At 37.6% G+C, this 144,179-nt stretch overlaps 4 protein-coding genes across 11 annotated transcripts in view; all 4 read right to left on the bottom strand.

Annotated features, from left to right (window-relative positions):
- Positions 1-6,691: 6,691 nt before the first annotated feature.
- Positions 6,692-22,139, bottom strand: tars1 (threonyl-tRNA synthetase 1). The gene is made up of 19 exons (XM_085368632.1): positions 22,006-22,139; positions 21,218-21,295; positions 20,711-20,901; positions 19,197-19,320; positions 18,538-18,662; positions 17,666-17,783; positions 17,506-17,570; positions 17,032-17,110; positions 16,656-16,802; positions 16,053-16,151; positions 14,771-14,937; positions 14,018-14,180; positions 12,598-12,735; positions 10,546-10,623; positions 10,361-10,461; positions 9,002-9,106; positions 8,674-8,746; positions 7,790-7,904; positions 6,692-7,660 (listed from the first exon to the last, which is right to left on the bottom strand). Exons 1-19 carry the CDS (start codon positions 22,063-22,065, stop codon positions 7,512-7,514), a joined length of 2,175 nt encoding a protein of 724 aa, XP_085224758.1. The 5' UTR covers positions 22,066-22,139; the 3' UTR covers positions 6,692-7,511.
- Positions 22,140-64,554: 42,415 nt separating this feature from the next.
- Positions 64,555-101,242, bottom strand: tmem8b (transmembrane protein 8B). Its single transcript, XM_085368631.1, has 13 exons — positions 101,041-101,242; positions 96,389-96,578; positions 95,446-95,653; positions 92,063-92,196; positions 91,199-91,467; positions 86,065-86,447; positions 80,071-80,167; positions 79,756-79,879; positions 77,189-77,331; positions 74,609-74,787; positions 71,042-71,188; positions 67,708-67,824; positions 64,555-64,890 (listed from the first exon to the last, which is right to left on the bottom strand). Exons 1-13 carry the CDS (start codon positions 101,123-101,125, stop codon positions 64,555-64,557), a joined length of 2,412 nt encoding a protein of 803 aa, XP_085224757.1. The 5' UTR covers positions 101,126-101,242.
- Positions 101,243-105,974: 4,732 nt separating this feature from the next.
- On the bottom strand, positions 105,975-124,331 carry mccc2 (methylcrotonyl-CoA carboxylase subunit 2). The gene is made up of 17 exons (XM_085368630.1): positions 124,136-124,331; positions 122,173-122,239; positions 121,029-121,113; positions 120,642-120,743; positions 120,257-120,384; positions 119,342-119,454; positions 117,857-117,970; positions 117,613-117,677; positions 116,276-116,375; positions 116,087-116,182; positions 114,018-114,090; positions 113,825-113,901; positions 110,431-110,497; positions 109,978-110,134; positions 108,948-109,062; positions 107,524-107,609; positions 105,975-106,367 (listed from the first exon to the last, which is right to left on the bottom strand). Exons 1-17 carry the CDS (start codon positions 124,265-124,267, stop codon positions 106,250-106,252), a joined length of 1,695 nt encoding a protein of 564 aa, XP_085224756.1. The 5' UTR covers positions 124,268-124,331; the 3' UTR covers positions 105,975-106,249.
- Positions 124,332-139,590: 15,259 nt separating this feature from the next.
- Positions 139,591-144,179, bottom strand: part of LOC146621577 (transducin-like enhancer protein 4) — a 39,270-nt gene continuing 34,681 nt past the window's right edge. For 7 of the 8 annotated variants that reach the window (XM_085368622.1, XM_085368624.1, XM_085368621.1 and 4 more), the window contains 8 exons: positions 144,161-144,179; positions 142,745-142,821; positions 142,350-142,599; positions 141,991-142,238; positions 141,637-141,784; positions 140,608-140,758; positions 140,314-140,390; positions 139,591-139,698 (listed from right to left, as the gene is read on the bottom strand). The exon at positions 144,161-144,179 is cut by the window's right edge and continues 169 nt beyond it. In XM_085368622.1, the coding sequence (XP_085224748.1) occupies positions 139,591-139,698; positions 140,314-140,390; positions 140,608-140,758; positions 141,637-141,784; positions 141,991-142,238; positions 142,350-142,599; positions 142,745-142,821; positions 144,161-144,179 (1,078 nt within the window). The remainder of the gene's footprint in view (positions 139,699-140,313; positions 140,391-140,607; positions 140,759-141,636; positions 141,785-141,990; positions 142,239-142,349; positions 142,600-142,744; positions 142,822-144,160) is intronic. The other variant, XM_085368628.1, reaches the window with a different exon arrangement.

Here is a 144,179-nt window from a genome sequence, read left to right as displayed (position 1 = left end):
GTCAGTCTAACAGCCATAGCTTGGCTAGTTCACAGTAAAACATTATTTCCTGGTAATGCTCCATTAAAAAAAAAAAAAAAAGTAATTTAAATTTGATCATAATGAGTGCAACTTTTAAATTCTCATTCACAAGTAAAACCATCGCAGATCATTATTCATAAAATCAAAACTGCAAATTAAAAAAACTGAACGCACTGATCGTTTAAGCAGGGCACATATTTGCAAAACCTGGACATTAACCATTAAAATAAACCACAGAGCCAGCCTTCGAACTTGCAAATACTGACATCATTTATTTTATTTTCCCTTCATCAGCCCACCTGGACAGAGAGTGAGAGTGGAGTACAGGTAGTTGCCATAAACACTCGGACTTTATCGTCTGGGGCGAGCACAGCCAGGATTTATTTTGTGGCACACTCTAGTTTAATGACAGATGACCTCAAGCTATTTATAGGCTGTAAAGGACACCCTGTAACAGCTAAAGTCCATCAGAGTGAGCGATTTCAGGATGAGGCTGAAGTGAAAGGGTAGTAAAGAAAAAAGACGTGTCAAATGGAACTTAATGGCTTCGATGTGGCCCAAGGTTTGTGTAAGAGCATAACCGGGCAAAAAATATGGCTAGAGGTCTGAGGACTGGTCCAGACCTTCTAAATCTGGTCTGCAGCTTCATAAAAATAAAACAATCTGCACAAGATACAACAAGTTTGTTAGTGAACAATAAATATTAGTTTAATATTCCAGATTTAGTGATGCAGGACTGTGCTTTACTGATTTTAAAAGTGTGTAGCAATATGTGTTTGTTTTTTCTTCATTCACCGATTCAGGCCTGGAAGATATTTCCAATTAAACTTTGACTCTAAGACAGTCTGCCTTGAGTACGTAATAATTGTGCCTCGTAGAGTTATAATGGACAAAAAACACGAATAGGGTGATCCACTTGATTTATGTATATTGTTATGCTATTTGCACTCCATGAAGCATACTCTTGACTCTCAAAGCACACCCTTCATATGTGATAATCATTCAACACAACAAAAGTTCAAACATGTGAGAATAGAGGGGGTGTGCTTTATACATGGTCATGGGGCCCTTTCAGCCAAGATAAAGTTTTGTTGTGCTTGACCTGGGGATCCCAGCGTTGTTATTGAGCAATATGCTCTGCTTTTTTCAATGAGGGCCCACCCCTCATGCGCTGCTTGTGTTTTATCTCCCCTCTCACAAAGAAAGAGGCCCTGCAAACAGCCACCTTCACACCCCTCTTAGCAGCTCTGCTGAATGAGCTCAAGCCCTTTTCCATTTATACATGAAAATATACTACACACAAAAAAATCCGGGTGATGGTAAGTGTGCAGGCCTTTCTCCTCACTGTGAAAAATTGTGGGGGGGGGACTGCGTGATGTACTGAAATCTTCATCTGAATGAGGAAAAAGCACAGGCTCCTAATCGGTGATTGGTCTTGGAAAGTTTATAGGTTTTTCCGAAAAGACGATTGAGGAGTTAAACATTTGACAATAGGCCTGAAAAAAACTCCAGCAGCTTGGAACCTTTATGAAAGTGCCAAATATGAATCACTGCACTGTGGATGCCAGACGCGCCTTTCCTGTGTTGCTAAGAGAGCCCCTTGGACTGAAACAAGGGGGGGTTAAGTGTTTCGGATGGCTGTACAGTGCAGTATGGTACGGTAGACATGACTTGATGCTCCTGTTCCTGCACTGCAGCATGGGTGGTCTCTGTTTGATTTTATACTGCCACCTATTAGCACCATGAGCTAGTGATTTATGTAGCTTCATCAGCACCGTCTGCCACTGGTGAATTGTGGGTATGCTGCCAAAGTCCCGCTGCACCTCCTGCTATGGGGCTAAAGTAAACCACCCCCGAGAGCTGAAAGGAAGAAAAAAACACTGTTTAAGAGAAAAATAGTATGTAGATAAATAACAACCATGCAGAACACTGAGGCCTCCTCCGTGGAGAACGTCCAGCCTAAACATCTGGCTGGCTACATATAAGGAAGAGACTGTGTTTGGGTTAAAGCAAGGAGAGAAAAGGGGAATTCATAGTGCAATAGCCAACTAACAGGTCAGCTACTTGGGAAACCGTCAGAGACTGCATGAGATTTTTTTAAGGTCGAATGTTACCAGGAAAAAGCTGTGTGAAAAGACACATCAGGAAATTCTATTAAATCTCACTGCTAGGCTAATTTGCATGAGTAAATATAAGGTGCATAAGGGGAAAATGTGTTGAAAATTAGTCAGTAGAGTAAGTCTGGAGGTATTTTGCATCAGGTTGTGCAGTGTAAAGTAATGGAAACTGCGGGTAAAACCTCTTATTTGCTGCTTGATGAAGAAAAAGGTGTTATTCCCCGTGGGCAGAGCAGAGTAATGGGTTTTGGTTGGTTGTAATGAGGTTGCTAAATTCATGTTGGACCAGTGCTCTGAGCCAATTTCAACAAACACAGGAATGAAAGAAAGGTGGACTATGGATGGGGTTGATTTACAGTAGTCTTTACCATAAGGAGTATATTAGGAGAAAAAAAAACTCCACTCCATCTGCTAATGTGATGCTGAAGGTGCTGCCTTTAAGATTAAAATTCTGATTTGTGGTAAAGACGTCGGGGCTTTTTTAAGTGTCGGGGGCTAATTGCTTCTACCGCAATTGCAGCTCAAGAATGTCAAACTTTATTAATCACCTGTTAAGAAATAATTGCTGGGCTGAGTTTGATAGAAAGATCAAATAGACCTGAAAGGAATAGTGGTCTAGCTCAGTGATTCCCAAAAACATAATCATATAGATATACAATATATTGGCAAACGGCACAGCAGTTCCATGAAATGACTCACAATGACAAGAACATACTTGTGTGATCTTTATTTAATTTTATTATCACAAGAGTAGATTGCACAACATCCCGCACACACACCTGAGGTAATTCTAGCTCATCCAACCCATGAGTCGTACTATCAGACTGCATTAAATCTACTTTACTTAAATAACAAAAGTGTGAATTTATTTAATCTTCAAGTTAAAAGTTATGGATAAGAAGTTCAATTATTACCTGAAAACTATTAATATATACTGAAATATCAATTAATAGATATTAGTAAACAGGTTTTTCTCTAAAACAGCAATCTGTTACAAAGTTACTAAATCAAATCTGATTATTGAATTTTCTTTTTCATCTTTGCTCTTTGATATACTATTGTACTGTTTAAAGCTGAACCAACTACTGCTGCTTAGTTTTTCTTGACATGCAGCTGTCTTGTGTTTGCACATCTTCCAGACCTACATCACAGATATTCACAGAGAACTGTTGCTGTTGGCTGCATGCAGGGTGTGCCTGGTGCCAAAGGCCTCTCCTTGGTGTAAAGCGGTTTCCTTAATTTATGCTGGGTCAGAAACAGAGGTCATACTTTTGAGATGAGAAAAAAAAGCCTTCTATGGTCACACGCTAGCTTTTCAGCTGCCAGAAAGTGTGATCAAACAGTTCCCAATTAGAACCATATAATTTGGTAACATTATGATATTAAAGCTGGCAGCTTGGTTTTCCCAAGCAAAACTAACTTCATGAGCGGCTGACCATAATTTTGGGTTCTGTTGCATTTATGCAGAGGGGTTATGGTGCAGTAGGAGATTGTGTGTGTGTGTGTGTGTGTGTGCGTGCGTGCGTGCGTGCGTGCGTGCGTGTGTGTGTGTGTGTGTGGCAGGCTTGATAGGAGTTGCTCCAGAGACAGAGAAGTATTCTGGAGAAGAAAACGGTTGGTAAGCATTCAAATATGCATTCGTTTGGCCCAGAAACAACATGTCTTGAGGATGAAAGGGCAGAGAGTAGGTAGGAACATGAGTGCGGGGGAGGCTTTCTGGTTTTTGATTGTCACTTTTAAGGGTGGGAGGGGGTGGAGTACAGGACAAAAAAAAAAACCTTTGACATGCATCATACAGACTAACTTTACAACTGCTCTCAGTTGTCATAGCGACAAGGAAAAATAAACATAAAAGCAAGTATGACAACTTGTTACTGTTGAAAAAAAAAAAGCCAGATGGGATGAGAAGTCTCAGCATAAATTGTGGTTTAGCATTTTGGGAAATACATTTTCTTTCTAGCTTTTCGATAAGAACATTGATACCACAATTATAGAAATATTACATTAGCCTAGCTTCTGCTTAGCACACAGGTTGGAAACATATTGTCCAAAGACAGCAAAATGTGCCTAGTAGCACTGTATGAACTCGTCTCTCTTTCAAAGAGCAGCATTTTCAAAACTTGTTTCGTTTACCATATAGACTGTATATAAAAGATGTACATAGCCACCTCGGGTTTTTCAGGACACTATTTCTATGGGGACCCTCAGCTACCTTGATCCATGTCATCAGTAAACACTTTTCTGACGAGTTATGGTCATTTTGCAAATTATGGCTCTCATTAGTTTCCATGTAATAAAGCATGACTTTAGAGCTTGTGATTAACAATTCTTCATGTATGAGCATGCAGCATCCCTCTGTGTCACATCTACTCTGCACTTGTGACATTTGGGTTCAAGAAGCAGATGCCCATCTTTTATATACAGTGTGAGCTCCCTACTTTGTCACAGACTCGGTGTTGAAGTGTTGCTCTAGTCTTGTGGACAGACTTGAGTGTGTATGTGTGTGAACATAGGAGCCTATGAAGTTTGATTTTGCCATGTCTTTGCAGCAGTGAAAGCAGCTGCAGCCAGCTCAGCTATGAATACATCACAGTTTGTTAAGCAGTGCCAAGTCTGAGCATCACATTGTTGGCTAAATGTGATTTTTTTTTCTCCAATAATTAATTTGAGAATTTTATCATTTTTGAAACATGATAATCAAAAAATACTTCAGGACCCTTAACATAAAAAATAAGTATTAAAACAGTACTGTATAATATACTGTATAACAAGACTATTTGTAAGGTTTTCATAGAATCACTTTATTACCTAGGGAAAGAGCAGCAGTGGGACCTTTAAGTATGTGAATCAATACCTTAAAATGCATGCATGGCATGAGAAAGAAAAGTTTGCTCAGTTCAGTGAAGCATTGTGACCCTTCATGGCCAGGTCGTCAGTGAAGCATACAGGAAGGATCCAAGAGGGAGCGAGGATTCACAGGCAAGCTGAGAGTCAACAGCCGAGCTGCATCCCCAGAGATTTCTGGCTGTCTCGCTCTGTCTGTTGACACTCTTCTACTCCATTGACTTTTTCATTAACCCCTTATCAAAATGTTTTTCTCTCCCACACTCCACCGGCATTAGGCCCCTTCCCTTTCACCCCCCACGAGATCCTGGTTCAGCTGTTCCCCCTTGTGGTCAGATTTGATAGGAGGGTGCCTTTACACACACTTTTTTTTCTTATCTTCTGATTTCTTTGTTGTATTTTTGTCTCCTATCTCACCTTGGAGAGATGAAAACAAATACTAAAAATTCATAACTGCCATGCCATGGCCAAGACAGTGTTTGCACAGAACACACAGGACCCTTTTCATGCATTTACACTTAGAAAATGGATATACAAAAAACATACATTTAAACAATCAGTGTGCATGAAGTGTGAAATTAAACTCTACACAAGAAATATAGCCAGTGAACATATTTTATTTGGTGCCGAAAGCCTAAATCGGCCAAAATAACTTATGGCTTCTCTCACATTTAATTACCTTCAACTTGTGGAGCAGCCAAATGAAATGTTTTCTTTGGCCTGTATTCAGAGTTTGCCCACCTCTTCTGCAAGTATGAGACCATCCTTCACTCTAACTTAGTGCATGCTTTATTTCCAACTTAAATTAAAATTTTTTGTATGACTTAAGCAATTTCCCCCCCCAAATAAAGCAAAGGAACAGTTACAGTCATTACCGGAAGAAGGGCAAATGCTAAACCTGTTAAGTACTTCATAAACACTAAATCTAAGTGAACAAATAAATGCAACGGTTAATGAAAGTATTTTTAGATTATTGTACATAATGTTTGTTGCCATTTTTTCTACAATTTCAATCCTTTGGGATTGATACAAAGCACATACTTTTTAGACCTGTCTTCATTTGTCTGTTCCAGCTGTGTAAGTAAAACACACAGATATGGCACCCACTAGTGGCCGGAATAATAATGATCCCCAAACTCAAGTTGGGTGCAATACAGATTGTGCAGTAAACACAATCAACATGCAGTGAAAGTGCAGAAGCGACATTTATTTGTTTAATCCTCTCTGCATGTATTATCACACTGGTTATAGGTAACTGGAAGCGTTTCCCAGTGTTTAAATAAAACTTCCTCACTCATCCGTTAGTCTAACAGCACAGACAGGCACAGTAAATGGTCCCAAAGCTCAGTAAGCGTGTAATAAATAGCATCAGGTGTGTACCTGCCAGCACACTGCTGATTCCCGTCTTAAAGTATGATGCACGAGTGGAGGATGGTGATAAGGATCCGGTTTTTACACATGGATATATTCCCTTTACAATCTCCGCACTTCCACCCCACCAGCATCATCATCAGCCATCTCATTTCAGCTTTGAAATTTAGATTCTTGTTGACTTGTAACTTGGTGCTGGATTATTATTATTATTTTTTTTTACTTTTCTGAACTCAAACTTGTCTAATTTGTACATTTTCTGGGTGACTGTTGGGCAAACAACAATCTGCTTCTACAATACAAAAAAAAAAACAAACCCACAGGGTACAACTGTCGAGGATAGATGATTTAATTATCAAAATTGTAACTAAAGTACAATTCCCTGAAGAAATAACAAGTGATACACACTGACAGTTGAGGTACAAGTCATTTCATGGTTGATCTGATATCCTCGTGTTGGTGTTGTTCCCAGATCATCATACTAAATGTTGTTTCAGGATCAACATTGCAAGTGACCAATCAGAATGTTGTGACGTCATACTTTTGCGACTTCGGGAAAAAGCGACGTAAAACAAAAAACTGTTCTAAAGCTGCGTGAAACCGCCTCTGTCCGCCGATCAACGGACCCTGACCCTAACCCTAACCGTAACCCTTTAATAAACAGTAAGCAGAATTGATATTGTCCTTGCAACATTGGAATTTCATAAATGCACGAATGGCTTGGCGCGCAAAAAAAATAACGTCACAACAATGTGATTGGTCACTTGCAATGTTGAACCTGGAACAACATTTTCATGATGATCTGGGAACAACACCAACACGAGGATATCAGATCATCCTCATTTCATACTCTTCTTTTCATTACATTTGGAAAATGTTCTCTGGTTTATTCATAGCAGTGGTCTGAAAACCTTTCAAAGACATCCCCACATTACATTCCCACCAGCTGGATTTTGTCTAAGAACAATGAATAGGGAAAATTATACTAACGATGTGATTTGACAACTAAAAACAGTGATATAAAATAGCAAAAGGAAGATACCAGAAAAATCATTTAAGAAGAGCAAAGACAAAACATTGAAGGCAGTTTTATTCCCTATCAAAAACATATTTCAACCTTTTACCCCCATGTTACTCAAGGAACTGTTTTTTGATTTCTTAGAATTCCTCTTCGGCGTTCCGACACCTGGAGGTCTTGAGCTGTTTGAGGCGCTTGATGCACTCCTCCACACTGTGCTCGCCGTGGACTTTGTTGTCTCGGGTGCGTACGTTCACTGTGTTGCTCGTCTTCTCCTTCTCTCCCACCACTTTCCAAACAGGGAAACATGCAAAGACAAAAAGGGAGAGAAGGAAAATCAATATCTAGATGGTCAGTGAGAAAGCGATAAGGACAGGAATAACAGACAAGACTGAAACAAATGTGTGTTGCCACTGACCCAGGATGAAGTTATACTGCGCCAACTGTGCATTTCTGATCTTTTTGTTCAGGGTGCAGCTGGGGTCGAGATCCACGTCAGTCATGAGGCCGCTGCTGTGGAATTCCTGCTTGATCTGCCACATTAATGAGAGAAACAACCAACACTTAAAACAGTCCAGGAACGTTTTGGAAATTAATTCATTTGCTTACAAGAAAAGTCTGTAGATGTTACACATTTTAGTCTGAACAGAATAAAGATCATATTACAGAAACCATTACAATCACAGTGGACTGTGGGGCTGTTCTCTTTTCCCATTACAATATTGGGAATATAGACCACCTTTACAAATATGTTCAGCACCAACGATATCCAACCAGAATGTCCCCAACACATGTTAAAAGCTAAGCAAACATTAATACAAACCGAGTTTTATTTTCATAGCTCTGACAGTTTTATTAGGTGTGATAACATTGTGCTCGCCATGATTAGGCCAATGTCAAATAATTAAATTGTAATCAAAACAAAAAACGTTCAGAAGAAAAATCCATTAGTATTTATGAACTAACATCCTAATTAAGTAGCAGAGCATTGCTTTAATTTTAATTTTAAATAAAACATTGTGTGACAGCTTCACGAAAACCTGCATGACTTGGTTCAGAAATATTAAAAAATTATACACTTAAAAGCTGAGGCAACAAAGCAGGCTGAATTTCGGCAAAGCATGCAGTAGTTTAATAGAGACGAAACTAATGATCCTTAAATACTGCAGTACTGAATGACTCCAGTCTGTGATAACATAACAAAATATGTATAAAGTTAAATTAAAGTGCTCAACAGCCTGAGGGTGCTGTTTGTAATGTCCTTTAAATGTAAATACGGAAGCAGCCAAGGTCAGTTCTTACTTTCTCAGCATACTCTTCACAGGTTGGTCCCACGGGTACAACCATCACTTGACGAGGAGAGAGCCACAGAGGCCTGAAACAGAGGAGGACATATTTACATTTAGCTGATTATTAAAAAACAGGCCAGAAACCTGCCCGTCTGCCAGAAACCCATGTAAAAAAAATGTCACCCGCCCACCCCCCACTGAGCTGTCATGCTTCCATTTCTAGCCCATTAATCAAGAAATCATGGGAACAGTCTGAAAGAACAGCAATAAACCAAAAATGTCAAAAATCAAGAATGGTGCTACTTCACAAATCAACCTTTTTAAACTGATTGTTTACAAACCATTTGCCCCCGTAGTTTTCAGTGAGAATAGCGATCATCCTCTCTACTGATCCCAGGATTGCTCTGTGGATGATCACAGGTCTCTTCTTGTCGTCACCATCGTGGCTACAAAGGTTGTTGGAAAGGAAAAAAAAAAAAATAACAGAGTGAAAATTTCCCCTCAGCAAACACAACCATTTATACAGGACAAAACTCAGACTTATGTCTGTTTTAAGTGAGGGACTTACAAAAAGCAATCAATAGAAAATGATGGAGGGCCAATTAACAAACAGGTGAGGACAGCATATGCTATTTAATGACTAGAGTGTCTTTTATCTAATTCTCAATTTTATATTGTGATGTCACCTTATTCACCTCCCCCCAGACAGAAATAAAACATCTAAATTAATTTTCATGCAGCCACTGCCCTTTTGTGAAAGATGGCACTCAGTGCACGACATGATGTGTAAAACTCAAACTCCAACTGCCAGCTTCTACTAATACTTTCAATTATGCTTTACAGGTTAATTATTTACCAAGGTGAATTTTCAAGGCAACAGATCATTTAATTAGCTACTGACAAACATCACCTAATGTAATTTAAACAGTTTATGAAGTGATGCAACAACAGTGAAGAAATGACCAATTAAAGACAGTTTGAAAAGACAACAATATGACCTGAATCGTGAGATGTATAATAATAGGTGAGACTTGCATAACTGGTAAAATTTCCCTAAAATGCCATTAATGGAAAAGAGTATGCATTACTGTATACGTGAGTATGATCATATTGTACACATGAACTATGGTAATAAGTGAAAATCACATTTATAGGTCACAGACTGACATTTTCCAGTCGCATGAAGCTCTGAATTTTCTGTCACTTCTGATCTCATCACCTGTGACAGCTGTAATTCTTGTCTGTTCCTTCCTGCTATACAGACAATGACAGAAGCCGTTTGAGGTGTTCTCAGACTGAGGCAAAGTGAAAGTACTACTATTTTGTTATTGCTAGAAATATCATTTATTATTGTTACAAAAAGACTGGGGGGTGGGGGGGGGAGCTCTGCTTCTAGACTTTATACATTTTAAGCACTATAAAGAGAAACAGATAATTGCTATGGTGGTGCTCCTTTTTGTTGGTCTTGCACTTATAAGCTTTATTACTGGGTATTGTCATAAAGCTGTAATGAAGACAGATAATTTTGTAATGTTTTTTTGGCAGACAAGTTAACTGTCTCCAAGTCAGGGGGTTTATTTACATATTAAGAATATTACTCATCGCTATTTGGTTACTGGATTTCCTGCTTTCTCACTGACACTTTAGCTTATCCCATGGGCCATAAATTTAATTACCCAACATATAAAACTTGTCGTTACCTGACAAACGTGAGGTTGAAGCGGATCGGGAGCTGGAAATCGAGCTGAATAGTAGCGCACTGATGGTATCGACCAATGGCATCCTTGATCTGAATGTCGATCTGCAGACAAAAGACTTGTGATCAAAAGCGACCCTTCTGCAGTTCCACAGTTTAGCTACATCATTAGTGCAGCGCACAGCTCACCTTGGGTCCGTAGAAAGCTCCGTCACCTGGGTTTAGAACCCATTTCTCTCCGAATTCATTCAAGCTATTCTCCAGTTGCTGTAAATACAAACAATAACTGCTTTATTACCATGTCAGTTTCTGACAAACGTGCAGGTAAACAGAGGTGTTAAGCAAGGCTCCTCCTTTAGACCTGACCTTTTCTTCATCTGGAACTAATCACTGAACTGAGAAATGCTAACGTCTCAATAATATTTTATGGTTGCTTGTGGGAAGTAACGAGCTGAGGGAAATATGCAGCAGTTTCTTCCAAGCACGATGCCAAGTTCCCCAGTCACTTTTGTGTGTATAATTTTCCACCTTTGTGTGGGACACATTAATCATTAAAAGTCAGTGCTGCATTTAAAGAGTGCTTTCTTCAGATGACAGGTTAAGTAAGACAGCTGTTCAACTTGCAAGCTGATATTTTTTATGGCTTTTATTTCTATTCTAAGAACTGTGACTAACTGTTAATTAGAAAAAGATAGCAGCAGCCCATAATTAACATGTGCAGTCAGTAAGATACAGTACATTTAATTTTTATACTGTAGCATTTGAATTATATTTGTAGTGTGCTACTTATCAGCAAACTACATAGTCTTTAAAACTTTAATAGTAACTGTAACCAATCAATTTATTGATAATGAAATAGCCTAAAAATAACTTCCATCAGTAATGCTTTTCTCCCAGCAGACAAAAGATATGCTTGAAAATTAAATTAAAAACGGAAGGACTGAGAACTGAATGATGACACCAGTGACTGTAAAAAGGGAGCAGAAAGGAAAAGGAACTCTTTCAGGTTTCTACAATACCCATAAATTGAAAAACAGAAGGGCAGACAGAGCCAGTAATAAAGAGTAAGTATGCTTTTCTCTTCTTCTACCCTGCTATTATGTTCTATCTATTCAAGAATGAGTGTAGCTACAGTTCATGGTAATTTATCAGTGCCTGAGAACAAAAATGTAAACCATATTTTCTAGTGGCTCATGGGTTTAAAACATTTGAACATTTTCCGTTATAAAAAAAACAGAGGATGTATCTTGAACCTCCACCAAGAAGACTGCACTAGATTATAATGACAAACCCGCCACCACAAAAAACAAAATAATCATGATTAAAAAAAAAAAAAAAAAAAAAAAAATCAATGAAGTGGTGACAACAAGGTACAAAATGTATCAGCTTATTCTGCCAGATGAAAGTTTCCAACAGAGTAAAAAACAAAAAACAAAAAACCACTTAGAGGAAAACATAATTGAACATCTTTGTGACATGAATCGAGTGTGGCAATGTGCAGATGAAATAGTTATCCGACTGCTGAAATAAAATACCTCTGCAATCAGATAAAGAGAAGAGTAAAGGCCGTGTGAAAGTTAATTCAACACATGCTTTACATCAGTCAAACTTTTTCAACCATTCAAAGGCAGCCAGCACAGGCTTGCCAGACAAATAAACACTTTATGTCCTTCATGGACTAGTGCTGTGGGAACAACAATGCAGTATATATGTGGCATTTAGTAACCGTCATTTAACAGTGGCTCTACAGATTCATCTCCTACAATTCAAGTTGTCCCAGCAGAGATGCTTGATGTCATTCATGAAAAGCTGCAACGCTGTTACCCACAACACCGAGCAATAAAGCCTAATTATGACTCAGTCCAACTCACTTCTATTATTTGTTTATGCTTGTTTAAAAGACAAGCTGAGCAAATTAGAGCCGAACTACAGATGTAAAATACAGAACTTGTGAACTTGATTTGGCAGCAAAAGCAGACAGTTAAAGCAACAATACGTGGACGGTTTCAAAGCGTAAAAAACCCTTCTTCAGACATGATTGCAAGTCCACAAAAAAAACTCATTAAAATATAAATGTACTTAGGGTCTGCAAGTCTCACTTCTCCATTCGCTGTCAGTGGAGTGGCGCTAGAATTTACATCTTAACAATGTCTCACATCAGAATCTTAATGTTCCAGTGAGACACTGACTGAGCGTTTTCTTATTTTCTGCATGTAGTGAAGCTAGAGGCCTTTTGAATACCTTCTCTGCTTGGTCCCAGACCTCTGGGTCTCCCAGGAACTTCTCTGGTCTCGTGGAAAGGTTGAGTTTAAAAGTGAAGCCAAAGACATCATAAACAGTCCGCAGGAAGTCCAGGCATCCCTTGATCTCGGACTCAATCTGAGGTCAGTGATAAAAGAAAGAAAACAAAAAAGCAATAGTGTTTGCATCATCCATCTGGACATGGCTACAAATGTAATTTCTGCTGCTGATTTCATGTTTGTTTGTGTTAGGATAGCTAGAGAAGGAAACCTAATTATTTTGTTTGATAAGATGCTCAACTTTTGGTTTATTTAAAAACAACAACAACAACAACAACAAAAAAACCCAAAAACTAACAACCACAAAGATTTCATCATAATTGAAAAACATAAATAAATAAATAACGAGTGAGTGCTTTGAAGGTGAAGGAAAATACACGATAAGAATAACTGAAAGGAAAATGATTGCTTTCTTTTCTATGTAAACCATGTGCTGAAGTCACTGATTATCAATTTAATGCAACATAAGAGCATGATTCTAAATACTGGGGGGGAAAAAAAACAACCCAAAACAACAACAAAAACAAAACCACACCACCACAAACAGCAACAAAAAACAAACAAACAAAAACGACTACAAGCAGTGCTTTCCAGCTGCTGCAATGAAAGAGAAAAATTAAAAATGAAATAATTTGTGCACAAGTGCAATCAAAATAATTAAACATCCAATCCAGTGCCTTCACGGAGAAAATTAATCAGTGTGATCACGGCTGCTGTAATAAGACTTATGAACCGAAAAATTAAGAAACTTTTTTGGTCTTTCCAAATATTGTTTGTTTGCACCAGTTACAACTGTGCCGTTCTTTGGAAATGTATTAAAAATTAAAACGTTTTTTAGAAAGTATTTCAGTAATAAATGTGACTTAAAATATTACACTGGTATGAATGGTATCCTTTTCTAAAGAGTAATGAATTTAGTATTTCAGTCAAATAACACTGAACATGGTCATGCTTTAAAGGAGGAAACAAAAGTTGATATAGCAGAGTCAGGGGTATTGTCTTTTTTGTTAAAAGAAACCCAACTGCTGACAGTTCAGGAGGGGTGTATGCGACACTCAGATTTATTTTACTTTTCTTCAGTCTCAACTGAAGGCTTCGCACTCAACCAGTAACAATTGCCTTTAAAGTGAACCGATCATCCATGCGTAAATATCCATTATATTGAAGTAGGATGCAAAGCTGCTCTACTAATCGGAAATTAGCATCCTACGTATCCTTTAAATAATTTTTTGGCCCCACATACCTAGTGGGAAACGCCAAGACTGTAAACAGATTTTTAAGTGTAAAACAATTCTTACTGGTCGTATCGGGCTCATATAAAGCCAAAATGTGTGTTGTACACATTTCAATGCACATCTCACCTGGTCCATGGAGCAGAAGATGTGAGCATCGTCCTGCTGGAAGCGGCGGACACGGGTGAGGCCAGTCAGAGCTCCTGACAGCTCGTTCCTGTGCAGGACACCAAAGTCGGCCATGCGAAAAGGCAGCTCTCTCCAGGAGCGAGGCCGGTGATCAAACATCAAACTGGTGCCAAACAAACATATGTATAAAATACACAAAGATGCAACTGCCAACTTATACCTAGAGTAATCACAATACCTAAAAAATGCTCTGCTGTGAAAACCTGAGTGTAATATTTGATTTAACTGATATTCAACACTTTGAAGATCAATTTTGATTACAGTGTGATTTTCAGAGAGGTCATCTTTGTGGACAACCAAAAGTCTGAACGAGTGGAAAGAGATAAAAGATGTGAATACAAATAACTGCAGTCTGCTTCTTTGCACTGCAATGCAGCAGCAAGTGTCCTCGGCCAACAACTGAAAACACAGCAAACATTGAGCTGAACTGGCTGACAAGCATTTTCTTTTGTGACAGCAGTCCGAGTTTATTTAATGGTAATGGACATGTATGTAATACACAGCTCTTCCTTCAACAAGCAGTTACTTCTGATTACAAGTATTAAAAAAATAAATATTTCACACTACAGGCAACACTTGCTACACTGTGCATTAAAAGGAGTGTTTTTCTTTCCCTCATTCTTTTGTAGTTGCCCTTTAAAACTGAAACTATACCTGACAACAACTCTGATTGTGAGGAAACAGAAGTCTCACCAGTGTCCAGGGCAGTTCATGGGCTTGAGAGCGAAGATCTCCTTTTCCACCTCGAAGGAGAACATGTTCTCGCTGTAGTGCTGCCAATGCCCAGATGTCTGCCAGAGTTTGCTGTTGTAGACATTGGGAGTCACAACCTCCTGGAAGCCCCTCTTCCTGTACTCACTCTGGCAATGAACGTGACAATGTTTTCTCACAAAGTCTTCCAAAAAGCTCAGCTTCACAATTCTGTGTATCCATCACCTCTACAAACAACTGGCTGAAGTGGTTTCTGTCAACACCTGGAGACTCTCTAATAAGGGACGTATGCATAAATAAAATGGTAAACAACTCTGCAAGCAAACATGTTTATACTGCTGCATATTTGCATTCTCCTGTTTGTTCATATATTATGAAGAGTTTGGGGAAAAAACTGAAATATAAGGGTATTCACTTTTGTATTGCTTTAATTCACCATGAGCTGATTGGTTTGTTCGAATCAGAAAGACAGATGATATTATAAAATAATCTGTCATTTCTTTTAAATCCTGATATCTGCTGATATGTTTTCGGTGTTTTGTTGTTTGTGAAAGCAGAATGCAGAACCATTTTTTGTTTTTTGAACAAAACAAATCTCATTACTCCAAATCTGCTCAGTCAGAAATCTATTTAAGTGAAATTGCCTTGAATGTGTTTTCTATTATGACTGCACTGACTGGAAACCCAGGAAAATAAATGCTTTGAAAAAGATTGACTTTTATGTGTCTGTATAATAGAACAGGTGTAAATAAAGCTTTCCTTTAATGCTGTCAGTGTTTCAATATATTTTAAATAAGTGTTGGATAATAATAAGCTTTTCTGAGATTCACAAGTGAATTTGTGTGTCAGAAGGTAAACATCACATTGAGCAATGCTTTTCTATTACCTGGCCAAAACAATATTTTATTAAATAAGCATAAATTGGATGTGTCAAGCTTCCATTTACAGCATTACTGTTGTGGAAAGAAAACATGAATTATTTTCCTATTCATCTGGCCTTTGCTTAAGACACTGATTTAATGCTGTATTATCAAAACATTACCAATCCCTTTTTAGTTCTCTGTATTAAAGTATATGACACATGGCTTAAATTGGAGCGTTTTTTTCTTGTGTGCATTATAAAGCCATTTTCATCATCGCAGAACTTCTTCTTCTTCCTCCTGCAAATGTAAACTTTCTCCCTAATAACCTCTCTTTTTTCTACATCTCCAAGCTCAGTGTTAGATCACAGTAATTATCAGTGGGTCTGACAACTCAGCCTTACTCTGATGAACTCAATCAGGGTGTTGTAGATGAAGGCTCCCTTAGGCAGGAAAAAGCAGCTCCCTGGACTCAGGTCATGGAAGAAGAACAGGTCCTGCTCCTGAATGTAAAAAGAAAATAGGGTTTGTTAGAGACAGAAAATTAAAAAGAGCCATCAAACAAGTGGTTTCAATTTGAAGACACCTCGTGACATATTTAAGCTTTAAATAGGGTTTGTCTAGGTATGTGCCCTTTTCCACGCCTTCATCACACTGAAAATATGGCTGCAACACCCTACACTCTGAGCTGACGACTATGGGTTTTCTTTCAATAACCAGCAAACTAAAATCTGCTTCATGGATATTTTTCCATCATGCTATATTAATGTCAGTATGTGACAATCAGTTTATGAGCTTACCAAACAATTCACTAAATAAAACTTATTTACACATGCTATTAACCGATTTAAAGATCATACATGTTTTCACACTGTTCAAAAACTAGTTTGAGTACTTTACTCTGTACATTTCAAATTTTCTTCTTGCAATACCAAGAGACTGCGAACAGTGAAACCTGTAAGAGACCATTTTCCTAACTCACAGCTCATTTACATTTCAATTCTTACCCGGCCTAGTTTGCGGTGATCTCTGTTCTTGGCCTCCTCCTGAAACTTTTCCCAGTCTTTAAGCATTTTGGGGTCAGGAAAGGAGATTCCATAGATCCTCTGGAGGGTTTCCATGTCCGCCTTTCCCTCCCAGTATGTGGATGAATTCTAGCACACAAAAGGGAGTACGTAAGCTTTTTCATCATTCTTTTGGGTCCATCAAATCCCTTGGGGATAAAACAAAGGGTAACTCTGCTCTAAAAATAGGGACAAATGTGCTTACAGCCAGACATTCAGGACACAGACTCCAGTATTTTAAATCTCTCTTATATCCACATATATTGTTAACTGCAAGTTTGTTCAATAAATTTACACGGCTGATAGCAAAAAGTCTAACCTTGTGTATCTTGAGTGCCTTGATTTTTCCAGTGTGTCTCACATGAGGTCCCCGGCATAAATCAATTAAGGGACCACATCTGAAATGGAAAATATTGTAGCTTTAGTTCACTTAGTCACCTGTTTTGTTCTATATTTAAAATAAATACTGACTAGGAGAACCAGCTGTGTTTTGAATGTAGCGCCGAAATGTCGACCCAGTCTGTGACAGAAAGAACTAAACACAGCATCTTTAACCAATTAAGTAGTGCAGTTGCAAATCAATATCTCTTTCAAATTTAAATAAATAATATATATACACACATATCATAGTCACATTACGGTATTTTTAAAAAATTGTTTTGGATGATAGTTAAAGTCTGAGGCACCTGTAATAAAGTGCATCTGGTTTTTTTATTTGATTTGCTTGAGATTAACAAACAAACAAACAAAAAAAGAATATATCACCAGGATACTATTACATTCACTGACCCACCTGTAGACTGTGGTAGTGGGAGTGGTGACTTTCTCATTCAGAATGCGGCACTTAAACGTGTTGTACTAGAAAAAAACAAAAGATTATGTTTAAAAAAAAAAAAAATCATCAAATCAATTGAATTTTTGTTCCATATTCGTGTGCTGTTGTTTAAAGATACCTTGAACATTTCCAAGAGAGTTTCCTTCTTTATCTCGAGCCTCTCAAACGGCTGCTTCTCCTTGATGATTTTCTTGCACAAACTCTCCAGACAGGGGAAGTCATTGCTCGATACACCCCTGTCCAAAACATCAAGAAATCACACCAAGAACTGCACACTGAACACTTTCTCACTTAAAACCCCACATTAATATGCAAACTGCCTCCACTGCTAAATTTAGTCTGCCATGCTTTCCAAAGGGCAGCATGGATGTGACCAGATATTTAACCATGAGAACAGACTTTTGTCCAACAGAATAATTCTTAAGTCTTCGTAATACAGATAACCTCATCCAAGGATGGGCAACTACTTTAAAGTCCTCGGCTTTAGGGCTTACGCAATGTCAAAATATCCTTGTAAAAAAGAAAACAGTCTCCAAGAATTCCATTAGCATAAAATGGCTTCATTAAGGAGGTTGTAGAATTAATTAGACAGCACTGCTCAAGCTTTCCTGCAGCCTAAAGCAGAGAGACGTGGATCCAAAAAGGTCAAGTTAAGAAGTTGTTTATGAGGAAAACTTGTTGAAATTTCTGAAGGTGTCTCAATCCCCCTTTCAAAGCTTCCCTTAAGTTGTTTCTCGTTGTTTAATTTGAATAGACTTGTTATTCCAACAGAAATATGTAGAAAGATGTTTTTCAGTCCCCACACATAGCCCCAGCTAGACAGCATTAGTGTAGTTACAATCTGTCTGTTTTGTGTTTGCTTCTGGTCTGAAGACAGTAAACCAGATTGATAGCTGCTAAGCCCTGAGGTACAGACCAAAAATATCACTGGATGCAGACTAACACCACTAATTAGACAGAAACTCTGAACTTAGAGCATACGAAACTCACTCATTGTTTTCTAGGAACATGTCATAGTAGAAGCCATTCTCGATAGGGGGACCGTAGCAGAGGCAGCCCCCATACACCCTTTCCATTGCTTCACCCATGATATGAGCACTGGAGTGCCAGTAAACCTAATGAAAATACAGAAGTTTTGGCAAATTTAGAAAACAGGAGTATTCAAACCCTTTGTGTTACTAAGACTTTTAAGGGGAAATATCAAGGTTGTGACACTGAACAGATTCCTTGTTAATGACAAAGAGCAGAGAAAAAGCTGACAATACAAAAGAATGAAGCCAGTATTATAAAACCAGTTTAAAAACAAGGAACTAGTGACACTGCTTATCAAATTCACACCAGGAACACCAGTCATTGAATTCTGAGGAACTGCACAAAGGAGACCCAAAAGAAAATGCACATTATAAATTAATACACTGAGAACTGAGGCTTTAACTGCATGCTTTGAAAACAAAACACCTGTGTAAAAAGAAAAAAAGAAGATTTTGCAAGTATATAAATATGGCTTTTACAAAGCAAAAGGTAACTGAAGCTTTGATGTTTAGCGAGCATGACGCTGTGTATCCAGAAGATGTTGAGCATCAATTTCCAAAACTATGCTTCTAAACAATGTAGTACAAGCAGGGAGAGAAAAGAAAAATCTGACTTACAGCTTGAGCTTCCTCGTCATCAAACTTGAGCAACTGAAGGCTGCAGTCTTCTTCTAAAGGTCTGTCCAGGTCCCATACACTATCGTTTACTTTGGCAATCACCGTGTTGTCAGCAAGGCCTTGACTGAACACAAGACACAAATAGTCTACATCACAATAATGTACAGACACAGAAATAAAATGGCAAATGCTTATTTATGTAGCACAACACAATTTGCCTTTTATTTTCTCACACTCAGACATGTGGAGAGGGAGTTTGGGAATAGCTCTGCCATATCCTTGTGATTAGCAGAATTTCTGTTCTACCTTATTGAGAAATGGCCAACAAGAGAACAAAGACATCACATATTTTATCATTATATGAGTAAATGCCTGGACAAATATGATGAAATGCAAACTTTTATATTAAATGACATAGCACAAAAAGTACTGGGCCACCTACACAAAACTACAGAAGCTGCCATGAAAACCCAAGCTAGGAAGCTCCTGGTGATGATGTTAATTCCAGAGGAAGCTTTGGGCTCTGCAGTTACTGAATCAACAGTGTGTTGTTAACCTTTATGCACCTCAGCACTCTGTGACCCCAGTCTGTAACTTTACGTGCTCTGCCACTTAATGACACAGTTGATAGTCGAATATCTCAGAGGGAAGAAATTTCCTATTGCAACAGTATCACACTCAAATTTAATGAGCTAACTCTAACATTTGTTTCCTCCCACAAATCTTTGTAAAGGCAGAGTGAAAACACATGAATGCAACAATTAAGAAGCATGCCTCAATATTTTTTGTAGAGTGTAGTTAATGATCTAGTTAATATGTACACGTTTGTAGTATTATGAAAAGTAGGACTAAAACACTTAAGTTTCATTATATGTGGATTTCATTGGGTGGTTTCACTATGACTAGTAATGAGAAGTGTACTGCCAGTAAATCCTGATATTTACCCACCCTACACAGAACCTAAATATTTTGTTTTACATTGAGAATTGATCATTCCAAATGTAATTATATCGGCCTTACAATGTGTGTTTTTACTGACAGGGATATACACTGCGTGCCAATAATGCCATTAACAGTCCAGTGCAATTTAAAGAAAACAAATACTTAAATTACTTTTTAAGTCTTGGGGCTGAGACATTTGTCATCTATAAAAAGATTATGAAATGGGAAAAAAAACAAAAAAAAAAACAAAAAAAACCCAAACACATGGATAGCCTCCCCCCCCCAATGATTGTTATGTAGCTGCCAAAATTTATGTTCATGTGTACCCCTTTTTACAATCACTTTACATTGGATGGTACTAAGGGATAACATTCCAAGCAAAACCAAACCAAGTTTTGCTTTTTTACCCCATTATTTTCTTGTCTTCAGCAGACAGTCAAAAGTTGACAAGTGTGATTTCCAGCTGCTTCCAATTTTGCCTTTAGAGTTGTGAAGCCATTAGAAACTAAAAATGATTACAGGAAATACAAAAAGGGGGTCATCTTTGAAAAAGTACATTCTGTAGCACTGACCTGATGCCACAGGCCACCTTGTACGGTGTGGTCTTCCAGGACTCCGCCTCAACAACCTTTCCATCAGGCAGAGTAACCTTGATAGGTTTGCTATCCTTTGCAGCTCTTTCTGCCATCAGAGCATCATGCTCTGCTTTCAGCTTTGTGTACAAAGTAAGACGTTCCTCAATGTATTGAGGCTGTGGTGACAGCTGAAAAAAGTAAAATAAAAGAGAGTAGATAAGCAAGCCTTTCATTGTCATTTCTTCTGTCTACTCATTGCAGTTTTAATTGTATTTATTTTTTATGTAACAATCATTGGGTCAAATTTTTTTTAGGGAATCTGTGTTTTGAATAATGTCATTACAAAAAAAACAGCAACAACAAAAACACTATCTTGAAGCCAATGGGTGGTTGCTTTGAGATGACACAGATCTACACAAGTACATGATTCATGTTCTTGAAAAACAAGATCTAATAATAGCAGAACAACATGACAATATATTTCCTGACAATATAATAACTCACCTCAGCCCTGCCTCCAGAGTCTTCAGCAGCATTTTTACCCTTCTTCTTTCCTCCATCTTTACCACTTCCAGTTCCTTCCTGTACACATATCACACCATGTAATTATTTAACTTTTATAAAAAAGAAACTAGGTGAAAAACATGTTTGAAGGGTCTCATGGACAAAGTTTCCATGGAAATGTAAAATGTACACTCCTACCAACTGATCATTTAATAATAGTAACGAATGCAGATAATATTGGGCAAATTAAAAATGTATACATATCGGTTATTTTAAATACATCTTTCTTGTTGCTACTTTAGCATATTCAGTAAGATCAAAACATAACAAAACCTTGCACAAAATGCTGTGTTACAACTACTTAAAGCACTTGGGTGTGCCGATTTAGAAGGAGAACCCAAGCTAGTCATTCAATACCTTAAGCTGGTCTGACGTGTGTGAGCCTACCAACATAGAAAGAAATATTAAACTGTCGCAATTCTGAATATAGTCCGGCTTGAGCCTTAGTGTACGTGTACTGATTTGCTACATTAGCCAAACCAACTTAGCCAAATAGACATAACTGTTGTTGCCGTGGTAAAGTTCATAACAAAAACATGAAATAATGAACACTTTCGCTAGTTCCCTTAAGATGAACAATTTTCAGTAAAGCCAACACAAAAATCCCCATGAAAGCCAGCTAGCCGAAAAGTTCTTACTGAGTGGCTAAATGACAGCATGGTCCTAACGATAGGCTAGGCTAACTGCAAACCGCTTTACATGACTTAAAACACAGACTGAAGTCTCACCTTTTTGCCTTCGTCCACTTGTAATTCGCTCATTTTATCCACGACAGTCTTCTCAGCCATAAGGAGTTTAAAGCTATCCTACTTTAAACCGAGAGATAAAGTCTGAGGTATATCTACTGCAAGCGGTGCAAGGTGCCGGGGAAGGATTGATGACGTTGCCCGGATATTCTGATGCAAGCTTGCAGGCGGTGCTCTTGGGCGGTGCTTCCTGTCAGAGGAGGGTGATGTTAACAACTTGTGTCAAGCCAGCCTCCAATTCGAGACTTGCAGTCAAGCCAGCCTCCAGTTTGTTTTACGTTCCCTGTGTATTCAAAGTATTACGGGAATGGATGTGGAAACCGGATTTCAAAATAAAAGCCAACTTCGAGTGAATTAACAGATATGTTAAGAACATAATAACATATAATTTAGGCTTTTTTTTTTTTTTTTTTTACAAACTCTAATGTTAGATCTATATGACACAGCCTTGTACCCTAATTGTGCCCTGTCACTATCAAGGCCATCTTATTTTGGATTTCAAAGTAAAAGCCCTGTGAATCTTCATTTTTGAACTACTCTTTCAATGACTTAATAATGCTCTTAAAAGCAAAAGTTGTATTTCCAAATACTATTTGAACTTTATATCAACACTTTCCAACCACAGTCTTTTTACAGTGATACCATATCAATATCAAGTCAGTCTGATTTTGCCTTTCATAGTAATGGCCCTTTGAAATTGTCCATAATTGACTTAATCTTCTAACGATTCAAAATGCTCTAAAATGAAAAATTCTTGTTTCCACAGGGTAATTCCACCTTAGATCAACAGTATACAGCCCCACAGTGATACCATATCAATATCAAGTCATTCTGATTATGCCTTCCAAAATAAAAGCCTTTTTAAATTGTCCATAATTGACCTAACTTTCAGTGATTTCAAAATGTTTTAAAATGGAAATTTCCTGTTTCCACAGGGTAATTCCACTCCAGATCAACAGTATACAACCTCACGATGTTACCATATCAATATCAAGACATTCTGATATTGCTTTAAAAAATAAAAGCATTTTCAAACTGCCCATATCTGACTTGCTCCTGGAACAATTTCAAAATGCTCTAAAATGGCACATTCCTGTTTCCACAGGGTAATTCCACTTTAGATCAACAGTATACAACCCCACAGTGATACCATATCAATATCAAGTCATTCTGATTATGCCTTCCAAAATAATGGCCTGTTGAAAATGCCCATAATTTACCTAACTTTCAGTGATTTCAGAATGCTCTAAAAAGGGAAATTCCTGTTTCCACAGGGTAATTCCACCTTAGATCAACAGTATACAGCCCCACAGTGATACCATATCAATATCAAGTGATTCTGATTTTGCCTTCCAAAATAAAAGACTTTTTAAATTGTCCATAATTGACCTAACTTTCAGTGATTTCGGAATGCTCTAAAAAGGAAATTTTCTGTTTCCACAGGATAATTCCACTTTAGATCAACAGTATCCAACCCGACAGTAAAACCATGTAAATTTCATGTTGGTCTGATTTCGCCTTTCAAATTAATGGCCCGTCGAATTTGTCCACATGTGATATACTCTTTCAATTATTTCAGAATGTTTTAAAAATGAAAATTGCTGTTTCAACACATATTGGGTTTTCATTTTGAAAAGCAAAATCAGACTCAATTGATTATGACAGAATTGAATCATAAAGATGATGTAAAAGGAAGCCGAAATTGCCACTAGGTTGTAATTGATAGTACGTTTATATTTTAAGTCTGTGGAAAGATGTCATTCTAAATAAAGAAATTACAAAACAGCTTGCAAACCAACCATGACATCTTTCCACAGACTTAAAATATAAACGTACTATCAATTACAACCTAGTGGCAATTTCGGCTTCCTTTTACATCATCTTTATGATTCAATTCTGTCATAATCAATTGAGTCTGATTTTGCTTTTCAAAATGAAAACCCAATATGTGTTGAAACAGCAATTTTCATTTTTAAAACATTCTGAAATAATTGAAAGAGTATATCACATATGGACAAATTCGACGGGCCATTAATTTGAAAGGCGAAATCAGACCAACATGAAATTTACATGGTTTTACTGTCGGGTTGGATACTGTTGATCTAAAGTGGAATTATCCTGTGGAAACAGAAAATTTCCTTTTTAGAGCATTCCGAAATCACTGAAAGTTAGGTCAATTATGGACAATTTAAAAAGTCTTTTATTTTGGAAGGCAAAATCAGAATCACTTGATATTGATATGGTATCACTGTGGGGCTGTATACTGTTGATCTAAGGTGGAATTACCCTGTGGAAACAGGAATTTCCCTTTTTAGAGCATTTTGAAATTGTTCCAGGATCAAGTCAGATATGGGCATTTTGAAAATGCTTTTATTTTTGAAAGCAAAATCAGAATGACTTGATATTGATGTGGTAACATCGTGAGGTTGTATACTGTTGACCTAAAGTGAAATTATCCTGTGGAAACAGCAATTTTCACTTTTAGAGCATTTTGAAATCTTTAAAAGAGTAGGTCGTATCTTGGCAATTTGAAAAGTCTTTTATTTTGGAAGGCATAATCAGAATGACTTGATATTAATATGGTATCACTGTGGGGCTGTATACTGTTGATCTGGAGTGGAATTATCCTGTGGAAACACGAAATTTCCATTTTAGAGCATTTTGAAATTGTTCCAGGATCAAGTCAGATATGGGCATTTTGAAAATGATTTTATTTTTGAAAGCAAAATCAGAATGACTTGATATTGATGTGGTAACATCGTGAGGTTGTATACTGTTGACCTAAAGTGAAATTATCCTGTGGAAACAGCAATTTTCACTTTTAGAGCATTTTGAAATCTTTAAAAGAGTAGGTCGTATCTTGGCAATTTGAAAAGTCTTTTATTTTGGAAGGCATAATCAGAATGACTTGATATTGATATGGTAACATCGTGAGGTTGTATACTGTTGATCTGGAGTGGAATTACCCTGTGGAAACAGGAAATTTCCATTTTAAAACATTTTGAAATCACTGAAAGTTAGGTCAATTATGGACAATTTAAAAAGGCTTTTATTTTGGAAGGCATAATCAGAATGACTTGATATTGATATGGTATCACTGTGGGGCTGTATACTGTTGATCTAAGGTGGAATTACCCTGTGGAAACAAGAATTTTTCATTTTAGAGCATTTTGAATCGTTAGAAGATTAAGTCAATTATGGACAATTTCAAAGGGCCATTACTATGAAAGGCAAAATCAGACTGACTTGATATTGATATGGTATCACTGTAAAAAGACTGTGGTTGGAAAGTGTTGATATAAAGTTCAAATAGTATTTGGAAATACGACTTTTGCTTTTAAGAGCATTATTAAGTCATTGAAAGAGTAGTTCAAAAATGAAGATTCACAGGGCTTTTACTTTGAAATCCAAAATAAGATGGCCTTGATAGTGACAGGGCACAATTAGGGTACAAGGCTGTGTCATATAGATCTAACATTAGAGTTTGTAAAAAAAAAAAAAAAAAGCCTAAATTATATGTTATTATGTTCTTAACATATCTGTTAATTCACTCGAAGTTGGCTTTTATTTTGAAATCCGGTTTCCACATCCATTCCCGTAATACTTTGAATACACAGGGAACGTAAAACAAACTGGAGGCTGGCTTGACTGCAAGTCTCGAATTGGAGGCTGGCTTGACACCAGTATGTAACACGTCGTATTTCTTTCAAAGTTTGTGTCCATTAATTAAAAAGTCTAATGCCAAACCTCATTTTATGTATTTCAATAAGGAAATTCAATCACATATCACGATATCAAGCTAGATTTTTATTTATTTATTTATTTATATTTAATGATTTTCGATTTCAGTTGTTCTCCTGAACACTTGGTCAGTGCACCTTGTATGAAGCACGGGATGTAGAAGCATCGCAAACACACACACACACACACACACACACGCACGAAGACACGTTGTGATGAGGCCACTATGATCTGTCCTTTTTCGCATTTTATTAACGACTTACTGTAACCTTCACGCTACCAGAATAGTCTATTGCATCAGCAGATTCTGACGCAACATTGCGCACTAGGTCTGTATGTAGATCTAAACAGGTAATATAAAAACACATAGATCGATTTGTAGATATAATGGGTATGATTGAGACTGCTCTTTTGCTCTTGTATGTCTTATTTATTCAACAACATAAAGTCGATGGTTTTTTATAAGATGACATCATTTGCACTTCCCCAAACTGTTTTTCTAAAGTAAAGTACTTAAACAAAATGTCTGGCTCAAGGCATTTACATTAAGCTAATTGTATACATAAATCTGAAGTACTTTCCAAAGAATAGAATTTTTGAACATAAAAAAAAAAAACACATTGTGATGAGACACTATTGTCACTTCGACTCTAGGAGTGATTGGTAAACTTTTTCACATGATCTTTCATATTTCTGTAGTTGAAATTCATCTTAGGTTTTCAAGTGTGTGATGCACCACACGCACACATTCCACTTATGGATTTACTGCAATTTCCATTTCCTTTAATTGTGTTTCAAGGATTTTAGAGTACCGGAATAAATGTGTATTGTTGCATCAGAATATCCGAGAAATGATGACTTTTCTCACTTACTCTGATGCAACATTGTAGGCAGAGACATAATGGGTTCTGCTCTTCTGCACTTTTAGCTTTTGTATTCAATACAATAAAAAGAAAATTTCAAGACAGGATAGTGATGTCATTTGTCCTTCTCCTGAACTCTTTTCTTTTTTTCTAAAATAAAGCAGGGTGGATTCTTCTTTGCAGAAAACACCCAGTTCAAAGCATTTACAATAAGTTTGTACATTTGTTATTTGAGCATACACACAAAAGCATCAAAAATGATTGTCCATAGAGTGGAATTTATTACCACAAAGGCATACTCTAATAAGGTCAATATAAACATTGTGAAATGTTTTCTTATGTTCTGACCGCAGGGATCAGTGTTTAAAAGTGACCTTTCTAATTGCTATAGATATAAGCAAGTTATTTTTATTTCTCTAAATTGTGTCACAAGGCCTTCAGATTATAAGGGATAAAATTATTATTATAACTATGTTTTATTTATTTATTCATTTATTTTGTTCATGTAATTGATAAAGTAAGGTATAAGGGCCAAAACTAGTGATAGCAGCCTAAAAGTCCAGAACTGGTTCAAGACATGAGCTCAATTTTCTGGGTAATAGCACTGGTATTAATGACTGGAATAAGCAATACCCCAGCAAAACAGTCCAGGCGACTTCTGTGTGGGCAGAAAGAATAGATTTTTCTGAAAATAAAGTTGTTGACTTGATGTTGACTTTCGTGGAGACCAGGGAAATAAACAGGTGAATTTTGGTGATATCTTGATTCTGGGTCATGGTTGTTTTGTTATGCTCTTACCCAACATATTGGAGTTATTGACAAGGGTGGTTATTTTAATCTGAAATGGTGAAAATGTATGTGTACCAATTACATTCCAAGCTGTTTAAATGAAACTTGGAATAGACACCTCATCGCTGTTATGCCAGCTAGTGTATTCAATACAATCTGAACAAACAGGTATCTAAATTTGTTTTGCTATCATATGTGCTATAAAAACATTTGTAACTGGATTATCCATCTATGCATTCATCCATCCTTACATCCGTCCATCCAGCTATTAATCCATCCATCCATCCCTCCATCCAGCCATTCAGTGAGCTAACTGTCAGGTAAGGTGAGAGTCAGGGCAAATCCTGGACAGGTCACCAGTCACGAGAGAGAGACAGCCCATCACGCTTAAATATACAATTATGGCAAAATCAGGACAATCCCTTAACAAGGATGCCTTTGCACTGTGGGCTTTTAGATTTTCCTGCAAAATAAAATGAAATTAATGAATACACATAAAAACAAGTTTAGTTGCATAATTAAAGAACACCACAGGCTTACTACCAAGTTGGATAAAAACATTTCTGAGCTGAATAAAAAGTTCTGTCTTTTTCACAAGGAGTTGTTAGTGTATTTTAAATACTGGGAAATTATGGCTAACATGGTTGCCCAGAAGGGACATGAGTAACATGGCGCATAGGCATCATTAGACCACTGTTGATTTGGATTGAAATCCTTTCTTCTATTTAATGTGAAATGTGCTTTCCTTTTGTTCAGCATCACGGGAATTCTTCATGCACCCACCCATCTGCCCTGAGGCTCACAGCTACAATTTCATCAAGTTTCCCAGTTATATTCTGACAGAGCTGCTTTTAAAAATAAAATCATTTATCAAGTGTAAAACCAAAAGGGAAAGGGGAAGAGGAGGTCTTAATACTCTCTGTTCTGCCACAAGCAGCTGGTTTTATTTGAACATTCAGTTGCCAGTAGCAACCACTACTATTCCACTATTGCATTTTAACTAATGGAGTCACATTCAGCATTGTGTCAGTTCTTTGGCCAAGGAAATATTGACAAACACATTTTATCCGCTCCTGCAATGACCTTATCAGAGAATTGTTTTCCAGTGTTATTATAGCAGTTTTGTGATTGCTTGTTTGTGAGCAATCAGTTCACAGTTAAACAGGCAATCCAGCTGGCTAGCTGTTAGAAGATAACGCCTTTCTAATTTGACAGTGTATTCCTGATGGACAAAGTAACAACTCTTCTAGCAGCGCCTTTAAGACATTACATTTCTTAAACAGCACTAGCGTTCTCTTTCACAGTTTACAACCGTGTGTAGTAAAAAGGTCAGCTGCTATCATTTATTCATCTTTATTTGAGGTGCATTTAGCCTGGTGAATGATGAGCCCACACACATTGTTGCTTGTAAACTCTTGGTGGTTTATAAAGGATAGGGTATATATTGGACTTGGGTATATATTGGGTATATATTGGGGCGATCGTGGCTCAAGAGTTGGGAGTTCGCCTTGTAATCGGAAGGTTGCTGGTTCAACCCCTGGCTCCGACAGTCTCGGTCGTTGCGTCCTTGGGCGAGACACTTCACTTGCTGCCTACTGGTGGTGGTCAGAGGGCCCGGTGGCGCCAGTGTCCGGCAGCCTCGCCTCTGTCATCGCGCCCCAGGGTGGCTGTGGCTACAATGTAGCTTGCCATCACCAGTGTGTGAATGAATGGGTGGATGACTGGATGTGTAAAGCGCTTTGGGGTCCTTAGGGACTAGTAAAGCGCTATATAAATACAGACCATTTATATTAGAGATTTATGCCTTTTGTTATCATTTCAAATTTGTTTAATTTTTAAATGTGCATTTTAATCAGCATTAAGCAAATTTTTTTTCTTTTTTCTTGCTGAAGATTTTGATAGTTTTGAGAAAAGAGGTATTTAAGTATTTAAGGAAGAGGAAAAGAGGCTTTTTTGGGGGTGGTGGGGTGGGGGGGCATATTTCACAATGTAACTTTCGCAATTTACTTCCACTTTTTGTACTTAAATTCTGTCTCTCTCTTTTTTTGTAATACAACAATCTTATTCAGGCTTTAATTGATTTATAAAACTATGGAAACCTAATTATCAAAATCCTTAATCTCATTATGTTGTTGCTCACATACCCAACATATTCATCATGAAGTACCTGTATGTGTTTTTTTATCTTTAAACAGATGAGCAAACTAATTGCACATAATTTACGCTCACAATGCATGCATAATCACAATAACAAAGAACAGATTAGTCTTGTTGCTGATTGGTATCATTTCACTGATTGCTCTGCTTACCAAGTATCTGAGGTTATATTTGTCCTATATTTTATTCTCCTTGCTTGAAGGTACCAGACATCAGACAACGTGTGCATTTCAATTACAGTTGAACAGTGGTTTTAAACTTCTGACACTCTCCAAGGGAATAAAGAAGAAGCTGCAGCTCACCGCACTATCCTGCTGTTCTTGGCTTGTTGTGAGGAGAGGGGAGTCTTGAATAATTAACCTTCAAGCACTTGAAAAGTCAGGCACCATGTTCTATTTCTTGGCTCTGTTTTGGGCTTTGAACACTGGTCTAGTTCCAACTCAGACTCAGAGAGTAGTGTGGTTGATGTATGTTTCCGAAGCAAAATGGAAACGTGCCCATGCACTACAAGTAGGCCTATTGAAATATGCAAAATACATACATATGTATTTTATTTTTAAATTAATTAGTATTCAGACTCATTGTCTGTAAATAAAGCAGTGCAAAAATTGAAACGGAGTAAAGTAAAGGAGTTAAAGGAAAAACACGGCCATGCCAAAACCTTCAGATAGTGGATTTATTCAGGAAGTTCCTTCTGCAGTTATGATAAAATTTATGTTCTACATCCACAGTTATTTGAATATTTTATATCACTAGCCATTAGGTGTCAGTATAGAAACCTCACAAAGGACAACCTTAAGCCAGAATTCACCTCCAGTCAGCCTCTAACACTGTTTGCCTGCCTGCAGTTTGCACTCCTTTACAATTAAGCAGACGACATTGTCACCTCCCTCCCTGCGGTTTTGATATTGCCAGCATTTGTCTCCAGGCCTCTCTAGAGACTGAGGCTTAGCGCTTCTGTGCCTTTCACTCTGCTTCACATTAAAGGGAAATGGCAGAGGTGAATACATGATGCTCCATAAATATTTTATTTGATCTTGATTTATTTTTTTCCCCACACATAATCTGTGACATCATCATTTGCTGCTGTAGCATATCATAAGTGAAGTATTTCTCTTAGACAGTAATGGGAAATACCTCTTCATAAAAGAATGTATGAATTTTAGAGAAGGCCAGTTAAAGCAATCTCACTAATTCTTACCTAAGGCGGTATCCACAAAACAAAGCCTTGTATCTGTGATGCAATAAAGAGGTAAAATCTGGAGTTCAAAGAATAAATTGAGATAGCTTATAAGAATAGCTGAGGGTGTTGGAAGATGTTTTCAAACTTGCACAAGGTAATATCTCTTAAGACCACTTAATGAAGGTCATAAGAAAGAAACATCCAGGTTTCACACTACAGCTCAGTAAGTGTCCTTACAGCCTGGTTCAAAAAGCCCACTGTGTTCCTGCTTCAAGGGCAGACTCCAGTGTGACAAATCACTGGCCTTCAGCTCCCCTTCATAGTGGAAAAGGATGACACCAGGTCAGAGACAAGGGCAGGAGGATTCGCTGCCCACCACAACCAGGCAGACAACCATCTGCCTCGGAATCCCTTATGGGATGGTTTGATTCCCCCAGGCCTTATCTCAGGCTTCTAACACCATTATCCCATATATACACACGTGGTTGTTTTTACAGGGGTTTTTACATTTCTAGAAATGTTTTATTTTATTTATTTATTGTCTAATATAAACTCCTAACCTAAATCCTACCCCTAATATTATACCAAGTCGAATGAGTTTCTTGAGTATTTATGTTTGCCCAAGGCACAGTAGCTGTTTTCCCCCCTTTGAAAGCACACCACAGTAAACACATACAGCTATTCCCCACAGTTCAAATACATAAAACAAATATAGATGAGTGTGAAATCTGCTGCTGTTGCACATAATGCATGTATTACCATAATGTAAATGTTGACCTTTCTAAATATTACCTATTATGGAGATTTTTTCCTAACTTCCTCTGTCTCAATTAACTTTGTGCAAATGGACTGACTCATGTATTTAGTTATCCTTTAGAGTCTGCAGTGTGCCATAACTGAAATATCAAGGTACATTTTGTGCTTTGGGTGATTGTATTTCTTATATAGACATTAATAAAAATCTGCATATGGTATTTAGCAAGTTAGAAACAATGAAATTCACATCATTCTTCCAAATCATGGTATCTGTATTCAAAAGTCAATTAACAAAACAAAGTTGGAGCTCAGAGAAACATAATTTGCCAACAAAAATCAGTCACTGGCAAAATAGAAATCTTCTGATATTTTTGGCAAACATTTTTCAAGTCAATTAAAAATGTTTAATTCATGGTAATCTATTACCAAATAAGCAATATAAAAGGTTATTAATTGCCTTTCCTTTTCATGGAAATGCAGTGATGTTCTTCTGCTCTGCCTTGCTTCAGAAATCTAAGATAACAAGTTGGGATGATGGTGTTAGACTCTAGTTTGACAGCTGACTGCAAAGCATCTTTACATTTGCATTCATTGATAACATGAGATGACCTACGCAAGAGAAGCACAAAGATTATGTAGGTAGTTTTGATGTTGTGATTCATCAGCTGATCTCACATTTACATTAGCAACAATGATCTGTTGTTCTAATGGGAGGAACTACAGGTTAAACAGTTTAGCTGATAGATTCATTCATTTAATAAAAAAGTTTTCAGAAATTTTTATTTTATCTTTTTTTTTTTTTTGACCACAAATAAGTCCATTTGCACTTATGAGGCATTATGGATCCAAGAACTTTTCCAGAACAAAAAGTCAGCATGTCTTTTTAGAGTTTGGAAATCTCTTTTTATCTCTTCATGTATCAGAAAACACAGTCTTACTGTCAAACACAGACAGAAAGATATCTTTTTTTGCCCTTGTTTTTAGGAAGGCAATAATATTATAAAAACTAGGCTTTGAGAGGTATAAGAAAATCCCTCTATAAAAACTGTCAGAATACAGACAGGAATAAAACCAGAAAGTCTGGAAGATGTTAAAAATTGTCTAAAATATGTGAGCATTGTATAATTCCAGGACTTTTTAAAAATCAGAAACGAGAAACAAATAAAAGTTGATTAATTAAGCTAAGACAATGGTTTAATATTAACAAAGTTTCCTAAATTTTATGTTTATGGAAATAAGGGCTCTCACTAAATATGCACTAATTTGAATAAGTGGTAAAGTCAACAGCTTAAAATATTTTTTTAACATATTCATTCCACTGTTTGACTGAAAAGTGGGATGAAAATAGCCTAAAATATCAAAACCGACCAGCACTTAAAAAACATGTTTTTGCCGGCCCTCTCTCACCATAACAAAAATATTATACACATATTGTCTCCCCCTCTTTCAAAATTAGGAAAAGTTATCGCTCTCGATATTGTATGAACAGAATATGTACACATATGTAGAAATGGCTCTTCTGATATACATCAGCTTGTTCTTACACACTCCTCTGCAAAACACAAACATATGCATCCACTGGGACCCTCATGTGCAGGTCTGTTTCTGGTTCATTTGTCTTCCTCTGTGGAGCTTCCTGCAGAGTTTCTGGTTCAGACAGAGGTGCTTCCTTTCAGTTGAAATTCAAATGCTGATGCACATGAAACGTTTCTGACAGCAGTCAAATGAAGCGCACTAAACAAGAGGTAAAGAACACTTTTTCAGAAGAGAAGGAATAACAATATGTTATCAAAAGTGTCTCGGCACTGAGCTCCGCTTGTTTTTATTCAAGGTGAATCACTCTTATAAAATGTTTCCCTTACTTAACAGTGATGTGGTATGAGGGTAAGAAATGTATTGCTATATTAAAGTGCAGCCTATCATTTGTGTCTGTTTATTGCAAGTGAATGCATCGAAATATACTCACCAGACACGTAATTAGGTACAACTTGCTTAGTGCCTCCAAAACTACCTAAATTGTTTATGGCATAGTTTCAACAAGGTGCTGCAAACTTTTCTCACCTGAGTGGCACTTCTGTTTTTTGGATCATTCTCTGTAAACTCTAAAGACAACTCGGTGGCAAATCCAGCCTCCGACACCAACAACCCTGTCTACATACCTAAATGCACTGAATTTGTGCCATGTGATTAGATGGCTGATTAGATTGAAAAGCAGTTGAACAGATATACGCAGTGTTGGTCAAGTTACTTTAAAAAAGTAATCAGTAACTAATTACTGATTACTTCCCCAAAAAAGTAATCCCGTTACTTTACTGATTACTTATTTTCTAAAGTAATTAATTACTTAGTTACTTTTTAAAAACATGATTTACAACCTGTATAGGTGATAAAGCGATAGATCTTTCAGCCCAATTCTACTTTTTCTACATAATCCATCATACAAAATGTAATCAAATGGAAAGGTCCCTTTTTAAAACTTGTTTTGTTAGTTTTAATCTTTTAACTTTATGCATCAAGCAAAAATTTAATTATATGCAACATTCTCTGACTGGAAGAAATTTGTTTAATATTTTTAAACCTATTTTCTGCACATTCCAGCACATTTTTTTTTTGTGTGTGTTTACACTCACTCTTTCAAATAGATGCAAGTAAAACACAGCAGAAAATCAATAAAATCAAAGACTCAGCGGTCCTTTTGCTCTATTTTCACCTGTAAAGCAGGAGTGGGGTAGGCGGAGGTTTACCTTGGTGCAGGTGTGCCGCAGCGGTCAGTGGAGGAATCCGCGAGTTTCTCTGTGAGTTTCCCATTACGTCGTTGTGCACTCGGTGCTTGCTTGGAAGTTTAGGGGTTTTTTTTCGCTGTAAAAATAAGTTTTCTTCCCACGCACAACAGACACTAATGTTTTTGTCACTTTTTATGGAATCAAACTTAAAGTAAGGTCAGTACTTCCACGCTTTAAACGCTGCACGCTCATACTCTCTCCCACAATCGATATATTATCCATTGTTGATCTGCACACAGCTGTTGTCACGAACATCACACTCGCTTATGTCACTGTCATGAGACATTCTCGCAAAAAAAAATCAAATTTTAGTAACGCAGTAACGCAGCGTTCCTACGGGAAAGTAACGGTAATCTAATTACCGTTTTTGCAATAGTAATCCCTTACTTTACTTGTTACTTGAAAAAAGTAATCGGATTACAAGTAACGCGTTACTGCCCATCTCTGGATATACGTGTATATGAAAAATCACCAGTGACATTATGACCATAACCTTTACTGTAAATAAACCACGCACAATGCCTAGATTCAATTATAGTTGAATCTTTGTGTGCAATATTTCTTCAGACCATGATGATGACATGACAAGCCAGACAGGTGCAAAGACGTCTGAAATTTTGCTATTTGTAGTCTGCCATCTCTGCATTGCAACATCATTTCAAATACACCAAAGGAAGACTGCCTTTTCTAAATCCTGTGCAAAGGGAAAACCAGAAGCAGAAAAATCAAGGTGTTAAGTTCATTCCCCCCCCCCTTGCTTTTAGTTGGAAATAAGAATCAGTCAATATGAGAGACTATAAAATGTACATTACATCACACCCAAAGGGAACATTTATTGGCTTCCTCCCACAGCCAGTGGTGATGGCAGATCAACCGGTAGCGGTTTGTTTGAGGGGGAGAGACAGGGAAGGAGCATGATAGAAGGATTAGGTTTGAATCTGGTCCCTTATCATTCAGTTCAGTCTGCTGGCTCAGCAGCAGTAAGCAAATTGAAACTAACAGGATCTGCTGTAGCTACTACCTCCTCACAGTAATATGCGAGCCAAGCCAGGCCTGACTGGCATTAGAGGACTTAATGTCCTCTGCCACTGCCAAACGAATCCTGATGTACTCAAAGGACCAATGCTCCTTTAAACAAAAATTACATTCTCCGTTTGTTAGTATGTGGATGCCCCCCCCCCCCCCCACACACACACACACACACACACCCCAACAGAGGCAAAGAGCTCTCATTGTGATATTTTGCAGGCGTTTAAACAGGTTAAATATTATCAACATTCAGCTTAGAATCTGAAAATTCACCCATTACCCAGGAAATTATTCCTTTGTACTAATAATAACAATCATAATGATAATAAGCTTCTTTCGGCTGCTCCCTTATTCACAAGGGGTCACCACAATGGGTAACTCGTGTGTTTGATTTGGCATGTTATCTTTAAAATGAATCTGTGACATTCACTGAATGTCATTGCAAAGCGGGGCATGCACGGCTTATCACACAATGTCTCTGGCTGTTTTAATGTTGCGACACTTACTATAAAGTAGAGTGACAGAAGCAGGGACAATTACTTCTCTCCTATTCTACTGGATTTTGTGACCTAGATCCCCTAACCAGAGGTACATTACACAACACTGAGAGAAACTTAAACTCATTTGAATTCCAAACAGATATTACCCTAGGTTTATTCACTCCAATAGCTGGATAAGCCTCTTGAGATGAAACAGCTCATTAGAAGCATAAAAACAAGAAAAAAAAACTTAGTCGACCTAAGCTCCAGCACGACTTCTCTGACTCGTTCCCACGTCTTTGGATAGCAGTGCATAAGAAAGCCCCAGTGATCCACACAGGTAAGAAGTGATCACACAAGTTCTCATTTCATTTAACAAATTGAAAAGCACCCAACAAAATCCAGAAAGCTCATACATTCTTATAAAGAGTATGAAATGGAATATTTTATTTTCTTCCCCATGGGTGCAGCAAAAATATGCAATCGTTCTCCTTGCCGATGGAAACTTTGATTTAAAATGACCCTGTCTAAATGGGAATTACTGTAAAATATAACCTGAAACTCAAAGCCATCGATTTAAGATGGCTATAACAGATACTTTTTATATTAACAATATATAAAATGTCAGTTTTAAAAACAATGTGACAATGTGACTTCTCCTCTTACAAATTCCTTTCACTAGTTCTAATTCACTGGACAAATTCACTGAATTGCCTAAATTCAAGTCCTTGAACTTGACCATTTTCAGATGAGCGGTTCCTCTGAAATTGGTGACTGACCTATTCAAGCTTCATTCAAACAAAAAAAAGACACACAATTCAAGGAATGAACAAGTGATTTGTTTCTACAAATAACAGATAAATGAGCAAAGAACCAATGTTAAACTGTATCTTTAGGCACTTATAAAAGCACATCACCTATATATGGAAAATACCAAAACTACAGTCTGACCAACAATCAAACAACAAGATGATTTCCAAACAGCTATTAGCTGAAAACGTGGCATATCTTGGTGTACAGTGTGTCCTTGAAAAATTTGAGTAAACTGGAAAAGTGGCAGGTCTAAAAAAAAAAAAAAAAAAAAAAAAAGCAGATAGGAAATATCTCAAAGCCATAGGAAAAAAAATCAGCAAAACCCTGAAACAGGAATTAAGCAATGCCCCTGGTGTTTCAGCTGATTCATGGTTTTACTGAAGCCACATCAGATGAAAGTCAAGAAGCCATTCTTAAGGAAGAGAGGGAGGGAGAAAAGGCTAACGTATGTCAAACTACACAAGAACATGACATTTAAAAAATATAATTTTTAAATTTTTGCTTCAAATAATTGTCATTATATATATATATATATATATATATATATATATATATATATATATATATATATATATATATATATATATATATATATATATAGTGGAGGTCAGGAGAGTGATACTTTTTCAAATGATTATTATTATAGCCAGTGTTGGTCAAGTTACTTGAAAAAAGTAACTGTCTTCCTTGGTCTCTTGTGTTCTGGGGGCCTCTGGATGTCTGGAGTTTTGATCTCCTCCACACCTGCTTCATGCCCTGGAGGACGGGGCTGTGGCCCCCCCACACCCTCTAGCAGATTATTACATGAAGGAACCTTTTAAAAAAACAAAAAACAAGCGCGTCCATGCTCACAGGTGTACACACGGGTGATCACACCCACAAACTACACCCTTTTTGGCTCCTACCTCAAAGCACACTGTGTTCTGTTGATCTTATGTGCTGCACAATAATGTTTAACATTTAGTATTTACTGTCATATTCCCATATATCATTGTGATGTTGTTTATTCTATTACTCTTGTTCTCTTCTGCTTGCTTTCTTTTTTCTTTCTCAGCAGGTGGTCCAGGTGATTGATATATGCATTTTTTTTCTCTGCCCGTTCTGTTGGTTTTTGTCTTTTGCCCTTCTCCCCCGTCCCTCTTCTCAGCTGTTTCTCTTTCCCTCTTTCTTTCTCCCCTTCTTTCCCCCAGTCAAGTCTGTCCCGTATTCAGTAAGTGAAAATAAAATAAACAATAAAAGGTGAATCAAATGGACCATTACGGCAAGGCTGGGATGGTCAGTTTGGTAAAGTAAATCCGTTGGGCATCTTTCTTTGCCTTTAGACAACAATTCTGATGGCAAAAGAGCCAAACGGGACGGGCAAGAAAAAAAAAAAAAAAAAAAAAAAGTAATCAGTAACTAATTACTGATTACTTCCCCCAAAAAGTAATCCCGTTACTTTACTGATTATTTATTTTTAAAAGTAATTAATTACTTAGTTACTTATTAAAAACATGATTTACAACCTGAATAGGTGATAAAGCGATAGATCTTTCAGCCCAATTCTACTTTTTCTACATAATCCATCATACAAAATGTAATCAAATGGAAAGGTCCCTTTTTAAAACTTGTTTTATTAGTTTTAATCTTTTAACTTTATGCATCAAGCAAAAATTTAATTATATGCAACATTCTCTGACTGGAAGAAATTTGTTTAATATTTTTAAACCTATTTTCTGCACATTCCAGCACATTTTTTTTTTGTGTGTGTTTACACTCACTCTTTCAAATAGATGCAAGTAAAACACAGCAGAAAATCAATAAAATCAAAGACTCAGCGGTCCTTTTGCTCTATTTTCACCTGTAAAGCAGGAGTGGGGTAGGCAGAGGTATACCCTGGTGCAGGTGTGCCGCAGCGGTCAGTGGAGGAATCCGTGAATTTCCCATCATGTCATAGCGCACTCGGTACTTGCTTGGAAGTTTAGGGGGTTTTTTTCGCTGTAAAAAGAATTTTTCTTCCCACAACGGACACTAATGTTTTTGTCACTTTTTATGGAATCAAACTTAAAGTAAGGTCAGTACTTCCACGCTTTAAATGCTGCACGCTCATACTCTCTCCCGCACTCGATATATTATCCACTGTTGATCTGCACACAGCTGTTGTCACGAACATTGCACTCGCTTACGTCACTGTCATGAGACATTCTTGCAAAAAAAATCACGGTTTTAGTAACGCAGTAACGCAGCGTTCCTACGGGAAAGTAACGGTGATCTAATTACCGTTTTGCAATAGTAATCCCTTACTTTACTCGTTACTTGAAAAAAGTAATTGGATTACAGCAACACATTACTTGTATCTATCTATCTATCTATCTATCTATCTATCTATCTATCTATCTATCTATCTATCTATCTCAGATTCCATTTGAGAATGCAGAATTTTCCTAAGGTTTGAGGTTGACAATTTGTTAATGCTACCACAGTCTCACCCACTATAGAAATTGTTTGATCTTACATTACAATGTGGAGCCCATCAAGGTTCAGTCTTATTCTCTGTGCTTTAGATTATTTACTTGCTCCCGCGTGGCCTTAAAATATAACAGTAAAAAAAATGATCTCCTTATGTTTTTAGTTTCTGTGCTAAAGATATGTGATAAAATTGTTTTTGAGACTATCTTGAGTCTCTCCTGGCGAGTTTCCTGCAGCACAATCCATCCCTGATCCACTGCAGGCAGTCAATCACAAATGTGACTAAATATCTTCCAGCTGACTGGCTCACAGATGATGTATCAATGTGAAAAGCTGTCTGTCATGACTGCCAACACTTCACGTCAGCAGTGAAAAGCTCCTTCCATCATTGCACCTCCAGACTGCGGCTGGACAGTTGTTTGTTTTTCATTTCATCATGAAAACAAAAAACAATGTTTTGAAGTAATGCACTACAATCTGAAACAATTCACTCACAAACTGAAAATGAAAAGTTTACCATTTTTCTTTTTACACCTGCTCATAACAGAGCAGGCACATTAAAATAAAATAAGGTAGCAGTGGGTGTTGTAATTCATATCATTCATCGCTTTGTTTACAGCCTTCCATGTTAAATACAATCTCAGGGAATTCCTCTAGTTACAAACCCCTGGATATCAACAAATATGATATGCATGTAAACAGCTGCTAAATGCTTTGAATTTACCACAAAATATAGCAATCAAGGATGATGTTAACACCAGTGCAAAGCTGTCTCCTTCTCTTTTTTTAAAGAAAGTAAAATGCAGTACTTTGGCAAAAACCTTTTGCTAATTTAGTTCACAATGCAGGCCATGCTAATATAATTCCTTTTTTATTTTTTTTTATTTTTTACATTTCTCAGGTTTTCTGTTCTGTTTCCATCTTTTCCCCGCGTGCCCCACTTCAGTTTCTAATTTGTGAAAGAAGATCAAATCCCACCATTCAAATTTAGCCATTTCCTCATGGAGACCACTTAGAATTGATTACTTTTAATGCACACTTTAATCTTGTCCTGAGGCACACAGTAGACATTTTAATCAAGCAAGCCTCTTGAACCCTCTGTTAGTCCCTAGCAACTGCCTCAGATGTCAAAACTCAAGATGCCTTTTCCATTCTCCATTTAAAAAAAACTGCATATTTCTTTTGTTATTAAATACAAATTAGCCCCGTGATAGACTAGTGACCTATGTACCCACCCTATAGATTCAACCCTCCCAAGCCCTCTCCCCATCAGGTTAAAATTAGCAGTTAAAATTAATTGTGATAGCCCATTCATTAAAGTACTGTACTTAAGGACATTTATTACATGCATTGCTTTATTCTAAGAATTTCCTATTGTATTTTTTATTAACTATAATCATTTGTGTGTTAAAATTAGACTTCACTGATCCTTGGGGTAATTTCATAGGCTACCCACCAGTACATAGCATAATTAGCTTGACCTTTAACAGCTGCAGCATTAAAGTGAAGTGCACAATAATTTCTGTTTAATTTAACAGAATGGTGTACAGTATTTTTTCATGCTGCATGGGTGCTTTTTTTTCTTAGGGTTCTTCAACTATGTTTGGATTAATAAAAAAATGAATGCATGACTATACAATAGTAGAGTGAAGTACTGCTCATGGTAGCAATTTATAATCAACAATAAGCTGAAGAAAGATATTTTATCTATAATAATATCCAGAATAAGAGTTAGAATAAGCAAAACTCAGATCCATATGGATCAGTACAATATTTAATATTATCAACATTATTAATATTATTAAAGTGGTAGTAAGTTTTGTATTTCCTAAAAAAATAACTATTTCAGTTTTGTTTGTTTTAAAAAAAAAACATGACACTTTTATTTTCTAAATAGGAACAGCATGATAGCAGCTGTGGTATTTGTCTCCCAGATAACTAAACAAAAACTTGATGCTTTTTTTTCTGTTCTTACTTTATGAAACAGATCTTCCAGGGCACAATAATCTATTCACAAAGAGCAGCGAGGAAGGTATTGTGGAACATAAAATGAGACATGGACAATTCACCAGCACCTGCTGCAGAATCCTAGTAATGGAAGGGGAACACGAACCAAAAGCCAGTGAACCAGAAAGCGCATGAATAAAGCAGTAGGGAGATAGATGGAGCGGGGCTTAAAGGCCTCCCTCCCTCCTTATTTCCTTTGGAGCAGGTCAGGAGGCATCCTTGGCTTTAATCAGGCTCACCTAAGCATACCTCAGCACCGCTATGCCAAAATGATGGATTGCCTGGAGAAATACCTGTAATGGCAAGCTCTGTGCAATGTTTTCTGTTTGGCATAGCAGGTGTTCACTCAAAAAATATGGTAGAGAACCGAAGGAGAACTACAGACCATGGAGTCATGTTCTTTTACATATTCAAACCTTTCCCCCACCTCTTAATTTTTGCATTCTACCACAGTATGTTGTATCTGGGGGAGATAATCAACTTTAAAGCTCCAACCTGGTGTCTTGAAGAACAGTCAAAGCCACGAAGTGCAGGTGTTTGGGGCATTTCTGACATTTTGTCTGATATACTACAAATGTAGCGTCGTTCCTTTTTGCCTCTGGACTGACAACGTGTAGGGCTGATAGAAAGATGTCTTTTCACTCAGTCTTGAATGATACATTTTGTTCTTTGAGAAGTGCCAAAGGCTTGGTTTAATCTATTCACACACTCTTTTTTCATGCTGTTGCCTTCAAGGGCTACTGCTGCACACAGAACAGCTCTTGTAATTGTAATAAATAATGTATGATTAATATGGCTGATTAAACAGTCTGGGAATCCCCTCCCTGTGGGCAACACTACTTCTAGCAGAATAACAAAGATTACCTTAGAGCTTTCCGTTCTTGTGACACCATTGTCTGATAACCAGTTAGACAGCTGCAGCAGATCAAAGAACACCTTTATGAAAGTACATTTGCAAGTTACTTTTAGTTAGTTTGAAAGTAGTATTATAGCATACTGTATGCGGTTTAGGGAAGTAAAAAGTTTGTGCTAAAAGCAGCCTTTGCTGTATATGTGTAGCCAGTTATGGCTCTCAGATTTGTCAAATTTTATTTACTTATTAGTCCTTTACAAATATGTAAATATGATGCCACCTGAATCACACAAATCATATTGGAAAACACTAATGAGGTCACGGTGAAAGCTTCAACAACTGTAATTTAATGTCAGGTGGTATTCTTAAACATCAGTTTATGATAAACAAACTGACGGAGAAGATAAATGTTGGCATTCTGCATTATTTGTGTAACCAAATATTAACTTCTCTCCATTGAGGGAGGCTATGAGAAGCCATTTGAAGTGTTCAATGCTGTGACGCAGCAACCATTCAGTGGGACCCCAGTCACATACTAACTGGATAAAATGGTTCATGGCAGATGAATACATTTACAATAACAATCACTGGCTCTTAAATTATGGGGGGGGAAAAGGTAGCAGGGCCCATTGCTGCAATTGCCTCTTTTCAGTAAATCCCATGGACAGATGCTGATTTCTGTGACAGTTCAATCTGGAAGATAGAAATTGGCAATGTATGAGCGCTTTCTTTTCTGTGCTTGTGTTCTCGGCAACAAACAACTTTGACATATCAGCTCAGCCAAGCCGAGCACGACAAGAAGAGCAATTCATTCATGTATTTGTAAGAGGAAACTGGCACACGTAAGGAGCTATGTTTGAACATCTTTTGAATATAGCAAATAGCTTTCAGTGGGCCAGTAAAAAGATCCATTTGCATCACTACTGAAACAGAATTATTTTTCCAGCACAAGCAGGAAGTGCAAAAAAAATATAAAACACTGCCCTCCTTTTTTCAGCTTGTGTTTCTGGAAAAACAAAGTAACATTAGAGATGCTGGATTATGTATATCATAAATGCAGAGTTAATATGTTGTTTATACAGCCTGTCACTGTAACATTAATTTAGTCAAAATTTAATTTGTCATTATTTTAATGTGAGTAATCTAATAAAATGTTTCCCAGTTATATTTAACCATTCAAAGCATGGCAGAAAACACTTGGTCAAGGTGCGGCCAGAGGAGGTGTATTTTGACATGCTAAACCGTGGTATTCTTGAATTCTCGAAGCTTCCCTTGAAGAAATCTTATTTTTTTTAAGCATAGCTTCTAAAACTAAAAAGGCAAAAACAATGGATACTGATAATCTGTGACAAGTTCAAAAACTGTGACAGAAATTAAACAGTAAACTATTAGACGAATCACTTATCATTAACATTTTTACCTAAGTGCAGAAGAAGCAGGGTTTCAACCACCAACCCCATGATCCAGTTTTCTATCTTAGCCACCCTGGCATTGTAAAATGCTCCTTTACAAATGTTTGCATTGCAGTACAGCACATAATACTGTTGTTTTATTTGTGCCATGCATACCTTTGGATTTAATACTTCAATACTGACTGTATGTCACGTTTTATTTATTTTACTCTACCATTTATAGTTTGGTAATGACAATAATGACAATTTTGCCTCAATGTTAAAATTGTCAGTTGGAAAATTGGAATTTTCTGCACCCTAAAGGCCCAGACCTCCAATGCTCCCTGGAGTCTCACCTTCTCTTCTGTCCTCTACTCCAACCTTCTCTTGTAGCTGGTAACACATCATCATTATTTGCCTTGATAGAAAATTTCTCCATCCTCCATTTCTCATTTTGAGATATTTCTTTCTTCGGAGAAATTGTGGAGTGCCCTTCTGTAAAGACCCTCGAGTATAAGACATAAAGTATGAAAAATTATATTTCTTGCTTGCACCACATAATGCAGAAAACAGAAAAACTTTTTTTTTGCTATATACTGTCTTGTTTCTGTGGACTTGAGACAAGGTCACAATCTTTGTCCACAATAGACCCCTGATGTATAAAGCAAAATGCTATTACACGCTGAACCACTTTTGAGGGACATAGTCTGTGACTGCTTTTTGGCTAATATACCTGATGGGACTACTACCATGGGCGGTCAAGTGAGTGAAAGAATGGCGTGTTTCTAATTTAACTGCCATTGTCTTTGACAGCCATTGACCTTTGGCAGACAGAGGTCCTTAAACACTATTACAGGGTTTGGGGGGAAATAGAAGTTGTTTAGCCTAATGCCTGGCACAGACACTTAGAAAATCCAATAAAGCAGAAGGTTACGGACTGTCCATTCAGCTCTACAACAGAGAATCTGAAGAACACTTGCTATGTGCTGTGTGTTATCATGCTAGGTGTCCTGCAATTCTAACTGATTTGACAGCTCAAAATCGAAGAACAGCCGTTTGATTTAATGTAAGAGAGCTTTGAAGCCCTAATAAGCTCAGAGAAAAGCCTATTTGTTATCCCTTTTCATAAAAAGAACTTATTAGGTGGGTAGTAAAACTGCAGAGCAAAGGCACAAAGGATTCCTAATGAAACCCTTATGCCATCAACCCTACTAAACCATATCATTATGTTAAATTCACTGTAACCTCTTGAGAAACTCTGCCCCACACCACCGATGCTAGCTTCAGTTGCAATTACAATATTTTTAACCTTGTCTTATTTCCCATATAATATTCAAATACATGATTCAGACTAAAGTGTTTTCTGAATTTCTTTAAGAGAAAATAACATCTCTTCTGATCGTCAACTGCAGCTTCCTATATGGCTCGCATAACCTTGATACCGTCTGTTTACTGATGAGGAGCACAGACATATATATACAGTGTATGTTATTCTTTGGCAAACATATTCTTTGTTCTCTGAAAGCAAATACATGCTGCAAGGCAACTGCAATTGTTTTTCACAGACTACTTGAACAGGAGTATCCTGGCCTCAAAACAAAACACGGTGAAGTGGAATATGTGCAAGCTGTCTATGAAAGAGTGTGTAGGAGGCGCTGTATATTTTTCAGAATTTCAAGTCTGGTTATGTGTGTAAATAAATGCAAAAAATATTTTCTATCAATACAAAATGGTAAGTGAATCAGACGGTGGCGGGGGTAAGACGTCAGTAATATTATTTCGTTAATACCAGTGGTATGTCTGTGGTAAACCTCCATACTGTAAATTATTCATCGTGTTGTTTTTAAGCAGGGGCCTGAAGTATATCACCACTGGGCAGGCCGCCAGTTAATAACAGGACTGGCAACAATAGACAGTCATTCAAACTCTCACTTTTGGACCAAATTGTATTTTCAGTACAAACGGCTTGCATGTGTTTGGACAAACTCCAAAAAGTATCCACACAAGTGAAAATATTAAAATGCAGCACAGCAATTGAGTCACTGTGTCTCCATTTTCCATATACTGCAAGTCAAACCTTTGAGAAGCGTCTGTTTTAAGAAAGAAGAAGAAGAAGGACAGTATCAAGGTTAATGGCCTGGCCTTCATGACTTTGGAGGGTGATTACTTTTTGTGGTAATTTGCTGTTTATATAAATAGCAAACCCTATTAATAATGGAGCCTTGCAGAGTAACAATGTGATTATGGCTTTGGCAACTCAAGATAAGCAAGCTGCGTTGCTCTAAGTAAAAGCTTTCCCAGGATTCACTTTCCTTGACCTAGAAAGTCCCGTCACTCCCACTCATCCACACACTTAAGATGGTTTAAGAAGTCAGTTACGCTCCAAGGCACCAGGTACTTTATTGCCCAAAGTAACCTAACTCTTGATCTTTTTTTTTACAACTACATGTAGCTCTCACACTAAGACTTCTACAAGGGTAATAAACATCAGAAACAATCTATAGTATTGAGACTGATTGAATTTTCTTTGAGTGAATTTCTAAATGGCTGTCATAAAGTTGTTGCCAAACAATAATCTAGACCAAATATCTCAGTGGGTGTTCTCTGTGATTGCCAGAAAGGATTATTAGTCAGATTTCTCAGAGAGTTATTCCTTAAATTATTAAAAACAGAAAATGTTTGATGATATTGTCCTTGAATAATGCAGCCAAACTGCTAACAGCATCTCTGTTGTTTTGTCTGTTAATTCCTTCCAAAATTAGTCAGGGCTGAAATACCTCAACAACCACTGGCTGGTGTGAGATTTAAGAAAGTCTGCAATTCTGTGGAAAAAAAAAAAAAGACTAAAAAAATAATACAAAGTTGAAGTATATGAATCCAAAAAGGTGAAAATGCAAGTTATTTAGTGGGATACAGTTTTAAATAAGTAGGACACAAACTGGACTGCAACATAATTATTACAAACTGCAGCATTGTGACGAAAACTGGCTCACTTCCCAATACTTCAGGACAAGTAATTAACATTGGTAAGCCAATCAGCACCAATAGCGGGTCAAAATTTAAATTTGTTAACATTTTGGTTTCTGAATAAATACCCAGTGTTAATGGTCTGTGCCTGTCTTGGTGAAAGGATCATGAATTCACAGAGCTGCTAGCACAGCATTAGGCTTATTCTTGTTAAATAATGTCTCCTATTAATTTACAGTCTAACATAAATGTAAGTACTTGCTACAGCCATTATTTCACTGCAGATAGTTACCCTGCAAATAACAAAAGGAGATGTGTTAGACACTTCTAATTTACAGTGTATTCTTGCAGAATGGGGAAAATGGCATTTTGGATTAAAGGGTATGAAATTATTCCAGCAATTATGTTTCCGTATCATTAACTAATAAGATACAACTTTAAATTGACCGCACAACACTTTTAGGGACATTTTGTTGTGTCAGTGTGTTTTAACCTTTTGCACCGAGAAGAGATAACCTTGAATTTCCTGACAATCAAGTGTATCTTGTATGCTGTAGCAAAAGCAGCAGAGCATTTGCCTCTTCTTTGCAAGATAAGCAGGCCTGGCCTTAGTGACTCCTGATGGCCACTTTAATATTTTGTTGCCTTTTGAACCCCCTATTCCTGAAATGAATCCAGCACTCTTGTGTTCTCTTTCCAATCTGCCATTTACCTTGTCAAGCTTGAAGTTGTTATATATGTGAAAAGCAGTACTTTGGTCTAAAAATCTGGAGCAGCACTTTAAAAGGTTAGTTCCTGTGAAGAAAATGATTGACTTTTACTGATTTATTTATGACGAGCTGTGGAGCCACAATAGCTTGATTTGGCTCCATTACTCTTATGTAATGCAGCTTCTTGTGAAACATGCAATGTTTTTTGTTTCAAGTGAGTGATATATGTTTGCCTCTCAAGTGAAAAACCTGTGTGACTCATAGAAAAATCAGGGTTCAGTGTTCAACGTTTACTTCTTATTAGTCATCTAACTAATAAGAAATAAATGTACTGCATAAATTACACGCTGAACCTGCTTTTTTGAGAGCGATTTCTTCAATGCAATGTTTTTCAGCACAAGGACAGGCTCTGCCACTATTGATCATGTTTCCTAATTGTAGGTATATGGTGACGATTTGTCACCTAGCGTAAAATGTTACGCTTTGGGAGTGAGAACGGGTTGTGTGAACTGGTTCACATTTTGGGATCTGTCCATAATCTGTCTTTGCTTATTCTACAGGGGCTTCAGGGGCAGTGGAGTCTATCTGAGCTCAGTATTGAACTGACAACACCGAGCATTACATGAAAGAAGCTGGTTCAGGTTTTACAATCAACTTAGCACCTTAGGCAAGGAACACATTAAAAACTGCTCACAGTGGACTGAATCCATTGACTCAGCCACAGTGAAACATAATGAGCTGAAAGAAACTCTTCTCACTTTAAACGACAAAAAATAATTAAAAATGTACATACATGCAACAAACAGTGCTATATTACATCATTGTACTGCACTATATACACTATATATACTTTTTGGTATCACAGTGATGAAACAATAGTGTACTAAATTCAGTAGTCTCATTACAGTTACACTTACGTCACTACTTGCATTGGAACATTGATTCTTTCATAAATTGTGGATAGAGAGAAAGAACCATCAAGCATTCTTTTTTCTTGCTGTGGACTTGAGCTCCAGTCAATGATTTTAGTTCATTTGCAGGAAGCATTGAAACCTTGAAAAAGTACAGTTCAAAGAAATCTAAAATGTCAAAAAAAGGCCAAACTTTCCGCGACATTCATGTCCATGATCAGAGTATTTAAAGGTTTGACCACAACTGTGCGTAATCAGGGATTCAGTGTGCCCGACTTCAGGCTAAAGTTTCTGTGGTTCACTGGTAACAAATTACAGAGTACTGCAAAAGTAATGTAAACAGTAGTGTAACAATTTACTTTTTCTTACGAGTAATTGAGTAGCATAATGCATTACTTAAAAAAAGCTACAAACAATGTGTATGACATGACTTTTCTGAGTAACCATCTGATTGTAGCTGTATATACCATATATCATATCGAGTGATATAAAATGATATGAAATAAAAAGCCGCAATATGTGCACATATGTGTGATTTACAAGGTTCAATCTTTACATTTTTTGCTCCTTTCTAAACACTTATGTTGACTTAAAAATAAGAAGAAATTAGGAAGCACACAAGCAGGAAGACAAATATAAAATGAATCAAAAGCTTAAACTGTCCATAAATGGTAATAGCTTGTTGTACTAAAGGAAAGAGGTGAAATAAATTTGAAACCCGGACAGCGTGGGAGTAAAGTGTTTTTAGCTGTGAGCAAAATACCTCCATTTCCAAGTAGCTTTTGCAGATTTAATATCTACCTGATGAGAGTGAGTGATCCGTCTGTCATCATGGTGGTTTTGCATCTGTCACAATCACTCGATCAGTACATAAATGACACCAACAGATGGAAAGTGTGTTTCAGAGCTGTTTAATGCACCTGTTTTTAGCAACCTGCTCTATAGGCCTTCTGTTTTCAGCAGTATATCTTCTCACTAGGCTGTGATATGGAAATAATGATTGTCAGCACCATCTTCTTCAGTTTCTAAACTTTTTTGGAGTGGCTGCACATTAAAGACATGCAAGACTCTTTACAAGTGTCTTTTCTACTGTTAAATAATAAAACAGGGTCACAAAATTTATGCGTGCTGTGATGTACTGGCTGTTTTTTTGTTGTTATTGGTAGCTACAGTTAATAAGAAGAATATGTGTTTTGTACTGGATCCGTGACCTTTTATAGAGTCTCATTCTGTTTTAATAACATGCTGATGTGCGCATCTGCACAAAGGAAATCAGAGTAAAGCACCAAAATGTTCTCTACCTGACGCTACTTCTTTTCATCAAATTGTTGTCTCTATAGCCAAAGGAGTCCACGCTGGAAAAACACATGCACATTTTTAAAGCAGTATTTCTTGTTGAAGCACATATTTCGACCCCAGAGTAAAACATTTTTGTCCAACACAACTGAAAAATAGAATCAAGCATTTTTCTTATCAGCTTGACAATAAGACAAAGATAAAAACGAGTCTGTATATTTAATAATGAACCTTGCCTTTAAATAATTTCCACCCTGCAACTCAAATGCTGAGTCTTTTTGTCTCACACCACTGGTACAGAGAGGAGTACTTCTGCCTCATCATGCCCCCAGGGGGTCTTAAGACTAATCTGAAGGGTTACAAGTATAATAAAGGCATGAAAGAAAATCTTTCAAGTTAAAATAAATCATATCAGGCTTAAACATTTATTGTAAGGATAATTGCAAAGGTCCCCTATCTTTAGTTGTGCTTTTTCTAACTTAAACCTTAAATTTAATACAATCTTCACACTGCCAGATCACAGTGCAGATTTATTCTTCATTGTTAATTTTTACCACTTCTGAAAACAATGCCAAATTAAAAATGGCAAATTGTGCCATTCTGATAACAACATTCGAACATGCTGAAGGGGAGTTGCAAGTGATATTTTGCTGATTACTGTAAAGGACTTTGTTGGGATTTCCAGATAATTTTACATCTTACAAAGTCTAAAATATATTCAAAAGACTCAGTCTGGGAAACGTAGATAACTCAAAGGATTTGAGTAGAGAGGAACTCTGTTGGATTTGATTTTACAGATACAAATACGGGTTAAATAAAAGGGAGTTTTGTGTTATGATCACATATGTAAACCGAAGTGTTTGAAGCCAAAGGGAATCGTTGTGTGCAGGGTGGCTAACACATTTTCCTTGGCTTTTGTCACCCACAGTAGTTTAACTTTACTGTTTGCTTCACCTCACTCAGTTATTAATGAACACATTCTGGCTTCATTTTTAACCCTGCCAACCACTTACCTTGTTCTGGATTGTTTCCGACTTAATTTCCCCTCGCTTATCCTAAGCAGATGTCACCCTCTCAGCAAATGACTTTGCTGAAAAACACCATCAATATCCCTGAGAGCTAATTCCAGGTGAACAAGATGATCGAGGCCTGTGTGAGATAACACTGGGAAATGGAGCCAGAGTTTAATATACTGCTGTCTTAATTTCAAAAGAGATCCATGTTGCCGCTTAAGCAGATGTTGGTACTACCCCATCATTTGCACTTTCCCACATCTAAAAAATAAAATAAAATAAATGCGATTCTCTACTGTGTGAGTCTCTTTGATTTCCAAAACAGCTGCACACTGTCAAAGATGATGAAATTTGCCTCACAGAACACTTGCACATTTCATTTCCACACTACTGTAGAACAATAACACATCATCTTCTCCACTGAGCGGCCCACAGAAACAAGCAACAAGCTATACAGAGCTGACCAGCCTCAACCCAGTGATTGACCCAACCTCCTGTGCTCCCTGTCCCTCACCTCCTACTGCAATACTCTGAGCGCCTAATTGGGAAGACTGTGGGCTTATAGCAAAGAATGAGCCAATCAGAATGTCTTCTTCTCCACAGGAGTGGAACTGCATGCTGGCTGTGGAGCTTGTTAAGCCATAGTTACTGGGAGCATCATTGGAGCAGGAGCACACAAACACACACCAGACGTACAGCACAGTTACTCAAATCACTGTCTATACACCATTAAAAATCACTGAGTGTAAATTTTATGTGGCACATTTGAGAAAAGTACATAACATCACAGTGAAAGAGTCTGTAGTTAATCATAGCAGGCTACCTCTCCAACCTTACAAATGAACAGGATGGGGTCAAATCAAACAAGGATTTGACAGATTTACAATAAAGGAAGGTAGCATTTAACAGCACAATTAGGGATTTCATTTTAAAACATGGAGCTAATGCAGTGTTTACACTAAGCAGCTGCACTTCTCTGGTGTTTAAAGGCCTGTAAAAGTGAGACTTTTGGAACCATCACTGACCTAGTTTTAGTTTGAAAACTCTGTGTTTTAGACTTTTGGGGAGGAAATGATGCAGCCACTTACATTCACTTTTTGACTGGATCTTATCAGTCACAAAAATTAAGCCAAAACATTACATCTAGGCTCACATATCTTTTGTGGTTTCATCTATCTTGTCTGGGAACTGTTTTTCCAATCTAGTGGCTTTCTTCTCTCTCTCATATCTCTCTCTCCCTTTGCTTCCCGGTGACTACCAATTTATTTTTTTCTGCCAGAGAGCCTGTTTTATACTCATGTATTACTTGTAAACAGACCTTATAGGTTTAAGCTAAGAAATCTCTGGTCTTACTGTTTGTCATTGTATTTCCTCATCCATAGTTTCTATAAACCCCAAATCCTTTTTTTGCATGCATGTCAGTGTTGAAAGATCTTAATTCTGAAATTGTACTAAAAGTCTGACAGAGATCATCATTGGATTAATTTGGCCTTTAATCTAATCATTTAATCATTAGGATATACAAAGTCCGAAAACTGCAATCAAGCTGCAGTTTTCAGAAATTGTATTTCACTGAATTCATACAGATATTTGGACGAAAGTGGTCAGTCAACTGACAGATTTAAAGTGTGTAAAAGATCCACCTTTTGTTGAAATCAGTCTAAAAACAAAATTATAAGAAAACCTAAAATATCAAGTCATTTGAAGGAATGTGACCTCACATTTCAAAAGCTGTGAAACAATCCAAACCCCCCAGAAATACTGAGGGTGCGAGAGACAAAAAAAAAAAAACCCATATCTGTCATACTAATTTTAATCTTCTCATTTTTATGATTCCTGTACAAGTCAACCCATCCACCAGGCCAGATTTTAAACACTAAATAATAAATTGTCTTTTATGACTCGAGAAATAAAAGATGAGTCAAATAATGCCGATGTATGTGATCACAGTTTCCAAAAACAGGACATAGTTTAGCATGAAGGGGTTAATTACACCTGTCGACTTTGAAAAGAAAAAAAAAAAAACATGTACAACAAGCACTAATGAATGACAGCCTCACAGGTACAAAGTTTGTTAGCAAAGTTTAGTTCTTTTAATCATGTAATTTAGAGTGATTTTCATAATTTCACAACACTCAACAGCTGGCACAGCCAGCATGTGGTGTGCTGATACTATTTAGCATAATGCATAACACCTCTGGAAGCTACAGGGAGGACAGATGTCTCTCATGATATGAAATAACTCCCAAAAACCAGAGGGATATTTGTGGCTCCACTGCAATTATAACACTGGAGAACTTTTAGGGAAAGCTAGAGTCTAACAGCAACATGCTTTTAAAAATGGAAATGAAAGCGGTGGGCTAAATGATATCAGAGTGTACAAAAGTTGCAGCAATGTGAGAGCTGGTTGATATATTTTGGAATGAAAGTTCATTTTTGGTGGCGTGTGCAACACAATAATCTCAGCTCAGGGGTCCACTAAGCAATTTTGGATATTTATATTGTAATGTGTATCTCATAAGAACATTTTAAACTGTGCATTTAGGTGCGATTTCATTCAGGTCTTCATCTGTTCTATAAATGGTGCTGTCTAAAAGTACATTGACAGCACAAAAGAATTTCAGCTACTTTCAATATTAAAATTTTAGATCAAAACATGACAGGGAGATGATGCTTTTACAGCATTGATTTGTGCAAAGTTTGTCATTGCACAAGGAGAAATTTTAATGTCCTCTTTTTTGATGTGCACAAGTAAGGGAACACATGAAAGGAACACAAACAAAAAGGAATGGAGTCTAATATTTTGTCCCTTGATGCAATGACAACACAAGTCTGTGGTGCACTGTCTTCACTAAAAGTTTACTAAATGCTGCTGTTTTTAGTTGATGTTTGCTGCATCCCTATTTTTGCATCCACTGGTAAGATGCTCAGTTGGCTTTAATTATGATGTCTGCCTTGGTCTGTCTACCACTTTCCAGTTTACATCAACAGTAAAATATGTTTTGCACGGGATGCAGATTTTGAACCATTGTTTTTGTTATAAGACGCAATCAATAATGATAAATGAGCCTCTTCCAAATGTAGCCATGTGCAAACCACGACATTAAATCTTTCCATATTTCACTTATAAGATGGAAAGGTTTGAACATGGGCAGCCCCCATTAACAAAAAAATCATCAGATTTACAGAATTGCAAATATTTTTGAATAAAAACTTTCCCTGAAAAAAACATTCATTTGACACCTATTCAACCCAGACTATGAATTCATGAATTTATCCATTTTATCCATTTTTTCATCTTTGAATATATGATCAATTCATATATGAATGGGTCTGATTATTTCTTATATGTTTGTTAATATTATTCTGCATAAACAGTTGCGGCAGATGACTGTCTCTCCCTGAGCCTGGTTCAGCTGGAGGTTTCCTCCTGTGAAAAGGGAGCTTTTCCTTCCCACTATGACCTAAGTGCTTGCTCACAGGCACAGTCTGATTATTGGGATTTCTCTGTCATATTGTAGGGACCTTAGAATATTAAGTGCCTTGGGGGACTGTTGCTGTGATTTGGTGCTATATAAATAAAATTGAATTGAATTGAAACTGTTTGTTTTGATAAAATACCAGAAATCAACCTTATGTTTGGTTCAGCATTGCACAATTTAATAATCGAAGGAAGTATTACATTGTTGTAAAATGTGGAAAGGGCAAACAATTTAAGATATTTACAAAATTTTTCACATGACTGTCGGCCAATTGTTTGTCAATAGAATCCAGAGAAGCATTTCCTGAAATATAATGCACATCTGTACTTGGCTTTGGTTAGTTTTAGGCATACCAGAACTGTATTTTAAAGGTAAAAGGTCAGCATTTATGCTCAAATTGGAGCCAAACAGTACGAACCACAACTACAATGGTTTAAAAACCAACTATTTATCGTGCTCTTTTTTCTGTGTAGACTTTAATGTTAATTCCGTAATGTTTCCTGTCATTAACTATTATGGCTGCTATAACCCACAGTCACATAAACTGCTGGCATTTAAATTATTTGTCAGAGGACAAACAGTAATTTTGCAGGCTAGAAGCTAATCTACAACTAGAAAAAAAACTCAATAAAGCTGCGGGAGTGAAGCGATTATGCTCTATTGATCATTTGCACATTGTTTTTACTTTGTCATTTCATACACTGTTATTATGAAAATATTGATGACCACTACTTAAAAAAGTCTCAATAATTTCCACCACTGCAAACCCATACTTGATGTTTTATAGGACATCAAGTATGAATACTGATTATGTGAAGACTCCATTTTTAGCTGTTAATTTGGATAAAAATGTGATAAACTTTGAAACTCACTGAAAGAGTTGGCATCTTAACAGAAACCACAGAGTGCTGACAATGAAGAGTTATATTTCTTTCTGACAAGCAGCAGTCAAGGTTGAGACTCCTAATTCACAACTCCTAATATTATTGCTTGTTAAACTACAAGCATCATAAGGACTCTAACAACCCCGGGCTTTTTACTGTTTCAAAAGACAGTCATCATTTAGTTTTTTATCACAGACGTCTGTGTGGGGCTGCACATTGCCTATACCACAACAGACTTTATTAAATCTCACAGCTCCAACATTCAGCCGATCCCTTTCTACACAGCATCTGAAATGTAGCATGACCTTTCTGGTCCCATCAGACTGCCAGGCTGTCTGCTTGATGTGTTTGGGTCCAGTATGTGCTGACAGGAATCTGGAGGAGGAGCAGAGCGGAGCCAAATCAGAGATGTGAAGGTACTTATTCAGAGCAACCCTGTTTTGACAGTTTTCTCCCCCTTCTATACCCCTGTATTAAGGACACCCTTTAAATCCTCCTTGCTTTAAATTTAACGTGACATTGACTGATCAGTATGTAAAAGATTCAGACCACTCAGAAACATAGACTCTATAAGGAACCCAAGATGTCTTTATGATGATCCATCAGCTTTCACTTTTATCTCAGGGTAACATGACCTAAGTGTTCATGGGACACAGATTTGAGATTATCTGTATTCAATGCGCATAGATGTCATTAAATACTCCATAATTAGACCCCTACTTCCTTTTTAAGTGTCAGCAATGGATGAATGCACACTCTCATGCATGTTCAATTTGTCTCATTTCAGTTTAGTACTTGAGGCTGATGGCTTGCAGGCAATTTCCAAATCTTGTGTACCAGGCTAATCATGGATTATGGAATTAAAAAAATATGATAGGAAATATGCAACAGGTCTTTAAAAAGCATTTATGCCAAATCATAATGACGCCACATTTTTTCTCATATAGATTTAATTCATATTACCAAGTATGATCATAGCAGTGACATAATTAAGTAGAGTTTATATTAAGAATACACACTATGATTCAAATCGATGCAAGTCGAAATTTACCTTACACTGTTGCATGTGTGCACAATCATGTGCGCCTATTGTAGCAAATTATTTCATAAATCTCAACCTAAAGTTTCAGAGAACACTGCGTGCTTCACTGGACTTACCTGGAGATAAGAAATATGATGATATTTAAAAACGCACTCTCTGCCATCAGAGTTAAAATACAAAAAAAGTTATAGTTATAATTTATAATAAGCCAGAAGAGTTATCAATATTAGGTGATAATAGCTAATAATTTTACTTGCAAAACAAACCATATATTTGTTTTGCACATTTATTTACATGCATATAACTAATTACATGTTATTTTCACTAGTTTCAAAAAATGCACTAGTAGCTCAAGATGTAGCATTGACCGAACAAAGCTGTGTGAGAATGTTGTGAAAAACTGTTACACTGTAATTCAGTATTTTCGGAGTAAGCACAAGGAAACATGGGAATCTAAAGGATTAAGTTTAGTCTATTAATTTAGTAACATTGTGATAATTTCCTCAGGCTTCACTATTATTTTGAATGTGTGATGTGGTTTTCAGTTCTATGGTTTAGCTAGCAGTTGGCCACCGTGACTGTGACTCCTATAGTGATCAATCACACCCAGCCAGCATTGTTTAGGCTGTTTATTAAAATGTTGAATACAGCAGTCTCTTATAACCATGAGCAGCAGGGGAATAACCATGACAGGGGAACTGCTACAAAGCTGATAACACTCAATCAAGACAAGAAATGAATTCAAGCTGCATGGTCGAGGACATTAAGCTACAATAAAGTAATAAACTATTTACAGTAGCAAATGACAATAATGGCTGGCAACCAAACCACTGACAATATCATACTCATCAAAAATCATATATTTTATAATGCATGATATCAGTAATAAAACAGTTGTTGTAGATTACAGATGGCAGTACTTGTATGTGCATGCGGTATTGTAATATCACGATAACTACATTGTATAAAAACAAAAATAAATTCCGATTTCTAACAAGAGAATAAAAATCTGATGTGTTGAGTCTCCTGTTATTCCCCACTGAATTAATGGACATTTGCTTGGAAGTAATACAACCTACCATAAAATTTGGAAAAGCTGTAGACTGAATAATATATAGCTACACTCACTGGACACTACCCAGTGTTACCGAGGTACACCTTGGTAAACCTTGCTAGCTCCCTTTAGTCTACAGTGCTGAATAGTTTCAACAAACTCCTACAAACATTCAGTGACTTTTGTCTGTATCGACACAATAGCATCACACAATTGCTGCACATCCACAATGCAAATCTCCTGTTGTCCCACATCCCAAAGGTGCTCAATTGGATTGAGATCTGGTGACCGTGGAGACCATTTGAGGACAATGAACTCACTGTCATGTTCAGGAAACCAGTTTGAGATGATCTGAGCTTTGTGATGTGCTGTGTTTTCCTGGTGGAAGCAGCCAACAGAAGACTCATGTTGTTTACAGTTCTCACCCTACCACCTGGAAGTTGTCATCAGACCAAGCAACATTTTTTCAGTCTTCTTTTGTCAAGTTTTGGTAAGCCTGTGCAAACGGTAGCCTTACTTTGCTATTCTTAGCTGAAAGGAGTGGCATCTGGTGTGGTTCTGCTGCTGTAGCTCATCTGCTTTATGGTTTGATGCATTGCATCTTCAGAGATTCTCTTCTGCATGGATGCAGGCATTATTTGAGTTCTGACAGACTGAAGTAATCTGGCCGTTCTCCTCTGATATCTGGCACCAACAAGGCATTTTTTTTCTCAGAGCATTGACATTAACTATGGTTTCTGAAATACTCAAACCAGTGCATTTCGCACCAAGAACCATACCACGTTTAATATAACTTAAATCAGCTTTCTTTCCTATTGTGGTGAGTGTATGTGAATAACAACATGTAATATTTAATACAGCAGAAACAAACACTTTGGGACTTGGCATGGGTGTTTCTATATGTAATATTGATTGCCTGCACACAGGTGGCCAGTAGGCAGTAGCGGTAAAATGGGCTGCCAATAGGGACTGGACAAAATAGTGTCAAACAGTGTTCCTTTAAGAGGTCTGAAACTCTGTTGACTTCTTTTCCCTCCACCTAATACTGTGGACTTGTTCCCCAGTTCAGTATTTAACCTGCTGCCCCGAGGTCAGTAGCTGAGATAAAACTCAAGACTCTCAACTTTCCCTGCAGTCTCCGTACTGTTTGCTCCTGCAGTGAAAGAAGAGGCTCTCTTCCTCCTCCAACTGATAGAGTCACAGTAGCTGTAACAAATTAATCACTAGTTCTGCTCTCTTTCCTAACTTTTAATCTCCCTCATGGACATACACTAATCTCTCATTTATATTTAAATCACAACTTTATGCAGAATGTGTGGCTCATGAGGAAAATGAAGCTCATTACTGTTTCAAGCTCAATTTAAGTGAGTGATACAGTGATGAGGATGCTGGAAAAGTCAATGTTTCCCCCCCAATGGTTACACAGGAACACTAGCTTTGACCTCAATGAAAAGGTCAGTGAAACATAGAAATAAGAATAAAAATGAGAAAGAATAACATTTTCTTTGTGTATTTTCACTGTGATTGAATTTGTCTGTTCAAAATGTAATACATTCTTTATTAATAAACTAACATCATTACGAGCTAGCATTTGCACCCCAGAGTGCATCTGGTTCTGTAAAATGGGCTCATTTCCTGGTTGCTATGCAGTCATGCAGAACAGACACTGGACCTAATGACCCCTACCCAATGGACATCTTAACCACTGGAGACTGACCAACATGACGTTGTGGGTTAACTCGCTCTTTTGACTTTTTTCAAATTTAAACCCTTCCGAACGAAAAGCTACTTAGTCACGAGCCCTCGGGCATTTCAACTGCTTCGACCGCATTATGCATCTTTGTGTTGACCTTGTATATAAACTGTGCTCAGACTGCCTTTCTGTTCCTACTTTGGGATGCTCACGATGTGCAGCTCTGTTGACACCGAGGTCAAAATTTCTAACATGAGTAAAGTTGAAGGCTAAACTGTTGTTATTGCTGGGGCATTCAAAACACATAAAAATGTGCTTTGAATAAGTTTAATCGTTTCAGCAGTGTTCCCTGTACGGCACCGAGGAGTTTTTCTTCGTTCCTTCAAATATGCATATTCTTCGTGTTATTGACTCATGTTATTAGCTCTGTGTAATGTTTTTATGTTCACATCTTCTGCACTGCTGTGCCGTTTGCATGATTCATTTTTATTTTTAATGTTTTAACACATTATTTAAATTTATGCTCTCCATACGATTTGTGCATCTGTTATAATTTATAGCTGGAAAAGTGCTCATTATAGTGAAACTATTGTCGATTTCTTACAAATGAAAATCCAATAGAGTCATAACAAAAGTCATTACATTAATCAGTTCAAACTGAACCTGATGGAGAGCCTATAGACATGCTGATGCTTCGTAGGGTATATGTTAAAAAATCAGTTTGTGCCACCATCATCTACCAATTAAAACACCCTGTGAACTCCATATTTTTAAAACGTTTATGTATATTTGGGGGGAAAGTGAGATAACTGGCACCTTTGGGTTTAGGTTGCATTGCTTTGGAAAATATGAAATAACACAGCAGGCAATCATTTTTCAGTCAGTCCAAATCATAAGATTGCTGCATGTGCACTTTATTCATTTAATTTTTGCTTGGAATCATTTGTATGAGATTCTCTCTGGATATACTCCAAAAACTGTGTAGTCCAAAAACATACTTATCAAGTTAATTGGGGAATCTAAATTGGCCGTAGGACTGAACATGAGCATGAAAGATTGTCTTCTTCTCTGCGTTCGCCCCGCAGTACACTGGAGACCTGTCCAAGGTGTACCCTGCCTCTCCACCGTGACAGCTGGGACAGGCTCCATCCTCTCATGACCTTGAATCAGAAAGCAGCTAAGAAAATGAATGGATCATTTTGAAAACATGACTCTGTTAGCCAAATAGCAAGCAGAGATATTTGGCATGATCGCTAGATCTTATTTTTTTCGTCAAATTTCCTAGTACTTTGTCTTTGCATCCTCAAACTGCAGAAACTAACCTTGGAACAGCCATGTAAATAAGTGAAGACTAAATAGCTCTCCCACTGTAGTTTATGGAGATGTTTTAAAGTAATAAAAACCCTGTTATGTTAGCCAAGAATCTATGAATACAAAGATGCCTCTTGCAGCTTTGATTTCATGTGTGATGGAAGTAAAAGAATATCCAGTGTTTGAAATTTCAATATCTAAGACCTTGTCATTTTGGTCTAATTTGTCTCATTAAGTACAGTCTGAGGCTTTTTATTCCCGCCAAGGGGTGCACTCTGCACTTGGAATATTGAGTCTCTTATTACATGAATTTCCATTTCTTGGCTTTTCATTGATGTGGCAAGGGAGTGACTGAGAAAATGCCCTGAAATATACACAGCTTCACAAAGTTTTGTGTTAACTTAACCATTCTTTCATTTTGAATTTTAAAGGCACTTTATTTTCCTGTTCAGTACCAACAAGATTTTTTAAGAATAGTGCCTCTTAAATTCTTAAAATAATAATAATACAGAAAAAGAAAAAAAAGGATGCTTTGATGTTTTGATGAGATGTCGAGTGCAGCAAAGGCTATAGGTTGTCTAGGTTGTGTGGAATATGTGGGCTGTACCTTTGTGCATTTAAAAATCCCTAATGAAATTCTATATAAAGAATATCAATATAAATATGATTCAACAAACATTTTAAGCATAAATAACTGTATGAGTCATTTTGATACTGTTTCTTATTTAATAGCACCGTAGCAACACAGTGTAGACATCGGGCTCCTGCGCCTTTCCCTTCAAACAAAGAGAAGAAAATTCAATGTAAGGACTTTATATAGCCTTCAGAGACCTCATTCTGTTATATTTTAAAGCTCAATAGTCTCTCTCAGACACAAACACACAAACATGTGTTTTTATGATTTTTTGGAGGTCTTATTTGGACATATCCTGACACAACTCTGTTAATGGGCACAATCGTGCCTCAGTTTGTGAGAGAATAATGTAACTGTATGCCATGAAATTCTGCATGGACCTTCCCGGGGGACAAATTGCCATGTTTGCTGATTTCCTTGCACTATATGCTAGTCTTGTTATTTAGCTGGAACATAAAAACATACACAAACACACACACACACACACACACACACACACACACACACACACACACACACACACACACACACACAAACACTTGAGAAATAATTAGCTGCAGTAGCTTGAGGCTTTAGTAGAATCTTCTATCTTCAGCTGTAAATAAAGACTTTGCTTTTAAAGGTAGAATTTAAAAAAAGAGTTGTTATTCAATTATAAGTGTTGTTAATAAGGCGAGTTAACATTTTAAAACAATAGAAGAGGTCATGTGTAGGAAGTAGCCTTAAAAAATAACCAAAAAGAAAACATCAGGTGGCAGGTTTTCTTTAGAAATATTAGTTTCCAGTTGCTATGAAAGTCTCCTTTGGTAAGCTCTGGTAATCCTCCGTTCACACATACTGTAGGTGGAGTTAAACAACAGAGACAGGCATGCTTATAGAATTCATCTCATACATTTTGCATGCCGGGCACATGTACTGTACATAAAAGATGGACATTTCCACAGTGACATCATCTAATAGACTTCAGAGATTCTTTTGAAACCTTTTCTTTGACATTTTGGCTGTTGGCATTTGTTTGTTTGTTTTCTAAAAATTCAACATAACCATATTTGGATCACGAGATAGTACCGAGGAGCTAATGCTAGTACTAGCTTAGTTTCCAAAAATCTAACGTGTGACTCTGTTGACTGATGATAAATGTTTTAGATGCCCAGTAACAGTCTTAATCTTGTTTGGTGTTCAGGTGTTGGACCTGTTTCCAATGCTTACCAAAAGAAACATTATGTGATTTGATATCATTTCAACCTCAGACACCTTGTCGCATTTATGGAAAAGGACATATAAATTATAATATAAGCACATATACAACGTGTGTTTTTCTTGTGTGTCTGTGTTCCAACCCTCCAACTCTCTGCTCCTGCATTCCTGCACATTTTACACTCTGTTTTGTGAGAACTACTCTGTATTGTTTCACATTCTGTCACAACTGTAAATCAGGGACAGGAAACAACAAGTAGCTGTGCCTGTGCCTGCTTTTCAATCAAAATGGTGAAAATATTCTCTAAGAGAACTTTGTGATTTCAGACAAAAGAGAAAGTCTGGAAGAAGATTTTTCAGTACAGAGTCCTTTTGCCTTTGTTGGATCCTAACCCTTCTTTATTGGACAGCAGGGTTGGGAGAGGAGGGGTTTAAAATACAGGAAACAGTCTGGGGCAAACTCAAACTCGTCCTGTGGTAAGGACTCTAATGTTCAATATATGGCTCACCTACTCAATCAAGTGAGCTACAGCAGGATCATTAATTCGGAGTATAACAGTGAGTTTGAAAACACCGATGAGACTGACCATCATTTTGCTCCCAAACAGTCCCATCAGCAGCCATCAAGGGGGGGAAATGGATGTCAAAAATGGTGAGAGCGAATGGTCCTCATGCCCAAGAAATAAGCCATCCCGCATGACTGCCACCACGATGCAACCAGGGCCAGCGCAAATGGTGTGACGTGAAATCTTTAACTTTATATCCTAGATGGCATCTAGAAAATCATCCTGACTGTGAGATGTTCCTTGATATAAATTCTCCTCCTTATCAAGGAGCAACAGAAGCATGTAAGAGGTGTGTGGGTCCAAGATAGACAGAAAGATAGATAAAGTGCATGAACTAAGTATGCAACACACAGAGCAAAACTCTGTCCCTTGTGTGGTTTATATGCTGGCACCAACAGGCTATTTATTTAATGGGAGCTGAACTACAGACTGAGATGAATTGTTTGGAATTGGGACAAAGTAAACATATGTTAAGTATTTTTACAGACTGTTATGACTAAATTGAATAAAAAAGACCCAAAATGCTAAAGTTGGCCAGGTATCAAAATGTGAACATCACATAAGGGAAACATCACATAAGGAAAATGCAATCAGTGGAGAAACTGAACTGATAACTGCATGGTCTCACAATGTCTTCTGACTGAGTAACAGGCTCATAATCATGAGATAGCCTTCACTCTAAAGCATTCCCTTCTTTATCATATATTTTATTCTAAATGAGGATCATAATGTACAAAATGAGGATCAGGCACTGATGAAGCCTTGAAACTGGCAATGGTGATTATAAACTCATCAGGAAAAGTGTTTACTGAGGCCACAAATCAAGTGAAAACTAGGATCATTTTCTTATAGACTTCTTTACAATTGGACTTGTGTTTTTATACAGCTGGCTCTCTGCCTCCCCAGAGGCTATATTTATCTTTATATAAAGTCTAAGGTCCAAAGACATGAAAGTGTATAACGGTAAATAGATATTATGTATGAGGGCAACAGCAGTGAGAATAACCTAATATACTATATAACTGCTTTGCTTTTAAACTCTCAGCTGACTGCATTTACATGTAAAAAACATCTGATACTGTAGGTTATCAAGCTAAGACTCAAAGAACTCTTATATTTGGTTATTTAATATGATGTAAAACTGTTATTCCAGGTTTTCTGTCTTTTTTGCTGTAGCTAACAGCTACAGGGATGCTGTATCAGTCAAAGGATTAAATGAGCGTACTTTCAAAATGTCTCTCACTCTGAGCACTGTGATCATATCTTATTGGAGGGCTATCAAGCCCAGGTACAATTTTCACTTGTACACCTGCCAAAACAATAAATTATTTAATCTATTCTGAAATAAAAAGAACAAAAACCTGAAACCACCCAGAACGATAAATATTGAAGAACGACTGATGGATCATGCCTAAAAGGAATACAGCAAACAGTAATAAAACTTTCACAGCTTTTCTTTTCTTTATATAAGAAGAGAGTCTACATATAAACAGTATGGACTGAAGCGGCATTCATGCTCCCGCTCTGTAGGAGAATTATTTATCTTTAGCTCTATTCCTGGGAGGATGCTTTTGACAACATCTCATCTCACTGTCTGAAAACCACTGCCATCCATTAGGGCCAGGAATTGCACTACGATGTCTTTGTGGGAGGCTTTGCCAGTTGCACTACGTTTAAAAGCTTCGAAGGAAGCAAAGCAATACTGAGGCAAAGAAAGAAAACATTTATTGTTCATGAATGTGGTGTCACACAGGTCCTGTCAGAAAAGAGCAGGGAGGTGAGGTCTTGGTTTGAGGTCTCTGAAGTAATCCTGCCTCCCCTCTTCTCTAAGCACAGGAAACTGGACTTTGGAACTGTTCTTTTTCAAGAACAATCAGCACATTCGTGTAAAAGCAGTACATTGCAAAAGACAGTCTAACATTCCACATGACAGCTAGGTTTTACATTTGTGATGCCCACTGTAATTTATATCCTTATAAAAATTTACAGAATAACATTTTTTGTGTCTCAGTGCAAAAGATATATATTCCAAAAGAATTTCAGAAAAGCCGTGCCCTTGTTAAATGTCCGTCCATATCCCTCCCCTTATCTGTACCCCTACAATAGTATAATTGGCCTGTTTACTGTACAAGACCACCAATAAATAACTAACAGAAGCAGTTTTACAGTCACTGTCAGGTAGCAGCAGTGTTTCAGCTTAGACTTTAAATACATATTCACAAACAACAGTGTGTCACTGTACACCCACAATTCATCAGAACTTTAACTATAGATAATAATAATAATAATTACATTTGTATTGATAGTAATTACCATGACAATAACAACAGAAAAAAAGAAATACATAGTGTCACATCAGCATTAAAGTATTTACATTGCTTTTTCAAGTTCTGTGGCTTAATTTCCCGTGTGTGAATTTCCCAAGTAAAAGAAGGCAATGAAGTGTCTCTAAGGTAAAAGGTTGACAGTGGGGAGTTTATCAGCTGGTGCAGATGCTATTGATGGAAATGATGCCTGGGTCCACCAGGCCAAGCTCCTCATGCTCATTCACACACAGCTGATAGCCACAGCCCCGCCTACGCTTCAGTGGGGTCACCTTGGCATCAGGCTTGGCTCGAGGTGGCAGGAGAAAGCCCACACTCCCCGCAATCAGCATGTGCCAGATGCTGTGTATGTAGAAGTAGTTCTCCTCTGTCTCCACAAAGGCGTAGAGTGCCACGGCAGATGTGGCAATCATGGTGCCCGGGAAAAGGAAGAACACCCAGCGCTTCCAGGTGGGCGGGTAGCAACGTCGACGCCGGATGGTGCGCACAGTCTGACAAGGTCCACAGACACATAAAAAAAAAGATTATCAATATCACTATTTACACCTGTTTTTTTCTGAAAGCTCACAAAGTAACATTTTCCAATGGGAACAGTTTAATACCCACTCATAATTTCATACAGGAAATGACAGCTTCCAAAAGAAATTCCATGAAAAGAAAAACACAGCGCCAATCCTTTACTGAGATCCATTTACAGACCAAGAAAAAGACTTAATTTATTCCCATATGTGCTGTGGTGCCTGCAACCAATATAACCCTAGCAACAACCACTAAGAACCTGAAAAAATCTATTTTTGTATTCATGTGTATCTGACCTCATCGCCACAGACTAGAAAGCAGAGTTATAATGTGCGCTTCCCAGGGCTGTGTGTAAACACGTGTTTGAACACATTGTCATGTGTGTTTCTTTTATGCTCACATGTTAACAGCATGATGTGTGTCAAAGGCAGCAGAGTCTCGCGTAGCAAACCACAAAGTGTTTTATATAGTGAAGTTTATTTTCATAGATCATAGTTTGTTTTCCACATGAATTGATCTCCAAGGCCTTGTGTTTAACGGTCTTACTAATTTAATTTAATGAACTTTTTTATGTAGAAAGAGCATATTGAAGTGGGAGATCACACAGGGAGAGTCATTAAAGAACTGAGACCAGTGGGATTTCAGCGAGGGACCACTAGACATCTCTATTTTATTGCAGGTGGAGAGGGATGGTATTCTCTGTGAATCTCTTGTGGTTTTATTGTATGAAATTTTGTATTCATGCCTAGCGCCGCAGAAAAAGTCTATCATCTGGATCAGCTGATGGATTAGTGACGTGCCTGTCAATGCTTTATCTGCTTTTTTATGTTTCTTTGCTGGAGCTGGATATGAAATCTATTTTTGAGAATATGTGCTAATGCTTTCTGTAAGTGTCCCATGATTGCCTCTATTACAGCGCAAAGAGAAATGAACATTTAATTTCATTCAGTCTCTATTTTCATCGCTTCATAAACACTGATTGCTTGAATGATTTTTTTTCTTTCTCAAAAGGTTATTATGAAGAAGCTGGTCGTGAATGACAAAAGTAATTACATGCACGAAACGGCTCTGTATGCATTTAACAATGAAGAATGCAAAATCCTTGCATACTTTTGTGGTTAAGCCAAATAATTCTAGACCAGGATTGTGTTTTTATGTATGAGGCAGGGACCTCATTTAGTTTGAAGAATTAGGGATATTTGGCATTGACAGAGTTGAACTTCCCCCCATTCCTCTTGCTGCTAATGACACCCCTGCACAGCAGCAGACGCTCTGTGCCCTCCGCTTGACTGATCTAATTCGGTTGTGTCTGAGAACATTCAGAATGCCAAGCTTTGCAGAAACATGACAAGCTGAAATGAAAGGGCTCTTGTAGAAAATGTGCAGTGCTCAGACTCGGAGTTGGAGTACGGAGCGGAGAATGTTGAAATGCAGACATACGCTGTTGAACCGCTGATAAATTATTAAGTGTCAGGTAATCAAAGCAGAATCCCGGGTTTATCTTTAAAAACTGCAACATTAGCATGAGATTCAACTGCCTTTTATGGAAAGGTTGCTGCGAGGAGTTTATTCCTATGCAGTCTGTTGTTTCGTTTGCCAAGGGAGGATGAGATTATCTGTCTCTGTTTATACTTCCAGTCCGTAGACACTGTCACAGTATATCATTTGCCACTCGTCAAATAACATATGTCAACAAACCATCTATAATTGAATTACAAATCAGCCAAAGACTAAAGAAAATCAGCCAAATATTGAAAGCCGGTAGCTTTACATACATTTGCAGTGATTTATTTTAAAGCATTTAGAAAGAAGATATTTTTGACAATAGTAAAAAATACACTTTCCTACTTATTGTGCTAAAGCTGCAGGGTTTACATGGTGGAATTAAACAGTACTTCGTCTTCCAATATTTCTGTAGGATCCTCCAGCTCGCAGATAGATAACTCTCAGAGCTACAACTCCCACACTTTATTCAGCACAAAGCTTTCTCCAAGGAAACCACAAACCTTGTTTTCAAACTCATGTCAGAGGTTTGGTGTTAAAGGCTTTTTTTTCCACAAGAACCTTGCCTGAAAGACTATTATTTTTTATCTTCTCAGTTCAGGGAGCACATTATGACTCGAAGAAGAGTCAGTGAAAGTACAAGCTGAGTTATAATGGAACTACAACCCATGACTAATACCCACAGGCTGCAAAACTTTTAAAGCCCCTTCAATACTAATGTAAAATAGCTTCATTGGTCAGAAAACCACCAGTTTTTTATGCATGCACATGTTCCAAGCCTATGTTAGCTTACATGACAGATTTAATCCTTTTATACTTACTATCATCAGGGACTCGAGGGACTGTGGAGACGCATTTTATTTGCATGTCTGAACCAGCGTGAATGTTAAACACAAATTATGTATTAAAGTAACAGTTTCATGTTGTGCATAAATATAAAATAAAATATCTCCTATTGCACAATAATTTTACACCCTATAAATACAAGCAGAAATGCTTTTACACCTGATTAATACAGGTTTAATTTAATTTTAATAAGCATACATATAATGTGATAAAATACATTTTGGCACAAGAAAATTTTTTTTACCCAGCCCACTATAAATTTTTAAAGGTTATTTATATATTGGATAAAGATTTTTAGTGTGATACTTGTAATATCCACATTTTTATTTTACTTTATATGTTCTTACCTTATATCATATCATATTTTTATTTTTACTTATTTATCGCTTTAGACTGTTTCTCTACAGTTCCTATAAATAAGGAGATCATTTTTCTCTTACCCATGCCACGGCCATGATGCCCAGAGCAAACAGGCTGGGTCCCAGCAGGTTCCACAGACCATGACGATCCAGCTGCAGTGCCATGGACAGAGACATCGCCCCCAGCAGATACAGAACCTGACAAAAAAAAAACCATGGATCAATAACTGCCCTCCATAAACACAGTCAGCATTGTTACATGTACAAGCAAGAACATATTTGTGCGGTCAGGCGATAGCACAACTCTACCTTTGGAGAGGTAAAGACTATTGTCAGTGTGGCAAAGCTGTAATCTTTTTTCCATACATATAGGAAAAATGGCTTTGCATCAAATCTCTAAACCATCAGGTGATTCATGTGTGGACTATACTTTCACGTTTTCTCTGTTTTGAGCTGACATCCTGTTATTTGGCTTTCAGAGTTATACTTTTCTTAACACACGTGTTTTTTTGCCATCAAGTTCTATTGGAGATCATAGCTGTGATGCTCCACAGAAATAAGTGCCTTACTAAAAGAAATGTTGTTGTGCTTTGTCAACAAGTTCAACAAGGCTTTGGATGTTGTTATTTTCTACTAGTCACCACAATAATATATTACAAATTTTAGTTTTCAGTTAATAGTCTGCTGTTGCATGTTTACGTGTAACATTGAGCTATTATTAAAGATGTCCATGTTATGAAAGAACAAACAGGTTCGCGGTTGAGAATCATAGACAGTTTGACAGTATTGACAGATGGTTTTGAGGCACTATAGAAGTATTTGTTCATGTTATCTATTCAAAACAAGAAAATATAAAATAATGGCAGCTATTTACTGCATTGTTAACTGCCACAACAAGCTACCTTTAGCACACAGCATGCAAGTCTGTGCTCCAAAAGGTAAAAGCCTCTCATTATGTAAATATACAAGCACTTTAATGTACCCGTAGGGAAAATAACTGCAGAGTTCAGGTGAACTCAAAATGGGTATTTTAAAGTGCTTATAGAAAAATACACTAGACCTCTTTTGAAACAGCTGAAAGCCCCAATAAAACAGTGAAAACAAAATGCTAACAATAGAGCCACATGATATATAAAATCAGTTATTTTATTTTATTTCATTGCCAAGCTCACAACTGGACATAAAGCCACAGGATATAAAAGAGATAAAGTGAGAATGAAAAAAATCAATAAGCTGTGCTACACATGCTTGGGGAGAACTTGAGCCCATCCAGAATGCCTAGGGTCTAGTAGGCAATGTGAGGAGGAATCGGGGACTTTTGAGCTGGTAAGAGATGACCTGTCTGCAGGAGAATAGAACTAATTGGCACACACCAAGGAGGAAAGGAGCAGCATGGTGCAGCCTGAGGACTCTTTGCAGCAACAGTCATCAGTCATGCTGCTCTGGTGGATCACACAGTGGCACAGAAACAAGCATGCATTGCATGCAGGCATGAATGCATAGTGACAAATGAGCCTGCAGGAATTCTAAAAAAACAATAACAATCTATTTTTATCTGCAACTTATATTTTCATGCTTAATAAGATATATAGTGTGTCAGATTTAATGTATATAGTATTGGTGCATGTCTAATGACCGTACCACACTGAGGTGTCATATAACGGCCAAGGAAACAGTATGTGATGAAGTGGAGCTAAGTAAAGGTCAACTTATCATCTTTTAAATAAAAATTTCATAATTAAATAATGCTGGAACCAGTAATATATTAACATATGCCTATATAAAACATTTTTACAAGGTTGTACAGACATTTGATGTACTAAGATTCCTGTGGATTACTGCTAATAACTGCTAAATTATTAGCAAGGTTACATACTCATTCATTCTATAGTATATTTTCAAATTTTCAAATTATTTGTGAAGTCACTTTACAAATATTAGGAATAATATCGGTTTAATTTCATATCATGAAAAGCAAACGGAAACAGAAAATTTGGAGCATCAAACACTGAAACAGAAAACAGCGCTTCTATTTGCAGCAGATATTTCAGGCATACCTATTTAGCTACTAGTAATTAAAATCATGTGGCTATTTTTTTCTGATTGACTGAACAAACATGTTTGATGTCCTACAGTGCAATTACATTGGTGAGAACAATGTTTTCAGAACTGTTCAGTAAGGAAGGGGCAAAATTACAAAGATGTGATGAAGTGTAATTATCTTCATAATTGTGATCCAGAACTTTCACCAAGTTGAGACTAACATGCCTCCTGGTGCTCAATCTTTATGTGAACTAGCATAAAATGATTTTCAGCCAACATTTTTGTGAGACATTAAGAGCTTTGCGGGTCCAAAAGTCGCATACTACACAGCGAGACAAACAATATTCCATGCTCTTAGGTCCTTTATCCTCTAGTACTAGTGTAACATACAAACAAACACACACATACACACACTCAGTGTCTCTTTCAAGTACACAAACGCACAAAGTCCCACTTGCCAGTCCTGACATGTGCGATTTGATTAGTGACTGCGTACTGCAGCGCTAAGCAAAAATGAAAACTCTAGAGGACAGCAGATGTTCATGCACTCCCCACCCTCCTCCTACCTCACACCCTCTCTCCACTCTCCCCCCTCTCTCTGTCTCATTTATGGACATGGACACACATTTACACATACGCACACACTTTCCCTCAGACTGCTCCATCTTGGTATGCAGCCAGGGAGTGACCCATGGAGAAGGTGCACCTGTTAGTGTTTACCATTACCCACGCAATATGTCAGCAACCAGAGAATTTAGTGCCATGCAATGCTGATTTTAACACATTGATCTTTTCATTTATGACTGAAAATTGAGGCATATGAGATGCTCGTTTATAGCGCTACAGCCTCTCAGTCCTTTAATCTAATCTAATCTAATCTCTCTTTGTTCATGGTCTGGGAGAGTGCAAAGGCATCAGGGTCTGAAAACGTCTGTTTCCGGATGTCTGAATCTACTGACATCTACCTACGACTAACATTTTATTAAGTAGCAAATGTGACAGGCTGAGTTGTTTTTCTAAATGGCTGTTTATCCATTTAGAAACATAATCTCCACATAAAAGGGTATGACCTAAGCTGCACTTCATGTGTCCAGGCTGAAGTGCCGCTTATTACTTTGCAGCTAGAGTGGAGAAAATTAGTGTGTTTATAAATATGCACTGTTAATGATGACATGCATTTTCTCAGTTCATTTGTGTTGAGATCAATGTATCGAAGAACTGTTGATATCACTATGCAAGCCTTACATTTTCATCTTTATCTTTATAAAGGGAAAAGTTTCTATTACAACAGGACTTTTCAGTTTTATAGAAAGAAAACAAATATCCAGTCTGAGTATCAGTAGAAACAGGCTTCGCTCAGAATTACACATACCTGTTTGATGATGGATTTTAGCCTAGCCATTGCAATGACGGTGACCCACACTGACATGAGTGACCCGAGGAAGTCACAAAACTGCAGAACATCATACTCCATGATGCAAAACACCACAATACCTGGCTGGTCGCATGCATGGTAGAACTGTGAGAAAAGAAGAGAAAGGCACAAAGGTTACAAAAACACGCAGATGTGTCAGAACAATAGACGGCACAACAGCACAAAAGTATTGATTCTGTAAAAAGCTTGAGCTGAATGATAAGCTGAATAAAATAAGCAATACCCAGGTTATTGCTGGTTACTGACAAAGAAGCTATACAGACTCTATTTATGTATGAAATCCCACTACCATATGTTTGCAGCTATATTTCTTGCAATTTTATTTTTACAGCTTTGTTGAAAGAAGAAAAAAAAATTCCGGTATGAATACATTATCTATAAAATGTCTACTCACTACTGTATACACTATCAATAAATGATTATATACAGTGGGGCAAAAAAGTATTTAGTCAGCCACCGATTGTGCAAGTTCCCCCACTTAAAATGATGACAGAGGTCAGTAATTTGCATCAGAGGTACACTTCAACTGTGAGAGACAGAATGTGAAAAAAAAAATCCATGAATTCACATGGTAGGATTTGTAAAGAATTTATTCGTAAATCAGGGTGGAAAATAAGTATTTGGTCACCTCAAACAAGGAAAATCTCTGGCTCTCACAGACCTGTAACGTCTTCTGTAAGAAGCTTTTCTGTCCCCCACTCGTTACCTGTATGAATGGCACCTGTTTGAACTCATCATCTGTATAAAAGACACCTGTCCACAGCCTCAAACAGTCAGACTCCAAACTCCGCCATGGCCAAGACCAAAGAGCTTTCGAAGGACACCAGGAAAAGTATTGTAGACCTGCACCAGACTGGGAAGAGTGAATCTACAATAGGCAAGCAGCTTGGTGTGAAAAAATCAACTGTGGGAGCAATCATCAGAAAATGGAAGACATACAAGACCACTGATAATCTCCCTCGATCTGGGGCTCCACGCAAGATCTCATCCCGTGGGGTCAAAATGATCATGAGAACGGTGAGCAAAGATCCCAGAACCACACGGGGGGACCTGGTGAATGACCTGCAGAGAGCTGGGACCAAAGTAACAAAGGTCACCATCAGTAACACACTACAACACCAGGGAATCAAATCCCGCAGTGCCAGACGTGTTCCGCTGCTGAAGCCAGTGCATGTCCAGGCCCGTCTGAAGTTTGCCAGAGAGCACATGGATGATACAGCAGAGGATTGGGAGAATGTCATGTGGTCAGATGAAACCAAAGTAGAACTTTTTGGTATAAACGCAACTCGTCGTGTTTGGAGGAAGAAGAATACTGAGTTGCATCCCAAGAACACCATACCTACTGTGAAGCATGGGGGTGGAAACATCATGCTATGGGGCTGTTTTTCTGCCAAGGGGACAGGACGACTGATCCGTGTTAAGGACAGAATGAATGGGGCCATGTATCGTGAGATTTTGAGCCAAAACCTCCTTCCATCAGTGAGAACTTTGAAGATGAAACGAGGCTGGGTCTTCCAACATGACAATGATCCAAAACACACCGCCCGGGCAACAAAGGAGTGGCTCCGTAAGAAGCATTTGAAAGTCCTGGAGTGGCCTAGCCAGTCTCCAGACCTCAACCCCATAGAAAATCTGTGGCGGGAGTTGAAAGTCCGTGTTGCTCGGCGACAGCCCCAAAGCATCACTGCTCTCGAGAAGATCTGCATGGAGGAATGGGCCAAAATACCAGCTACTGTGTGTGCAAACCTGGTAAAGACCTATAGTAAACGTTTGACCTCTGTTATTGCCAACAAAGGTTATGTTACAAAGTATTGAGTTGTATTTTTGTTATTGACCAAATACTTATTTTCCACCCTGATTTACGAATAAATTCTTTACAAATCCTACCATGTGGATTCATGGATTTTTTTTTTTTCACATTCTGTCTCTCACAGTTGAAGTGTACCTCTAGTGCAAATTACTGACCTCTGTCATCATTTTAGGTGGGGGAACTTGCACAATCGGTGGCTGACTAAATACTTTTTTGCCCCACTGTATATCACATTATCGTAGTGAGACATCATTCATTTTAAGGAGAACTGGGGTTTTTATCATTTTATAAAGGAGGATTTCTTTATAAAATGACCTCCTGACCCAGTATGAACCATCCAGATCCCTCAGGTCATCTGGATCCGGTCTTTTATCAGTTCCCAGAGTCAGAACCAGACACGGAGAAGCTGCATTCAGCTTTTATGCTCCTTATATCTGGAACAAACTCCCAGAAAGCCTCAGATCAGCTGAAACACTCAGTTTATTTAAATCCAGGTTGAAGACTCACCTGTTCTCAGCTGCATTTGAATAAAGCACCAAATCCACACTTTAAGCTTAAATTTCAAAACTTACATTTAACTACTGATTTTATCTACTGTTCTGATTTTATCTGTTTTGATTTTATATACTGTTGTTTGTTTGTTTGTTAATTAGTTAGTTAGTTTATTTGCTTGTTTTATTCAATTTTAAATCATGCTTTTTATTTGTTCTTGTTTCTAATGTCTCTGTAAAGCACTTTGAATCACCTTGTTGTTGAATTGTGCTATACAAATAAACTTGCCTTGCCTTGCCTTGCCTTGTTAAATAATATTTCAAAAAATTACACAATAGGCACTTTCTCAACAAAAGCATGTGAAACCTTTTCTTCAAGGAGAAATATTAAATTAGTCCCCTGAGATATGAAAAAGCATGGTCTGCTTTTAAATGTAGTTTTCTTTCACTCTATAAAACGCACTCTTCTTGGTTAGGAGGCGGATAAAATGCAGCAGATTATTAAAAAATAATGATGCCATACCGAGCATTGTTTCTGGCTCCAGCAAGATTTCATCCTTAGCATCAATAGTAACGTTTATTGTCAGTATTTCTTAATTGTAATTCTGTGCTAATATACTAGATGTAGCTTTTTAAAAGGTACTGTAGCTGAAAGAAACAAAACAAAAACAAAAAACTTCATTTGATTCTAACAGTTCTAGTTGCCAAACGGTACTTTTGGTGGGGGTGAAATAATTTACCCAAACTTAATTTTGTCGTCATTTTTGCAGTGAAAATGTTTTCTAAAACTCGCTGTTGCCTGGGGGAAGTTCCCGTAGTGGAAAAGTAATAAAGTTATGGCTCTGAGCAGGGGATCATAGTAGAGATACTGGAGCATTTTTGTTTTAATGAAGGACATTCATTTTAATGCTTCCAATGCAGAATAGAATTGTAAGCATAAGTATTTCTGACTGTGGTGTAGTTTGGAATGACTTACTCAGAAATAGGAGTATGTCATCTGCATACACGGGAATTTGATGCAGAATGTGTTTCCTATTAAAGCTCGCCTTGCCACAATCTGATGACTTTCGGAAAACATCTGCTTTTGTGATTCTTTCTTTCTTTATGCTTACTTTTGTGCATTACTGATACCAACTGTTTATTAGCAAAGTACCATGCTTAAATAAAAGGAAAATATACTTTAGGTTATCACTTTTCACTCACAGTGGAGAAAAACATGGTGAAGATGTAGACCGAAGCCTCCAGGAGGTAGTGGCTTCGGATGGCGATGGCCACGGGCGGGACAAACATCAGGTTACTGAGACAGAGTAGCAGGGTGGAGAGGAGCTGGAAACTGTACGAATAGGCTTCTGAGTTGTCTGTGCACCCCCATCCATCCCAGCCTAAAATACCAATACACACAGACCACCTTAGTAAATCTGGTACTTTCACCTAAAAAACTAAAGCTCTAAGACAGGTTTTTGTTTTGTTTTTGTTTTTTAACAGGCTTTACATGTTGGGAAAAGCATAAATGGTGCCTGACTTCCTTAAACCCTCAATCAATTCCAGGAAAAACGTGGTTTTGGTTTATGAATGAGAAGAGTTTCCCCAGCAGGTGAAACTGTTTGTTTCAAACCCTTAATCTCTTAAAATGTATGAAATATTTATTATCTCTTGACAAGAATAATGCCTTAGCAGCCTTTTGCTATGAACAGACATTTCTCTGCAAAAATAATCAAAAACAGATATGTGTGAAGTTGTTTATCCTGCATAATAGAGCCTCCTGGTGTGAACTCACTTCTATTTTAAAACACCCCCGCTTTGGTACATTGGATCTTTATCAAGTGGTTGATTGAATAAGACAGTGTGAATTAAATATTCGTGAGCACTGTTGAACAGAGGTTTTGCAGTCTGAGATGGGCCAAGGGCAAGTGCTGAATGCAAAGCGTCTGCCAGGAAGTAGTCACACATGTGAAGTATGACAGTGAATTTAACTGAGGAGAAACCAACTCTGATAAAAGAAGATCAAAGGCAGGATTTAAAAAAGCCTCAGAGGACATGCTTTGTTTAGTTTCATAAGCTCATCTTTTATTGAAAAGCTGTTGGTAATTAAGACTGTGTTTTATTGTCTTTTTTTTTTTGTTATTCTCTTTTTATTAAACAACCTATATAAACACAAATAATCCAAAATAAACATATAATCAAGAACAGACGTAAATAATAAAAAAATAAATAAATAAAAATAAGAAAAACAGACGGGTGTACCCTCTAGTGTGTATGTACTCGCACACACATATTCACTCACACACCCATATTCTTAAGCATACATACACATACCTACTTACATATGTGTTCACTTGTAGTCTCATACATACTAACATATACATATAAACACATAACGATTCAGAAATGTGGCATATATAGTTACAGAGATTCAAACAAGATCGGGTCTCCTTAACCGGATGTAGTGTTTCCATTTACCCCAAATTTCACTAAATATATCAAACTGGAGTCTTTTAATGAAGGTAATTCTTTCCATTTTAAACATCCCATGTACAGTCTCATGCCAATCACCCAGTGATGGAATTTTCACACTAAGCCATTTCTTGGTAATAATTTTACGGGCAGCCAAACTCAGGATACCATACAACTGCTTAGACATTTTATCTACATTTACTGAGTATAAATATCCAAACAAAAGTTCGTCCCAATTAAAGGGAAGCTGCATACCAAAAATAATCTGCAACTCAGAGTGGATCAATACCCAAAAAATGTTGATCCTTGGGCAAGACCAGAACAGATGAAAATGTTTTACTCCTTGGGCCCCACAATTTCTCCAGCAATTAGAGTGATTAAAATAATGTTTACTTTGTGCAGGGGTAATAAAAAACCTACAGATACTCTTCCAACCGTAACATCTCCATGTATTAGAACTAGAAATTCTCCACTGAAAAGCACACTGCTCATACCAAATGTTATCTGATATTGCTATATTTGTTTCATTTTCCCATTTTTTTTTTTGATGTAGGTAGTATTCCACTTCTTAACCTCTTGTATACCCTTGTACAATCTTGAAATCACCTTAAGGCCTGTGTCAGCCTGATAAGCCTTGACAAATATACTCAGAACAGGTAAAGAAAAAAGATCTGTTCTCTTAGGTATAAAATTATATAGATGATGCCTAATTTGTAAGAACCTAAAAAAGTCCGTTTTACTTAACTGTGTTTTATTGTCTTATCAAAATGCCTTATATTAGAAGATTAATACCAGGCCACTGAATGAGTCACTGAAAAGTGGCACATACAATTTAATTGCAGAATTGTCAGCTCAATTTTGGAAAATGACCTGTGCCATCCCACCTGGCTCGCTCTCATTTTCTTGTCACTCCGCATGATGTATTTTCCAACAAATTAGGAATTCTTTGCAGCAGTGATGACCTATTTTCTCAAAGAAAAGTTCTGTCTTATCTTTCATATGCGAAAGAATCTTTTGACAGACAAGTGTAATTATACATTCAGGGTTGCACTTGCTTGCTGTTTATTAATTACTAATTAATTACTGATAAATATTTAATTATTTTTCCCTTACATAAAACAACTTCCGCTCTTTTATTAATAACTGCATGACTTAGATATTAAAACAGAATCAAAAAAGACTTTACCGGACCACCTCGTTTCAATTTAATTGACAGTGTGCACTACAAGTTCAAATAAATAAACAAGGATTTAACAAAGCTGTCCATTTAAGCTGGAAAAAGTAAGACACTGTGATGGACTGCAATAGATTTTTAAAGTAAAATGTTACCTGCTTTGCATTCACATGCAGCATAAAGGTAATTGTTGGTGCGCAGAAGCTTGCACTGTCCATACGTCCCACAGTCATTGATGCACGGAGTCAGGTATGCACGCATATAAACCTCTGCAGTTACATTGCTGCATTGCTCAAATCTGGAAAAGGCAAAAATATATGATTGCAGGTGATGCCTTCACTGTTTTTCATCTGCATAATGATTTTTGTTTATGGCCAAATGTGTCAGATCTATAGACTGCATAGCTGTGCACACTTTTTAGCATTCCAAATTAAGCTGGTAAACAATATACTTACTAAATACAAATATAACAGCATTGTTATTGTGAACATGTTATCAGCTGACATTCACATATCACTCCAAGCTCTTTTAGAGCTTTGTCTCACAAAGCCGCTCAGGCGCCTGCAGGGTTTTGTCTAGTTTTCTTGTGTCCTCCAGAAGCCCTCATCACCACAAAACACTGGAGATCAAAAGGTTGTTTCGGCATTGCTAGATGTCAGACAACTTCATTCTATTAGGCCTCGGAAATCTCCAGCTTTATAACGCAATTACAAAACTAATTTTCTGTAAATTATGTCTATTCCACCAAGGGTTCTAGTTTAACCGTCATTAATTATTTTGAATAGGTAACTCAGCTGTAATTTCTCACAAAACTCTAAGTCTACAGGTGACTGCATATTCACAGACAGAGGTTACTTACTTAATTTGCTCATCTTTAACACTACAAAAACAAAAACTGCTAATCAATCAGTTAAAGAGAATAAAACTTCAAATATGTTTCTTTATGTGTTTCTGCAACATTTTATTTATTTTGTTTTTATTTAGTTGTATACATCAGCTTAACTGTATATTTGAAGGGCACCTGTCATTTACCATCTAATGACACCTGATTGGTTTAGTATATGCAAATGCGTGGAAATCTAGCACATAACACTCTGATCTTTGTCTGCATTTTCATACATCAGCTAAGTGTTCGTGTGAGGATGAGTCCACGTCCCACACCATCTGTTATTATCTGTTATTCAAATTCAATTGGAACTCCCAAGTGGGACGGGAAAAATCTGCTTAATTTCATTCTGTTCACATTTTTGTGCCATAAAGGCTTCGCCAGAACAGCTCATTCTGCTGAATTGCTAATACTTACGAACTCGTATATAACATTACAACAACAAAACTTAATGAAAACATTCGCTCTAACTTCTCTCTCTGACATGATTCGCACCGACTTTAAATAACCCTCAGAGAAAAATACTTTACTTCTTGAATTCACAAGTTAAGTAACACTTACATAAACATGGAGAGAAAAACAGAAAGAGAGGGACACTGGTGTGGCCTTTGCAGTAGGCCAAAGCCTTATTGGTACCTACAAAGTATACTATTAATATCCAAATACCACTACCAATAAAACAGCGTTGCAATAGCATTTTTTTAAAAAAGCTTTTTGCAAACTTTTCTTGGACCCTTTGAATTAAAACTGAATGTGTGCATTTCGATTACAACTTGATTGTTTGATTTAAAATTCACTATGACGTGTGCAAAAAAGTGGTAAGTGTGAAAATATGGATAAACCTCAAAATCTACCCCTCCTTTATGTCATATGCTTGGTGTGCACCATACACACATTTATGAAGCCAGTGCCAAATCAGTCTGCTGGGTGACAGATGGCAGAGGATGTGGTTCAATGAGGGAGGCTTCGTCATTCAAACAGAAAGCATGGTGTCTTCATTATGGCAATGAATTATTTATTTTGGTAAACAAACTAGTGATTGTGTTATGCTGACAAATTCAGAAGATATGAATGTCCTATTTTGCAATTGTCTTTGTGTAATTGACAGCAAATATTGTCTCGTAGAGGTTGCTGTGGAGCATTGGGACCTGGCCGAAGAACTGATTATGAGAATGTCATAAATTTATGTCAAAATGTATGACGTTCAGCTTGTTTTGTTGAATTCCTGCTTGTAAAAGATGTTTTTGAGACTTTCTAGGTTGAGCACTCAGGAGATTATAGTTTACACAATTTTAAAGAATAGTTTAAAGAAGGCATAGCTGTAAGGATTCTTACCATTGGACCCAATTTATCAAGCCTTTTTGCCAAGTTTTTCAACCTCCTGTTTGACAGGAGGTTCATATTTAGTGTATAACCATAAAAGCAAGTATCACAATTTTAACAGAGCAAATATTAATTTCCAAAACTGAAATAATGTCTCTTTATAGGCATAAAAACACATACTAAAACTTGGTTTAATTCAGCGGTCCCCAACCTTTTTTGCGCCACGGACTTAACGATAAAAACGATTAAAAAAAAAAAAAAACAATAAAAACGATAAAAACGATAAAACCCCTGAAAACCAGAAATTTCACACCCTGGGGGTTGGGGACCGCTGGTTTAATTGATATATATTTAGGATAAGATGAGATGAGAAAGTTACAGCAGTTACAACACTATATGTAAAGCACAGATAATATATAGCAAATATGGAGACTGGTATGAAGCTCTATAAAATAGAATACATAACCAACAAACAGGTAAAGTTCTCAAGGGAAGCAGTGCTTTCTGTCTTACCCATGTTCAGTAGCACACAGAGAGCGCAGACTGAGGTACCAGGTGCCTGTTTGTGGGTAGGGAATCCTCAGTTTGGTGATATTAGTGGAGGTGTTCACAGAGAGGAAAAACCCTGCCACTGATTCTGAAGAAAAAGGTAACACAATAAAACACAGTCCAAGCTGTGACAGAGAAGGTTCATAACTAGATAAGTTTTGCGCATACAAGGCAAAAATATCGATTACTTGTGCTGTTCTCACAATTCTACTAATAAACTTGCTTAGATTCAAAATCACACACTATGTGGCTGTTTTGTTTAAGCAAAATTTGGCATACCTGATTCACATTTCAGTGATGTGTTTTCGCGTAAGAAAAGTGGCATCCCGTGGTTGAGGCAGCCAAACACTGTGAGATTAGCTCCTTTCAGCGTAGACTGCAGGAAAAACACATAATCAAACGTCATTCATCCGTCCAACCATCAACCATCTGCTGCTATCATTCTGGTGAGCTAACACTGTTCATGATTACCTTTAGGTCTATTTTCTGCACAGCCACGAGATAGTAAACTTTAAAACTAACAAATCAAGTAAAGTGCTCTCTCTCTGTCTGCCAGAGGCACCTACAGTAAGTGAAGATGTTGGCAGTTTATCGCCTTGAAGCATCAATTATACATTAACATGCTCATGCATTGAAAGAAATCCAGGAGAATTATTCAAGCGTCGGGAACTGCATATGCTTATACAAATTGGTTCATTCTGCAGAGAGGTGAAGGGAGGCCACAGCTGTCCAAATTGGTCTATTGGTAAACAATAAATAGCAGCAAACTAGATGTGTCAATTTGCACTCAAGCACCAAACTTGACACTTTATTAGTTTTAAAATGCCCCTCCATTATTTACCCAGTCTCCATCTTTTGTTTCTGTGTGTGTGGGTGGGTACAGCGATGGGTCAGTTACTAAACCACAAAGTATGCTAAAAATCAGAAGACTTTCTGACGAAAACTTTACATTCAGAAATTCACCACATTATATACATTTGTGGGATAACTTTAGACAATTATTTCTTAAATACATAAGATTTCTATCACCCTCTTAGCAAAAAATGGGCATAATGTATATATAGGGAGTTGGCAAAGTTGTTGATTAATGCAATGACTAACAAACACTTTGCCAGGTGCTGAGATTTCAGGCTTCCTAAACTCACCATCTGGCCTCTATTCTCTTGGTGGGAAGACTAAATCACACCCAGTGGCATTTTGAGAGAGCCCCACACCCTCCCCCTCCTTCATCCTGGCTCTCCTCTACAGTTTGAGGATAAAGGATTAAGCAACAAATATCAAAGTGGCTCACCAGATGCAAACACGGGGAGAGCAAAGCAGGCAAGAGCCACCCCAAAGCCAGATAATATGATTCTAATTGGCAGGTCAAAGAGCTCCATCAAAGTAGAGATGTTTGTAGTCAATGTAGCTAGATGGCAAGGTTGGTGTGCCAATTGACCAGTCAAGCACTATTAGAGGGATTATTATAAAAGTACAAGTATGTACACATTAATTTTTTTGTGATTTCTTTCCTCTGACTTTTTCTTTTGTAACAAAGGTTTATCCAGCCATTCATGTCAGCAAAGGATGATTCCTGGTGAATCTTATTCGATAATCTTCTCCCTTGCTCTTAAACACCACTAAATGGTTAAATTTATACTTTTACTGTGATGTATACCCTGTGATAAACTGGCAACTTGTCCAGGCTGTACCCCCACCTCTCACCCTGTGACAGCTGGAATAGGATCTCCCCCTCACCCTGACTTGAGGATGGACTGATGGAAGGATAGATGGATAAGCAAAAAGTTCGGTATAGTCTGATACCTTAATGAGGACACATTTCAGTGACACTGATTTCCTAACTTTTCATTCAGAACAACAAAGCTGTCGGCTGTTCTTGTACACTAGAAAGCTCCACAAAGCTCAGTGTAAAAGTCAAAAGAGACATATTTTTTAATTGAGCAAAATGAGAGTGTGTGAAGCGTTAATGATGCAAAGGAAATAACAGAAAACATACTTTAATTATTAGACATTTGTTTTTTAATTAGGGCAATTAAGATAGAGGAATTAAAATAAATAAATAAACATCCATATTACTTTATTATTATTTTAAGCATGTATGGGAAATTACGGCATCACAAACCAAAAAAAAAAAAGACATACTAGAGGTAACTGTAAATTCTTAGCATCTTGAACTGTTGTGATTACAGTCCCAGTCTTTTCTCAAAGTTAACTTTTTTGGAATTCACTCTTAAAAAACAAGTTACCAATCTTAACTTCCTTTTTTGCTGGCCTCATATGCATTCCTGAGCATCTGTTGATTCAGTAATACTGCAGTATTAAAGCGGTTTAAACTGACAGAATCGTGAGGTTTTGCACTGTCACACAAAATATACTTTGTCAAGGTTTAGCGAGGATTCAACTGTATGCTGTCGCATATGAAATAACAAATCCCACTATGGAGTGCTCGACCTACCCCAGCCTGCAATTCAAGCTGCTATGAAAATTGTTACAGGGTTAAAGCTTACATGAAGCCAAAATGTGACGATGTCCATCCTGTTTTTGGTGTATTTACTCAAAATAACATGACAGACACATGTGTGTAAATTATTTGCAAGTTAAAAAAGCACATCTATAATATAAGTGCACCCAACCTGGTTAGCCAAGAAAGCTAAAGATGTTCAAAAATCAATGGAGCATGTGTAGCTTGTTTTCATTTTTTAGAAATTATATCCCCTTTTAAAATATAAAAAACTATAAGACTATTTCAGAATCAATGCACTTTTTAAATATGATTTATTATTCCACCAGTAATGAATCTCAGTGATTCATTTATTCATTTCATTATCTGCCCATAAACATCCTGGTTCCCCAGGAAACACATGCAATTAAGGAAGAAAGATTATCTCAAGATACAGAGATGTGATATATGTGATCACTCTCAAATCTATCATCCAAACCGTTCATGCACTCGAAACAACGATATTCCCTTGCTTCTTTGATATTTTACTGATAACTTTTGAGGCTCATTCTGTCTGAAATAATTTCCCTTCAGCGTGGATGCTGGCTTTCTCAGCACACTGCATCATTTCTGTCCAGAACCCAGAATTTCTAAAAGGATTTCAATCACTTCTTAAAATAGCTTTAGCTGTCAGGGCATTATGTGATGTGTTGTTAATAATATTCTATTCTTGTTCTGCTTTAAGAACACATTCATGTCTGGAATTCTAATGTTGATTTTGTATGTTTTTTTTATTTACTGGCTTTACTCGTAAAGCCTTTTGTAATATGATTGTGAGCATTGCTATATTAATCATGTTTAATGTTAGGATTTATATGCCCGATCCATTATGCAGATGTTAGTTATGATTGGTGAATGTGAGTGGCAGACCCATAATTCAATCAGGGGTGCTATCTACCAGCAAAGTAAGGCTCAAGGTTAAAGACTGAAGAAAACTACTGTGGAAAATCTTTAAAAGGATCACTTCGACAGCCCTGATGCATCAACTCTGATTGCTAAAATAGAGGAGAAAAAAAAGGTTTGATGAATGCCAGTTTGTCTATGTTGTATACTGACATGTTTTTGCTTTGCTGAGTTTAATAGAAGTTATGCTGATGACATGTGCCAGGCAGTAGATAATGCCAACTGATGCAAGAACATGGACAAGCTGTCATGTGCTGTATATACTGCCTCCATATTCCAGTGCCCAAACTAATTAAACCAAACTCCAATCTCTGTGATGGGTTTTAATTTTAATCAATAATATATCTGCTATCTGGATATCTTTTAAAGCACGTTTCAGCCTCTGACCACATGAATGCTGCTTAGCAAAAGCAACAGAAGTTTTATTAGTTTGGGGGTTTTTTTTGTAATTTATTTATTGGTATCAATCCAAGTTTATTATTTTAAATAAAAGATACACGTAGTGCACAATTAAGATGTGAAAAATATTACATTTCTTTAGATTCATTATTTATTGTGCATATGTTTAATTATATATTTATGAAGATTTTTAAAATGATTGTTTTAATCAATATTTATTTTAGCATTCAATTTCACACCTCTCCTGTGTGATAATGACAGATGGTGTTGCACAACTCTGCCATAAAAGCGCCTAGTTTTCACTGGCTGATTAAAAATATGAAAATAAATGGCCGTGGAAATACTGGATGTGAACATAAACTTACAAATAGAAAAATGAACATAAGAAATTAATATAGTTTTAAAAAAACATATTTATTGTTTGTCCCTGGCTGTTTAGCTATTAGGACCTAGTATAATATGTAAGCATTATTTTTCATGTATCACACTTATTTATTTTTTAATCTACTCCCCCAAACACTTTTATGCTGCCAAAACAGTTTATTACTGTGACAAAAGTACTAGTGCATAAGGGTTAGCCAAAGCATTCATGAATATGCGCTCATTACACTGTTTCTAATTTCTTTTCTGCGTGAGCCTTACCAAAGGTAAACTTAAACTGATCAACTGCCAGGTGAGGCATCAGTGGGAATAAAAGCCATATGCATTCCTTTCACACTTTTGCACAGAGAGTGATGCAAGGCAGACAAGCAGGTCCAGCTATTGTCTCCTAAAGCCCTGCAAATCTGCCAGAGTCCCCCACAGGCAGCGGCTGACTGGATTCTGCGCCTGTGACAAGCAAGTGACAGATCATCGCCGAGGGGGGTTAAATCTGTTCATAGAATAATATAGCATGACAGTCTCTCTGAAGAATACATCTAACGGCTCATACAACTATCACACCAACCAGGTCTCATCCCAGCATACTGTCTTTGTGACATCTGCAGTGCGCACCCAGTTAAAATTAACCAACAGCACACACTTGGGAGTATACTGGGGTGTTGAAAGGAGGGTGAAAGGGGTCAGGGAAAACACTTTGCTACTGCAAAGATAGCACCGATAAATACAAAGAGAGGTTCTGCTGCAAGATAAAGGACAGATACAGTAAACAGGTGAAAATGGGCACACCATGGAGAAAGCCAAGGGGCTCACGTAGCCTTTGTGGGTGGTGACAGCAGCCACAGCAATCCCAAACTCCATTGATACACTGTTAAATGAATTACCGTCAATTATTTTCATTTCCTTTAAAAATTTTCTCTGACAATCTTGGAAAGAAGGCTGTTTGCTTTCTTACCGGGGGTTAGATGAGAAGATCGATCATTAATTTCATCTGTGTGTGCGTGTGTTCAGTAGAGATGATGGATGTGTAGTCTGGCTTATTATAAAGTCTTGAAGCGGTGAGAAACAGTATATAAGCTGCATTTGGACAATTTCAAACCTGTGAGGACAGGATTGTACGGGGGGGAGGGGGCACTACACATAGGGTTTACTTTCATTTATGATTAATCTGACATTAATTTCCTCATTAATTGACTTATCTTGTCTATTAAACCTAGAGCGTAATAGATTTAGTGTTAAATTCAAGTCTGCTGCTGCAAATGCTCTTTTTCATCTTTTTTAATGTCTGACATTTCCTACTGTTTATATCTTTTGTGCTAAATCACTGGTACTGTGGGCAACAAATTTTGTTTACCAGTATTTTTACTCTATCTTTAAATGTGGGGAGATAGACCCGATATTTTAAGCAATACTTCCCAAACTGTCAGGATGTTCCTTAGAAGTAAACAATCAAAGCTATCTGTTAGTGTTTTGTGCTTCATCTTGTTGCTGTCTCAACACTGGCTGGCTTTCTCTCCATTAGAAGTAAAATGTTTAAAAGTCCATCTGCCAGCCTGTAGCTCTCCAGTTTCTGGCTCCCTGTAGACCTCCAGAGCCAATGCAGGTGCATTCCTAATGCCATTACTATCTGAAGGACAGATCAACACAGACATATTAAATCCTGCTTGGCTGATTTTTGCATTTTGTTTGCTCTCAATTAGAGACATATGCCACAAGCCCAAACACTGGCGCCTGTTTCATTGTGAACTTTTTCAGTTCCCACAGCAAAGTCTATGACCATACGTGCATCCATATTTAGCAGGCGCGCTCAGCCAGGCACTTTGTGAGCCCAGTTATTCACCCTTGCTAGCTGCTGATTTTCTCCTCTATGACTGTTGCAAATTTACTTTTCTGATAACAATCTGATCCCTGCACAGGATACAGCAAGCGAAGGGTGAGAGTGGTGCCAGAGCACTGTCCAGCATCTTGGGCCAAATCCCTTCCTTGGACCAGGATGATAATACTGATTTGATGAGCTAACAGTGCCTCGCAATTTTACAAATACTGCGAGAAATTATGAAAGAAACAATAGTTGTATCATCTGTAAACCTCACCATGTTGAGTTTGAGCTCCATGTTTAGGACTCCTCCACTGTCTAAAACGGGCATTAGGTTGACGGCGAACACGGCTGCCCTGTCCGGTGGAATCGATATATTTGGACCGAAGAAGACGTAGAAGTGCACAGAAAAAGTGTCCAGCTCATTGCGCAGAGTAGGACGGATCGGCCAGCACTTGTTAGTGTCTGCAGTCGGTGCAAGGTAAATGATGCTGTCTTCTGAGGTGTGCAGGTGACTGCTGTTCTGGGACAGGCTTGGCAGGGCTGCCATTAACAGTGTATCAGATAAGGAGAAACCCATCGCTGTTCCAAAAGACTGAGGCATGTTCATCGAGGAGCTGGGTTGTGCTTGGTCTTTCAACAAACTGGGTTTGGAGCAATCTGTTCAGGAAAAAAAAAGTCAAAACAATGCTGTTATTTAATTTGCACTTATATGCACTATAAGCAACAGAGTCTCTATAAATGTTTGAGCTGGAGCTCTGTGTTTTAGATCCGTGCTTACAGGCAGTGTTTATTGTTTGCTATTGTTCCTCAATATCATTTATTCTCTCTCTGCTCTCTTGTGACCCCCGACTGATCACCAAGGCAGCCGCCCACCCTGCTGTTAAAAACTCTGTCTGTTAGAAGGTGGTTTTTTTTCTCACAGAAAGCATTTCATTAATGGGGATTAATGGGTTTTCTTTAAGGTCTTGACATATATGTAAAGCACCCAGAGTAAACCATGTTGTTGTTTGGCACTATATTAATGGAACTGAAACCTAATTATTTAGTTCAGCTGGCTTCCAGAACATATACAACAAGATTCAGTGCTGTGGATTGCCTCTAACTTGATTGTAGACTGTATGTTTTCCACCAACACATAGAAAATCAATGCAAAATGGTCACTGATGTCGAATGGCAAAGTATCATCCAATACCAACAGTCCCCAAGGGGAAAGGATTTCAAAGGCTTTTTAGCTCAACCTCGTTTGCATATTATTGTCTCGAAAGGGTTTGAAGTATTTTGATGTCCGTACAGGCAGGTGGAGAACGCCTAAAAATACTGAATACTGCAGCTGCAGGTAACATTTGTGTAAAATCTGTAAAGCCTCGTAGACGGAGGACAAAGATGGAGCACTTGAAGAATCCTGAAAAAAATCTATAGAAAAATCTATAGAAGAAGAGGCAAATGTCACCCATCTGTCTCAAAAAGAGCCAACCAGTAATTAAACCAGAAGACGTGTTAACCAATCACATCATACACAATACAGATCATGATACGTTCGGCTGTGTGGTGGCAGACATATTAACTTATTTCTGTGATGATATAGATAAGTCCACCTTTTGTTTTTCTTGGCTTTCTGTATCTAAGATGTGTATTCGCATTGTATTTATTCAGTCCTGAAATCGAGTAGGTTTTTAAATTAAGCTGTAAACCTTCCATATTGATGTATATTTAGGTCTTGGTGACCACTACAATTAAAGTAAAAGTCTCTTATTAAAGTCTCTTTTCATTCATTTAGATGGGCAGTTGCTCTTATCCAACAAAAATGGCTGCTGAGAGGCAAGACTAAATGTATATACACAATAAGTACTGTACTGTATTTGTGTGGGCGGCTTTCCCCCCTTTGATTTAGAGCATAACACATGAACCCTGTTCAGTTGTCTGCTGAGGACAGAAAAGCTGCAGTGATGAAATGCTTTATAAACAGCAACAATAAATAATAAAGTGCAACCTAGTTTTATCACACTTTGTATTACTAGCGACCGTGACACCTGTAAATTGGACCAAATTCAACTATGGGCACATATTTCTGAGACAGCTCATAACAACAATAACCAATAACAGAAAGAAAGGTGAGGACTCCAGATGGTCTCCTCCCTCAACCTGAGCTGTTCTCCAATTTAAATCCACAAAAGGTCAAGTAAGATCTGCCTGGCAGACAGGAGGAGAGACAGAGTGTGAATAATTAGTGTCTGTGTTGCCATAGTAACAAAGTGCACTGTACAGTGCCGAGCAAAGGGAGGGGATCGCTACATGGAAGTGGACGTCCCACAGATTTGTGAGCTATCCCCATTGAGGGAGCATAAAGAGTATCTCGGTTCTCCACAACCCAAAAACAGCATGTAGCACTTAAGGATGGTATCATTTGCCTCTTAGCAATCCTGCACGAATCACCTCAGTTTGGGTTCCAGTCTTTTCTTGAAGAAGCCTCTTGATGATCTGACTGTGTCTGGCATCCCTTATCCCATCAAACATAAACTGTCAGATACATGAGCATTTTGGACAATCTTTGAAAAACATTTTCTGATTTGTGCTTAGATAAGAGTAGAACAGCCAAGATTTAGTCTTTTATGTGCATCTGAAAGCCATAATCCTCTATACTTTGACTGCATACCTTTGAATACTTGATATGGCATGCTGCAGAGATCCACTCTGAGCTTTTGTTTGGCCTAATTTATGAGGTAAACCACCCAAGCTTGGTCTTTTAAAGCAGCAGGAAGAAAAATAAATAAAATTGCAGACAAACTGCTCATGGATAAACACCGCAATTTATCTGCAGATAATAAGAAAAAAGAGAAATCCAACAGATAAACATCTAGTAAAGCAGTAAAATACTTTAATTGGCAAAATTGGTAAAATAGTTTAATTCAAAAACCTCACAGTGTGAAAAACCTTCAGTTCATTTATAGATCTCCAAATCACAATCACAACAGGCGCTGAATATGCCGTGTCATTAAACATTAAAGGGTAATTTAAATCAATCTATAACACTAATGCACAAAGATGTCTTCACTTTAAAATGTAAATGTAAATTTAAACAGAATACATTTTTTATTTATTAATTTTAAATCTCCATATCTATAAAGGTCAAATCATGAAATTTAGGCAAAACAGAAGGTAAGGGGGTTGTTTTTTTGTTTTTGTTTTTAAATCAGCATCTCAATTTTTAGTTTAATCTAACTCAATATTTTTTTATGTCATTTACAGCGCACTTTTTTTATTCTTTGCAATTGCTTTTCCAGCACTTGTCCAATTAAACACAATAGATAAACCAGGTTATTAAATATAAAACTAATATTGGTTTGCAATATTTTACTTTCATAAGTTTAAAATCCAGATAAAAAATACAGCTTAATGATGAAATTCTCTAAAAGAAGAAAGAATATATGTGTTTTGTTATAACCATTTTATAAATTTTTTGATCTTTTAATATCTAAATTAATATAATGACAGACATTAAAGACTTTATTCAAATTTAGATGGAAATAATTTATCATTGATGAATGTACTGAATCTGAAACCGAGGAGGAACTATGTTACACCTGTGCATGTTCCCTCTTAAGTGGACCTGAAAAAGGTATAACAGGAACAACTACTCTGTCTGCAGCTGTCTGTGTCTCCATTCACAGCAGAGCACCATCCCCATCTTCAGATGCTTCATTAGAGCTGCTTTTGTAGTCCTTTCTGCCATCTGTTGTCTTTACTTAAAAGCATGTTCAACTGGGCTGAAATCAGGGGAATGTTACGGCTATTTAAGAACATTACATTTCTTTGTTTTTAGAAGCTCTTGGGTTAGTTTGCAGTATGTTCTGAGTCAATATCCCTCTGTGGATCACTTCAGTTTTGCAGCATTTGACTGAATCCCATGAAAAAACAAAACAAAAGCTATATCACTATACACTTCAGAATTTGCTCGACTACTTCTCATCATCAAAATACTGCACTGACCCAGTTCCACTGGTACCCATGCATGCCTATGCCATCAAATTGGCTCTACCATACTTGACAGATGATGCGGCATGCTTTGATCATAAGCGCTCCCTTTCCTTCTCCATACTCTTCTCCTGCCATCACTCCGCTAGTAGTTTGATTTGTATAAAGAATACTGGTCCCGAACTGGACTGGCTTTTTAAGATATCTTTGAGTTAAGTCTATTGTGGCTTTTCTATTCTTGAGCGTTCCCATACTGAGATAAACTATCTTTTGAATGGTAAATGGTCTGTATTTATATAGCGCTTTTTCTAGTCCCTAAGGACCCCAAAGCGCTTTACATATCCAGTCATCCACCCATTCACACACACATTCACACACTGGTGATGGCAAGCTACATTGTAGCCACAGCCACCCTGGGGCGCACTGACAGAGGCGAGGCTGCCGGACACTGGCGCCACCGGGCCCTCTGACCACCACCAGTAGGCAACGGGTGAAGTGTCTTGCCCAAGGACACAACGACCGAGACTGTCCAAGCCGGGGCTCGAACCGGCAACCTTCCGATTACAAGGCGAACGCCCAACTCTTGAGCCACGATCGCCTCACTGAAGTTGCTGACTACTTCAACATGTCTTTGGATCACATAAGGAGCTCTGTGAGCATCTACCAAGTGCAAATACCAATTCAAGTACAGACCTTGTATCTTCTTAATTTACAGGGAATTAATGCGGATTTGGGTTTTACCTGGCCATGACACTCCTTATCAGTCAGCTGTCCAATTATTTTTAAATCCATAAAAAGGAGTGACTACGCAAAGGAATATTAATTTAAAAAATGTCTATATGGTAATTCGTTTATGGTTAATGCAGTGTTATTATTAAAACCCCTGATTTAAAACGAAAAGTCTAATCTCAGTCAAACCTCAGTTGCAACATTATAAACGGTCACTGTCTAAAGGCAGATTTCCCCCAGACGTCTGTGGGAAATCTGCCTTGTAACTTATGACGTAACAGGAAACGCTTCTTAACCTTGCGATGTAACCTACCAAGCCATTTAGTTGTTGTGAGATGTATTGACCTGTACCATAATATACACATGTAGTTACATTTTTCATAAGATTAAAAGGGGTTTCCAGCTATGTTGTAAGTTACAACAGATTTCCTGCAGAAGTCTAAATCAGGCTTTACTGATCTATCTGAATGACCAGAAGCAAATAGCAGTGAAAGTTATGTAATATTAACCAACAAAGTCCATATTCTGACTTTATGACTTTTTAACTTCAGGTCTGAAGCTTATTGAAATGATTGTAATTGTAATTGAAATGATTATTTATGTGTTTATAATGTGTTTATTCTGATATAAATAAAGAACACAAATTTGCTACAAACAACTGAAATTAACATTAGCCAGAAAATATGGCAAAAAAGCATCACACTCACCTGTGACCTGCACCCCGATGCGGAAGTAGACGTCAGAGTTACTTAGATATCTCTCCACCAGGATATAATACCATTGCTCCCAGGCAGGTACAAGGGTGACTAATTCACAAGGGTTCCACTCCCTGCAGTCGAGGGCACTTGAGTTATGCACTGGCGGTGCCCGCGCTCTTATCTTCAGCACCACGGGACAACTGTCACTACTCTTGTTCTTGGTGCTGCAGTTTACCAGCTGAACCTTCACCTTTGATATATAATTGGGGATGAACACTCTGCACAGGCACACATAAACACATGTTTTAGGCATTATACCACACAATAAAATGTAGACCTCTACTGAGTAAACATAATGTAAGTCAGCTTCATTGAAATAATTGTCTTTTAGATTTGTTGAATGTTGTGTATCACATCTATTCTGCAAAGGCTTCTATGTTAAATCTATATACTATATATTTTATCATGAGAAAATTAAGATAAGGCTTCAATAAAAATATATATAGTATTATAGTCCCTTCACATCATTTATGCAGCACTCATAATAGCAGCTCTCCTTCCTTTAGGCACCATCGCGAAGACCATGAAAAAAATGAAGATTAACCTTGGAAGCAAAATCTTATTATTCCACTCAAAAGACTCAAAGTAGGTGAAGTTGATAAAGGTGTGCAAACTAATCACACACAGGAATTGCACCTTTTAAAATGAAATTGCAAGATACATTAAAAAAACATAACTTAAGAGGCAGATGAAGGATTAGGCTGGGGAAGTGTTATGCTGCAAAAAATAAAAATAAAACGCAATTTTCTCCTGGTGTCTTTTCTCAAAGTCAAGCCCCTGTCAGGTTTCTAGGAGCCCACGTAGGTGACTTACTTATAAAGTGCAGATCTATTATGGACTGGGATCATCTGGTCAATGAAGTATCCAGGGTAAAGTACTGAAATCCCAATCAGCCTCTGAACAATGAGCTGAGGCTGGAACAGATACTGGCATTCCTCAGACAGACCCTACAAAGATAAAGCAGCAGTTGTTCAGATTGTATTTTTGTGGTTAACTCACCAATTTTTTTAAAAGCTGGTAAAGAGGAGATTAGATATCATTCAGACCGACTGAAAATTCCTAATGGACTGTGTGCATTAAGCCTGTCAGCCTCCTGGATTAATATCATTCCGTCCTCCCCCTCCCTGCCACACAGCGTAACATGCACCCACTATTTCACTTGTGTTGTTCTGAACCATTAATGCTTGATGTGCATTACTTTGTGAGATGAGCCGAGTAGACAGACTGATTTAGAGCCAAGAGACCGTGCATTAGTTTCTACACATGATGTGCTGTAAAATTTGTTTGTAAAATGAAGAGAAGCCTTTTGCACCTGATTCAACAGGACAGGTGTGAATGCCAAATTAGGCCCTTCGTTTCTGTCAACTGATCATTGACCCCTCCTGCTCTCGAGTCACAATTACTGTGGCATGTCATTAGTCTGGAAGCTGCTGGGGTGACCCTTTGATTTATTACAGCCTGTCGCTTGGACATGCACATGCACCTTGTGCTTGAATAAAAGCTCAACCAACGTGGGCTTTTGAGAGCAAATGGTTTTACACTGTGAGCCCAAACGGTTTTGATGTTCAATAGCTTTACATTTGACCTTCTTCATACCAAAAGCGATGTGGGCATTCATTCATTTTCCACAGAATTTCACTCTTGGCAAGATGTTAAAGCCTCTAAAACTCCATTAGAGCCATAAAGCACTAAACCTCCCTAATGAAACCCTGTCTAAATGCATTATTTTAGCTCCTTCAGTCACAGCTGCCCACCGAGACGATGTAATTTTAAGGTTCGCTTTGGAATATACAGTATGTCAAAGTTTATCAGGCATACATGGAGAGCTGCAAAAAAACAAAAACCTTTTAGAGCTTGTGTTCTCAACTCTGTTCAATTGTATGCTATTGTATTTAAGATAAGATAAGATAAGATAAGATAAGATAACTCTTTATTGTCATTGCACAGTCATACATAGTACAGTAGTACAATGAAATTGGAAAAACTGTCCTACGTCGGCACTACATATAACACAACACGACACGATATGACACATCACAACGTAACAAACAACACAACACAGTATATTAACGTAGTATAAAAAAGAAGAATAAGTGTATGTGTATTGCACACTGTTATTATTGCACATTAATTATTATTGCACCTTGTTATAAATATAAATATTATTGTTATCGTTTTAAACATTGTTACCTCCCCCCTAAAAAAGTCCAGCGAGGCAGCCAGTCAGGTGAGCTATTTGCATTGATCAGGGCTATTGCCCTGTTGTAAAAGCTGTCCTTGAGTCTATTTGTTCGGGACCTCAGCAGCCTGAACCTCCTGCCAGACGGCAGCAGCTTAAACACCCGGTGTCCTGGGTGTGTGCAGTCCCGTAGGATGCTGCGTGCCCTCTTGAGACAGCGAGTGCTGTACAGGTCCTTCAGGGAGGGAAGAGGATGTCCAATGATTTTTTGGGCCGTGTTGATGACCCTCTGGAGTGCCTTTCTGTGTGCTGTGGTGCAGCTGGAGAACCACACACCGATGCAATATGTCAGCACACTTTCAATGGAGCAGCGGTAGAAGACGGTCAGCAGCTCCTTCTTCAGGTCCATTTTTCTGAGGATTCTCAGAAAGTGGAGACGCTGTTGGGCCTTCTTTAAGACCGCAGAGGTGTTAGAGCTCCATTGGAGGTCTGTGTCTATGTGCACACCCAGAAACTTGAAACTGGAGACCCTTTCCACGCACTCCCCGTTGATGCTGACAGGCTGCAGCTCGGACTTCCTCCTTCTGAAGTCAACTACCAGTTTTTTTGTTTTGGTGGTATTGAGGTCCAGGTTGTTGTCTGCACACCAAGTCAGCAGTAAGTATTGTTGTATTGCTGCTGCACTGAATTGACAGGACATAGTACCTGTCAACACATTCTCATCCCAAGGTGTCAAATACAACGGTTTGCCACTGGCATCACAGAGATAAGCAGAAAGCTGTCCCCTTTCCTTGGAAAAGGTGTAGCATTGGCCTAGAGGTTTGTTAGCAAGTAGACCGTGGCTTGTACCTTATTAGGGAACTTTTGCTGACTTGTTTTCTTTTCATTTTTTTTCATTTGCACTCACGTTTTTATCTTGTATAGGTACCACAACTACCTGTTTAAGTTTAAAAGAACGTTTTACAAATGTACCTCTTCACAATATTAGCCCTTCGTTTATAAAAATGCTCAAGGGCATCCAGTGCGCTCTACAGAGACATATAAAAAGGGTATTACAGAACTCCAATTTTGCTCTGTAAAGAGTAGCATATTCTATTTGCAATAAAGGAAATTTCAGCAAATGCAGTTATTCTCTTTGACTCTGTTTTCAGTTGCTAAATCCTTACTTACTCTTAAGATTGGTATTAAACTGAGATAGTTATAAATGCGTCGCACATCTCCCTTTTCTGCTTGCATTGCTTCCAATTGTGTCTATTTTCTAAAGGAAAAACATCTTAGTTGCTAGAAAATTGCTTCAGAAAGCAAAATTTTAAAAGGTTTGTTATTTCCATCTACAGAGTGTGTCATTGGAAGCTGGTCACATTTGAGCCATGGTGGCTTATATCCCCAAATCCCCCAAAACAAACCAATTCTTCTGTATATGTGATGCTGCTGGCAAGTTCTGATTATATTTTTGATTGTTGTGTATTTCAGGTGCACTTTTGCCAGTCAGTGGAAACCACAAAGCACAAGTGAACACCATGCCAGTGACACATAAATTCCCTGAAATGGAAATCAGCAGGTGTTTATGCAGCCAAATAGGAGAACACGATGAGATGAAGAAAAACTCTCTGACACTGTTCAGCCTCTTTAGGTTCTGCAGTACATACTGGAATACTAATGCCAAGGATCACTTAAATCATTTTTATTTAATTTTTTTTTTTCCCGTCACAAAGGGGAGTTAAGCAAGCATGAAGAAAATGATTTAGATATCATTAGAGTTATGATACATAACACTTACATTTTACCAGTCATAAGTGGTGAATGATGTGTAACACAAACATGATGCAGTCTTTTCATTTACAGCTCTAAACAACTGATGCTGGGTGCAGAGGGGTTTCTATTTTTCACAGCGTGGATGTAACGCTGGCAATATTGGTCTAGTGGTTCAGTAGTAAGAGAGATTCATTCCGAGTATTTGTTTTCAGTAAAGCTGTAGGAATTCTGGTGTTTATTTGTGATAAATGTGCAGGCTCACCTTGACTGAGATCTTGCCTTCATCCTTAGGTAAATGTGCCGCCAGGAACCAGTCTCCAGGGAGAGGGCTGGTCACGTTGAATGCTCCTGTTGTACGGTTTGGAAGAGTCCAGGTCAGAGTCACAGCAAAGGACCCTGGGATGACTGTATCCCGAGGGAAGCGGGTGAACAGGGGGTTGATTACTGGAGGAGCCCCGGACCTGAAGTACCTATTAATCACAAAGCCACAGTTCAGCCTCCTTAGGCCTAATACTGTCATAAACAACAAGAACATCTGCTAAATATTAAAGTTATCCATGGGAACAGCTAACAGCAGAAGTACAGCTGGCATCCTATACACAAATAAGAATCACAGCAACAAGTTCTCAGACCACACGTCTTCAAAAATATTATATATTTATACACCAGACAAAGATGTTTCAAGCAAGGAGTTAATTTATTCAGCACATATCCATCTTTGACCTTTCTTTTGATCTCAGCTATGCACCTGTAGAGCATTGACTGTATCGCGCACAGTTATGACACCACCACACTGACAATCCAGACAGACAGGCATATAAACACCTGCCAAAGCACTCAAAATGGTCTTTGTTCTGGTTTCTGCTAGAGCAAGTGATTCCAAGGCCATGTTTCTGTATGACAAACACACACACACACTCACAGCTGGTACCGTTTCAGATACAGAACATTAATAATAAGCTCTTCATATCTGAATGGAACAAGCGCATCCATTATTTCAGACGCTATATCACTGAGACACAGGAGACTGACAAAAATACATAAAGCTTCATACAGCTAACGGCTTCACAGTTTCTCCTTGCGTGTAGGCTATAACCCCTTATTTTTCTAAATGTATTTAAGATGCTTATAATCAGCTGGAGAAGAAGAACACTTCAGTTGGAGAACAACAACAGAACAGTGTTAAGCCAAACTCGGTGTCTTACACAGTCACATTGCGGTTCGGGCAGCTGTCTCCAAACGTGCCCCCTTGCTCCTTGAAGGTGATGAGATTCCATACGGCCATCATGGTGTCGTCAGGCACATTGAAGTGGAACAGTTCCACACTGGCGAAGGAGTTGAAAGCACTCAGCTTACGAGGCGTACGGGTGAAGTATTCAGTCACAAAAAGGCAATCTGCAGGGAAGAGAATAAGAGGAATGTGTCCCAAAAATATTTGTGATGGTGGATAGCCTTTAAGCCTTATCGAGCCATTACTCTGCTTTGTCACAACTAAAAGTCACTTTCAACATACTGACGTGCGCATCATGTTTGGCATGTTACCAGATTAGTTTAGAATGTTACCAATTTGATCTGGTAACATTTCTTTTCAATGCATACAAACTATAGCTGAGGTTAATGGAAGTTGCAAGAAAATAAAAACGTGACCTAATAATGGTATTATATGAAAAGTCAGGTGATCAAAGTGATGTAGTGTCCAATGCAGGGCACTATATCACAGGGTGGAAAACAGTTTTACTGCCACTATTACTTTAAAGTAACAACGTCCTATAAATCTTGAAGCAAAGTTGCAATGAAAAGATAGACAAGACAGGCGGGTGCTTTGCTTTACTCTGAAGTGCAGTGGTTGGTTTGAGGAAGAGAAACTTTGACTCAACTGACTGAACATCCCATATGCTTTGACTCATGGTTGTAGCTGGGAAACTTAAAACTAAAAATGACATCCATACTGCATGCTACATACTACAGAAGGACTGCAGAGTGTACTATTATAATTTATTAAATGTGTTGCACAGTGTAGTATGACCGCTAAGCTGGAAACAACCCTGGATTTATTTGTATGTTCATGTATTCAGTGTATCTATAGCTCCACGGACATTTATGGTAGCCCATGAAATAACTGTCAGCACATCTCAATTAGGAAAGCTGTGTGCTTGGAACAACCATCTCACTAACAGACCAATATCAACATCGTTGAAAGCATTGAATCATGATTAAAGCTGTTGCTTACAAAGAATAAATATTTAATTATGAACATTTCCCAATATGCCTGTACTATCACTGCTGTGACTAGAGAGCAGTTTTAAGGTGACTCGCTGTAATGACTTACAGAGTTTCACCTCAGAGGCAGCAAATTATTTCTTTAAGAGGTAAATAATCAAAATATGTGATCAAAGACTTTTAACTCCTTCAAAAGAAGCTGCGGGAGACGGATAAATGCAGGCTCACTCGCGTCCTGCATAATGTCAAATCCTTGGATTACACCCACCAAAGCCTCTCCATATAAATGCAGCAGACAAGCAGCAGGTGTAATCTGCCACATTACCTACATGAGCTGGGCTGGCATCAAGCACAGCCAGCGGGTGGGCAAAAAATGGGGGAAATTGTGTGCAAGTCACTTAATTGCTACACTAGAACATAAAGCGTCTTTTAGGCGAGGCGTTATCATAAATATAAACTCAAGTAGGTAGAAAAGAAGGCAGCAGATTATTACGGGAATAATGCGGTGGCACTTTGATGTTTCACTGGAGGAAAATGCTTCCACTTGTGGCGCATTCGCTTTCTGCGTGTCAGCCATTAAAATTGCAATACCTGTGGTGACATTGTTTGGGTTTTCTTTTTGTCTCACCTACAATTTGTACAAAAATATAAATAATTTCACACCACTGTTTTCAGAATACAGTGAATCTAAAAATGATGACAGTAAAATAACAAAACAAAACAAAACAAAAAATGATAAATAAAACGAGTGAAAAGGCAATGAGGTGCAGACGTGTAAAGAAATAGGTTGTCTTGAATGTGCAATACTTTCTTATGTTTGCGTAAAAGGAGCAAAACAGCTCTTTTCTGTTCTTTTCTCCCCCCACGACATTATCCACTCACCTATGGAGGCAACCTTGAATACTAAAGATGTACTACGGAAGCCGAAACTGAGAAGAATGAAGTGGTTTGCTGTCAAGAGTGAAATCCTAATCCCATACAAAGCTCCAGGTCTTTATTTGAGCCTCATTCCAGCCTTTTGCTGGACTGTTATCTCTGGTATATGTGAGCCTTCTTTACATTAAGATTCTTCTTTGCCCTTTCATTAACAGACTGTGACTGGGGTCACAGCCTGAAGTGCTATAACTCAAAAGGGTGAGTTTGGCGCTAACAGTGCTGGAGTCTGCAGTAAGCCTACAGTCACTGCTTGGCTGATTAGAAAGAAACAGACATGATTTTTTCTTTCCATTTACAGATTGCAGCTAAGCCCACAAAAAGTGTAGTTACAGAAAGAGGTTTAAAAAAAGAAGCACATCTAGAAGTAGGACTGTGAATGGTGATTACGCTATTCAAGAGGAATCCTTAAATCAGAATTAATTGCTAATCGTCACTTTTTCCAGGTGTCATAATCTAAGGTACATGAAAGCCACCATTCATCATCAAAAATACACCTTCACACAGTCTCTAGATCACTAACAGAGGGTCAGGGCTGTCACAGTGGGTCAAGAGATGGTAGAGGGAACTAAGAAAATCAAACTCTTCCTTTTTAAAAACCTTTGCTTATTGTCATTTTGCCTCTTTACTGGCACAAACTAAAATCTTAGAGGGGTTTATAGCCAAAGGATTTTAAAAAATCGTTTTTCCTAAGCATAGCTTTTAATCATCATTTTTATCACAAGTTAATATTTAAGGCTTGATTTTGCTTACACGTGTTAATTGCATCAGTGTCTTGCAAGTACTGAATATCCTGAAACAGGGTGCGTTTCTTTGGCAACTGTCACAGCCTCGCGTTTACATTTTTATAGTTGTGATTTCCAATGCTCTCTAATGTGCAAGCTATACAGAGGTGGTTACCGTCACACTTAATTGACAAGACAGGCTACGTGTCAAACACATCGAGCTCTCAAGATCTGAGGTTGTTGTGACAAAATGAATACAGAAAATTAGAATAATGAACTGACATATCTATTTTCAAGCTACGCGTGAAAAGCTCCGGGCTCGGTGACACTCCAGCAGCCACGCACAGAGACTTCACTTAAGTCTGAAGGTGTAAACATGCCAAAATATCTAAATATGCTTGTTTGTTTGCCAGCCAAATAAAGACGTTTCATTTGAAGATAAAGGCAGCCGAGTGCTTACAGGCTTTCTCATAGTGTGGTTCTGGATTCAATAATCTCTTCAATGAGCACCTCCCTACCACTGTTTTACTCTGTTAGAGGCTTAATATAGACATAATCCTGCTTTTTGTCATCTCAACATGGGATTTATCCATTAATACTTAGCTGGGCTGTCTTTAAACTTTATTTTTTGGAACAGCAAAAAGTAATTGCTGCTTTTCGAAATTCCTCCTCCTCTAGCAGATTTTAAAATCTCTCAAAAAAAAAAAAACCAGCTGCTAAAGATCAACCATCTGGAACAAGAGCCACTAAATGACACCAAATTTAATACTGGCCAGCGATAAAGTCAAATTTTGAGTCAACACTATTCTCTCCTCCATCCTCCTCACATCCACCTACAGAAACAAACGCCTCGAAGATAACACGCAGCCGTAAAGATTACTGGACCTTCCACTTCCACAATGGGAGATGCAGACACCAGAGATATTAAACATTAACAATTCATACACATCTAAACATGCACAATCTGCCTGGCAATCAAGTGGGTTAACATAAATTATTTTATGGTAAAGAATAAGCTCTAATTCTCTGTTGTCTCTGTTTTACTGAGATATATCCAAGAAAGCAGGGGGGAAGGGTAAAGTGGGTAAACTGGGCTTTCTGTCTAAAGCCAAATATGTCGAATGAGTTACTAGAATTGATAAAGCAAAACAGCAACAAGTCAGACAGACCTGTATGGTCCTTAGTGGCCACAGCCAGTACAGTCTGTGCTGTAGGTATGGATTCATTGTTATCACACAGGGAGATTTTTGTTGCACACCTCAGTCTTGAAGCAGCAAAGAAATTTTCATGGATAGACATTTTAAAAAAGAAAACAAATCAAGGAGGATACGCTTAGGTTCTTCTTTTTTAAGGAAACAGATAGAGAGAAATAATGAGAGCATGCTGCACTTTTCATACATTTAAAAACCTAAAAACAACTTGATTTTACAAAAGTCAACTTCAAAATTGTCCCATTATCCAGTTAAACCAGTTTAGTCCTCATCTCCTATCAAAGCAGGTTAAATTTAAGACGGGAAACAAGAAGGTTTGACTTAACCTTTCCCTTTATCCCATTACTATGGTCACATTTTGTAGTCAGCCGTGCCAGCGTGCACTAACTTGGCTTTGAGCCTTCACGTCTCCGCAAAACGAGAACAAATGAAAGGTAACAAGAGTCAACACGTCCGGACTGATCGGTTTTCTTGTGACCACATTTAGACCTCCGTATCGTAGCCTACAACCTATAGGAGCTTCACTCAGTGCATTGTGAGCCATAATTAGCAGCATCCTTCCCCATACGTAACGTAACCGAAGCAGGTCCGTGTTCAGGAAAACCGTTTTGTCAGTGGCCGAGACTGAAAGCAGCAGCTGTGGATGTTTCGGAGACTGAATTGAAGCCAGAGACAGGATGAGATGCTGCCGCCGCTGCTGGGAGGATTTCAGCACCCCGACAAAAGGAACAGCTCCGCGAATCAAACACTCACTGAATGGAAACTCACCTCCAACAGCGCAGAGATAGGTGTAAACAAGCAAGAGGAGCCTCGGGGGGCTACATCCTGAGCCCAGGCGCTCCAGTTGCCACATCGTTAAAAGCAGAATATTTTGTGAGGGGCTCCAGCCCGAGTGCAGTTCTCAGACGCTCTGCTGGTCTACATTTTTTCAGATATTTGCCAACGACCAGCTGTTTGTGCATGACGTCATTCAGACGACGACGGGACAGCGCCTCCTCTTTGGCTTTGATTTGACAACCTCAATATGTCGACTTATTTCATTGGACCTCCGGCCCTGTCAGTCCGGCGATAGTGCAGACGTAGATTGCACCACAAGGATTCACACTTCGCCGTCCTGGCCACCCGACACGGGCACGAGTGAGGTGTGAGGCTGCAGCTGCCCCTCGAGCCTGCAGCCTCTTCTGCCAGGACCCAGGACACAAAGTTGGTACTTTGGAGGAATGGAAGACTTCATCTTATGTGGTCGTGCACAAGCCTCAAAACTAATAAAATACGATTTCCAGCGATTAATAAATTCAAAGCAACTAATTTGGGTTTCTGTTAGACTAAAAAAAAAGTAAAAGTGCAGCAACTCCACGTGTCAGTCTAGTTTTAAAAAACTAGCAATATACATACTCCTTAAAATATAACATATTACGTGAGCATAAATAAAATGAAAGGCTAAAAGGATTTATTTTTAATGATTCATAGTGGGCTCAATTTGGGCCTCAAATATAAAAGCAGTCAAACCACAGTTAACAAAGCACAAGTGGACAATGAGTCATTACATTTATCCAGTGAAAAATATTTAAAAGTGAATGAATACACAAAATATACTTGAGGAGTTTGAATTTTTCATTTTAAGGATCACGTGGTCATCGGGTGACGTGTTTGTCAGACAATCATCATGCTACCACCAGGACACTGCCATTAAGAATGACTCAGATTTTTATTTCTAGGCCATGGGGTGACATGAATCATAAGTGTCCCAGCTGATTTATTGGGATTGAGTATAATTGATCTGTCATCAATGAAACATTAAACTAAAGCACTAGAGCTGAGCTAAAAGAAAATGTGTGGAGGGTAAGAATGTCAAAAGAATGTTACTGATGTGCCCAACAAGATGTAACTCTACTCATCTAACACTAACTCACAAAGACTTTAATAAATCCAACACACAGGATGGGTGCCAGTTAAATTGCCTAGGGTTTAATTTAAGCAGCAAACTATAGAGTACAGAGTAGCTGAATTTTGTCTAAATTCATTTATGACTAGTACACAAAACAAATATTTGCTTTTTTACATCAGGTAGCTGGCATAGTTTGACATTTCACTGATCTAAAACAGAGAAATCCACTTTCTTCTTATCCTTGACCAAATAAAAGTCAAAGGTTTGACTATGTTACAGAACAAGGTGGGCGAGAAACAAACAAATTCAACACTGGAACCTGAAGTAATAGTGATTGTGGAGGAGCAGAGAGCTAAATAGTTACATATTCTTTAGTTGAAGATTGTATTCAAACTACAATCTAAGTAAAAACTGAGTGCAGAGGTGTAAGATATGCTATGCAAATGTGGTTTCTTATAATTACTTTCATGTGGCGATGGAACAATGCAGCAAATAATAAATAAATAAAAAAATTTAAATCTTTGGTTTGTTGCTATGATTCAGTGCAGTGTCTGCTGCAGCCATAGTTTACTCTGAAGCCTTCCTCAAAGTTCGAAAGATTGCCAGACTCCCTAGATACCACGACCCACGCATGGCAACCCACTGTGTATGGCCGGCCTCTCTATGAGGTACCACAATATTCAACTAAGGTACTGTTCTGTTTCACTGCGACTGACTGAAACTGCCTCTTTTAAAGCCGGCCTTTTCTTCTTTAGCTCTTTCAATGCATTTTGTTTGTGAAGGCGCTCTATACACAGACTCGATTTAGCACACGGGCACAGACAAGATGCACAGCACTCACACAAAAGAGACACAGGAAAGTATATGCTTATGGTTATCTAAATCAGTGCTGCCAGTGGCCAGGTCATGAAAAATCTGCCTCTGTCTTGGAAATTATCCCAACTACCTCTTATTCCTTTGAATCCTAGGAGAAGCTCACATCCTCAGAGGCAAAACGTTTCATAAGTTTAATTGCTACTGTAATTAAAAGTAGTTCAAGTCAGTAGGAAAGATCACTAAGGCTGTAAATAAACAGCTTCAACAAAAGCGAGTGCACACCTGTACCACTTATGTATCACTTACATGTGAAGTGAGTCAAAACTGGATCACCTTGCAGTAACTGCATTAACAGACCTCACAGGATGAATTCAATCCAACAAAAGTCACTACACCTTTCATTGTGGAAATTTAAAGCTAATACTTATTTATTTTTTAATAACACTCTCAATCCTTTTTATTGTGAAAGACACAAACATTATAGAAGCTCCTGGAGAGAAATAGTTGAGTCTGTCTTTTCCAGAGAGAATTGTTATTCTACATTTCTCTACTTTCTACTACAGAGGTATTCTGATCCAGGCCAGGCACATGCTTGAGCATTTCATAGTTTTTATTTTTTAAGAACACTTGTGTGAAACTCTTTTGCTGTGCGCTTTGAATTGTTGTCATGTTACACTATTCTTCTTCTGGCAGGCTTCTGGAGACAGGGAATTATCTAGTTCACGAGAATTCATGGTGCAATCTACAAATGTCACCTCTCCAACACCTTTTGCACTCACCAATAACATCAAACTTTGCTTCACTGTCAGGACAATGATTTCAGTCATTGTTCCAGGCCAACATCAGGCCAAACATGCCGGAATCGATCTGAGCCAAACAAAGCTCTCTAGGTCTCATGTGACTAAAGAATTTGCTGCCAATATTCAAGCTACTCTTTATGCTCTATAGCAAAGTTTTATATTGCAGTCTTGTGTCCTTTGTACTAAGCTTTTCAATGGAGACAGATTTCCATTGAAAACCCCTGTGCCAAGGCTGAAGCACTTGACCATCTGTGCTTCAGTGCTAGATTGTAAGTGGTGCATTATCTGTGGAATCATTCTAGGATGACAGCTACTGCACCTCTGATTAGAGTTATTATGCCCCACTCTTATCTTCCTGATTACTGTCACAACTGTGTTTCAACTGATTTTTAGTTGGTCACTGAATCAGATTTTTAAAATTCCATCAGGTGGTTCTTCCCATGAGGAACCATGGTGCAGACATGGAGATAGACAAAGGATATGTCCAAGAGTCGACTTACACATGAGTACTCACCTTCATTTCAGTATTTTCTTTTTAACGTTTGTGTCGGCGATTGCAAGGATAGTCACTTTTGTTGCATTGCATTTCTCCTTTGCCGGATCTACTTTCAGTAGAGTTCTTCTACAGCGTATGCTTTTGATTGTTTGAATCAATTTCTTTGAATTGTTTGTATCTGTGCTTCAGCTGGATTAGTGCTTTGTTGTCCTGTAGACTCATCTGCTGGCATCCTGTTATTTAACTATTCTTGGTCTGCTCCCATCTTACTTACTGACCTACATCAGTCAAAAATGTGTAGGAAGTTACTGTCTTCCCTCCCAAGACTTAGTTCTTTTATCCATCCCCAAAGCCTCTACTGAATTTGAGAGAGAGAAAAAAGTGTTTTCAAATATGCTGCTCCATCTGCTTGAAATCTGCTGCAAAACCAACTAAATCTTAGGAAGCTGAGCTCACTAAATATGACTAATCTGAAATGACTTGAAGGCTGTCACACCTGTCTAACTAGACATTGACCTACAGTGAAACACATTTTTCAGGTATTTCTATAGTGATATTTTTAATCTCAATACTTCATTTCTTTAATGTATTATGCGTGTGTTGTTCTGTGACTGTTGATTTCTATCTTGTGGAGGACGCTCTTCCAAAAAGGATTCTAGATCTCACGTGCATATCTCCTGGTTAAAAAAAAAAATGGAACAAAAGTAAATTTGACATTTAAGTGATATTTCACTCTCTGATGTATACTCTATGTTAAAACATTCTTAAAATAGGACTTTTCTGAATCATTATGGCTTTTTTACTTCAGTAAAAACTTTGAAGAAGGGTCCATTGTGCTCGGTAAGTCCTCCTACAGTGACATTTGGTGGAACACGAAGGAAGAAATAACCAGCAAACCAGTTTTAAAAAGTGTGTGTGTGGGTGGCATACACATGCATACACACACACCTTCCACACATATCATGGCCTGAGTATTTTTGCTCTCCCCAAAGTGAGGCTCTCACAGCCTCAGTATACCAGGCACACAGTCATACACAGAGGAGCATGAAGGGCTTCCAGTTAAGCATTTTAACCACCTGGCTTCATACAAACATTCAAATCTACTCCTGCACCAAATCCCTGGGTTCTGAAAATCCTTCGGAGGAAAACCTAACTTGTTGCAAGGGGGAATTCAGATGGTCTATACCAATATGTGAACATATCAACTGTGTGCAACATGTTCAATTAAAAAGATAAATTGACAAAATGAAAAACCGGGAGGGCGGGAAAGAGAGGCTGGCCAGCTGGTAAAGTGAAGAACTCGTTCTGAGGCTTAGCTTCGGCACACAGCACACTCTGTCTGCAGCATGAGATATAAGACCACATCCTATTTGTGCCTTTGACACAATAGTAGCACAGCACCTTTCCACAGCAGACATCACAAAGTGCTTTACAATAAAAGAATAAACACGCAGAAGCCCCAGAAAGCCAGACAAGAATAAACTCTCCAGTGTCTCTAAATAATAAATAATTACACTAAACTTGGAAATCTTCAAAATACTTTTTCTCCTTTTATATACGCAGGTCCTTCTGTGCGTGCTTGTATGCTTCCTCTACACTACCTCAGATATTTATAGCTAAACAGTGCCCCCTTATGAAGATTTCTTTCGTTCTGGCCATGCACGATTGATGAAAAGGCAGCAATTTGAACTTTTCACATTTTTTTTAATTGTTTGCATTTACAGTACTTGAGCCAACAAATGAAACACATTTAAGAAAACGTGCATTTACACTGGAATGAAAACAGTTAAGGCACAACTTAACAGGGGAAGTGTCTCACAACAGTTCCATCATCCAGTCACAGCTCAAGGTATCCAAAGTCGAGCGATCCCAACTCTGTGAGAGTTTTTACTCAATCTGGTAAACTACGAGAAATACTATATAAACAGTAAATCTATACTAAGTCTCGTGTCTCTATATGTACAAACTAAATGAGCATTACATCCGGAAAACTCCAAAACGTGTCTTCGTTGTTGGTGCATTGAGTGCTGCACTGAGGCTCAGACCCAAAACCATACGAGTTTCAGCAGGATCAATAATCCCGTCATCCCACAGCCTGTAAAAATAATAAAGTGCTCCACATTATTAGATGGCACATTACTCCTCACTCATGCGATACTTCTTGCGGTGCTTGTGCAGGACTATAATCAATTACTTTAATAGAGTGTCAAGGTTTTGTCTTCCTCTCTTTGGATGACTCCCCTTATAGTCTAGGTTTAAAGATTTGCATTTTTTTCCTTTCTGCAAGGTATCAGATTTGTATTTTTTTCAGAGTCGGACCTATATTTCATTAAAGAGCAAACAATATGGCTGTTGTTAATATAATATAGTATATGTATATCATAAGCGTATCATCAGATAAATGATTATAATAGACAAGCAAGACCTGATATTTAAGAAACTAATACCAGCTCCTGCTTAAGTCGTAAATAAATGAAGAGATAAATCAGTTTTCAAAATTCTTACTCTTTTGCAGTTAGCTAATTTTTTTTATTCATTAACTGATGCTTCCACAGCAAGCAATTCTGATACAACAGGTTTCAAGCATTAATGACACACATAAATTTGACAAGTGCTTTCAGGGTAGCTTGTGATTAATTAGTGTGTAATGGGGCCTTGATTGCCCCTTGGCCTTTCTCTTTCTTTATATTTTATACAATTAACTGCAAAAATAAGCACCGACATGCTCTGAAATGTGTGTTTAACCTTCATAACTATATTGGTTTTTAATGTCAGTGAGGCAGTTTCCAGTTAGATAAATATGTACAGTATACTATCCATCTCATTTTAAGACGCACATGTAATCACCACATGAGGATTTGTACTCTACGCTTACAAACACACAATGAAAACAGCTCAGGGACTAAATGAAAAGAACACGGCTCTTATTATTTAAACAACAGGACATCTGATGCTAAAGAAAAACATCACAGCATCACTGGTCCTGCATGAATAGTCTTGTGGTTTCTTAGTTCTTGGAAAATAAGGCTAATGTGAGATTACTGAAAAGAGTCTAAAAAATAAATTATAAACACATGCTGGTGGCCTGCTGATAGTTCATTTGTGGCCAGTGCTGCCATTCGAGAAACAACATTTTATCTTAGCAACAGTAGTTAAACCAATTTTGGAAATTCAAAGACTCAGTTATGTGTAGTCCTTCATTTTATCACACACATCCCTAAAATACAACATATTGGATGAGCAGATCTCACCTAGCACTGGAGTAATACGGACTGCCTTCCTCTTCAAACCGCCGCACAATTGGCTCCTTCATGGCAGCCTCTTGCTCTGCTGTGAACTGTGAATATATTGAGAAAATAGAATTAGGCGGTAAGGACCTGCGCCAGAGGCGTTTTAAAGGTTGTCTGAATTATTGAAGGTGTAGTGAAATGTAAAGCTGAAAGCACACAGCCATTTCATTTGCCATGAAGGTCAATTTCCCCAGCTTGAAAACACCAAGCCAATCTTTGTGAACACAATAAAAACAGATCATACACTCGATAAATAACGCAAAGCTAATCTTTACTGATTTAAATGGGCCAAACTGTTGTAAATATCAGAAACAATTTTTTTTAAAAGGGGGGAAAAATTAAATTAAACAGCAACAAAAATATAAGAAATGGTATGAAGAAAAACTGAATTCATTAAACTGTAATTCAAGGTCTCTATATTGGACTGCTTTAATTTTAACCAGGAAGACATGTTTTCACACATAAGCTCATCGCCCTAAGTTATCCTTTCTCACATGAAGCACATAATCGAAGATAAAATGCTTCAGATGCATTCTCTCTACTGGAAACACTTCATTTGAGGGGTACCTAGTGTAGAGCCTGCAGGAGGCACGACACATGACATCATACTTGCTGGGAATTCACTGCACAATTACCCCTGCTGCACTCACATGGCTGCAATCGGACACTGCAATTGCACTAGGAAGATGACAAGGAAAAGACCATCCTGTGCTCTAAACGACTGAACCAGATATTTGAGTTCTCACGTAAAGTTCGACTTATGTTGGTTAATCACAAAGGAAGTTCTTATTTTGGTGGAAGTGATGAGTGGTGCAGGCTCAGAATACTATCAATTGTGTTTTCGTGGGGCAAACAACTGTAGTACTGACTGTACACCTAATACATGTTTAACATGTAAGCTGTATTATACTGTATAATTTAATAAGCTCTCGGTAGTTCAACCTGTGTTCCACTGTGAAGACATGTAGAATAAAAGCAGAAAGAAATAAGAATATTTGATACCTGTTCAAAAATTGACCCAATGATTAGTTTTTACAACCTTTTTGAGTTGAAACATTTTAAACATCATCAAAACGGCTGTCAGCAGGGCACTGATGTGAGGTGTCATTCTGAAGCTATTAATGCACTGGTTAATAGCCCCATAACAGCATACCTGACACAGTTTAATGACAGCCATTTGATGGCTACACTATTCAGGATAAGTCATCACAGTCACACTTAACACTGAAATTATTTCACTGTGCCATGTCAAACCATTATTGAAAGAAAAGTGTCTTTCATAATGTTTATGCTGTTGGCAGGAAACCCACTAAAGTCAATTCAAGCCTTTCCAGCGGAGCACAGATTTTAGTCTGCCGTGTCAAGCGATTAACATGAATCATTACCTCCTTTCCCTCACGTGCCCTCTGATCCTTAGTGATGGTAGCCAAGACAGTGGCAGCTTGCTCACCACCCATTACAGAGATTCGGGAATTTGGCCACATGTATAGGAAACGTGGGCTGTGAGACAAGAAACAGTGTCAATTTGAGTATGTTTCGAGAGCCAGAATAGTCACCTAGATCACAACCAATAGGATAACAAAAGAAACCCTGAACATCAAAAATATGATTTGAGAGACTAGGAGGGCTTAACCTGGGGAAAAGTACTTCTTTGATATTTCATAGAAAGACTAAGGGAGGGTGAGTATCAGCTCCAACTTTCCAAAACACTAAATCATTTATGCTTATTTCAATTTACATGAGGACGCTTATTACAGCTCAAATAACCTGATAGGAATTAAACATGAGTGTGCCCACAATAATATTATCATTCCACTGACTTCATACATGCTTAAAGCTATTTGAATGGTAATTTTAATACTGTTAAAACCATTTTTTTTCTATCCAGAGGGAGCTGTGCAAAATCTGATAAACTTCCTCAAGTGATTTTAAGACTTCTATCCATCAGTCTATCTACCTATACAAATACACTGCACTCTGTTGTAGAGTGCTCTTCACTAAGGATGCTACACATCAATAATTCAGCTTCTTATCACTCCTAGTCTTTGAAAAATAGCTGACAAAAATTAAAAAGACAAAATAATGATACATCCTCAAGTAATAAATGTCACTTTATTTTGATTAAAATTGATTTTTTTATTTTAAAATACTTCTTAGCTTTGAAAGGGTTCCACTTAGAAAGTCTCTTTTACTGTTACAAAAGGTCACTACCACCTACACGCAAGAAGTCCAAGGCTATCTGATGCACAAAATGAAAGGCAATTGCATTTTGTACATTTTGTACACTTGAATTTCGCAGAGAAGCAGCTAATGTGTTTCGCAATAGTTCACAATGAATTAATTTACTTTAGCTGTTACCAGGGCTGCGTTTTTATTCCAACAAACCTCTAATCCCTACAGAGAATTTCTTCATACCTGTAGGCTCTGCCACACATGCCATAGTTTCCCGCACCATAGGAGCCGCCAATGATAACAGTAATCTTGGGTACACTGGCACAGGCAACTGCAGTAACCATCTTGGCTCCATCCTTGGCAATTCCTCCTGCTTCATACTCCCTACCCACCATGAAGCCTGAGATGAAGATGAAGACAAGAGATAGCCTAAGCCTGTGTTGTTATTTCAAGGAGGAAAGTCTGGCTGTGTTAATCTTAAACACGAAATAAGTCAAACTGGGAGATTAATGAAACAGATTTGTACATCATATAATAAGATTTGGTTATGATGTAAATTATAAAATTATCTGTATGATCACAGATCACATTGCAATTAAAGTAAATAATATTCAGAATTGTTTGCCGAGTAACAAACAACATCTAAACCCCACAACAGAACAAAATTACCGATGTAAATAAAGAATTCCCACCGACCTGTTATGTTTTGGAGGAAAACAAGTGGAATGTTTCGTTGGCAGCATAATTCAATGAAATGCGTCCCCTGAAAAGAATTTCAGATATTCATTACATGTAGTACATTCTCAGACCTAAAGAACAACTGCCCAGAGTTCAAACATGTATTACCTTAAAATAGTACAAAATGGTAATGATTTACTTTTTGGGCCTCTCAAGAAATAACCAAGAGACCATAAACTTTAAATGAACTGCCAAAGGAAAGAGATGTGTAAATTTTTAAGAAAATATATTCAAAGCACACAAGTTTATCCAGTGAAGTGAAATCTGGGTAATAACCCACTGAAAAGTTTGGATTACATCTGGAGTTTGTATTTTCACAAGAAGATGTAAACTGTCACAATAGAATAGAATAGAATAGAATTCAACTTTATTGTCATTGCACATGCACAGGTACAGGGCAACGAAATGCAGTTTGCATCCATCCAGAAGTGCTTTAGTGATATAGATATATTACAATATATATTAGCAATAATATAGATATGTGAGTATATTACAGAAATGGGTCTATTATGGTATGTTATAATGTACACGGTATGAAGTATGTTGTGAATATTCTATAACTATAAGTATGTACAGGCTGTAGTGAGTACAAGCTATGTACAGGATATGAACAGGATATAAATATGAAAAACTATACAGAATATGAAATGTTGCCTGAGGTGATGCTTTTGAATCTTGCATTACACCTGTTAATACAATAAATAAATAAATAAAACAAGCAACAGAGTTCATGGCCTCCCCTCAATCCATCCAGAAATAACAGAAACCAGTTACTTTGGGAGCGAGCTCACCTGCCGCTACACTGACTTTGTATTTTCTGTATTCTAGTTTAAATACGAAGGCGGTGAATGGCCTTCAGTTATGTCAGAAAAAATCACTGCATAACACAGAGCTGCCAGGAAATATTGAACAGACAAACACATACAAAAGACTGAACTATGTGGAGACAACTCATTTCCATATATTTGTATTGCTGAATTACTCAGGTGTTTTCTTTATTTTGGCAGTTTCCTCCACTGGCTCTCTTTCAGTGAAGCATTTTTTTGTGTGTTGCAAAGTGCAAACAACAGTTGGAAACAATGTGAAATATGACTGCTTCTCTGTGAAATTATTCAATTTCAATTCAACTTTATTTATATAGCGCTAAATCAAAACAACATTTGCCTCCAGGTGCTTTATATTTTAATGTAAAGACCCTACGATAATAAAGAGAACAAACCAACAGTCAGAAACCCTTCTTTGAGCAAGCAACAGTGAGAAGGAAAAACTCCCTTTTACAGGAAGAAACCTCCAGCAGAACCAGGCTCAGGGAGGGGCAGTCATTTACTGCCACCAGCTGGGGGTAAGGGAAGGGAGACAGGACAAAAGACGAGTAGCTGATGATTAAATGCAACACACTCTTTATTAGTATAAACACAAAGAGTGAAAACAGATGAGTGAAGAAGAAGAAACACTCAGTGCATTATGGGAAGCCCCCAGCAGCCTAGGCCAATGGCAGTATAACTAAGAGTGTGTTCACCTGATCCAGCCCTAACTATAAGAACAAAAGCCTAATCTTAAAAAAAGAGGGGGTCTCTGTCTCCCAAATCCCAAACTGGGACCTGGTTCCGTAGAAGAGGGGCCTGAAACCTCCTGTTCTACATTTAAATACTCTCGGAAACACAAGTAAGCCTGCAGTCTGAGAGCAAAGTGTTCTATTGAGATAATATGGTAGCATGAGGTAGTATGAGATAAGGTTATCTATAACATTGCTCCTGACCCTAACCCTGCCCTCCAAGGTGCTCAGGAACTTTTACTCCTGCACCATAGAGAGCATCCTGACGGGAAACATCTTAACCTAGTTCGGGAACAGCACCATGCAGGACAGACGAGCTCTACAGAGGGTTGTGCGGTCAGCTGAGCGCACCATCCGCTCCGAGCTCCCTGACCTGCACTCAATCTACAGCAGGCGGTGCTGGACCAAGGCCAGGAAGATCGTGGAGGACCTCAGCCTCAATCACACCACCACACAGTACTGACCCACACATACAGTTCTTACACACACTGGACATTCTGGACATTGTTTCACTTCATTACTTAAATCACGCTGCTGTTATTGTGTATATGCTGCTGTTATTGTGTATATATTTATTTATATTTCTTCATACATTCTTATATAGTTCTATATTGTGTATTTTGTTGTACAGTTATTTTATTTTCAACTTTAATTTATATATTTTATCTTATTCTCCCAGTTAAATTTACCCTTCATTCTAATTTGTGTTGTACAGTTATTTCATTTTTAACCTTAATTTATATTTTATTCCTTCCTAGTTAAATTTACCCTTTTTAATTTTTCATATTTATTTCCTATCTTATTCATAGCCTTTTCCTTTTTTGTTTTCTTTAGGTCACGAGCAGTTGTCCAAGCATTTCACTACATATCGTACTGTGTATGACTGTGTACGTGACAAATAAAATTTGAATTTGAATTTGAATGTGTGAACAACAGAAATCTAATCGTATCTCTGATACCTCTCCCTTTTATCAAAACAGAAAAAACTGGAAAAAGCTTTTAACAGTTTAAAAGTTAGCATAATGGAAGCCTGGGCATGTCTTTAGCGATGACAGCGTGTCTCAGAAATGCAGGTACTGTATTGATTTTTCTTGAATATGCTCCCCGAGCATGTCTGTTCCACATCTTTGTCTGAGGCACTGTATCAGACCCTTTTGAAAGTAATTATAGTGACGAGATAGCCAATGCTTATAATGTCATGTTGAGACCTCGCAAAAAATAAAAAATAAAAATGAATGAAAGAAATCTTCGTTCAGGTCAAGCTTGTAATCCAATTCAAAACGTGCTTAGAAAAACTTATTAGTCTATAATCACAAATTCGGCCCCTCATCTTCCCTAAGCCTGTATAAAGTTCAGCTCTGTGCACAGCAAATTGGCTTGAGAATTAAGTGAATTACACTGAATGAAAATTATTACTGTTCTCCGTGCATGGTTTCTAAATGCTATCATAGTTATCAGACTACTCGTGAAAGGATGTAAAGGTGCATTTTAAGGCTTCTTGCATAGGAGAAACACTACAACTCTAATGTGAATGAGAAGTGCAAATAACCTACAAACAGAAAAATGTTGGTGTTCATAAGCAGCAAATATCTGTGGAGCACGCTATCTGTACTATTTCCACACAGTGTTTAAAGTCCTTGACATTTTGAGAGGCACAAAAACAGTACAAAGCTCAGTCTCCTGGAAATTCAGCTTTTAACTTTGTATAGGTTTTATTTATTTATTTATTGTATTGTTTTTGCAGATAAAAGACAGTTTTTACAGTTTGATTTATCTGTAGCTATAAAGTGCCTTTACCTTTTTTGCAGACTCTGAGAACAAGACTCCATTGTTCCCAATGATTCCAACGGGATAACCAAATATCCTTGAAAATCCTTAAAAGGTACAAATTCACAAGAATGAACTCAAACAATGGTCAGGTTTTAAATTTAGAGAAGAAAAAAAAAATCAACCATGTCTTGGAAATTGAAATCAATACTAGTTCACATACCTGTAACAAGCGTGTCTCCATAGAATGCCTTGAATTCATCAAATTTACTGCCATCTACAATTCTGGCAATGACCTGCAATCCAATCAGTAAACAAAAGTTATAAAAAATGTGATGCAATGTCAAATAACACAGATAGTGACAACTTTTCAACAATTTCTACTTATTTAAGTGATTTTCACTCTGCTAAAAGCAATGCTACACTTGAAAAACTCCTGTAAAGAGGCTGCACTCAGTTGATCTCACAACCTTAAATGGACTGCCAATACTATTCTACACTACAAACACTTTGGCATCTGTAGAGTAAGCAGTAATTCTAGCTCGCGGGTCTACATCAAGAATCAAAGGGCACAAGCTTTAAACCAATAGAGAATATCTGGCAAGCACTGCCACACAGCAGAAAAGCAAAGTGACTGATGCCAGCCACCTTATTATTGATTCAGCTGCTGATAGGAGAACATGACAACTCAACATTGTTAAAGTGCATTCTGAACCTCTGACAGCCAGATTTATAAATAAACCAATCAAAATTGGTTTATTTACAAATCTTAAAGCAGTCATAGCACTTCCACATTGTGTAAATCAGTCTTTTGGCTGTATTAAACAATGAGATGAATGAATGATTTTATTATATTTGACTCACATTAAAGAAATAATATCATAGCAAAGAAAAGTCGTATTATTTATCTCACCATTTTAAACTAATTACTAAGAGGTTCAACACAGTATCCTACAAAATATCCAAATAAGATTCTGAAATGTTCAGAAATGGTAAAGAAATCTTCCAAGCAGTCCTGTGAAAAGCTTAGTACACTCTTATTGCTTCAAAGGAATTCCATAGGAACAGGATAAGTAGCAGCCAGGTGTTGCTAACCAGAAGTATTTGATTTACTGATCATCAGCAAGTGTGACCTATAAAAGCAGAAGCTTTGAGAGTTTGTTGTGAATTGGAGCTGTATAAATAAAACTGAACAGAAATTTTCTAGTCTGGAATATTCAGGTGTGTGTTAATACAATGCCACAATCTTCCCAGGAAATCGAACCAAAGTTCAGGCCCAGCAATGCTCTAGCTTCTAGCAGCTGCACCCATGGTAAAGATTTCCAAATCTGCATCGCATCTTTCTTGAGTTATTGTATTTACAATTGTGGGTGCCCACACTGCCCACTCACCCAGGAGGGTGACAACAATACTCCATCAGCCTTTTATTTCTGTGGCGTAAAAAAAAACAAGAACTTCATCTCAGATTTTACAGGGTCCAGTTAGCATGTTAAATGTTAACATTCATGACAATACAATTAGAAATACAAGGGACTTGTTTGTTAGTGCAGCCTGGAGAAAGCCTCTGCTCTCTGAAAAGAACATGGCAGCACAGCTTAGGTTCAAAAAGTTGCTTCTGAACAAACTACAAGACTTCTGGAACAATGTCCTTTGGACAAAATCAAAGTGGAGATGTTTGGTCATAATGCACAACACCATGTAAGGTGAAAACCAAACCCAGCAGATCTGCACAAACACCTCACGCCAACTATCAAGCATGGTGGAAGAGAGATGATTTGTGCTTGTTTTGCAGCACTTTACAGTCTCTGAGTCAAGCATGAACTCCTCTGTACACCAGCATATTCTAAAGCCAAATGAGGCCATCTGTCTGACAGCTAAAGCACGGGCACAACTGAGTTGCGTAACGGGATGACGATCTCAAGGACAGCAGAAAATTTACAACAGACTGGCTGAAAAAGAAAAGAATCAAGGTGCTGCAACAGCCCAATAAAAGCCCAGACCTCAAACTGATTGAAATGCTGTGCAGGTATGTTAGGAGAGCTCTGCAGAAATCAATGAACTGAAGAAATGTTAGAATAGTGGGACAACAATCCACCACAATGATGTGAAACACTGATAAAGTCACACTGAACATTATTACTCCAAGTTATTTCTAGTTCTACAAGCTAGTGAATAATAGGGTGTAGTCCATCACAGATCTACACACACTCCTGTGAAAGCGTATCACTTAATATAGAAGGGAATTTTTTTAAGTGCGACTTGAAACCATCGTTCTGGAAACTGGGCAATTACCTCTCTGACATCAAAGTTACGTTTCAAGTTATCTCCGACTATGCCGTAGAGTTCATCTGCAGGATAGAGAGGACTCTCAGGAGGTTCTATAGTAACCTAAAAAAAAAAGCAAACAAAAAGACTCAGTGTCAATGAAGCTACAGAGAGAACAGTTTGATTTAAATTGTCGACTGTAAACAACAGACTGACCTCGATATTTTTTCTGTAGTTAAGGCTTCTCACTGTCTTTCTCGCTAAATGAAGAGCGTGGTTATCGTCTAAAGCATAGTGGTCTGTCACTCCAGATTTTCTGCAAAGTAAGAAAAAACAAAGGCAGTCATTGGAAATATTACCTTATAAATCATTACTGTGGGGGAAAAAAACCTACAGTACTTTCTATGTAGTACATAGTGTAGGTAGAAAGTTTCCTGAACATTTCATGCTTTCGATGAAAGGGTTAATAATCGGATTGAGTTCATTTTTATATGAAACAAAGACAAAGCCCAAAATGTATTTTGTTAATTGGTTCAAAATAAGAAAGAAAGAAACTGAGAAACACTTTAATTACCCAAGTCAAATCAAATCCTTTGCTATGACACTCAGAGCAATGATCTTTGAGATGTCTATATAACTTGACTGGATTCCAATTGTGCCTAACTTAATTAAATAGAAATAATCAGGAAAGGCACACACAGCAGACTGTAGATGAAAAAAACAAGTCATGATGTCGAGAGAACTATTGGTAGGTGTGCTAGATTGGATTGTCTCAAAGCACAGATCTGGGGAAAGACACAATAATATCCAAGAGAACAATAACCTCCATCATTCTTAATCCTGGAACAGTCATCCTAAATTTGGCTGCTCAACTGAATTGAGTCATCTGGGAAGAAGGACCTCGGTTAAACAAGCAACTAGAATCACACAAGACTAACCTGAAGCATACTGCCAAGAAAACAATGGTGTTGCTTGGGGAAAAACTCTGTCAGGGTCCAGACCTGAACCTAACAAAGCATCTAGAGATGTCTAAAAAAAAAAAACCTGGTGAAGCTTCTACCAAACAACTATCAAGAGTAATGGGACACGTGTCTAAAATGATGGTGTTCCAAGCTTGTAGGAACTTTCCCAACATGACAATAAGGGAAAATAACAATAAGTAGTTGGATATTTAAGTAAATGGGATATTTGGATATTTTAGTCTTTTTCTTTTGTGTAACAACACTTTGTCATTGTGAAGTACTGCCTCCTCATTGACACAGAAACAAGGAAAGTGAATTTGCTTTAAGGATCTGTATAACATTATGATTTCAGTAAGAGAACAATCTACTTTTCTATCAACCCAGCTTGTAATTAGCATCACTTGAATACCCAAACTGGACGTATAACACAAGGTCACAGAGGACATTAAATCGTCATTTTCAGGGATTCGAACATCAAGTCCTGATGTATATATTTTGCGAAAACTATTTAGCTATCTCTTTGGTATTTAAAAGTCAAGATGAGAGCTAATATTGAATCCCACATATCCCATAAAAATGATCTGTTCATACTTGCAGTGTAGATCAGCACCACCAAGATCTTCTGCAGAAACTTCTTCCCCAGTGGCAGCTTTGACCTATTAAAGAATTATATTACCAGGAAATATGCATTTCATCTCTTGTATTCAGTACAAGTTCAAATATATAGCTTGCTATATGAACAAACATTTAGCTCTATAAAATGAAACACAATATTTGTCTGTTTGTCAGTTACTTAATGTTAAATAATAACAGAAATAATAAAAAATTAACAAACCAGTGGAGGTCCTCCAAGAAAAATGGTTCCTTGCTTCCGTACGATGATGCTCTCGTCTGCCATTGCTGGCACATACGCTCCTCCAGCAGTGCAGGAGCCCATCACGACAGCAATCTTGAAGAGAGAAGAAAAATAGTTAGGTCTCATATCAGACATGTACAATATTAAAACATATCCTTCAGGCATTTTCAAAGATATCTTCATTACTCTGCTTTGAATAATTTGCATATGATTAGGGGGTTTTTTCTCTTTAAAACTTCAATTAACCTTATGTGCAGTTATAATGCCACCTATGACTACTCCATTACCAAAAAAAAAAATCTGGTTATAGTTTCACTTGAAAAGTTTAAATACTAGAAACAAAATAGCCATTACATCACTGAACAACAACTTTTAAGCTATGAGTACTGCAGACTTTATGATGCCTATTGGACAGGGAATGGTATTCAATTTAGATGTGGGAACTACAACTCTTATTTCAGGTGGGCTCATAGAAACATTCCATTTTCAAGAAAACCACTCTTCCAGAAATAAATTCTGAACATATATTATTCTGCCAAGAGAAGGATAAATTCCAAAAGAACATTACACTGGCCAAAACATTTTATAGCTCTGAAAAACTTTCGTCTTCCTGCAGATGAATTTGAAAACAGCTTTCTAACTAACACACAGTGAAGGTCGGTTTGGTGAGCAATATATCCTGCTTTTTATCATCCTTGAATCAATAGAGATGTGACTGCAAGACAGGTGCAAAACCGTGCACAGTGCAAAACCGCTGCAGTTCTCTTCATCATCATATATAAGATGGATTTGAGTAGCCTGCAGGTGCAAAACATGAAGAGCCTTCAAGCGTGGAATTCATTTGAATATACCACCTCTGCTCTTTGATATTTTTCTTGTTTCAACAAGGATGTAAACACACGTATGGTTGAAAAAAGAGAGAGCTACCAGAACTGCAAAAAATACAGACACTGAGCAGTATAATGTGATATAACCCTGGTGATAAAGGCTCTTCTGTGTTCTTAAATAAATATTAAATTCAATTTAATACAGTTTATCATGTGATTGCTGTCAATTTCTGTTCATGGAAGCTTTTCCCACAATGTTCCAACAGGCCATGAATGCCCCTGCTGCCATAATTAATTTCTTTTGTGTATCTGTCGCTCAGTATTTTTATTGCCTTTGCCTTGCAGCAAAATGGCCTTTGCCCCAAGACAGCATGGTGAAAAAAATTAAATAATTTAAAAAATACATAATAGAGGACTGTGACTTTCATGTATATTCATTTATATTGCCTTCTACACGTATAGAATGAAAGAATAACAAAAGTCATTATTTAAAAGGTAAACAAATATATCGTGGAAGCCCAATAATGGGCTTTAGTAAAGATGTAATCGGGGGAGGCAAGCAAATTATAAAGCCACTCCGTTAGGGTTTTATCATTCTGCTTTTGTGCCCATTAAATGAGTTAATACAATGCATCACCTGTGCTATTCCCTCTGAAGACAACCTGGCCTGGTTGTAGAAAATGCGCCCGAAATGATCTCTGTCTGGAAAGACTTCAGCCTGCCTGGGCAGGTTAGCACCGCCAGAATCCACTGAAGGAGATAAAAACATTACAAACTCACTTATTATAAACATCTCGACTATAATTAGATTACAGAGACAGACTTCCCTGCTATCCTCAGGCAGGGCATTCTGGGATGTCTCTGGTGTAAATATTGACCAAAAAAAAACAAAAAAAAAACAACCCAAATATTAGGATTTTTCCCATAAGGTCCTTAAGAAGCTGTTATAGGGTTTTAAGCCCAATACTGATACTAATATTTGGTGATTTAAAAATCTGATATACTGGCCAATGTTTTTTTTTTCAGATGTGTGAAACAAACAGATTTCCCCAGCAGTTATTTATGAGTGTTTACTAAGATATAATGAAAATGTAGTTTGGTTTACTGTTACAAGTCATTGATTACTCATTTACATTCTGCCAACAACACGGGTAAGCTGGTTTGTTGTGTTTGTGGTGAACCAAATAAGTGTTGTCAACAGGGAAATTGCAGAGTGTCCTCTGGTGGACAAACTATGCAACACCATCACTTATAACACAGTTAAAGTGTTTCATCCATCTCGCTCTTACTTTTGAAATGTTTATTTTTTTAGCCATTATAACATATTGCATATATCAGTCAGGCTCTACTTGCACAGGTGAACTGACAAACCCTAACCCAACAGTCCTACTGTATTTTAAAGTTAAATTCTAACAGGGATAGTAGAAAATTATTATTACTATTATTATTTTTTATTACTAATAATTATTATTAATAATATTATTATTCTTTGATTCTGTAGATAATCGTTTATTAGTGTTTTACAAACCCTTACAAATATGGAGATACTCACCCAAGTAAATGCATGGCAGATGGTTCTGCTGGGCTATTTCTTGTGCACGAAGGTGTTTCTTCACTGTAATTGGGTAGTATGTTCCCCCTTTGACAGTAGCATCATTTGCAACAATAATACACTCCACTCTATGAACATTTAGAAAAGAATGAATAAATAAATATTAGATTATGCACCTGGGGTACTCAATTGAGATTCTAGTGGAAAACCTACACTGTAATTACTTTGGATCTGATCCTGTGGTTAAAAATATAAATTTTCATCTGTGACAAATTATTAAACTGAACCATTTTTACATATGATCATCAGAACGAAACACTTTCACTATTTTTTAAAGGCATTACATTCAAATCTGGTGAATATCATAAACATTTATAGCACTTGCCCTGAAACCCGCCCAATTCCAGTAATTATACCGCCTGCTGGGACTTCCTCTTTTCCATACAACTCATATCCTGCAAATTGGGAAAATTCCAAAAATGGAGACCTGCAATAACATGAAATAAAAGCGGGGAAAAGAAGACAAATTCATATCCATGCATCCATGTTTTTCTGCACAAGTTCTTTTAAAATAGTACATTTTAGTTTAGAGAAATATTATCCTCTTTTGCTTCTTCTCATTGTACAGAGAACTGTACTGTAGACACCATCAGACATTTAAAACTAGTGATACCACAGTTTGTGTAAGGACAAATTCTAGGACAAAAGCTAGGGGGGATGAAACAGCCATGACTTTTAAATCTGTGACAAAGATAGAAGTAAGCAGTAATACCCTGGATCCAGCAGTCTGTCTATGCGCTCTCTAGGCAACAGTTTCCCACGGGAAGTATGAAGTCTTCTTGCTTTTTCTCCTCCTCCTGAATTAATTAAAAAGTAATAAATGAATAATAACAAAATTACAAACTTAACAATTTGAGAATATTTTGCAAGTACTACTACTACTCTTGCAAGTAGCATTGATGACAGTGCTGATGGTGTAAGACAAATAAAAACATAAAATTACCAAGAATTGTTAATCCCTGGTGGGACAGGCTTTTATTCATTTCTTTGTGACTTTTGTAGTTACTGATGTTTTTCTGTGTGCCAGTAGGGTTGAAAAATAAGCGAACGTGTACCTCGGTCGGGGTCACAACTTTCTGTGTTTTACTGAAAATCATTTCTATTGTCACTTTCAGCACATTTATTCCTTTTGTTGGGTCAATTAGTTGCAATGTTTTGTCATTTTATTTTAGTCATGTCATCATTTATCAAAAGAATAAAAATTTGAAACCTTATTACACCTATACTTTTTACAGAACTTGCTCTAAATAGCAATACTGTACTTTTTTAACTACATTTCACCAAAAAGAGAAAAAGAATTAAAAACAAATAAACAGAAGAGAAAAACAAATGTTTTATAAACAATAACAATCTTACACAAGTCTTATATTTCTTACTTTTATTATATATTTATACAGTAGACTACACAATCATAATAACTTATACATTTTTTAATATGTCTTGTCTACTGCTTTTAAACATAACTTTTCTCCTGAGTTCCAGCTACGCCTCTCTAATAATAGCAACCTCTCATTACAGAGTTTGGAAGTAGATTATTTTATGTTTTTTACATTATGTTAAGATCAAGTAAACAGCTAACTATGTGTTAAACGGCATGCAGTTTAACACATACTCCCATATAAAAAGTGCTTTTTATGCATTTACGTGTTAGAGCATGTCCCTTAAGGCTTAATCATCTACAAGTGGAACCTGATTACTTTACTAGAACACATAGGTGTAAGCAATGATGTTTGGGCAACAATTTCATCACCCAGATTGCCTGAACTCAGGCACTAATTTGAACTGCTGAAATGAAAACACAAAGTGATGAATTTATCTCTGGGATAGTGCGTAACCTGCTGTGTGCGAACACATACCCAATTTAATATTTTCTGTCCGGCTTTTCAGCTCATCAAGAAGAACTTTCATTCGGTCATAATTCTCCTAAAAAACAAAAAGAGAGAAATTCATTTGTTAGAGTTTCCTCTTAATCCAATTTCTGTAAGAGATTTGCACTAAAATAAGAAAATGTAAATGATGATGATGATGTAAATGCTCTCCAGTCATTTGTTGAGTTTATTTAATATAAAAAAAATTGTACTCATAAATATACACTGATTAGTGTTTAGTTATGTGTTCCAACAAATTGATAATTTTATTAAAAAACACAGAAGAGGTCAGCAGTTTGTGGAAGCTCCCATGTTGCTCTGCAAACTGAATACAATGGACAAGACGGGCATCACCGTTCTGCCAAATAACCTTTTATATGTGTGGCCAGAGACGGACCGCATACGTGGTACGCCAAAGGCAGAGGAGACGAGAACACACAGGCAGTACAATGGAGGCAAATTTTAATTCATGCCTGCACCTTCAGATTCAAGATGTGATATGATTTAAGGATCATACCTATGGTTTTTAAACTGAGAGTAGATCTTGTTCACCAAAGAAGCAAAAATGTGAAGGAGCAAGCGGCATGTGGTTAGAAACTCATCCTCATCCTGCTCACCTCAAGCCTTATTTCCTGAACTGAAGTCAGGGCTCTAACACATGGAAACATGCTTAGATATTGTCACAGTGACTTATTGTCATCAGATTGGACAAGCGAACCTCCGATCTCTGGACAGCTGTCTACAAACCAGCTAAACAACAGCAACAGCTGGTTATAAGCGAATATTGTGTCTGTTAATATTATGCTTGATTGTACTAAAAATCACACTTTGCCTCTAACAAACAGTTTGATTGGATTCTCACCTAGTGAGAGTTTATTTGCTAAGAGTCTGAGTCCAGAGATGTTAGAGGCACTTGATAAAACAGCAGAAAACAGCAGCAAAGACAGCAGTGCTTCATCGATTTGTATTGGACTCCTTTCACAAGGTTTTGCAGCCTCCTCCAGTAAATAAACGTGGACATATACTACATGCACCTACTACACCTACACGCACTACAGATTAATGGCAGGCAGAGTTGTTTGTCCTACAGTGGTCAACATAGCTAGTACTATGCACTTGAATTGGTTAATGTAAGAAAAAAAATTCAGTTGACTGCAATCGGCAATCGACTGATACCTCGTGACATGGTGAGATTTTTACACAGTTTACCTTCAAGGGCAGTTGATCATCTTTTATTTTGAAACTTGTAATTCACATATAAATTGTGAATGACAAAAACACGCTGTCATAAAAAACAGATTAACTGTTGAATTAAAACACCACTCAACCCCAACAGTAACCTGCTATTAACACCAGTCTGATTCATACAAGACATCTGTACCTGTAACTGGCTTCCACTAACTAACCCTTAATGGCGTAAGTGGGAAAGCACTACAGTCCTTGTGTGCATATGATTTTTTTATGTTGTATTTAAACAGCTGATGATTGTGCCACTGAGGATGAATTGACTGTTTTGTGCCATTGATATAATCACAAAATTATAGCTTCAAACTAGCAACTTTAAGCAATAAAACATCAAGCCTCACTAATCAGTTATTCTAAGAAATGTATTGTTGTTGCAATGACATGCAAAGCTGTTATTTGTGTCTTTCACTTTCAGAGGTTGCACCTTCACAGTTAGACTGGTAGACTTTTTTGCACGCTGTTTAGCTCCACAACTCACTTAATTCTTCAGCGCTGATATTGCTGATAAATTCTTAGCTTTTAAGGAGTCTGACCTCTAGAGTGAACTTCAAGGGGACAGACTAAACAAACACTTTCCTTCGTGTCTGGGAACGTTATTAGTTCCTGTTGCCCGTCAGGTGTAAAACACCTCACCTGGATGCGTCTGAACTCTCCGAACTGTTACCTTACTGTTTGACTAGCAGGCGTTAGCAACAGGCTAACCTACCTGATATTCAGAAGTCTGTTTATCAGGCTGTGAGCCAAGTCGAGCGACTTTATCTGCGTGGTACGCTCTTGTGCAAGCCAACGGCAGACTCCTGCAACGAAGCAGCCACGGTTTGAATGACTGCAGGATCATTTTAAAATGTTCTCGACTAACTAAACGGGATCAAATTTAGCAACTGCTAGCCTGCTAGGTAACCTAGCGGTAATCTTCTTTTGTGGTTTTTGGCAGGGGAAGTAGAGCTCCATATCGCCACCTTCTGATTAAAGAAACGGTTTACATGTGCAGATTTGTGAAAATGCACCACATTTTTTTTATGAATATTGCTTGTTTTTTGTTACTTCTAAATCCTACAATTATGTCATATGGTTGAAATATTTAAATCAAGCTCCCTATAGCAGCCTTTTCTACAGCTTCACACAAATAGTGTAAAGAGTGGTTTTAAATGCAGCATTTTCTATCACTTTAGTTTTTAAACTTACTTATATATAGCTCTGATGTGCAATTCTTTTGTCAAGCTGTACTGTTTACATCCTCCAAAATCACATATTTATATATAATATAGATAGTCTTATGCATATCTACATATATTTATACATACACACACATTAGTATATCTGAGAGTAACGAAATTTCTATTCTCTGTATGTCCTGTACATGTGGCAGAATTGACAAATAAAGTTGACTTTGACTTTGACTTTGACTTGATCTGTTATTTGAATTGTATGCACCAGTAAAGGTATAGCTATAATTAAACAAAATATAAGTAAAGAATCTTGCATCTTTTTAAAAGCCTAAACACTTTTTTTTTACCATAAGATCCCCGTTCAGGTTCTTCTTGTTATGAAAACAGTACTGCTGTAACTGAAGTAAGCACTGTTTCATATTTGTTGCATCAAATTTAGAGTGGCTGCTAAAACCTTTTGTGGTGTAGCTTAGGTGTAGCTTTTAAATTCTTTCTCTAGCCTTGTGATGGAAACAAAAAACACCCATCTAAATATTTTCCCAACTATCTATTGTCCATAGGCCTAAATTGGTAAATTTTTCCTCAAGGTTGTAAATCGGCTTCTGAATAAATTTTTGCAGATCCATTTTCAGATGGAAATAAAAAAAAATTAAAAAAAATTATGCATCGGCTCCAAGGGCCAGAACTGCAAACTTCTGTTGATATTTCTCCTCTGAAAGCATGAGAGCAAGCAGAGCATCGCACGTCAAAGCTGCCATCATGTGGATTTTAAAAGCACTACAGCTGAGCTGAACTTACATGAGTGTGTGTGCTTGCCTTACTCTTCTTGTACATTATTTACACAGTTACACTCTGGGGATCTGTCTTCCTTGTGAAAACAAATAATCCAATTTTAAAATGAAGACTCAATTCATTTCTATTTATATATCACCAAATCACAACAACTGGTCCCTCAAGGTGCTTAAGTTGAAAACTGGACGTTTTCAGATTGGCTGATTGTTAGGATAATCATTAGAGTAATAATGTGGTCGTTTCAATCGGGTAAATTGTCTAGGAAATGTATTCGGTCAGTGTAATTTTACAAAAAGTGTTAGTATATTAGAGAACTGTGCCTTTCACACAATTATGCAGGTTAAAATATACAGTTCTTTAAGAAAAGCCGGAAAGTAACTGATCTGTTGGTATTAAATGTGCATTTGTTTAAATGTGAACTGGACTCATATGTGCATGAATAATGGCATATTCAGAATGCACATCTTTAATTTCTTAAAAAGGTGTGCACTGAAAACTGTGGCCACAAATTGGTCTTTTACAACATGCTAAAGTAACACTGAAACCAATGCAGGGAAAAGGCCTTGCCTTGTTTAGAAATGGGAACTAAAGTTGGTTTTAAGTGGGAATGGGAGTTAGCCTAAAAGCTTCAAAAAGCATCCCTTCTGACCTGAGTGCTTTATTCGAGGTAGAGTAAAGTACGGGCTGAAGAGCATTCAAACCAAGAGCTTTTAGTTCATTTGGTTTTAAGAGGCCTTTCTCCTCCAACGCTCCCACCTATTCTATCAGTATGCATGGAAATGTCCATGACCTCCACTCAAATGACTGCTCCTGTTTTCTTAGGGAATATACAATCCTCCACTCTCCGTGTGAACTTAAACCCTCTCACTCATCCAGCTCTCTCTACTTTTCCGTGACCCTTGAACTCTTCACAGCAGCAGCCGTGAAGTGACAGAATAGATGTAGAGGCATGAAAAGCCTCTTTTAAAGTAAAGCAAAAAAGAAAAAGCTAAAACATTTTGATAGCTGAGAGGTTTAGAAAAATGACTGAATTGCAAATGAAAAGGAAAAAAATAGAAGGCATGAAACTGATTAATTTTTTAATACTGATATTTTTATTATATTTGTTTTATACTCTAAAACCACAAAGTTTTGGGTGGTAAATCTGCTATCAGATTGAAATTTTGATCTAAAGGAAACAGATGCAGATGTACTGCAGCTTATCCCTTCATGGATCCAGGGATACTCCAGTTTTTGAGCTATTTATTTCAAAATCACAATGATTAACCTCCTGCCGGCAGCATATTGCACAAATCCAAAGATTGGGCACTGAAAGATTTCAATACACAAGCAAATTGGTTTTACATAAAAGCTACAGGTATTTTTACTTTTTCACAGTCTAATCAGAAAAGCGCAGATAATAACATTAGGTGAGCTGGTTCCATTTAGGTGAGCTGGGGTCAGGGTTCTGCTCATGCTGACTCACTGAAATTGCTTACTGGTATATTTGAATAAAAGCCACCATTATCCTTGTTTTGCCTGAACTTTGTCCTGACCAGTTCATTTTTTCCGAGTGATTAGACTTCTATGGCAGTTCAAGCAGCAGCTGAAATGAATTATTCTGGAATTATACTTCAAGTCATGAACCAACTCATGATACAGATGTAAATTCTCCCACCTTATCAACTAACAGGAAGGTCACTCAAGCATGCTCCGGCATCATTTCTGAGGTAGTTATAAATCAGATATTTGAATAAGTTGAACTTTGATTTTTTTTTTTTTTTTGGTGTGATTTTGATTACAGCCCTAAAAGATGCAGATGCAATATGATCCTCAGAGATATCAAGGTTATCTTCCATCCATCCATTTTCTTATGCTCATCCAATTCAGGGTCACAGGGGGGTTGGGTCCTATCCCAACTGTTATCAGGGAGGAGGTGGGCTACACCCTTGATGGACCGTCAGTCTGTCACAGGCCTAACACTTGAAAACAGACAACTCATTTCATAGCGTACATTCACACATTCAGTTGATGTAAAGTCAGTAATGACTCAAACATGGATGTCTTTGGACTGCGGAAGGAAGCCAGACTACCTAGAAAGAACACACACAGGCACCAGGAGAACATGAAAACACACAGAGAAGGACCTGTGCTTTCCCAGGGAACAGTGGCAACAGTGCTAACCTCTACACGGTGCTGCCCTCGGCTCATGTAGCTAAATGTTTTTCCTCCAAAACTTGATTGGTTTATGTAGATCTATACACACCAAAATCTACCTTTTCCATCCTCTGACCCAGGTCCAATTCCTGTGCCGAAGTGTCTCACATACACGCATACACACACATAGTCAGTACATGATGACTGATTCCTCCCCTGTCTTTATACAAGTTGAGCTGAAATCTCTCATCCTTCCCTTTTTGGAAAGAGATAATGACGCTCGTTTCATAGCTCAAAGAAGTCATTAATGTGTGACACAGCCTTGAATGTAGGATATCAAAGCCCTGTGGAGTGTGCCCACCCCTCTCGCCCACTAACGGGCACAACCTTGTTAAGATGGCAGAGATATGAATTAATCATCAGTCCACCCTGTAACAGGGCAGGAAATTGTTAGCAGCATCAGCTGTTGTGAGAAATGCTGCTTTTGAATTGCTCAAAAGTATAAAGCTTCTTACAAATCTGTCATCTCATTACAGAATCACTCTCAAATTTACTTCCCCAGATAAGTTAATGGACATGCTGACTCCTATGTAGTCTCATCCAATCTTTTTCATAGATGTGACGGTACAGGCAAGGCAGAAAATGGATGAAAAGATGAAAATTAGTAAGTCAGATATGACAGTCAAAGATTTGGCCAAATGCATGGCCATAAAAGACAGTACACTGAAAAAAAGGGACTGGCCATCTCTTGGATTTATGTAAGCATCTTGCATGTATTTAACACAATTGCCTCATGTTTTAAAGTTAAATGTAACTATATAGTGTAAAAACTACATGATATGCAGAAAGGGTGTATTAAATTGTTCATATCATGTTCAGGTGAAGTAAGTCAATAAGGTAGCAACGTTAAATCTCGTGAAACCACGCGTGATTTCATCTCGCGGGCTTTGGATCGTGGTTTAAAAAAGGCATCCATCTCAGTCAAGTCGAGCAGCCAACTCTACGTTTTTGGTATGTCTTGATTTTTTGAATTAATATTTACCATATTTCAGCCAAATGTAGTTAAACGTCTAGAGTGTCGCCATGTAACATGCTAAAAAAGAGCCGTTAGCTTATTTGCTGTTTTATCTGTTGTCAAAGAATTGGCGCTTTTTCATTTGAATTTGTCTTTGGCACAAGAGCCGTAATATCACATTAAACCTAATTACGAGGCACTCATAACATAATTTGGTTTTCTGTGTGAATAGATTTGCCAACTGACTCTTCAGTTACATTGTGTATTTACTGCACCATGGTGTTAGTGAGATTTTGGACATTGAACAGCTTTAGCTAATATCATCAGCGGCATTATGCTAGCTTACATCCCTACCCCTCCTGGCCTCACCTGCTGTCCTTTTGTTTTTGTTTTTGTTTTTTTTGCTGCACATTGAGAGACGACCTCTATTCTGCATTTCACCAGGAGTCAGCTGATGGATTGTGGGTTCAAGGTGTTATGGTAAGAAAGTATATTCTATTTTCGTTTCTGTAACTTAATTATAATGGGTTTTTTATAATTATTAGGTGCATGCATACTCACCCTATTAATACAACTGAGAAATCCAAAATCTGCCATAGGTTTAACTTATACCTGTATGTATTGCCAGAAAGGTGATTACTGGACTCGCATTAATGCACACTTGAACTGAAATGAGGTTGTAACTTGTGGGTTGTTGGGTTGCAAATCAGAAACAAACATCTTTGGATTTTTTTTAATCCCATAAGATCTGGAAACACAGTTTTTATTCAACAAAACATTACTGATTAACCAAGCACAGTGCCTGCTGTTATTTCAAAATAATTATGTCATTTCAGATAAAATGCAGCATTCCAGTGCATCCCAACCATGCCTTTACAGTCAAGGTTTCTGACGGAGCTGAGTTTCTCTCTGACAGTCTGCTGAAAGTGTTTGCAAAGTGATCGGGGGAACAGGGCACAAAGCTAAAGGATGTAGCTGCCATAATGACAGTAAGAACTTTAAAATTCTTTAACTACAAAGTGTATATGTATTGCATTAGGTCAGTAAAAGATTTTTATGCTACATCCATTGAAACAGTCAACTATTACCTGTGAGTAATGATTCCACTAAAAGGATGCCATAATTTTCGTCATGCATTTACTGGCCCACTGAGAAAAATTTATCTTTTTTTAAAAATAAATGTTCTGGAAACTATATATCCATAAAGTTGATGTCAAACAGGAACTTTTGATATTGCTTTGTAGATGCTGGTGTTGCATGTTGACTGGTTTAAAAAGTCAAGAGTTTTTGTCTGGGATCATTTTCTTCTGTGCTACTGAAAAGTTCACAAATCTCTGTTTTCTTTGTTATAATAGTCAAGGATGACATTAATGCTCGGAGTCCCTCATCAAAGTGCTCCGCATCTGTGTGAAAGACAATTGCAACATCTTGGTGCAGGAGTTCATGGTGAGTGTTTTATGAGTAGATTGTGGATTTGCAACCTTTAAAAATGCATTTAGTTATCCACTTGATCCTCATTGGACTGGTTAGGACCAGTAGTCCTCTTTAATAATTTGAAGTTCACATGAGGCCTGGTAGTGAACTCGGCCGCCGGCCCTTGAGGCCCCACCCCCACCCCTGTATTAGGGGTCACATCAGTGTGAAAAAACTTTAAATTTGTCATTCTAATGACCAAAGGAAAATCCCACCAATATTTACATTAGCTTTTGTTTGAAAAAAAAAAAAAAAAAAAGACCAACTGACCAACAGCTAACCAAATTGTGGGGCTGAAAGTCTAAATTCTAACATCTTCTGAGTGACATAGCCTGGATTTCTGATGGGCCGGTGTCTTTCTAACAAAAACTAATGTAAAGCATTTGAAATTATTATGTTTTTCACCCTCTCTTAGAAACTCTGTTAGACCATGAATGGCAGCATGGCAGGCCACTCTTTGGCTATAGCTATTTACTATGTTGCTTGCATTGGTTTAAATTACTCTAACATTAGAACTGGTAGATTCAAAAGAGATGAGTTTAAAAAGGAATCTTAAAGAAATGTTTTGTGTTTAACCAGGACTTGACTGAGGCCACTGCACAGATTGAGAAAACCACAATGAACATCTGTCTCCAGAGATGCGCCAGGCAATGACTTTTCTGATGTTGTTCTTCAAGATCTGGATAACGTGACCTTTGCAGTAGCCATGCTGTTTGGACCTTTTTTATTCCTTCAACATGAGTTACCCATCACAACTCTGCTACACTTTTGAGGTGATTCAATGGGTGGTAATGGAGTTGGATGCAACTCAGCTCTCAAGAAAAGCTCACAACTAAGACAAAACTGCTCCTGCAACGAAGCTCACTGTTATGCATGTGAGGTGACCAGCTCTAGGTGAGAGGACATTTAAATCTCACACTTGTTCTGCTGCATTTTTGAAGCTCAATTCCAGGAACGGATCGCAGGGTTCATTTTTATATACTCTGCAACTGCCATGAGGACGAGCTGTTTTTTGTTGTTGTTTGTTTTTCCTTTTGCTCTGTACAAGTTCTGTTTGTCTGTTTGGCAGCATTTTTAAATTTCTCTTTGTATTTTTTCTTTCTTTTACTAGTGAAGAGATGTAGCGTGAACAGTTATACAGTCTAAATATCCCATATGGGTCGTGTGAAATGGTATTTTCAGTTTCATTCAGTTGAAGTAAAGAACGTTGAATATTTCTAAGTGTGCTGTTTTGAACCAAGATGTCACAGTATGATCAGTGCTGTAATTTTTGACAGTCACTGTATCAATGTTATTTTTGCGTCTCTTGAATAAAGTTTTTGACCTGCAAGTGCTAATTTCTTTAGTTATTGGGGTAAAATGGGTAGTGTTAATAGGAAGGTGTTTGCCAATTCAGTAACCTAATTTAATGTTAATGGAAACTAACATTACCTCAAATTGTTTAGTTATAATTGTTGTTTAACTGAATCTTGATGTCAGAGGCCTTAAATAGAATGTTTTGTATTGTTCTTTCCCAACATTTTTCAAAAGAAACAGTCTAATTTCTTTGCTGCGATTGATTCCAGAGAACACGGAAGAACTGACATTATTTAACTGTTGATTTATATAGATTCAGTAGAGGAGTAATGTCAGTTTAATTCTTTACCTACTGCAGTGAAATTAGACATGTTGTTTTGAAAGGTTACTGGTGGATGCCAGCAACCATCTTGGAAGAGAACAATACAATCTGTTATAAGGCCTCCATTTGAAAATTGTGTATTTGATACTAGAATATAATAGCAAAATGTAATTTGAAGATAACATGTAGTATTTAAGTGACCAAGTAGTATTGGGTAAAAGTTATTGAATCGTGTTGGGATAACGTGAGAAAATTGTGAAGGATTAAAATATTCCAAGAGCTCAAATTACTTCATCAAAACATGTTTAAGTCACATTTTATCAACACAAATTGCACAGGTTTATTGAACATGAATAAATTGTGTTAATTTAACTCAATTGTTTAAGTTGCTGCCAAAGCAAAACATCTGTGTGCAACAAATGTCCACCATTGAATTAAGTAAATCCAACAACATATTTTTTTCAGTGTACTATAACACTGATATAATCCCAGTAAGCCTAAACTTTGGCATTTCTATATCCTTTGTGCACTTGGTGTCCTCTGAGAAATAAAAGACTAAAGACACACATGCAGTGTCTTATGGAAACAGTAGAGTTTGCACGCACATTGCTGCTGACTGCGTAACACACCCACCAAACCTACCTCTGACACACTGGACTTTGAAGGACTTCTGCTAAAGTTTGCCCCTGTTTTCAGATTTAACATGATCCAGATGATGAGGCTTGTTAAGAAATGAAAATAAAAGCTAAAGTTAACCATAAGAGCTTTTGTGCCTGAATAAATTGTTGAATATGAATGAATAAACCATAGAGTAATTCTTAAAGCTGACATTGTAGTTGATTTAGTATGGTTTAAGTTTATTTTATGGGTCATTTATTGTCATATCTGTCTGCATATATGTTTATACCTTGTTTATATCTTGAGCTAATGTCAGTTATCTATTTGATATCTATCTACAGTTTCATTTCGGTGGGGTTTTGGCAAAGTCATTTGATGTCCTTTGTTTTTACAGAGAAGAACTCTGAATTTGTCTGGTAATAGATTGATCCCGACTGAGATATAATTTCTCCCATAACTTTTCATTTTCAGGAAACTGTTGCTACAGTTGGCTGTACTGTCACTAAACTAAGAACTTGCCTGTTACACTCAGAAGAAATTTTAAATTTTCTCAAATTTTAAGTTTCATTTTATTTATCACTGTGGGATTAATTTACAAAATAAATGTTCAGTAACTTTGTTTCTGACAAAGTATATGCAAAATTTATTAGCATCAACATACTTTCAGTTTAAAAACTCCAACTTTAGCATGCAAAGCTAAAATGCTAATCCTGCTAAACATCATTATCTGATGCTAGCTTAAAGAATCCCTTTTCCTAAGTAGATCGCAGAGCTTTTGCACAGTGTTTCTAGTGAACTGTGTCCTGAAGGACACCCTCACAGTCTTTGTTTGGAACTGCAGTAAATATTCACTCGGCTACTATAATCCTCTAGATTTTCGAGAGTGTACTGCCAGAGCTGTAAAACAGTGAGTTGATTAAAGCAATTCTGACAGTGCGAAGTCAGCAGAGTATTGCAATGATTCTGTTAAGTGGTACTCTGCGAACATTATGCCTACAGACTATGACACACATGGGCAAATATGGTGCAAGGGCTGGAAACAGAATCGAGGTGAATGACTACAGTGAGTCTGCACAGCTTGTTAACTCGGTTGCAGTGATATCACTGATATCACTTTAAAGACGTGTGATAAATTAAATGTTAACATATAATTTAGACAGATTTTACTTTTATGTTAGTAAAATTTAGACTAAAACCTGTAACCACAGTTTTGTTATCCCGTGTGTGGCCCTTCGCTTGATCAAAGTCAGCCCCGTCCTTTAGCCTACCCCAGATTATTGGAATCCTAACGGTTTTTGGAAGGAGAATAAATGTAAATCTGTGGTCACAAACATACCTATTTTAGATATCGAAATATGCAGTTTTGTTACAAAGTATATCTTGCTTTATGAGCCATATCTAGCAACAGTGTGATTCACCACGTGGACACTAACACCATGTTGCTATTGTGTGGCCTGTTTGTTTAATCCAGCTTCTGTGTCTGTCAGGAAAGTGGGCAATTTGCATGCTGCAAGTGCTCTTAATATAAAATGTTGAAGTAGGGTGGCTCATTCCCACATTGCATCCCCACCTTTCCTCCTTCTCTCCCACTTTTGGCTGTGTGAAGTACTGGTTGGAGAGCTGTAACAGGAGTATCATTCACTGTAATGGTGGAGCGTCCTCCTCCACAGCCCTCACTTAGATCACTTAATCCACTGTAGCAGTCCAGTGCTGTGCACTGTGTGAACACAGCACGTTCACAATGGGAGGTTAGAGTGAGACGCTGACCTGTCAGTTTGCACTAAAATGCCACACTAAAACACTCGAAACCCTTGTTTCTCGCAGCTCATTTAATATGGATGTAGAGAAGGCCTGCTACACACTCCAGTCAAAATCGGGATCTTTTCTGGTAAAATATATTTTTTGGGCACACAGTATACTTTAAAATGAACATAGATGGTTGTGTCCTAGGAATACTTTGAAATCAGTGAATATGTGGGATTTCTAAGCAACAGTGGACACACTGGATACTTTATTTGACCAGTTTATTCAATTAAATTCTATCAGTTCGGTGCAAAGAGGATTCTGAAGCAGGTTTCAAAATGTAAAGATGGGAATATATGGAAGGTTGTTTTAGTAGATTTAATGTTAAATCAGTTAAACAAAAGACAATCTGCAAACTGCAGCTTAGATTTTCAGTTTAAAATGAGACACAAGTGATTGACCTGCATGTCATAAAAACAATCCCATGTAATCTACTCAACAAAACTGACAATTTGAGTGCACTTTCTTTGGGTATATCCCACATCGCGTCAGTTAACCTTTCTCAGTGCATTACACAACTAATTCTTTTAAAAGATATATCTATGGTGTACCTTGCCTGTTGCCCAGTAACAGCTGGGACAGGCTCAAACCACAACCCTGAATTGGATAAATGGAAGGAAATAGATTTATGGACAAAAATTATGTCTACATTGGACATTTGCAATTTTAAATGAAGAAACCCCAAAACTATTTTAATGACTGTCCTCCAGTCTCAGTCCATCCATCAGAACAATTTAGAGAACCAAAAGTAATACACAGGATGTTCACTCATCTGGAATTCCCTGACTGTTTATTTTTCACCAGAAAAAAACAGTACAATAGTGCAGACCAGTATTTCTTGATTGACATTCCAGGTTAGGGTTAGTAATTTAACTCAAATAGTTATCCCAGCATTGCATATGTATAGACAAGCGGTGGCTGGGTTTCACATTTGCACTGAATAGTTACAGTTAGGGGTGAGGAATACTAATGCCCATTAGTATTAACAAGTATAACTAATTACAACATTTTCTTATTGTAGGTTGCTTTATCTAAAAAAATATTTTTAGACTGAGTGCAATACAAAAGTGCAAGGTGCCACCAACACAGGTATTGTAGGGAAAATCTACTTATTGTTATATTTCACATAGTCCCTAATACGTTAAATATAGCAGCTCCATAGACATTCACCTAACAAGTGAAAGATCCCTTGCTTGATTGGCAGAAGAAACCCAAATCTCTCAGATCCTTGTCACTAATACGTTTGCTGCAATATGTAGCAATAAATCTTACACTTTCTCTGATGCTTTTCCAGTGCAACTACAATGTGTTTTTTGGGGGGGAATTTAATTGCAATTAACTATGTTATCTGGTAATAAAATAGAACCTAAACGATACACAAGTCCTACAGACTTCTAGCTTAAACAGTAAAAGACGCTCAGACAAAACAGTCCACACAGTAATTTAATAAATTCAAGCACAGACTAGAAAAAAGAGAGCAAAGGCATTTTGTATCGAATGAAAAAAGCTCAACTAGTAACAGGAAATTTCTGCTGTAAGCTCGAATAATTACATGTTTACAGTAAAGTTATAGCCAGTCAAGCTAAATGCTCTACACATCATTACTGTTTAACAACATTTCTGTGCCAGATCTTGTTAGCCTTCTAACATGTAGCAGTCAGATAAGATGAGTAACATTCAGATTTGACTCTTGACATGACAGCGACTACAACCAAAGAGCATTTCCTTTTTTTTCCTTTTTAATGTTTTATCTAGATGAAGACTGAAGATAGTACAAGGAGGTGACACCAGATTTTATTCATTCAAGAGCAGAAAGCGCAAAAGAGCACTCAAGACAGCAAAGTGAATGAATCGTCATTTTGATCAGAAAGCATAGCTGAATTTAGCAAACAGGAATGTGAAAAAACATATTTATAACCACCTTCGAAATGTACAGTGTCTGTGTAAAAAAACAAACAAAAAACAGCCATAACAGTAAATTATTTTCAATACAGTCTCTCCTGTATGAAATCCAGTCAGCTCAACATACCATACTGTAAAATGTCTTTTTGTATTCAGATCAGTGCATTTATTACAAGGCTTTCTTTCAATCTGCCACATAGCCAACATGCTTCTATATAATGTATTTAATTTAAACTTTTCTTTTCCTAAAACAATCTGCCGATATATCAGTACATCCCTAATCAAGACCTTATTAAAATAAGATAGGTAGGTAGATCTCAGGCAGGTTAACACTAAGCATGAGTGCTTTATCAATTTTCAAAGTAAAGCAGTCATTTACAGTAGTTAAAAAAATGTGGTCACATTTCTTTTTCCCCCCCCTCCCATTTCATGAAATGAGAGCAAAAAGCGTAAACAATGAGTTACAGAAATACGTTGCTGGCAACATGTCATTTACCTCAAAAGGAAATAGATGAATTCAGCAATAGTACAGGATGGATCTGAGTAATATAAGAACAGTTTCATTCATAGTCTTCAAATTCATTCTGACAGGCACTACTAGTACATCCACAAAGCAAGTCTATATCAGTCTTTCTTGTTGCCAAATTACTCCAAAATACTAAAAATCTCATATCAAACTAACCTAACCTAACAAAAGTTACTGGCAGTAGCTAAACCAAGAGATTGGGTTTAGGCACTCAATTTAAAATTATTACTGTTTAACATATGCCTCCTGATAGTTCGGTTTAGTAAGAAAGTTTAAAATGCCTGTTTAGGATAAGCTGGCATCCATCCTGATTGGATGATTATAGGTTAGAATCTTGGTGACATAAATCTGTGCTAGTAACTTATTGTGTTGTGTTTACATTCCTGTAGATTAATGTGATGTGGGACTGATGTTATAACTATGTAATAACACAAATGAATTACAAGCAACAAACAAGTTTTTAAAGCTTAAAAACAGCAACAAATATCAAAGAATAAACACTTTTTAACTCCAATAGTTATTTTTTCTGGTTAACTCCACTGGTCAATAGTGTGTTCCAAGTGTTTGAAATAAAGTTTGGTTCTGGAAATTTGTGATCATTTCAGCAGTACTGTTGATAAATGATCCTTGTAATTAAAAAGGATCCTTAAATGTTCCAAGACACTCAAAAACACTTCCAACAGAGGAGACACATTTCAGTTCTGCGTATGTAACTGAACGCAGCAGGACAAAAGGAGGGCAGAAGTATAGCGTAAAGGCACTGTGTTATTTTTACAAGCCAACAGACGTAAATCCAAGACAAATCAAGACCACATCGCTGACCACTTGTTTTTCCCAAAGGTTTTAACAGAAAATCCAGGCTGGAGTGACTGACCTCCAAACACCAATAAATCTGTTTTACTGAAATCTATCAGTAGGAAGCCAGCGAGCATCCAGAGAAGTCCGAGCTAAGGGACAGAGACAGTGCAAAAGTCAGTCAGTAGAGAGGGCATTGAGGGCAATTCTGTTAGTTTGTTCAGTGCCCACAGAGTCGAAAATACAGAAATAAATACAACACACACACACCCGCGCACACACAAACAGCTCTTACTTCACTCAGAAGCTGAACTACAAGAACAAATTCAGGAACACAGGTAGAAAATGATGCTGTAGGTAAACAAACAACGGTATTTAAAGGAACAGTTCTTCTTTTTCTTTTTTTTTGGCAAAGATTTTGATCAGAGCTGTGATTTCCCAAAGCGTTTGTGGCTGCCTCCTTGTGGCCTTCAAAGGTATTTCAATTGGGTCTTGAAAGGGCTTGCCTGCCCTAAATCAAACGCCCCCAAACAGTATTTATGATCATATTTTATGTTTATATATTTACATTTTAAAACATAACCAGAACTCATATATATACTCATAAAGTCAAGCTGATGAATTAAGTTACTGGCTTATTCTACCTATGTTTTGTGTATTTTCTAACTCATCGTTGTTGGGAAAATGTGTTGATGAAAGCTGTGATTATTGTTTTTGGCTGGTCGCACAAAATTTTAAGATTTCAAATCGTTTGGCAACATTTTTAAGTTTGGGAATGAATGGATTAGAAGATCAGCACTACACTCTGTTAGTCTAGGAACCCTTTCATTTATCACCTGATGGAACAATAGCCAACAGTTTGGACCATCCAGTATAGCCATTAATTACAAATGAAGCTAATAAATACAATGAAAACAAAAACCATGATCATTATCTCATTAGACTACAGTTAGTAGTTTCTAGATTGTATTTAATAGGATACTTTTATGTATATGCAACCAGTGTCTCCTCAGAGTAATAGATCAATTCTAACTACACATGGTAACCGGAAAGCTTGTGGTACCTGAAATATCATCCCTTGTCTCCAAATTTTGCATATTCATATGCAGTGTTCCTTTATCAGATATTTTTAGGTGTAAATCCTTGTTGCCTGAAAATCTCACAGCAATGACCAGATATCTTGTAGTAGGCATAGTTGAGTATCCATACTAATCTGAGCCAGGCTTAAGTCCTCCTGGCTGCATCTAGCATTCAGAAAGTCTTATTGATCTTATCTCTAAAAAAAACTGAATATATGAACATGTTTAATAAGAAACTATTCTAAACTAATTCTTGATGGACAATACTATTTTAAGCGGGTCTGACACAACCTTTTTAGATAGATTGTTATGAAATTTGTTGATGTTTTTCACAGGTGGAAGCTTTTTCTTACTGTTATTTAAAATAAAAATAAAAAGGTGTATATATTCATAGCCCAAAGAAGGAAAAATCAGTGTGTTGAAATAACACACTGTACATGAATTCAAGCCATAACTAACCAATTAAAGATGAATATACTGTCTCACATTTCGATACCATTTAAAAAACGGAGCCTCTGATATATTTGCTTGAAAAACCCATTCACATGTGCGCAATTGCTATATTTTTGTGTGTCCTGCACCCTTTGGATGAATGTGCCATCGTCACAATTAAGGCGACACATCTGCAGGATGCAGTTAAGCACAGAAATAATGAGGGGATGTCAAAATGGGAAGAAAGCTCAGCTGCAGACTCAAAACACATGGCAATATAAATGGCAAAAAAGTAACCAAATTGTTGCCCCTTTATTTACACCATCAGCATTAGTTGTGTGCAGGTTGGCTGTTGATATTCCAGAGTAGCCCAGAAGCACTACGGCTCTGATCTGCCACCTAGTTTGCATACATTTTAGCCTCCATGTATGTATAAAGTACACAGGCAGATTAGTATGTATGTGAACAGTCATGCTTGTTTTACAGTCTACACACTGAAAAAAGAAAAATGATATAAGAGGCTTAAGTGAAAAGTAACATAAAGGAATGTTAACAGCCCAACAGCATTCACTCATCCTCACAATAACACAAAGTCACTTAAAAGGAAAAAAAAAAGATCTGTGCTTGGGTCCGCTTGTTGGTTTTGATCCTCGACTAGCCAGAAGGTCAGGAAGTCATGGTCCAAGAAAATGTTTGGTTTGTTCCTTTTAGGTTTATCCTATACACATAAAAAAATGTACACAGATGAAGGAGACCTCACGGTTGGATGGAAGGATGGCCTTCTTGTTTAACAAGCACAGCTATTAGTAGATGACCTCATAGACAGTTGCCTTCTTATCTCCTGATCCCGTCACAATGTACTTATCATCAATGGAGATGTCACAGCTCAGCACAGAGGATGATTCTTTTGACTGTCGGGGGAATAAAAGATGCAAGAAAATGTATAAAAAGGGTGAGAAAGATGAAGGCTACGCAGACACACGACTTTCTTTTAATCTAGTAATTCATTCAGTCCAGTTTATTCATTCCCATAATTGATTCTCACCTGCTTCACTTTCCCACCTGCTGCATCACCTGTTCCTCTCATATGTTTTCATTCATCTAATCAGCCCCATCAGCAGGCTACTCCCAGTCTCACATTACCTAGCGCTTTAGCTCTTTGGTGTTCTGCTGCTCAATTCCGTTTTGCACCAGATTAGTCCCAATGTATGTCTTTTTTTTAGAAATAACGGTAAGTGCCCAGGATTCTGCATCAGCTGCTCCTTGTGCTTGTTTTTTTATAACCTTGAATCTCCTTGTGTGACTAAAGCTCATCTTTTGCTTTTTACCATCTGTCTTTTGTGTCATACTCTTGGGTCCTCTATATAGAACCCTGATAGCTAAACTTTACAATCAGTGAGCAAAAGCGGTGTTTGATATCTCTACCTGGGTTATTTCTCTAAAATCCATAACTCTTGGCTATTACGCTGTGCTGAACTTGGCCTCTCAGTTGCCTTTCATCCATGGTTGTGTTCTTGCCCACTTACCTGGAATATGCTGGCTCCATATGGGGTTCTCCATGCATTTAGCAGATTGTCTTTTCCTGTACTTACAAACCACTTCCCTGCAGAGGATCGACAACTGCATTAGTCTACGGCAACGAAAAACGCTTTAAATCTTTAAAAGCCAAAGTAAATTATTTAAGTGAAGGTTAATTTGCTCGCTCAGGTGCTAAACCATTATCTCATCGTTAACATCTCAAGACCTGGCACATATATTCATTTCATGTTGCAAAATACTGGTGACAACAGAATCATCTCAATAAAGTTGTTTATGCTTACCACAGTGCGCAAATCTGAGTGACAGCACACAGCTTTCATGCAGGTGGAGCTGGTATTTGTCAGGTTTGGTGACATGCAACACCTCCACATTACTGTTCTCCATCCCAACTGCCAGCCACTCTCCCGTTGGACAGTATCCCAGTGAGAAGATCTGCAGCCAACACCAACATACCCATTTTAATGACAGCTATGTCTCCCTATATTCTGTGTAAATAATACTCAGTATATCTCTTATATTAGGGTAAGGTATGCATCTGTCTATTGGAGGTGGGCACAGATAGATGTTCCAAAAATATGTCATAGTCCTATACCTCAACCTTTTACATTACAAAGAGGTAGATGAATAGTTAAGTCCTCATTGTTTTTTAAAAATCCCTTTTTTACACCATGGAAGAGCAAAATGCATGCACAGGATACAACTGATAGCTGTAAAAACTGGTAAACCATTACTTCTTTTCTCTGTCAAATGGTTCCAGATTTGCTCAAGCTGTAGCAGGGGGGAGTGGGGCTAGACCTGACATTACTGGAAAGCCTAAGAACTCTATCAGCCATGACTGTCCTCTCTGAGCTCTCTTTACTGCACACTCACCTCCTCATGTGCACACTGAAATGGCTCTATTCAGGAAAATTGCAGTAATGGTCTATTATTGCTGCTTTTCTACTCACAAGGGGGAAAAAACTAAATTCTACCTGCACATATTATTAGTGTTAAAAGTATTTGAGGACAGGGCTCAGCCGGGCTTTTAGTGTGGGTTAAATGTTCTGAACTGAGCTTGTAAATGACTGCAATAAATCAAAACCCGAGACAGTAATCACACAAACTGCAAATGGCAGTGACTTGTCCTGGGGTGCACAATTTTCATCTGTGACATTTTACCACCAAATAATAATAGACGTCCGTGCAAAACCCAAATTTCTGAACCCTGAACACACACCTGAAAGCTGCCGGAGGAGTGGAACAAATTCCACACTGCTTCATTATGATCGCTCCCAATAGTCACGTGATGCAGTACGTGTATAAATGTGTACCTGAGAGGTGAAGTCGTGCTGTTGCAGCTGGCGTCCCTCTCTCAGGTCCCAGGACCGGACAGTGTTATCCAGACCTCCGGTCCAAAGCTTGGTCCCATCATTAGAAATGTCTATGCAGCTGGCTCCATCTGTGTGGCCCTGGAACTGCCTGCAGAGAAACAGACAAACCCATAACTAACAATACTGTTTTTCTTTCAAGTTGGCTTGACATCAACCAGATCAGCATCTTGACTAAACTAATGGGTAGCCAACATGTGATGCTGTTTTGGTTTAATAGCAGGTTCTTTTTTTTTCTCTTTTTTTTTTCTTTCAGCATAATTCAATAACCTTAAATTACATTCCCCAGTTCTTTACCTAACCAGAGTCTGGTTGTTAAGATCCCAGACGGCAATGTTTCCATCAGAGCAGCAGGAAAAGCAGACTTTGGAATCCGGGCTGATGGCCAGAGCATAACATGCAGGTGCAGACGAAGTTAATTCCGCTTTGATCCGAGGAGTCGGTGTAGCCAAATCCCAGATTGATAAAGTACTCGCTTCTCCCCCAACGATAAGAGTTCGTCCATCAGGAAGTAGCCGACAGGATCGAATATAGTTATCCCTGTTCTGATGTGCCAAAAAAGAACTGTCATTGAAATGTATACATGCAAGCAACTAGTGGCTGTAAAAGTGGTATTCTAAAAGTATGTTACATGAGGACCAATGTGTTGAACTCACAAGGCAGTCCAGCTGGGAAACAGGGGTCTTGTTGCCCGGGTGACTGATATCCCACACCTTGACACAGCCCTTGCCGCCGGTATAAACGTGACGTGTAGGGTTACTGATGGTAACGGCACACACCACCTCCCCGTGGGTGAGAGTATTGATCTGTCTAGCATGGCGCGGGATACCAGGGCCGATCAGTGCATCCGGAGGAAAAGGCACAGGCTGCATTTGTCCGTCAGCGCTCACATGAAAGGAATAAGCTCTGAAGCAAAATAAAAGGGTCGTGTGAGGTGATAAAGGGTGATGAGAGAAAAGTAAGAAAACATAAGCAGAGGGGAATATATGTGTGTTTCTGTGAACTTTCTCAGTATGATTATGCCATTTAAGAAAGACTAAAAAAGACTTACGGTTTTCCACCAGGAATGCCCGACAGGTTAGGAGGAAGTCCAGGAACACGTATGTGGTGGTGAGGATCAAATCCTACCTAAAGAACACAAGAGTGAGACGTTTTTAAAATATACAAAAATGCTTAAACAAATAGAAGACTCGAATGAAGTCAGGTGTGCAGGGCAGGAAGGCATTTATAGTGACGTGACAGGAAAGGAAGTGTGTTTTTACATCCAGCGACCTCATTTATAAAATTAACAAACGATCAGTTTTAATCCCAGCTATGACTCAAGCAGAAACCAAGCGCAAGTAGGTGTTTTTAAAAAACACTCTGATGTGGAAATTATTTTCTCTCTCAGAAAAGTCTAGACTTAACCTAAGTGATTTTCCCACTGTTTATGTTGGGTCATTACAGATACCCAGTAGGAATTAATTGCCAGACATCAAGGTGTTTTGAATTAACAGGAGGATTAAAATTAATTAAGAGAAGGACTTTTTTTTATAAATAGCATGTCAAATTAGAAACAAGTGCCCTCGCCTGTTCTTGCATTATTGGAAAATCCTGGTAAGTGTGCTCTAGAGGCAGGAGATTTTTCAATGGCTGTGATTACTTTTTTTTTGTGAATCATGATATGTGGTTATAATAACGTCAGAAACAGTTCAGTCTTTATGCTCTACCTTGTCCACACTCCTTAGCTGCAGGTTTTGCTTTGCTCATCAACTCATTAGTTGAGTAAATACCACATGTTGCCCTGCTTCAACCTCCTCAACCATCGCCATGAACAGTTTTCATTTCTTTTTTTGCACAATATTTTTAAGCATTTTCCTACTAATTGAACATAAGCATACCATTGGGATTAATCTTAAAACTAATTAAAAGTTGAAATACTAAATGCATTTTTTTTTAATGAAGTTGTACTCCTAAATTACCTTGAAGTAAATTTCCAATCAAAATTTTTGGTACAAGATACATGCCAGCATTTCAAAGCAGATTTAAGCAACAGTCAACTGAAAAATAATAATAAAATCCTGGTGAGACCACCATTTTTAGCTTTTATTCTAATTCAGTTTAGTTTTTAATCTCTCAAAAACGCTTGCATAGTTTCAGTGGGGATGGTAGTTAACGGTACTCTGTTTACCTGCTACCTGGTGAAAGATTGTCATCACACAGAGAATATTTGTTCATACATGGTTACCATTTTAGGACAGTTTCTCATTTCACACCTGACATAAACGGTTGAAAATACAGTCGTAAAAACGCACCTAAATAGAATAACTTGCAAAAAATTGACTAATTATTAGAATCCCCAAACATCACAATATTAGTTGTTTTCCACTAAATCATTTTTGTCTTTAAAGTACATTTTTAACACTGACAGAATAGGTAGCTAATGTTTACGTCTGCTGTCTGCATGCATCTGTGAGTGTTCAGGTACCACTTGTGTGCGTCCGTAG

The sequence above is a fragment of the Diplotaxodon limnothrissa genome, linkage group LG12, assembly GCF_057381915.1.
Source record: "Diplotaxodon limnothrissa isolate DT_005_m linkage group LG12, D_limnothrissa_male_GT1.1, whole genome shotgun sequence".
Classification (NCBI taxonomy): domain Eukaryota; kingdom Metazoa; phylum Chordata; class Actinopteri; order Cichliformes; family Cichlidae; genus Diplotaxodon; species Diplotaxodon limnothrissa.
The sequence above is the reverse complement of the archived record's forward strand: the minus strand, read 5'-3'. Positions and strand labels throughout refer to the sequence as shown.

Bases quoted from the DNA above. Each gene is read 5' to 3' on its own strand.
- tars1 (XM_085368632.1), bottom strand. From the start codon at position 22,065: ATGGCTGAGAAGACTGTCGTGGATAAAATGAGCGAATTACAAGTGGAC. The intron at 18,663-19,196 runs GTAAGTCAGATT...TATTTTCATTAG, and splicing joins ATGACGAGGAAGCTCAAGCT to GTTTACTGGCACTCCAGTGC. The intron at 14,938-16,052 runs GTAAGGCTGAGT...GTTCATTGCCAG, and splicing joins CCCTGATTGAGTTCATCAGA to AGTGAGTACAGGAAGAGGGG.
- tmem8b (XM_085368631.1), bottom strand. From the start codon at position 101,125: ATGTGGCAACTGGAGCGCCTGGGCTCAGGATGTAGCCCCCCGAGGCTC. The intron at 86,448-91,198 runs GTGAGTGTGATG...TTTCCTGAACAG, and splicing joins CATCGGGGTGCAGGTCACAG to ATTGCTCCAAACCCAGTTTG. The intron at 77,332-79,755 runs GTAAGACAGAAA...TGCCTTTTCCAG, and splicing joins CTGTGTGCTACTGAACATGG to ATTTGAGCAATGCAGCAATG.
- mccc2 (XM_085368630.1), bottom strand. From the start codon at position 124,267: ATGATCCTGCAGTCATTCAAACCGTGGCTGCTTCGTTGCAGGAGTCTG. The intron at 122,240-124,135 runs GTAGGTTAGCCT...TTTGTTTTTTAG, and splicing joins AACAGACTTCTGAATATCAG to GAGAATTATGACCGAATGAA. The intron at 113,902-114,017 runs GTATGTGAACTA...GTACCTTTTAAG, and splicing joins TGGAGACACGCTTGTTACAG to GATTTTCAAGGATATTTGGT.